This window comes from Anabrus simplex, chromosome 5 (assembly GCF_040414725.1).
Source record: "Anabrus simplex isolate iqAnaSimp1 chromosome 5, ASM4041472v1, whole genome shotgun sequence".
NCBI classification, from domain to species: domain Eukaryota; kingdom Metazoa; phylum Arthropoda; class Insecta; order Orthoptera; family Tettigoniidae; genus Anabrus; species Anabrus simplex.
Window position 1 is genome coordinate 396556659 of NC_090269.1, and position 144179 is coordinate 396700837.

Sequence of the window (144179 nt, forward strand, 5' to 3'; positions counted from 1 at the left end):
ATGCCTAATTTCCCCAAATACATGGACCTATTGGCTAAACATAGTGTGATTACTAGACCAAATTACAATTCATTTGTACTTTCTGTTGCTTAAAAATAAAGCATAATGCACATGAATTTTGGTGGTTAAAGGTATAGGTCCCCCCTTAAATGATTATTTCTGTACATATAAAGTTATCTAAATACATGCACCAAATGTTAAGTGAAATTAATTTGTAATAATATTATTATAATTGAAAGTAGCAAATGTAAACTTCTAAGCTACAGTTGTGTGTTTTACATACTCACTACCAAACAACATGATGAAGGTATAAACAATTAAGATCAGGTTACATATTAGTAATCAGCAATTACAATAATAAGAAGAATAAAAAGAGAAAATATAATAATAATGATGACTGTGTATAATAGGTAAAAGAAAACCCATCCTTTCAACATGCATGCACTGACTCACACACCTCAGTTATATGTGCCCAGGTAAAAGTTTTGGCAGGCAGATTTGAATGTATCAGAGGTAGACAAGTGCTGAATGTCCATTGGGAGTGTATTCCAGAGTCTTGATACAATAACTAGAAAAGGATGATGTAAGAAATTGTTCAATTCAGGGAAATTTCTAGTAGAGAACCAGAACAGGTAGGTACTAATTTTATGAAATGAAAGAAAACGAAAATTAGAAGATGGGTAAGTTGGAATGCTCATCAAAAGTTGTTGGTAAACAAGTGTAATTAGGTGAAAATTCATTCATTCATTTATGCATAGCCATCCTGATGCTTTGAAATATTGTGTATAGCAAGCATCATGTCACAGTTGTATGCAAGACTTTTGTATTTAATGAAGTCGCACAGCTTGCTCGGCATTTAGATTGACTAGTACAGTAGTCTAAAATTAAGAATTAAGGATCTGAGAAAAAGTTAGACTGTTCACATAGGCTAATGTTTTTCATCTTTGTTCTCATGAACTAGGACAAGATATGTGAAGTAACTGAATTTATTAAACTTATAGTAGAACATGTTACACACTAATCTATACTTGAAAAGTACAATGTACTCAATCTCCTTTGCCTTTTCCGTGACATGAAAACTTAGTTCTAAAAACTGAGTTTCCTGATATTTCAGATTCATCACAAAATCAAGCCTTCTCATCCATCTTCTCTCGCAAGGAACCCTTCAGGTTCAATATTTTCTAGGTTCAAAACTTTTGGTAAGGCCTCATATTGGTCACTGTCCACAATCAGTTGTCGAATAAAACCAAAATCTGACTTCTTTGGCTTCAGGAATAAACCTGGATTCCGTGCGACTTCCCTATAAGAGCAAATGAAGATACAATTTAGCACTTACCAGTACTTTGAATGGCAACTAGCATTTACTGTCATTATCTCATTACTTCTGATTGTTGTCAACTCTCAGTCATGTGAATATATATATTTTTTTATAAAGAAAAGAAAGTAAGGCCCTCTATGTTGGCATCTGTTATGTAACCAACTGATAAAAGAAATTCATGGAATTAAAATAACTTTTAATATTCCTTTATCTCAATATTTCTTTATTTCCATACAGGGTGGTCGGAAATAATGTGAACCGAGTATATGACCGTTAAAGCGTTGGTCATACTAGTAAGTAATTTGAAAAAAAAGTTACGTTGAAATCTTGCGCCATTTTCATTTTATCAGCTGCTGAAGTTAGCCAATCAGAACGCTTCACAGGCGAATTCAAATGGGCTATACAAGGCGGTTTGCTATATCCGCATGTGGCTTGGTTGTGCTTGAGAGCCATACTTATTAAAATTATAATTGGTTATTAAGTAGCCACCTATTCAATACAATAAAATCCTTGTGATTAGGATATAAACTTTTTACATTAGTTTTTTTATTGGGACATGTTTTGCTTGTATTACAAGCATCATCAGCCAATTATATCTTCTCTAAATTAGAATCAGGATCCTGATTTTGTTGTTAAGGATATGAGATTATCCCTTAAAAGTTTAAAGATATTTACAAGTTTAAAATTAAACATTAATCACAATTATTCTACTTAAAACAGTTAAGTGTTCGGCTGTGATGTATGGAAAAGAATAGAACACCACATAAAATACATAAAGTATTAGCGATACACACTATGTGAGCAATACATAAATGATTAACGCTACAACAGTCAACAGGACCTTCAACAGGCAATTGGCTATCCCATAGAGTACTTCATGTTATATCCATCGTTTAAGTTGAACGTCCCCCTGTGACTAGCTAATATCGCAAGATCCCAAACACTTCCAAAAACAATGAAGGCATCAACCCCAGCTAATTCTGCAGCTTCATTAACACTATGAAGAAGATTCTCTACATTAGTTTTAGACGAATATTTCATCAACTGTGAAGTCTAAATACATCTTAAAGACAGATCTCAGGTAAATTTTAGACGAATGATTATTAACTGTGGTGTTCATACACATCTCAATAACAGTTCACAAACTTTAATAACTTGTTTTCCAACCAGTGTTCTATAACAGATGCTTTTATGACATTGTGGTTAAAACACTATTTATCCTATTGAGGTTAAGATGAAAAAGATTAGCATAAGAAAAAAAAGCTTAGAAGTATTTTATGTGGTGTTCCAGTCTTTTCCATACATCACAGCCAAACACTTAACTGTTTTAAGTAGAATAATTATTGTGATTAATGTTTACTTTAAACTTGTAAATATCTTTAAACTTTTAAGGGATAATCCCATATGCTTAACAACAAAATCAGGATCTTGATTCTAATTTAGAGAAGATATAACTGGCTGATGATGCTCGTAATACAAGCAAACATATCCCATTAAAAAGCTAATGTAAAAAGTTTATATCTTAATCACAAGGATTTTATTGTATTGAATAGGTGGCTACTTAATAAACAATTTTAATAAGTATATTGAATTTCAATAGACAAAAAAATGATATTAATTACTTGTAACAAGAGAGCCATGCCGAGAAATGAGCATAAACACTAACACACCATGAGTTTCTGGTAATGACACTGTAGAGTGCTTGCAGTGGGACTTGCCTATCCTTGTTCAAGTCCCTCCGCTGGAGAAGTTTATTTCTTCTATTGGCGCTCTCAAGCAGGTCATAAGCCATGTGTAGATTTAGCAACACTGCCTTGGAAAGCCCATCTGAAGTGATTTGATTGGCTAACTTCAGCAGCTGATAAAATGACAACGGCTTGAGATATCAACGTATGTTTTTTTCAAATTACTTATCAGTATGACCAATGTTTCTGGCCAATGCTCTAATACTCATATACCTGGTTCACATTGTTTTCGAATATCCTGTATATATAAATCCTCAGTAGGTTGACAAACTTTTGAATAATATACTGTATACATCCAGGAAACAGATAGGTGTCTCTGAAAATTGTAAATGCAGTTAGTGGGATGTAAAACCAATAGTATTATTTTTGAAAACAGATGCAGAGTAGCAACTTAATGTGTGAGCACACTTAGATAGAGTACATACAAAAAAAAAAAAGACATAGTTCCAAAGCTTTTTGGCTGCAACCTCCATCAATGGAGCATGGACTAAGAAAGGTAGTGGTCATTGCTGACAAGCAGCAGTGGTGTGGGATAAAGCAGGTGAGGAAATAATGTAAATCTTTCCACTCTGGTGGACTGCTATAGCAGTCAACCTACCAGATAGCCAGTGGACTGCTGTAGCAGTCATGCGGGAGCAACGCCAAACAATTGGTGAACTGTTCTAGGAGTCGTGTGTTGTTCAGCTTTTCCAAGCTTCGCTACAGTAGACTGCTGGGAAGTTTGACCGTGAAATCTAGCGTTTTTCTTGTGAATCAGTTGTTACTACTAGAGTCACCAGATGTCAGGGACAATCAGAAGGCAAGGACTCGAGTGACCTTCACGCTCTTCATTTTTCGCGTAATTGCTGTTCTCTGCCAATATATTAGTGCTTCTATAGGCAACTTCAGTGCATTGTGGTAGCAAATTTCTTAATGTATGAGAAACTGTAGACTTATACAGGTAATGAATTTGAAGAAAACAAAGATGGAAAAGATTTAAGTCTGGCAATGCTGTGTCAAAATCCACAGATGTAAAAGAAGGATGGGGAGATTTGCATGAATTAAAATGACTAAAATATACTCATAAGATATTTGACTGAACTATATACTGTATATTTATTTAAAAAGTCGTATCTTAACAACGTGAACAAATGTGACTGAGAAAGCAGAGAGCAGGAAGTATCTTGTACAACGGGCATGACCAGCTACCACAGGCACCAATCCTCAAGGCCTCAGCTCTCACTTCGCCAGAGTGAAAAGGTTAAGGCAGGGTATTTCCCCAGACGTGAACACCAGTTGATGTCCAAGTTTGAAATCTCTAAGTGCAAGACAGTGAGAAAATGGGGGTAAGTGTTTAAGGACTTTAACGTGAAACAGTCATCAGATGTGGTTTGATGGTGCCAGGTATGAATGGGGACAGGAAGGTACTGTGGAGGTCACATTTTCATTTAGCTTAGGTTGTGTGCATAGATTTCTTTTTTATAAATTTATTTATTAAAATTCATTTCTTTTCAGTTTTGTAACAGTTAATTTATATTTGTTTTTTCAGTCTGTCAAAACTAATTTATAAATAAAATTTAGAAAATACATGAAAAAGAAAACATATAATAACAGATTATACCTGAATAAAAAACAACTTAATTAAAATAGAATAATATATACAGTATCAACAAATTATACGTGAAAGAAAAAGTTGTTAACAAGTGAGGTGGGCTGGGGTGCTGCCATTTCAAAGTCTGCCCAAACCTTAAACGCAGCCATGTGAGGAAGAAGGAAACTAATTCAGGAGAGTAAATCAATCATTAGCTGCTTTGTATACTAGCTTTAGGTTGGCTATGTCCTTCCAAGCTGGAAAGAGTTGCAAGATTTAATTTTGTAAGTAGTTGATTTCTGCTCAAGTTGTGAAAGACAGAAGCATTGAAGAAAGATGTACACACTCAAGGCGTCTGAGATGTAAAGAAGAAATGGACCATACTAAAGAGGCTCATATGACAAACTGTAAAATACAGGAAACATAGAACACACTGAGAGCATGTATATCTGCAAAGTCAGAAAATTTGTACTATGTCAGAAAATCTGTACGGTAAACCAAGAAGTGACATAACACTTGAGGCGACACTGTTTATGTTGGGGAAACATTATAACTATGTCCCATGCAATGCAACATTAGTACCACGGATCACCACTTGTATCGCAAACATCTACGTGCGGAATGGCTGCTGTTTGTTTCCTTCGAAGTGATCGGGACAGTGCACAAGGCTGCCATCCTGCCTACTTCAGAACTAAGATAAGCAAAGATAGGTTACAGCCACTAAATTACTTTTATTCTTGTTGTGCAAACAGTATGCACTGCGGCCATAGGAAAACGCCTCTTGAAGGGAGTGTGGCCCCAAAGGGGCACTGTTCTCATGACAGAGATTGGCCTGGATAAGCAAGGCTAGAGGTGAAAAGCTTAATTAATTCACCACTTTCATCTGTGAATAAGAATTCTACATTGTTTTCTTTACACATTTCATTTACTGTACTTGTGCTTTTATTCTGTGGGGGTTGGTAACAGAATTTAATCCTCATCATGCCTAAGGTTTGAATCATTTTTACTTCCTTACAATGTTAAAAAGCTTGCATGGTCTGGCATAAATTTCTACCAGCAAAACAAACAACTTATTAGTAAAATGTACTCCCGAGATGGTTGAAATATTTCTGAAATTTGAGGGATTTACATAATGTAAATGAATCTATTTATCCTGTTCTATTGATTTCACAGCCGAGACCCTTGACATTTTCCAACTCTCTCTAGGCATATCATTCACCATTCTTCTGTAATGCCCTGTCCTTGGAAAAATAATCTGTAAAACTGGTAAACAATAGAACAGGAACTTTTGGCATGAAAGTATAGAGAAAAGTGTAAGCCTGGGAGAGGTGGTGGTGATTATTGTTTAAGAGGAAGTACAACTAGGCAACCATCCCCTATTAACATTAATCAGAAAGAAAAAGATAAAAGCGGTCCAACACTTCGAAATGTGAAGGTATTGGCCAAAGAAAGACAAAGGGACACCATGGGTGTTATTCTACCATCCCTCACCCACAGGGAGATATAAGCCTGAGAGTGAAAAATGACATGCAGCTCCTGCATCACTAACCATTAGTCTACGGGACAATGCGTAGAGAGACGAATGTCCTTTCCCCACCCTTCCAGTAACATTTTTTGCTTTTCCTTCTCATTACCTTTCCCATTATGAGTCCTAACCTGAGAAAGCGTGGAAGTTCTTCTGTGCTTTATTTCATTGTACAGTGTTATGAGGCTGCTACCATCTGAGTAACGAACGGTTAGTAATAACATGACAGTATAGACTGTAGAAGAAACACCCAACACTGCCTTCAATGTATTCTGCCTACACAAGAGACATGTTCCTTGTCAGTGGTTTCATAATATACTGCAACAATATTTTGAGGAAAGGAGGAAAACCAGTCTCATGAATGGCCTATGCAGAGCAGCTGAGTGATTGTCTCATTACACCTCACCTTTGGCACCGTTGAGAACGATCTTAGATGAAATACTCAAAGTAAATGCAGAAGTACGCAAACCTGAACAAGAGCAACCCTACAGTAAGAAAATATGTGCCTTCAAAGTTGGAAAGAATGATGTGCTTCTTTTGCACTGCTTGCAGTCGGGCAGTATGTGGTGATCACCGATCAAATATCTGTGTAGAGTGTTTAAGTCAGGGATGGTGAACCTTTTCCAACTAGTGTGCCATTTTGAGTCTGGTTTATTATTCTCAACTGTTGACTGTGCCACTTCTTATTTTATTTTAAGGAAAATCTACAACCTAAAACACCCCTTCCCCTCCCCTATGTTGTCGTAGTTTGTATGCTCAACAATGTAACTAATTTCTACCTCATCACATTTCCGCCAGGAAACCAGAAAAAAACACCTATCCTTGCCTGTAAGATCACATTCACTTTCATCAAAACATACTGCATACATGTGGGAGTTATCCAAATTAGCTTTCAATTGCTCTGAAACTTCTCCACTCATTTTTATTATTATATCCTTGACAGCAGTTGAGCTGACTGGCGTTCCTTTAATACTGTTAATTATTAGTTGTTAGGGAAGTTTTCAAATAATGTGTCAGACGTCAATAAGAAAGTTTCTTTCAAGAGCTCACCGTTAAAAATCGTTTTCCAACGCATGTTGCACGAGGACGGTTTGAAAAGTTTTTGGAATGACCGCTAGATGTCAGTGCTAGAGCAACGAGGTTCCCGCACAATAATCACACATCCTTTGTGAGTGAACACGTAGCGCGTCAGTGCTCTAGCTGCAGGAGTGTGGTAGTGACGACTCTTTGTTGTTGTTCCCGCGTAGTGATTTCTGACAATGGAAAAAACTGAGATTCGAGCAGTGATTAAATACTTTGTAAAGAAAGGTATGAAAGCAAAGAAAATTCATGCCGACTTTCAGAACACACTGGGGGAACTCTGCTCCTTCATTTTCAACTGTTGCCAAGTGGACCAGCGAGTTTAAATTTGGTCGGGAGAGCTCGGATGATGATCCGCATAGTGGACGCCCAAAAAGTGTTACGACCCCAGAATTTATCGCAAAAGAGCTTAAAATGGTCATGGAGGTTCATCAACTGAAAGTGCGGGAGATTGCTGAAGCTGTAAGGATGTCTTCTGAATGGGTATATTATATTTTAACCGAAGAATTGGGTATGAAAAAATTATCCACAAGATGGGTGTCGCGGCTCTTGACATTGGACAATAAACGCACCAGATTGGAAATGTCCTAACAAAGTCTGGCCGGTTTTCAGTGCAACCAACAAGATTTTTTGTGCCGGTTTGTGACTACAGATGAAACTTGGCTCCACTACTCTACAAAATAGCAGTCAAAGCAGTGGAAACATGCTGATTCACCACCACCAAAGAAAGCAAAGGCAGTGCGTTCGGCCAGAAAGGTCATGGCCTCAGTTTTCTGGGATGCAAAAGACATTCTGCGGATAGATTATCTTCCTACTGGCCAAACAATTACGGGGCAGTACTATGCAAACCTCCTAGACCAACTACAGGAAAAGATACGCGAAACAAGGCCTGGTTTGGCAAGGAAAAAGGTCATCTTTCATCAGGACAATGCTCCGCTGCACACAAGTGTTATTGCCATGGCAAAACTTCATGAACTGGGGTACGAATTGTTGCCACATCCACCTTATTCACCTGATGTGGCACAATCAGACTTTCATCTATTCCCCAAGCTGAAAATTTTCCGCGGTGGACGGAGATTTTCTACAAGGGAAGAACTGACAGCCGAATTGGAAAGGTATTTTACAGGCCTGGAGGAATCTCATTTTCGAGATGGGATCAAGGTATTGGAACATCGCTGGACCAAATGCATTAGTCTACAGGGAAACTATGTTGAAAAATAAAAGCAGTTCCACCGAGGTAAGTTAATTCTAGTACATTCTGAGAACTTTTCAAACCACCTACATACTATGCAGTGAGACAGATGGAAACAGCCTCAGTGATATTATTTCTTGGCCGGAAAGATGCAAAATAGTTTGTTATTTGTAATGTTCGATATTTTGTGAAGCGAGCTCTCTTCTTACTTCATTTGAAATGGAACAAACATTTGAATGATTAGTCTCCAAAATTAGGCTTTACATTAAATGTGGGGGATATATTGTTTTTGAACACAGGCAACACATCTTTCTGTTAGTCCGAATTCCCTTGTCCACAGTTCTTGAAATATACGGTCACCACTTTTGTTAAGTTAATGTTCTTTTCGGCACCGAAAACATGTTTGTGATGTCCGTATACAAAACTACCAGAAAACGACACTATTTTACTTAACTTTCGGACGTATCAGTGTAGCAGTGTTGCCATATTGTACGTCGGAATGGAACTAGTATTTAGATTTTCAATATTTATTTCTTACACTTGAAACACTATAAGATATGTTTTGTCTGTACAACAAGACGTATATAAAAACATTATTATGTTCATATGGCATGCCACTGAAATTTTGTTCATGATCCCATGTTAAATTTCACAATGAAATGTGCTGTGGTCATTAAGTCTGATGCTGATTGATGTTTTTGGAGAAAATGCAGTAGTAGAGAGATGTAACCCAGAACAGAGTGAAAGAAAGAAAATTTGTTTGATTTTCTCCTTTGAACATATTGAACGTGATGTTTTCTTAGTGTAGGGCCTATTGGTTATGATGGAGATGTGCAGCGACCAAGAATCAAACAAGTGCTTTCCATGCAGTAACGACTTTTAAGAGTCACAAAATATAAAAATGTGCTTGTATATGTGCATTTTTAAGTTTTGGTTTACTTTTATTATAGGCATAAATGTAACAATTGCAGATATTCATGGTTCCTTTAGCGTAGTCGTACAGATGAATGGTTAATGGTAATGTTGGTTCTGGGAGAGATTAGTGACCAAAGGGGGCTATACTGATATATATAAAAATAATGTTAATTTTTTAAATGTTGGCTTAACTGTTAATAGTCTTGACAGACACGAAGGCATTGGAAATTTGTCTCATCGGATTTCTGAAACTTGATCAGAGTTGTTGCATTAATCAAACCTACAAGGTCTCAGAATTCAGCAGCTGTCAGTGAAGAGTTGCTAAGATTCATAAGTACAATGAATTCTTTAAAGAATTTGGTAAGATAGTTCAAGGTAATGTGCCCAAGAGTAATGAAGTATACATTATTTATCCAACAACCTGAGGTAGTAAAATAAACTATGACCCTCAAAATTCTCACCTACAATTATTGCTTCTTGAATGAGATGGCAGGGTGTAAACACTGCTTTGGGAGAATTCCTCAACCATTAGAAAAATAACTCCTAAAACTACTATTCCAAGACTAGGGATTTTCATTGTGATCATCGCTATTTGGTAAGTATTTTCATCACACAAAATGAAGAAGACATTAGGTTTCTATAGTAACAATTCCCTCTACTCTTGATAGATAGTAGCATCATTGTCAAGTTAGACGTGACAATGGTTTCTATGAGGTGAGAAGTTTGAGCAAGGGAAACCTAATTTCTACGAAAAAAGGAACAGCATATCTCGCCGCATGCTGGAATGAAGAAAATGGGAAAATAATTGTAGGACTCATACGGAGGAAAATTTATGATCTCCCAACTCCCCAATCCTAATATGACTGAAATTTAAGTCATAAAGCAAAGCTAAAGCAAAGCAAGTACTGTAATAAAGAAGTCACATGAGGAGATTTTAATTTCTTTTTTTTTTATTTATAACTCTTAGATTCTTCAGTCTGCCAAGACTAATTTTGATTAATAAATTTATAAACTATCTGAAGAAAGAAATCATATGGTAACAGTATTATATGTAAAAAAGAAACAACTTAATTAATTTTCAAGTATAATACTGTTACCATATTTCTTTCTTCAGAGAGTTTATAAATTTCTTAATCAAAGTTAGTTTCAGCAGACTTAAAAACATAACAGTTATAAATTAAATGATTTGAAACTGAAACGAGAGGGCTTCAGATGTTACAAAATATGAGATGATGTCAATAGTATAACACATAACACCAAAGCTCTTAACCATGGGTTCTTGAGTGTATTTAATTGGTTAACATTTTAGGTAATTTCTAGTTATAAATTGCTAAATGAATAAATTTTCTGATGACCAACTTTCCCTGTGGATATTTACCTACAAACCAAGACCTTGCACAATGGCAGCGAATGGGGGAGTCCTCCACCACTTTGTGGAGAAAATTAAATTTTAATTCCGTTTTAGCTGCCTTAAACTAGGAATTATTTTAAAAAGCAATTTGTATAAGCCCTGTTGTCTTTTCAGTTAATTCTTTTTTAAAAATTTATTTTATTAACAGAATTCTTTTTGGAAATCACACAAAATATTGTTTGTTACCACTAACTGATTTGTAGGCACCACAGCAAGTAATGGAGACCCACACAGTGGTGTGTAGCATGTGCTGTGTACAGGGATGATTGTTGTTGTTGTTGTTGTTGTTTTTTGAGTCATCAGTCCAAAGACTGGTTTGATGCAGCACTCCATGCTCCTCTATCCTGTGTTAACCATTTCATTTCTATGTAAGTACTACAACCAACATCTACTCTAATCTGCTTGTCATATTCATACCTTGGTCTACTGCTGCCGTTCTTACCGCCTACACTTCCCTAAAAAGCAACCAAACAAGTCCTAGGTGTCTTAACATGTATCCTATCATTCTTATCTCTTCTTCCCGCCCTGAAACAGCATGCCTCCTGAAATAGTGTTTGGTGACAACGGACTTAGCATCGGCTGTCTAGACAAGTACGTAAATTTTTCATTATATTAATACTTGTGAATTTATTTTTTGTCATTACTGGTTCATGTTATCACTAAACTCTCTATCATTGACGAGTTTACGCAACGTAAACAATACTGTACATATATAAGCATGTTTTAAGTGATTTGATAGAATCTGAGGATGTTCTTATAGAACGAAACATGTCATTCTTTGTATGATAGTGTGTATTTTTACAGGTATGTTTATAGTGTTATAATTTATATTGTAATTGCTGTGTGTTTGACAGACTGAAAAGTTTTTGTTACATATAACTAAGTCAACACTGAAAAATATGGCTTCATTCTTAACAAACAAATGAAAAAAAAATTTATTAAAACTTTTACAAACATTTGTCAAACCCATCTAGCAAATGAGGAAGTGCAACGTGCTCCTTTTTCCAAGTAAGTTGCTAGACAACGACCTTGATGACAGCGTGCAGGTTAGCCTTGACTTGTACAAGGAACTAGTAGACGTTTAAATAACATGCTGCTGTTCAAAGTTCATTCCTTCCACGGAAATACGTTGTCTGCATAGAGCCTCGTAAAGAAAAAGCCAGCCAAGACAGCCGGCTAGCTGGACCGCCAGACAAGGTAGCGAGACCAGTAGATCTGATGTAACCAGGTACCAAGTGAGTCAGGAAAAGATCTGACAGGAACCGGAGATACCAGTCCAGTTTAGATTCACATGAGTTGAAGCGAGATGCAAGCCCTTTTTATTTGAGAAAGGCACACCAGAGAACAGCAAAAAAAAAAAAAAAAAAAAAAAAAAAAAAAAAAAAAAAAGGGTAGGGCTGGAAGAAACTAAACTAAAATTACCTAACAGAATTAGAACAAATTAAGTTAAAAAATTCTAATGTAAGCCTTGAAAGAATATCCAAATTATATATTCAATAAATAATAGACAAAAGAACATAATTAACATTAAATAATACAGCCAATCAGAGACAAGGAAAAAGAAAAGTAATTGCGGAAGAATACATTACATTATCCTAACTAATAAGAGAAGTTGCTATTGACGAAGGAGTAAGCAGAGGGGAGACATCCAAATTATATATTCAATAAATAATAGACAAAAGAACATAATTAACATTAAATAATATAGCCAATCAGAGACAAGGAAAAAGAAAAGTAATCCCAGAAGAATACATTACATTATCCTAACTAATAAGAGAAGTTGCTATTGACGAAAGAGTAAGCAGAGGGGAGACATGTTTAGGAAGCAGCCAGCGCTGCAGTAAAATTTAAACCGTGGACAAGCAGTGTCATCAAGGGCAACTCCTAACCGGATGATGAAAGAAAGAGTCCAAATAAGGATCACACAAGTAATAATTTAAGTTTACTTAAGTAGGCGACCTAAAGTAAATCTCAATAAACCAAAGTAAATAGGGCTAACAAGTTAATTCAATTACTGAACTACCAGGATCTTCATGTAAACACGAACAGCGCGCATTCATCAGTCTGGCAGTCTCAATGGTGTATGTTAGTTACAGGTAATGTGTAGTCAACTATATGATTTTTAATTGTTTAATCACGTTGTACTTCTATTTAATTGTAATATATGTGTAATTATTGTTCCTTCTGTGAAAGTTTTATTGTACAGTATTGAATCAAAATCTCAGAAAACTACTATTACCGCACTTAAGTTGGTAGACTGTCAACCTGTACCTCTCTGTCAAAATCTGCTCAGAGAACATCAAGAGATTCACCATTCTGTAGCTAATTTTACACTTTAGATGTATCCCCTGCTACACCCCTCAAACCTGGGTACATTTGGTTGTCTAAACATTTTTGTGCCCCTCCACTTCCAATTCCCAGTCACTGCTACTGACCGTCCATACCTGATATCCTATGAAGTGGTAGAAAAGGCTATGCAAAAATTGAAAACAGTAAAGCTACAGGAAACCAAACCAAACCAAACCAAACCAAACCAAACCAAACCAAACCAAACCAAACCAAACCAAACCAAACCAAACCAAACCAAACCCCATGGTGCAACAGCTTAACATTAGGATCGCTGTAACGTTCTGACTTATGGCAGGTCAAGAAACAACAGTATCATTTAGCACAACAAGGACATTCCATATTGCCTCTATATGTAAAATACGTGTTACAATATACCGTTAAACAGAAAGAAGTAACAAATCTTTCAGTCAACACCACAGTTGTACGAGGCATGTTTTATAAGTAAGTACGGATTTGATATTCCACTGATGCAGGGCTGCGGTCGGCATTCCGTGCATGCGCGCTGTGTACCTGCATCTATTGGCAAGGCTGAGATGCCATTATGGCAATAGTCGCCCTTGTGTACGTTTGTTGGGAAGCATTTGAAATGGCCTCGCTGATCGAGAGTCCCGCCGACTGTGAAGTCCGGTCTGTTATTCGTTTTCTGAGTGCAAACGGTTTGAAAGCTTCTCTCACTGCTCGGTCAACTGCCTGCACCAAATCTTCACTAATGACTGAAGGTCGCCCATTACGTTCTTCATCATGCACATTTTTGCGGCCATCTTTAAATGCTCGAACCAATTTCCTAACCATTCCATCGCTCATAATGTTTGGTCCGTAAACTGCACAGATCTCACGATGAATATCGAGGCCATTTCAAATGCTTGCCAACAAACGTACACAAAGGTGACTATTGCCGTAATGGCGTCTCAGCCTTGCCAATAGATGCAGGTACACAGCGCGCATGCACGGAACGCCGACCACAGCACTGCATAGGCGGAATATCAAAACGGTACTTACTTAAAAAAACATGCCTCGTACATTTGTTAAACCATCATAGCCTGCACACTACCGCACTGTTACGCCACCCTTAACGCTGGTAGTCACTTGCACATTTCCCACTGGACAAGAGAGTGGATCTGCACCTGTGTAACTGCTAGTTCAATTCAATATATTCATGCATAGATGACTTCTGGCAAGTCTACAGGGATGATGCATTGGTGGGATAGGCTGACTTCAGTGAATCTGGTCTCTAGCTGATTCTCTGCACGTAGGCAGTCAGATGAGAGTGGTCACTCCAGGAATCAACCAAGGCAGGAGGACAGGTTTGGCAGCACATCTGATGAAAAAGGATTGCTCTGCTTTTCCCAATCTGAAGAGGGACATAGAAAAGATGTTGCAAACATAGTCTGCCTTATTCCAAATCTGGTGGCAAACGACAGTCATCACAGACTTTCATGCAGATTTTATTAATTTGACCAGTTTTATTGGTCTCTTTTGGTGCATACTAACTTTCGCCTAACAATCTCACTACACTGAAAAACAGGAGATGCTATGAGTCTGCCTTGTCAATACTATACAAAAAATTGTTTAATACATATTATCTATTCATATGTGTTTCGAGAACACAGTACATTCTCTTCATCAGTGAAACTTTTTTTCCAAAAATCTTGAGGACTTGAACAAAATCACATGCTACAACTTAATAAAACACCTTATAAATAAACATTTATTTATTATTATTATTTATTTAGCGTATGGCTAACACATCACATTACATATAAATACAACAGTAATATGAATTTGTAGGTTTAAGACCAAAAGTGTATGCGTTAAAAATGTTTAAAGAAAAATATGACACTTGCAAACCTAAAGGTGTTAGCAGAGCACTAAAAAGATATAAAAATAGAAGAGTAACAAAAGTGTCTCCATGATGATGAAAATGTGAACAAAGTTCAAGTGTGTATAACTTGTATTTCATATTTAATATTTATACTTCATCAGAACTAACTGGCGACTTCATCAAGCAGTAAACAGTTTATTATAGACAACAAGGTATTTTATCTTCCTACAGATAGTACAACTGAACTGTTAGTGTACAGAAGTTTTGTGTTTGATTTCATCATATTTTTTTTAATTTGTAATGATTACCTTCTAACTGTGAACTATGTACACTGATATTTCTTTAATGTTAAAAATGTTAATAGCATGATTATTTTGAAAGATTATCAAATAATTGTACATAACTTTATAATTTTTAATTAGAAGATGTTCTCCCCCTCTTAATAAAACCTTTGATTGCATATTGTACAAAATTTGTTATTGCTAATTTGAGAGTTAGTGATTTATATGATGCAGTTTATCTTGCATTGTAAGAGGATTATAATTATAATTTAGTTTTTAATAAAATTGTGTATTTTCTGTCACAATCTACAGTGAAACCTCATTAACACATTTCCCGCTTAGCATGCCGTAAATCTGAAGTCCCGATTCCCATCTAATTAAATCTATATAAAAATACCTCAATTATCGCGTCATGAATGTTCGCTATTATTGCTTAGTACAATCACATTTTTCAAAACCCTGAAAATGTTGTTTGTCATCCCTTGTGAAAGAAACGTGATTTCCAACTTGGGTCAGAGCTGCCGCCACAGTTGCGTGACTATGGGAAAAGGCCGAATTCCTGCATCTTCACGCAGCAAGCCGTTAGCCTCAGGGATGTTCCGTTTTGCCTGCCCGTTAGCAGCAATATTGGTGAATAACAGCGAGCCTGTTTGTGTATTTCCCATTCCATTCAGAAGTTATATATTTATTTTGTGTTGAGTGGTATCGTGAAGTGTAGAGAATATTTGTTGCATAACTAATAGCCTATATCTGGAATAGGAACATGTTCGTCTGAAGTTGATTAGCATGGTGCATGTTTGTCTTGTGATAGCGTAGCTATGGATACAAAAAAAAAAGTCATGAAATTCCTCACTAATGAAGAAAAAATTAAACTCTATTAGAAAGTGCACTGGTATCCACATCTTTGAGTGCACAGAGGTCGCGAATGTTGAAACTCGCACCTTCAAGTTTCGACTCGATCACTAGAGTTGGTTAAAGTTTTGTCCAATTCAAAATGGCGGCCATAGTCATTCATGGCAGTCGGACATGGTCGAGTGTAACCTCCAATTCACTGTCTAAGAGTGTGACCAGAAAATAATGTTTAATTACCCACTCGTCCGACATAAACGGCTTCTACTCACATTTGTTTTAGAAAGAGTGTGATCTGAAAGAATACTTTGATATTTTTATTGGCCCCCATGCACATTTTTTTATATTTGTTCTTTCGTGTTTTTCACACCTTTTAATATTTTTCTCTCAACTTTAGAAATGTTAGGCCTAGATAATAGTTTTCACTATATCCGCAGACACATGATGTAAAATGCCCTCATGTCGAAAAAAATCATTTCTAGTGTTTCCATATCCCTGCTGGATAGTTTTTATTTGTATATTCAGTAGTACTTTTTTCGCTAAATGCGTACTTTTTTCTTGTCCCCTGCAGAAATGTATTAGCGAGGTTTTACTGAAATCTGTTTAATTCCCATAAAACAATGATTTTATGATGGAAAATATTATAACAAATTTTTTGTATAACTTCTACAAAAATAATAATGTTATTTGCTTTACGTCCCACTAACTACTCTTTTACGGTTTTCGGAGACGCCTTCTACAAAAATGAGATCAATCTTATTTGTATGGGTTTGTCTGCCTCCTCATTTGGAGGAGGAGGAGTGTCCAAGATGCAAACTATATCTACTGTAATTTGTGTAATTTCTGGGGGGTGGGGGTGTAATTGCTTTTATCTAAAACGATTTTATGTTGAATATTTGTCATATTAAATTGAAAAGCTTTTTAAAAATGGTTTTGTTTGTTATTATTTTCTTTGAAATTATAAACCAACAACCTTTTCCCTCAATTTAACCCATTTCCTTAATTTTGAATGAAGTAATCTTATGCATTTTCTCCTCTATTAATCTTCTCTTCTTTGGAGGAGGAAATTGATGCATAAGATAGTTTAGAGGAATATAAGAAACAAAACAAATACTGTATCCTTTTAGATTAAATTTATAAAAAACTTTTTACAGTGGCATGAACATAAGTAACAGTTATGCAAACTGATGCAATGAATGTTAGAAGTGAACTCAAAACAAAATTGAAAATCTTCTTCTGGGTATGATGCTATATGATTCATTTCATCTGCAAAACGGGTAGAGAACGACAATATTAAAATAAGTTACCGGTACTCTTTTTTACTTCTAACAAAATTAGGTACATGATTATTTACAGCTTTTTGGTACCTATTTTGATGAGAAGTGTTACTTGAAATCAGATGAAATATGGTTGTTTCAGATTGTAGAAGTTACAAGAAAAGGCAATATTTACAAAAGAGAAAGTTTTAGACTTTATAACTAAAATAATATGTTTTTAAAAATTCTTATATAACTTACCTTTGCAGTAATGTATTGTACCAGACTGGTACATAAATGCAACTCTAGGGATTTTTTGACTTTCATCTACTGCTATATCCTGCTCTGGATAGTAAACATCTCTGAAATTTTGTTGCAGATGTTTTACAATGGGTGCAATTTTTCTGAGCCTCTTGTTTTCAATGTGGGTGTTGTATACAAGGAACTTGGTATACAGTAACACAACATAAAGTTTATTGCTTCAATAGTTTTATACAGTATTTACATGAAATATAATGAAATTTGTCTTGAAGCTTGATTGATTGCACGCAGTTAATGCTGTTATTAAATGCTAGACTGAAAGTCTGTGGCACAAATATATATTTACAAAGAGAGAGTCCTATGTACACATTCACACCTATCTTGAGGAGATAGTCTATTTCACTGGGAAATGTCCTTGGATAGTTGAAAACTATCTGTTGTGGGATAACAAGTGTAACATGTAGAGAGAGTCGCGTTAGTATAATGCTAGTATTGGACTTAGACTTGCAAGGAACTTGCATCAATATCTTAATTCGCAGAATGCTAAGATAGTCGTCGGAGCACTGGTGAGTACTTGAGAGTGTAGCAGAATGCTTGACTCGGGGCTTGACGTGGCTACGGGAATCAGGGAAGATGAGGCAATGTCCGGAGGTGAGACCTTACAACCAGCAATCTGTCCACTTGTTCAAGACACATTTTTAAGAGAAATGCCTCCGTGTTTGACTTGCGGTGTGGTCTGGTCGTTGGACACTGGGGTAGTCCTCAGTAAAGCGAGGAAGGTCGCTCCTTATATAGCGCTGGCTGACGTCACAGACGAGCACGCCAGGCGCAGTGCAGTCCTCTCGTAGGCTCTGGAAACATCGGTGATACGGCGGATTGTGGAGCTTGTAGGTGTGGAGGACACACACAACAGTGGGTTTCACTGTTTATGAAATGTAGAAATTTAGAAAGGATTAAAAATCTTTTGAGAGGCATTGACTTTGGAGAAAAAGGGAGTGAGTAGAAAATTTTGGATGGACCAATATGACTGTAAGGTGGGTTTTCTTACTTAACCCATAAGAATGCATATAGCAAAATAACCCCTGATTTAATCTGATGATGTGGGAAACCATCAGTTCATACTGGGTGGTGGGATTTTCAGAAAAATGGGTTGTTTCGGTAGCTATTTCATCCCATACAGAATCATGAACCATATGCTGAAAATTGTCTAGAGGGAAGGGGTCCTGTTTACGGTAGGATTTATTCCAGAATTTCCTTTAAAATTGCATTTGGATGTTTTAACACCTGTTTTACTCCAATTCCAGCTGTCTTCATTTGCAGTCTTCGTCTTTTGGGGGGGTGGCTGGGTTTCATCATCACTGTCGCATTCAAACTCGTCCTCACTTTTTCAATCAAACTTTTGTCACGCTGCTATCACTTTCACTGCTGTATCAATTTCTGAAGCTGTATCTCTGCCAGATCCAATCCCACTATCCTGTAATATACACTCGATTTTACTCCTCATAATACAAGGTTTGCTAGCGCTGGCCATTTATGCTGACAACCTACTTTGAAACCGACTGCTTGTGGCGTGATGCATTTTCGATATCCAATCAAACTTCCTTTTTTTCTTTTTTGTTAATGGCTTTACGTCACACCGACACAGAGAGGTCTTATGGTGACGATGCAATAGGAAAGGGCTAGGCGTGGGAAGGAAGCGGCCGTGGCCTTAATTAAGGTACAGCCCCAGCATTTGCCTGGTGTGAAAATGGGAAACCACGGAAAACCATCTTCATGGCTGCTGACAGTGGGATTCGAACCCACTATCTCCCGGATGCAAGCTCACAGCTCCATTCTCTTAACCGCACAGCCAACTCGCCCTCTCCTTAGACCACCTGCCAGGCGTCAGTGTCGCAGGTGGCTAGGTATGCCAATGAGTTAAAGAAATAACCTTCAGTAACTTTCGACTCTTTTGTTAATGTACTATGCTTTTTGACATTTTAATTAGAATAATTCACAAATAACCATGACTAAAAGGTGGGAGTGTGTTGGAAATGGAAAGACATGGGACAATACCTCTCTCTCTCTTTCTCTCTCTACTCTTTGCATTTACTTTGTGTGTTTGTACTTATTCTTTGGAACTATTTTGATGTGCCAGTAGTGCCTTCTTGACTTTTGCTCTCCCATGGCATTTGCTCAATGTTGAAAAATGTGAAAACGTGTGTACAGTACAATAGTACCAGATTAAAATATGTTTTTTGAGAAACTAAAGTTTCATTTCTTATTACAAATTATTTATAGGACCTCAGAATGCCACGTTTTCACAGAGTTGTCAAATTTATAAAAGACTGTCACAGAGTTTGAATATGTGTTGGTAAACCTACTAACATACAAGGCTCCACCCCGGACTCAAATGTAATCAAACCTGCCAACTTGAGCTCTGAAGACCTATGCTCTACCGTCTGACCACTCAGCCTGACTGTTTTGTGCAGAGCCGTGTTTTTCTACACGTAAAAACATAATAACAAGATGAAAAATAAATTAAAAAATAACAATCCAAAGAACATGTATCAGTCTCAGATTGAGTCGCCAACATGCCACCCACCTAATTTGAGGAACAAATTACATAACCAGAATCAATAAAACTTAAAATAAATAACAACGAAGGAACATACAAGAGCAAGAAAGTGGTTTAGGATATTTTGAAAGTTAAAAGAACAAGTTTAAATGTTATTGAGCAAATTATTCTTGAGGAAACACACAAAGTTTTTTAATAGAGCGTTTGTACATGCCCTTTGAAGTGCGGACTGATACAACACGGACTTGCCAATCGGCACCAGGATAAAGCACCTCAATTACCCCAGTCTGCCACACAAGAGGGGGTAAACTGTCCTCCACCACGATTACCAATGTACCAGCTTGTACACCATTTACTGCGTTGCTGAAGTTGTGACAGATAGTTGCTACACCATCTTTTCTGCACCTGCTGTCTGCATCGCTGACCAAGTTGCCATCTTGACAAACGTGACACTGGACCTGGAAGCAAATCTCACTCCGGGATGGAAATAAGAAGTTCACCTCCTAAGAAGTGGCCAGGTGTTAAGAAGGAGAATTCATCAGTGCTGTTAGGTAAAGGAGTGACGGCTCTGGAATTGAAGCAAGCTTCAATCTGTGTGGTGTGTGTGTACATTTCTTCAAATGTCAGAAATGTGTTCCCCACTACCCTCCTTAAACAGTACTTCACTGATTTTTCCCAGCTTCCCACAATCCACCAGTGTGTGGTGCTTGGGGGGCGGGAGTAAAAATGCTATTCAATTCCTTCTTGAGAAGCAAATGCCATGTGACATTGTCAGTGTAAATGTTACTACATCTACCTCTCCGTGCTGAAAATCTTCGTAATGCAGCCATGAACACCTCTGTAGTAAGACTGCTCACCAACTCAAGGTGAATTGTTTTAATAGCCAAGCATACAAATAAGACAATATAACGTTTTATCTTCACCTTGCTGCATACCGTGCCTTGCTTGATGTACTTTTGCCATTTTCTTTTTTGCTAGTTGCTTTACGTCGCACCGACACAGATAGGTCTTATGGCGACGATGGGACAGGGAAGGGCTTGGAGTGGGAAGGAAGCGGCCGTGGCCTTAATTAAGGTACAGCCCCGGCATTTGCCTGGTGTGAAAATGGGAAACCACGGAAAACCATTTTCAGGGCTGCCGACAGTGGGGTTCGAACCTACTATCTCCCGAATACTGGATACTGGCCGCACTTAAGCGACTGCAGCTATCGAGCACGGTGCTTGATGTACAATGGTCCACCATAGTCTATACCACAATTAAAAACTGCCTTACTTGGTTCAACTCTTGCGGGAGGCAACTGACCCATGAATTGCTCTGTTGTAGTAGCCTTCAGTCTGAAACAATGGAGATGTTTATGGATGGTCTTTCGGATGACAGATCACCCGTTGGGTATCCAAAAGCATTGTCTTAAAGACACAAGAAGCAATTGAGAGCAGCTTGTAATAACCTTTGATGTTCGTACAATATCAACAGATTTGTTACATGGTGCTTCGGAGGCATTATCAGTGGTTGTCTTTGATCATAGGGTGCTTATGAGTTCTGTAAACTACCGCCCACCATGAGTACATAATTTGCATCCAGGAAAGGACGCAGAGATTTTAACTTGCTATCAACGGGAACTGACCAACCTTGCTTCAGCGTTTGGATTTCCTTATGATAAGTACTTAGCCCTCTCCTGTGAACCGCGTGACCTTGCCGCAGTGGGGAGACTTGTGCATCCCAATTAAGCAGATAGCCGAGCCGCAGGTGAAACCATATCGGATGGGTATTTGTCAAGAGACCAGACTAACGAATGGTTTTTCGAAAAGGAGCTAGCAGCCTTTCAGAAGTTACAAGGGCAGCAGTCTAGATGATTGACTGATACGGCCTTGTAATAATACTCAACAGGGCTTAGCTGTGTTGATACTGCTGCACGGCTGAATGGAACGGGAAACTACAGCCGTAACTCACCCCTGAGGATATGCAGCTCTTTCTGTATGGATGATGTACTGATGAAGGCTTCCTCCCAGGTAAAATATTCCGGAGGTAAAATAGTCTACCATTCAGATCTCTGGGTGAGGACTACATGAGAGGAGGCGATCATCAGGAAGATGGATATTAACATTTTGCGAGTCGGAGCGTGGAATGTTAGTTTGAATTGTTGTGGTAGGGTAGAGAATCTGAAAAGGGTGATGGATAGACTAAAGTTAGATGTAGCTGGTACAAGTGAAGTACGTTGGCAGGAAGAGCAGAATTTTTGGTCAGGCGACTACAGAATTATCAACACAAAATCAAACAGGGGAAATGCAGGAGTTGGTTTAATAATGAATAAGAAAATAGGGCAGCGGGTAAGCTACTATGACCAGGATAGTGAGAGGATTATTGTTGTCAAGATAGAGACCAAACCAATACCCACTACAATAGTGCAGGTCTATATGCCTACGAGTTCAGCGGAAGATGAAGAAATCGAAAGAATATATGAAGAGATAGAAGATTTAATACAATATGTAAAAGGTGATGAGAATCTAATTGTGATGGGAGACTGGAATGCAGTGGTAGGACAAGAAAGAGAAGGTAATACAGCAGGAGAATTCCGATTGGGATAAATTAACAAAAGAGGAAGTCAGTTGGTTGAATTCTGCACCAATCACAATTAAGTCCTTGCTAATACTTGGTTCAAACACCACAAACGACAACTGCACAGATGGACGAGACCTGAAGACACTGGAAGGTATCAAATAGACTTCATTATGATTAGGCAGAGATTCAGAAACCAGGTGTTGGTGTGCAAAACTTTCCCAGGAGCAGACGTGGACTCTGATCACAACTTGTTGGTCATGAAATGCAGTATGAAGTTGAAGAAATTGAAGAAGGGAAGGAATCCAGTGAGATGGGAGCTAGACAAGTTGAAAGAAAAGAGTGTGAAAGATTGTTTTAAGGAACATGTTGCACAAGGACTGAATGGAAAGGCTGAAAGAAACACAGCAGAAGAAGAATAAGACAGTCATGAAGAATGAGGTCAGTAGGGCTGTTGAAGAGATGTTAGGAAGACCGTAAAGATCAACTAACAATGGATAACTCACAAGATACCAGACCTGATTGATGAACGACAAAAATATAAGAATGCAAAAAATTAAGAGGGCAGAAAAGAATACAGGCGATTAAAGAATGAAGTGGATGGGAAGTGCAGGGCAACTAAGGAAGAATGGCTGAAGGAGAAGTGCAAGGAAGTTGAAAGTAGTATGGTCTTAGGAAAGGTAGATGCTGCATACAGGAAAATCAAGGAAACCTTTGGAGAGAGGAAAACTAGGTGTATGAATATTAAGATGGAAAACCACTTCTAGGGAAAGAAGACAAGGCAGAAAGATGGCAGGAACATATCCAACAGTTGTATCAAGGTAAGGACGTAGATAATATGATTATGGAACAAGAGGAGGCTGTGATGCTGATGAAATGGGTGACCCAATTTTGACGTCAGAATTCAACAGGGCTTTGAGGGACCCAAACAGGAACAAAGCACCTGGAATTGATGACGTTCCTTTTTTTTTTCCTCTGCTATTTGCTTCATGTCGCACCAACACAGATAAGTCTTATGGCGACGATGGGATAGGAAAGGCCTAGGAATGGGAAGGAAGTGGCTGTAGCTTTAATTAAGGTACAGTCCCAGCATTTGCCGGGTGTGAAAATGGAAAAACACGGAAAACCATCTTCAGGGCTGCCGACAGTGAGGTTCGAACCCACTATCTCTCGGATTCAAGCTCACACCCGCGCGCCCCTAACCGCATGGCCAACTCATCCGGTGATGACGTTCCCTCTGAATTACTGACTGGTTTAGGAGAAACCAGCATGGCAAGGTTGTTCCATTTAGTGAAAAAGATATATGAGACAGGAGAAGTGCCATCCGATTTTTGGCAGAAGTTGTTATAGCTATTCCCTAGAAAGCCGGTGCTAACAAGTGGGAAAGCTACTGCACCATTAGTTTAGTATCTAATGCCTGCAAAATTCTAACATGTATTATTTACAGAAGAATGGCAAGATAAGTTGAAAATGAGTTGGGAGAAGATCAGCTTGGCTTCAGAAGAAATGTAGGAACACATGAAGCAAACCTGACTTTACGTCTGATCTTAGAGGATCGAATTAAGAAGGGCAAGCCCACATATATGGCGTTCGTAGATCTCGAAAAGGCATTTGATAATGTTGATTGGACCAAGCTATTTGAGATTCTGAAGGTGATCGGGATCAGGTACTGAGAAGAAAGAATTATCTACAATCTATATAAAAATCAGTCTGCAGTGATAAGAATCGAGGGCTATGAAAAAGAAGCAGCAATCCAGAAAGGGGTGAGGCAAGGCTGCACTTTGTTCCCCCTCCTTTTCAATGTTTAAATAGAAGAGGCAGTAAAGGAAATCAAAGAAGAATTTGCAAAGTGAATCACAATCCAAGAAGAGGAAATCAAAACCCTGAGATTTGCTGATGATACTGTTATTTTATCTCAGACTGGAGAAGATCTGGAGAAGTTGCTGAGTGGTATGGACAGAGTGTTGGGTGAGGAGTACAAGATGAAAATAAAGAAGTCCATGACAAAAGTAATGGAGTGCAGTCGTACGATGTCAGGTGATACATGAAATATTCAATTAGGAAATGAAGTCTTAAAGGAAGTGGATGAATATTGTTATTTCGGTAGTAATGTAACTAACGATGGCACAAGTAAGGAAGACATCAAATGCAGGCTAGCAAAAGCGAGGAAGGCCTTTCTTAAGAAAAGAATTTTGCTCACTTCGAACATTGATATAGGAATTAGAAAAATGTTTTTGAAGACTTTTGTTTGGAGCGTGGCACTGTATGGAAGTGAAACATGGACAATAACTAGCTTAGAAAGAAAGAGAATAGAAGCTTTCAAAATGTGGTGTTACAGAGGAATGCTGAAGATGAGATGGATAGATCGAATCACGAATGAAGGGATACTGAATCGAATTGGTGAGAGGAGATCGTTGTGGTTAAATTTGACAAGAAGAAGGGATAGAATCATAGGACACATCTTAACACATTCACGCCCGTATCTGAGTTATTGCCTATAGCGCGTGACCATGCTGTGGACCGTATCCGGATAAGCGCACCTTGAACTGGAACTGGAGCCATTCCTATGCAGCTGGGATCTATTTTGGTCACAAATATGTGCAAGAGAGATGAAGGTAATACCCTTATGAATGCTTCTACTCACCAGAAACGGCCACGGCAATTTTCCCTCCCAATGCACTTCTTTTATTTTGTTTCTAAAGGTAGCCTTGCGCTGGCCCAACTAGTTGTGTAGTTGGTTTGTGACTGCACAAGCGTGTGTATAATCATGTTCTGAAGTGTAACCATGGCATGTAGGGACAATATAAATGATGCAAGTTGTGCGAATTTACAAAGCACAGTTTTCCAGCTGCTTGAAAATTATCTTGGCCAGGGGTATACAGTCTATATGGACAATTATTACAATAGTGTTGGACGCGCGAAACAATTACGGGAACAGAACACTGCCGTATGTGGAACAATACGGTCAAATAGGGGTGTACTAAAAGATCTAAAGGAACATCAGGGAATTCTCAAATGGAGGGAAAAGTGAACCTGACATACAAGTACAGTCACCTCTCTCCGACATTTCAGCTTCATCTACTTCATCAGCTCCAAGTCAACATCCTGCGATTTTGCCGCCACAAAGGATCACCATTTAGGTTTAATGGGAAGAGAAAAGAAGTTTCCACCATCAAATAAAGTCAAGTTCCCCTCAAGAAGGTGCCAAGTGTGCTTCAAAAATAAAATTTTTAGTGGAACACGCTATTTTTATGGAAAGTGTGGTGTTCCATTCACCCAGAACAGTGTGACATTACCTAACACACCCTACAGAGATACTAGAGGAATTCATTAAGGTAAGTGGAAAAATTTGTTTCCATATCTTGTTTAGTTTATAACTTATTGTGAAAAGAATTCGTTGTTGTTTGCTCTGCCACTAACAGCTGGAATAGCTGGGCCAGCCCTTTAAATAGCCCGCTCAGATGATGGGCGTGAATGTGTTAAGACACCCAGGAGTTATGCAGTTGGTTTTTGAGGAAAGTGTAGGGGGTATGAACGGTAGAGGTGGACCAAGGTATGAATATGACAAGCAGATTAGAGCAGATGTATGATGCAGCAGTTATGTAGAAATGAAAAGGTCAGTACAGCATAGTGCGGCATGAAGGGCTGCATCAAACCAGTCCATGGACTGATGACTGAAACAAAAACAAGCACTTAGCGGAATATTATGGACAATGACATTGATAGATTTATTAAGCTCTGTGGTTGTCAGACTTCCGGTCAGGCATTGTCTCATATCACTACATTTGAGATTGTATGTAAATGTTAGAACATATGCCAAGTTTTGCAATAACCTTGACCATGAGGAGAAATAATTCAGAAATCAGAAAGTGTTCCCATGGCAAATGCACGGAAAGTAGACTGATACCAGCATGTTTTCTTTCTGGTACTTCCTTTGCTTCATTTTCTTGTAATTTTGGCCAAGTGGTTTGAGGTTTCTTAAGCCATGAATGTCCTGCCCACCACAGCTGAGTTAGCTTCAAATTTTGAGGATCAACTCCTCTTTTTTTTTGCTAGGGCCTTTACATCGCACCGACACAGATAGGTCTTATGGCGACGATGGGATAGGAAAAGCCTAGGAGTTGGAAGGAAGCGGCCATGACCTTAATTAAGGTACAGCCCCAGCATTTGTCTGGTGTGAAAATGGTAAACCACGGAAAACTATCTTCAGGGCTGCCGATAGTGGGGTCGAACCTACTATCTCCCGGATGCAAGCTCACAGCCGCGCGCCTCTACACGCATGGCCAAATCGCCTGGTGATCAACTCCTCTTGAAATGATGTCGGCAGATTTATCTTGAGTAGGAACATGTCTCCAATTCTTTGTATCGGGCAGCTCTTGTATTTCAGAAACACGATTTCCCACATGTCTTCCTTTGATAGCAGTCCTCCCTTTCTTCATTAGCCTAGCTAGGAGTACGGCACCACACAGCTCAAGACGTGGCAAGGATATTTTCTCAGTGGTATTACTCGAGATTTTGCAGTTAACAATAAAACAAATACGTTTTCTTTAGTGTGTACACATTGCAAGTAAATGCAAGCACCACAGGCTTGCTCTGAAGCATCTGAATATCCATGAAGCTCTGTACAGGTGCTATTACTACTTCCAAGAATATAACGAGGAATGTATATATCATTAAGACATGAAAATGTGTTGTGTATTTGCTGCCACTGTTCTTGGAGCTCATCACATAATGTTTCACCCCAATTTACTCGTAATTCCCACAAATGTTGAAGAATTATTTTTGCATCTTACTATGACAGGACCTATTAAACCAAGTGGGTCGTGTATTGCGGCTACAATGCCCAGTATTTTTCCGTTTTGTCCAAGTTGTTTCTTTTTGTGTATGCTTAGAAGTGACAAATTGGATTTGATCACTCGATGGGTGCCGTAACAAACCAAGGTTTTTTATGGGTTCATCTTTAATGTCAAGACTCCATGGAAGCCTAGTTTTTTGAAATTCCTTAGGGATGGCTTCAATGACCTTGGGGTGGTTGGCACACCATTTTCTAAGTGTGAAACCCCATACTGTGAAGCAATCTCATCAACCCCTTTTGCAGCTCAACTGCATTTTGAATTGTGTCCGCTCCTGTAAGTAGGTCGTGCACGTAAAAGTCTCTCTCTTCAAGATTTCTGCAGCCCAAGGATATACTTCTTCTTCGTCATGAGCCAGCTGCACAAGACACCTGGTTGCCAGAAAAGGAGCTGCTGCAGTACTGTATGTCACGGTGTTCAATTTATAGATTTTGATAGGTTCTTGATATGAGCTTCTCCAAATTATTCTTTGCAGATCTTGATCTTCTGGATGCTCCTTTATTCCTCTATACATTTTTTTCAATATCTGCAGTGAGAGCATATCTCTGCATTCTAAATCTTAAAATAATGGAAAACAGGTCTTTTTGTACTACTGGGCCCACCATCAGAATGTCATTTAATGACAGGGAATTAGTAGATTTAGCTGACGCATTGAATATCACACGAAGTTTTGTGGTGGTACCATCTTCCTTGATCACAGCGTGATGTACCATGTAGTACGATGATTGACTCGGTCAAATTTCTTCAACGGGTTCCATGTGACCTAATGCAGCATATTCAACCATGAACTCAATATAGGACTTCCTCATGGATGATTGGGGCTTCAGTCTCCTTTCCATATATTTGAAACAAGGATTCTCCAAGTTGCTCTGGCTGGGTTGAAAAGGCAATTTCACCGTATATCTTCCCGTTTTGCCTCAAGTTGTGTGCTTCATAAAATGTTCTTCACAAAGTTTCTCCTCCTGATAGAGCGGAGGACTTTGAAACTCTTCTTGCTGCTAGCAACATTCTACCTTAGTATGAAGCGAGTCACGAGTTCCTACACAACTTATGGCAGCAGACTTTTTCTGGCTTATGTTTGTAGAAGGTATGCAACCTGCCATCACCCAACCAAATACTGTATTCTGGATGTCCATCTTGGGCGAAATGGCCTAGACGCAAAACTTCAAGAAATACACTTGCTCCTAGCAGTAGGTCAATTTCTCCTGGTTCGTTAAAACTTGGATCTACCAAGCTAATGTCAGAGGGTAAATGCCAATCTGTACAGTTGATGTGAGAAGAAGGAGCTGTCCAGTAACTGTAGACAAAACTGAACAAACAATATGGCAGCTGTAATCATGCATCGTAGATGAAATGTGAATTTGGCAAATGTGTGATGACTCTATAGCTCTGGAGTTATTAATTCCTTGAATAGGAACATGGAGTTGACTGAGAGCTAATCCTAAACCATCAGCAAGCTATTTTTGACATGAAGTTCATTTGTGAGGCACTATCCAGAAGAGTGCAACAGTCATGAGTGCGACCTTGGCTGTCAGTAACCCTAAAGATTGCAGTTGATAGCAACACTTCACAGGTGTGGTAATTTCCCTTTAAAGAACAATATGATTGTTGTTGAGGAATGTTACCGGTATCCTTGTGTAGTAATGTATGATGCTTTTTGTTTCACAGTTTGCAGCTTCGAGGGGAAGAGTGGCTGGTTTGATGACCACTCTTCAAGCAATTGTAATAAAGTTTATGACGTTTTACATAATCTAATTCGTCATTAATTCCCATATTTTAAGCACTAAAATAAGAGATGAGGAGCGTCACAGAGGTTATACGTTGGAGATGTGGTCACAAAGGCTTGACCTACACTTTCCTTCTTACTACTGCTGTATCTGATTCCTTGGGGTTGTCTTTCATTCATTAGTTTGTTAGTACTGACTAGCTCTAAAGTTTGACAACTACGTTCAAGGAATGATATTAGTTCTTTCAACCTGGGATACAGTTAGCCTGAGGTTTTGACCTCTCGTTTTCTAAGCACTGATTGTTCTAAAATGTAATGCGACATTATAATTTCATGCAAGGGGGTTTGAATCTTCATTATTTCAATGGCACTTAAATTACTGCATGTTGGGTTTATTAGAGCCCTCAGCTCCTTTGGATGATCACTCTTGGCAGAGGGCAGCGATGACAACTGTCTAACATGCATATCCAGAATAAACCTAGGATTGTTGTATCAGTTACAGAACAATTCCCATGCTAATTTGAAGTTATTCTCTGTAACTGGTAAATTCTCTATCAACTTATATGGCTCATCTGATAAGCATAACAATAAATAGTGGTACCTCTGAATATCTGTCAGGGCACCATTATCAATTACTAAACTTTTAAATGTATCATGAAAATGCATGAACTCTGACAGTGGCCCATTAAATTTAGGAAGAGAAATGGCATGCAATTTCAGATCACTATTATTGTTACGGCTAATGCCACTACTTTCACTAATAGATAACAGCGGTTTAATCTCTAATAATGTTTTGATCTTGGACTGCAACTCAAAATTGAATTCTCCAAATCCCTCCTGATCTAAATCATGAGGTTCATTAGGGTTATTAACTTCTAATTGTGTCCAAATCTCGTTCTATTTCTCTATACTATTCTGCAAGTGTTTCTGTCTTACTTTTATATCATTAAGATGATTCCATAGAGAAGTTATTAACAAACGTAGCTATTCTCAATACGTGGGCCTTGATGACAGCTCATTTTTTGATAAGGGCTCTTTTCTGAGCTTCTTCCATTGTAGGAAAAAAAAAAAATACTGAAAAACAAGGAATAAACCAGATTAACTCACGTAGGTATTTAGTGCTGATACAACAGCTCCAGATGTCCTACACAGCTCTGCGTAGGCTCGTTCAAACGTTTTCTTATATAGTTCTGTAGTACTCTTTGGCTACTGGGTCCAATCCGCACTAGAGTCATTGATTGCATCCAGAGAACTCTATTGATATACTGAGATCAATGATTGTATCACAGGCTGATGTCACATAATGATTCAGTCACTCGAAGATGAATTGCACACACGCATCATGAAAGCTTTAGTGATTTTTCAATAAGCACTCGCAAATCTTGATGCTTACAGTCTAAAGCAAACAACACTATCCACATAACGTAGAAATTGATCTCCAATCTCCAAGTTCTAACCAAATTCCAGAACAATCCAACCCGGAGGACCAAAAAAAATGTTTTGTGCAGAGCCGTGTTTTTTACACATAAAAACATAAGAGTAACAACATGCAAAATAAATAAATAAATAAATAAATAAATAAATAAATAAATAACAATCCAAAGAACATGTATCAGTCTCAGATGGTCTGACTTTATTCGAAACACTTGTGTCCAACAGAAAGAAAAATGTATGTGATAAAGAGGACTGCATTTAATACAAGTAAATCTTAGGCATAAAAGATTTAACATATACAATGGCAGGTGAGTGTGAGAAAATACAATGATAAACTTTTCATCTCTATACACTGCCATTTTAGCATAGATAGGCATTCTCCAACGAGCTAGAAAGAGGACTATAGAGTGGTTATTGCACCTCCATCTTTAAATCCACTTGAACGCCGCGTCTGCCATATTATAAGCGATCATAACAAGTGCATGTGGTGATGAAACAAATATACAGGTTTCAGAAATAAAGACAATAGTTTTCTTAATTAGCAAAGCAAGCAAAAGGTGCATAATTTCCTTTTAAAATGGCATAAAAATACAAGATATTATATTGCATATTGAAGAAATTTCAACACATTTCCCAGTAATTATAAAAGAAGACACAATAAATTGTGATTAAATAGTATAGCCCTACTTACAGAGAATGACAATATAGAACAGAAAACCTTGAACAAAGTAATATAAAAACATGGGAAAATTATTCATATCCCTTGAATAGTAATAATGTTGTGTCGCCTCCAAATAGGTGTGGTGAAGGTCTTTCGTGTTGACGTCGTACAGACAACCTGCGCATCTGTGGAGATCGGGCCCTACCCATGATGAATTCTAATGCTAAAGATGGCACACACACTTAGCCTCCGAGCCAATGGAACTGCAAGCCTTCTTCTGTGTTATGAATCTGAAACTGTGTAGCTGAAGATATTTGGACCTTTAGTCTTTAGATGTCTCTACTGTCAACTTATGTGCCCCCTCTGGCGGGAGGATGGACTATTACTTTTTCAAAGGGAATTTCTATTCTATATGGTTGTAAACCTTACGGGTTTGTAAAATGCTTTTTTATGCGCTGAGGTTGTCAGCACTACTACGGCTTCCTTATGTTATGGACCAATCAGAAATTTTTGTATACATTTTTCTAGCCAATTAAAATTTGGGGTGTGTACAGACATTCTGCCTAGGTCAAGAGAGTTCTGGAACATTCCTCTCTGAGTTACTATAAAAGGTAGGCGCTTTAGGGCCGTATTGTCATCTTCATCGCTCCAGTCTAAGTGTGTGTACGGTGTAAGTGGAGGCAGGGGCAGCCTTGCCCTCATCGGAAGGCCCAACATCTTTTAACAGGTTATAGCTCCGGACAGTTAACTTGAGGGGAAAGTTTCAATTTTCTTTCTTAATGTAATATCACCTTTTAAATGTAAATTTTCAGGCAAGCCTACAGGCGCTAATCAAATCCTTGCTGGGAAATACATAACTTAGGGAATAAAGTGTGTGCACCCTCTATTAATTCCCATTTAAACTGGTATGGGGATGACTGTAATTTTCTATAACTCTAAATTCTTCAAACTATTTTGGAACTTAATATTTCGCATCTAGTCACCCCCCCCACCCCTGTAGTACAGGATTAGCCTCTGTAACTTCGAGCCTTAAGCCCACGTAGGATTTTAACCGTATTTCAAAAAAGGGTGCAAGTGTTTCGCCTCCTAGCATTTTATTCATGGCCGATCTCTTCAACCTTTTGTTTTGTACACTAAGGCCATTTAGAATGGGCACTTACTGCCCCTGTTTAAAGTGTCATTAGTTATTGATGAGTGTGTAATAGACTGTCGAGCTGAAATGACAGTAAACACTGTTTTGAAGTTTATCTAATGTAAAATTTTACAGAAAACTTGTGCCTCTGAGGCGCTGGACTGTAGTAAAATTTTGGAATGTAAGTGAGTGGAGCAACTGTTTTCTTTAAAATAGTGTAACTTCAGAGCCACAAAGCTCATTTCTTGTAAATTGTGTCGACAATTTTCCCTATTGTACCTGATTTTCGGACTTGTAGTCCACTCTTGTTATCCCAGCTGATGAGCTCCGTAACTGTTATTTGTTGATGCTGTTTCATATCATCTATCAAAGTTTAAAGTCAGAAAAAAATGAAAGGAAAGATATAAAATTTCAAAATTTAGTGATTTAATGGACGAAACTGTACAGATGGCGCTTACACTATGGCATCGCTATTTCGCCTTGGCACCACCCAGAGTGCGGTAGCAGTCATGTTAACCACTCTATAGTCTCCTTTCTAGCTCGTTGGCATTCTCTGATCATTAGTTCGAATTGATGAAAACATCCATTTCTTCTCAGCCTCAAAACATTTGTTTCTGCTTTCCAGCATCATCATAAGGGGAATGGTCCGCACTCGCTGAGAATATTTTTCTTGAAACGATCTTCAGTTATAATACAAGAAGAGGAAGAGGAGAAAGCCAGATAAACATTGGAACTCTTCTGGATTGTTTCCAAGGCTGAGATCATTTTTTCACGTGGCAAGAAACTGATAATGATACAGACTATTCCATTACTTACACTAATAAAAAATTTATCAATGTATACCAAATTTGAAAATCAATGACAGGATGTGAAATCTGAGCCTGACAACTTGGATGCAAGACAGACAGGTATCCCTAGAAACTTCCAAGTTCCCAATCAATTTCATTCTATTAATGCTGTAGGATTATTTGTCACTGCCCCTAAGCCTTAACAGCTGCATATTTGATACCAGCTTAACACATTATAACCTGATGTAACACCATCTAGGCTACCTCCACATCACTTTCAATGATCTGTTTCACTCTACCACTGATCCACTAAGGGAGCCATTAATATCATTCCTGATTACAGTTCTCTAAGAATCTCCCATTGTATGAATGCTGCTCAGTTTCAGCCTCATTCTTAAATTACAAGAGGAAAGCTACCCCATGTCTGTCAGAGTTGTGAGTTGATAACATAATATAATTCAAAATAACTGAACAGTACAGAGATCTCAATTTGGTCCTCCTCAAGTCCTAAGATACAAGGTCATAAGAAGAATCTTCTTCTACTTGTCTCCATTTCATGACGTCTACCAGATATGATCCATTCATATTCACCAGTCTTAGAGTCAAAAGTTCCATGCTGAAGGGAGCGAAGTTTCAAAGTAAACCGTGGTCCTAGCTCACGAAGGCCAACCTTAGTACCATTGGCTTTAAATTCATACCTGCAACAAAAAAATATCCTGTATGTATATAAAAAGTTCATGGAAAATGAACTTTCCCTTCATTTGTGATATCAAAATTATATTTACCCATTTAACCCCCATTCCGTGTTAGAACCACACACTGATTTTGGCGGGTAAGATTTTTAAAAATTGCCGTCTCTGTATGACTGTTTATTCTACAAAGTTTCAGCATCAAACAATGAGAGAGTGTCTTACATGTAAAAACATTGGTAATTGACGAGATTTAGCTGAGCGACAAGAGGAGAACTCTGAAGAACTCAAAGATAATTCTACAATGACTCTCAGCTGATAAAAGTAATGTGACGGTGGTAATGGACACTGACGAGTATACAAACAAGATCTTGGCTATGTTGTCAGAGCCTGTTTACAAACTAGCTCATGTCACCCTACCACTCTGTGTCCAACGCCACTGCGAAGCTCTTAAGGCAGTCCTCAATTCCAAAAGAGGATGTTAAACACCTGACTCTGGTGGACGTAGTGCTGCCAAGATTATATGGACAACTCATGAATGAGTACGTTCCCCTCAGACCTATAGTTAGTGTGATGATGATGATTAAATGGGGCTAACATCTAGGTCATCAGCCCCTAATAGTACGAGGTGAAACAAATTAAAATGTATCTACTGACTAGAATTTAAAATAAATTATTATGAATTTAACATAATCAGCAGATCTAATTTGCAAAGCCTTATTTTCTTATAAAATGATATAAAGTAGAATACGCCATTGCCTTGAAATGAAATCGTATATATCATTCAAATTAAAAGTTAGAAATCACATCAAAATATGCAAAAATTAACTAAAATGTAGCCAATAGATGAAAGATAGTTACCAATAAAATAAAATTAAAAGCAGACAGAAAACTCACTTTTATACATGGTAAAAGAGGCCACTACCACTCATTAAACAGATGACGAGGTCTGCTGACTGCTCGTCATCTTGTAGGCTCCAGCAAAAATTCAGGGAATTCTCATGACACTCACCATGAGGGCAAAATGAATTTGCGAGCCATCAAATAATATCAAATGAGACGGTCCTCTTCCTCAACAAATTATGTGACAGTTACACAGATTACAAATACTGGTGCTTAATGATACTACTTACCTTATTTAACAACTGCTGGACAGTAACACCAGACATTTTCAAAAAACTTTTCATAGGATTTAGATGTGCAATATAACAAGATTTAAGAGAAAACTGCACAAGTTAATGACCTGGAAATACCCTAAACTTAAAATGGGTCAGTTTCAGCTAGACCATGTAGCAATGGATAAAAAGTGCCATAAAGAAATCTATAATGTCAAATCCTTCGTGGGGTGGACATCGATTCAGACCACTATATTTCAAAGATAAAAAATCAAGTTACCGTATTTCACGGCATAATCGTCGCACTTTTTATACCAAAATTTTCGAAAAAAATTGTAGGGTGCGACCATTATACGATGAATATTTAATACCAGTATTTGTATTACTCAAAAAATGTATTTATAACTAAATTGTATTTGATACAAATTTAAGATGCACGTAATACTCGCGTTTGTACATCAAAATAATTAAAATAGTCTAAAACAAAATTCATAATTTTTCGCAACAATTCGGCGAACGTTTTTCCAACCTGAAAATAAAAATGAACGTATTAAGTTAATTTGTCATTAATTTGAGTATTAAAGTTAAAATATTACACTTGCAAAAAATTATCGCTTTGTTGTGAAATGCGGACTTACCGGTACGCAATTTATTCCAAATCTTCGGTGTCGCTATCGCAGGTTTCGCTATCTGATGCGCCGTCCTCGCCTCTGTTAATACCAGTATCAGATTCTTCGTCTCCCAGCCACACTGCGTCATCTTCGGAACTGTCTAGTGCATTCGAAATCCCAGTCCTTTTGATGCTCTTGCAGACTAGTTCAGGTGGTATAAGATCCCAACTCTTCTTCACCCACGAGCATAACAAGTCCAAGGGTGGACGCCTGATATTTCTGGCGGGCGTCAATTGCTGATCGCCGCTCATCATCCACTCGTTGTAAAATCGACGTAAGTGGTCTTTAAAGGGTTTATTAACACATACGTCTAGTGGCTGCAAAGCAGATGTTAGGCCACCAGGAATGACTATCTGTCGTGTCTTATTTGTAGTGAGAATTTGCTTCACTTCGTTCACGAGGTGACCTCGGAAACTATCTAAAACAAGCAGAGCTGGTTGTTTTAGTAGTGCACCAGGTCTTCTATTCCACACAGTTTTAACCCAGTCCAGCATGAGTTCTACGTCCATCCAACCCTTTGGTTGCACTCGTACATGAATTCCACGGGGAAACTGTATATTCTTAGGCATCGTTTTCCTCTTGAAAATGATGTAAGGCGGCAACTTTCTCCCGTCAGCTGTAATGGCTAGCATTGCCGTGCATCGCAACTTCTCACTACCGCTGGTTTTCATTAATACACTCCGTGATCCTTTTAGCGCAATAGTGCTGTTGCGAGGCATATCAAAAAAGATTGGAGTCTGATCGGCATTACCGATTTGAGAAAGCAAGTACGAAGTTTCCTTGCGCAAACGTATGACAAATCGGTGAAAATTTACAATCTTGTCCGTGTAATCAGCAGGCAACTTTTGGCTTAGTGTTGTTCTCCTTCGCACTGACAGATTGTGTTGTCGCATGAACCCCTTAATCCACCCACGAGTCGCCTTAAACTGAGTTACCGGTATGTTGTGTTTGCGCGCTACCTCCTGTGCCTTAATTTGTAACATTTCATATGATACACTGCAGCCATTGTTACGTATTTCACTGACGTACCTAAACACTTCTTCGTCAATTATAGGAAACTTCCCTGTTTTAGGACCTCTAAACGCGCGTCTAGAAGGGTTTGTGCTTTTTAGCTTGTTTTTCACTTTCCGCCAGTCACGCACCAACTTTTCACTCACAGAAAATTTTCTTTCTGCAGCTCTGTTCCCGTGCTGTTCAGCGAAGGCAATTACGCTTAGCTTGAAGCCCGCAGAATAGTTTCTATATTTACCCATAATCGCTTATAAATGCTTCACACGTTAATGTTTTGCGATATAAATGACTTTCCGTAATTGTTCACTATTAAAACAAATTATTTCTGCAAACACCCAAAACACAAATTAAAAACTTAAATTCTCACGCACACATGTGTACAGTAATCACGTAAATCTGAAACAAATAAATGCATCTGTGATCTGTCCATTCCAGAGCAGCCAATACTGTTAGGCAGCAAGGAAGCATGCAACAATTTATCAGTTTAGCTCGTTGGTTGCGACACACTACTGCGCTTGCGCAAAGCTCGCAAACCGAAGCTCTAGCTAGCACGGTGTAGATCTACTGTATAGTTGACTGTATTCCGAGACGTCAGTAACAAACATTCATTTTTTAAAATTTCTTTTAAACATACGGTAATTAGGTTAATATTTCTTCCCAGTTATTGATGATTTTACATTACATTACTGACGAGTTTATAAAATAAAACTTTAATAGCATTGGATAATAATTATCTTGACTGCTTGGATAAAAGTTTTCATCCCATGCCCAGACACTTATGACGTAGTAGTAAGATAAGAGTCTAGCGATGACAACTGAGACATCGTAAATAATTCGGCTGAATAATTCCGTGGAAATTTGCGTTATCGTCTTGGATTTCACTTCGTGCGCAATAACACAGGAGTCTGCCCCATGGTGTAGGGGTAGCGTGCTTGCCTCTTACACGGAGGCCTCGGGTTCAATTCACGGCCGGGTCAGGGAATTTTACCTGTATCTGAGGGCTGGTTCGAGGTCCATTCAATCTACCTAGCCGGTATTTCCTGGCGACGTTGCCGATAAGCGATAACTTACAGCCTTACGTATTTCAAATGGGAACTCATAATATGTAGGTGGTGAATAAATAGTACACTGTCTCGCGACCACGTTGTCAAACTGCCGATAGTCTACCGGTAAGCCATGCGTCGTACATATACCGGTATTATTTATTTATACGTTGTGCAACATGTCGCAAACGTGACTGTGTTGCCAAATTGCCCATAAACCATACACGTATTTAAATTGCGCATTCATGTGCAACTTACGTTGCAGTTCCGTTTACCTTTTAACCAGATTAGTGAACAAAATTTGGACGTGCGACGATTATGTAATTAAAGGTTTAAAGTCCGATTTTTGTATTGAAAATAAAGGATGCGACGATTACGCGGTGGCGACGATTATGCCGTGAAATACGGTAACCCCAAGAAAGAAATACAAACCACTGAAATCCACTAGGAGGAGGAAATATGACTCCAGCTACTTAATAAACAATGCATTGTATTCAGAGAGATCCAAAACAAATCTAAGCGACAAACTGGAAATGATTAATGATAAACTGAAAAACATTGCCGAAGAAATTGCTTCTATTAGAAGGAGAAAGAAACATGCCTGGTGGAATGAGGAATGTGATATGGCAATACAGAAAAGGTACAAAGCATGGCTAAATGACCAACAAAAGAAAACTGAAAAATCTTGAGATGAACTAACCACTGCTAGAAGACAAGCAGCCAAAGAAATTAGAAGAATCAAAAGAGACCATCAAAAAGAAAACTTAAACATCATAGATGAGCCATTCAAACAACATAAGACAAGGGACTATTACACGTCATTTAGACAATATCAATCAAAGTATATTCCACCCACACTCATGATGAAAAATAAACAAGGGAAACTAGCACACAGTAATCAAGAGAATGCCAAAATTCTAGCCGATCACTTCAAAGAATTATTAAATGCTGAGGAACCAAAATGATAGTTAGAATTTGAGCCTTATCCAAAAAGTAAAACACGTCTAGAAAAGATTATACCACCAGATTTCAATGAAGTAATCAAAGCAATTGGTTGGATCAAGAACTACAAGGCAGCAGGAGAGAATCAAGTGGTTGCAGAGCTGTGGAAGAACGCAAATAAACAAACACTTCAAAACCTCCACAAACATTTCATAGACATATAGAATTCTGAAAAACTGCCTGAAAAATGGAACACAGCTTAACTCATCCAGTACACAAAAAGGGTGACAGATTGGATCCAAATAATTACCGGGAGATTCCTTTAGCTGATGTCACATATAAGATCCTGTATAGAATTATCCTCACAAGAATTCAGGAACAACTTGACCAAGAAGGAGAATATCAGGGAGGATTTCGACCTGGAAGAAGTTGTCCAGATCAAATCATCAGTCTTAAGTGGATCATGAAACATCAAAGAGTGAAAAACAAAAAGTTAGTCATCACTTTTGTTGACTTCAAGAAAGCGTATGACAGTATACACCATGAGTCATTACATAAAATCCTCACAGAATTTGGATTACACAGAAACTTAGCAACCTTATTGGAATTACCCTTAAGAACACTAAATCATATTTTGCTATTTGCTTTTACGTCGCACCGACACAGATAGGTCTTATGGCGACGATGGGACAGGAAAGGCCTAAGAATTGGAAGGAAGCGGCTGTGGCCTTAATTAAGGTACAGCCCCAGCATTTGCCTGGTGTGAAAATGGGAAACCACAGAAAACCATCTTCAGGGCTGTCGACAGTGGGGTTCAAACCAACTATCTCCCGGATGCGAAACACTAAATCAAATTTTAAATTCAGAGGAGAGTTGTCTATATCATTTGAAATCGAGACTGGGCTTTGACATGGTGACGGTCTCTCACCTTTACTACTTAAATGCACACTGGAGAAAATCATGCGAGAGTGGACTAAGAAATGCCAATCAAACATCAAGATTGGCAAAAATATCAAACTCAATTGCCTGGCATTTGCAGATGACCTTGCGCTGCTCGCAAATAGTATGGAAGAGGCTAAACACCAAATTGAAGAACTCAAAAAAACAGCAGCAAAAGTCGGACTACAAATCTCATTTGAAAAGATGGAAATGATGCCATCCATCAAGGTAGAAACACCAACTATCACAATGAATAATAACAAACAAATTAAGATTGTAAATAAATTCAAGTATCTTGGGGAGATTTTTACTTGGAATTTAAATGAGAAAGTATCGGTAGAAAATAGAACAATTAAATTGAAACAAGCACAACGTATCACTTGGCCAACCTACAAGAAGAAATCTCTCTCGATAAATGCAAAATTCAAACACTAGAACCCCGTTATTAACCCTGAAACAACCTATGCTAGTGAAACACTATTCAATTTGAACACCACATCAACAACAGATAAATTACAGAAGACAGAAAGAAGAAACCTTAGAACAATCATAAACACAAAACACCAAGTAGATGGACAATGGCAATTATTACCTAACAAAATTGTATACCAGGGAACTGAGTCAATAATAGACACAATGCGGAAAAGGAGGGTTGCATTTTTCGGCCACATATCAAGACTACCAGAAACCAGGGTACTGAAACATCTTTTCAACTAATTTTGGAAAAGTAAAACGAAGAATAATTGGTTCAAAAAAGTCCAAGATGATTTAGATGAGTTAGGCTTGACAATGAAGCAAATTGAAGACTGAGAAGAGAAGAGGATCCTGAGAAACAGAGACTTGAGACTTAAACTAAAAACTTTTACACACAAACAGTACACCTTAACTGACAAAGAAAGGGCAGCCAGATCGGAAAGAATCAAGAAATTCTGGGAGCAGAAGAAGAAACTTACCGTAAGCCAAACTTAAATATATATGGATCGATTAAAGTGCTCCAATGTGGATGCAAAATAAAATAAATAAATTTGAATGTACTTGGTGTATTGTTTTTAATATTAAGCCTTGCGTTAAGGAACTGAAGATGTCCCCATGATGGATACATGTATACCTATTATATAATAATGTATACTTGAAAAGTGTAATACAAATTGTGTTAAATTGGGTGGACCTTCTCATTTGGTAATTTAATATCACAGTCAACATGTACAGTAAAAAAAATGAAATTTATCACTTGTAGTCATCAACCGTCCAGGAGGAGGACACATTCAAAGTCATGTTCAAGGATAATGGACATAATGATGTACAAGTTTACAGAGCACTGTATCCCAGAGGGACGAAATAGCAAATCTTACAGAATGAAAATGTGAAGGGAACTGCCTATCTTCCCTACATTGACAACACCACAGACCATATTTACAGGATCCGCTGCAAGCACCAGTATAAAAGCTTTGTTTGATAACATCACCAAAAAATGGTCACAGTTTAGGTAAAGCAAGGACATATTGTCCCCCACTATTACACCCTGGAGTGTACAAAATTCCCCATAATCGCAATAAGGTATATAATGACCAAACATGCCGGTCCGTTAGTACTCAAACCATCTCAACCAGTCAGGCAAGTTAGCAACAGCCGAGCACACCAAACTGTCGGGTCGTGATATTGTGTTCCAAGATGTAGGAGCTCTTACACATACAAAGCAATGTAGGTCTAGGATCATATGGGAAATGGTAGAAATACAAGACATCACCTATCAATTAAAAAATATGTGGTTACCAGCCATTAAAGATTTAGGTATGCAGTTCTTTTCCCTGTTCTTCACTGTTGCTATTTCAATTTCTTCTTTAATTCATATTCTCCTCATTATGAGATGGTTCACTCAATGTGTCTCACCTGCTTCATCTATGCGCACCTGTTACTCAAGTAATTCTTTTTCTTTTTCACTCTTATTTCTTCACTTCTTTGTACTATGTCCTACTTCCCACCCCTCAATGCCCACCCACGTTTTTTACTTTTACTCTCTTTTCCTTTCATTTTCAATTTTCATCTCCCCCCATCATCTTTGATTAGTCTGATGACTTGACTCAATTCCTCTCGTTCCCACAGGAACATAGGACATCCGTGAAACGCTTGATGACGACGCTTGCTTAAAGGGGCCTAACATTTAGGTCATCGGCCCCTCCATGAAACGTCTCCATGTCTGATGACCTTACTGTAATGTCTATTCACAGGAAACATCCTACTTCGAGCAAAGATAGCATAGTCACTCTCACAGTGAGCAATCTGGCAACGACGAGAGTATCACTTACAAGAGATCAACCGGCAAGTATTTTCAAGTTTCAAAAGTTGTTGTTCAAGATGTCTTAGTCGTGGACAAACATATTTCTCTTCTAAAGACACTAAAGAATTTCTTTTTGTTTACTTTAATAGAGCAAAATCCCAAAAGATTACCTTCTATTAACACAGGGCGTGAAAGCACCAATCTGAATACATTGATAGTTGTTCAATATTTATATGATAGTGATTAAATTACATTTTAAAATATGATGAGCGAGTTGGGCATGGGCATGGGTAAACCAAATTGGCCTGTGCATAGGCTGTACATCACTCATTTATCAGAGTCATAAATGTAATCCAGGGTACATGTTATTTTTAAGTGAAATAAATAAACTGCAAGCTAATAGTAGGCCTACACTACATCGCAAATCGAAACATAGCACAAACGCTCATAGACAGCACCATGTTTAACCCATTGGCATATTGATTTTCTAGCCCTTCGCGTGCCCATGATTAGTATTTAATTTACATAAATCACAGTTCGTGAGAACTTTAATTTATTAGTTATTACAGTTTTCTGTAGTATAGTAGAATAGTACTAGCTCCTGAAGCCTGTTGCACTGACAGATGAAATGATACTGGAGAGTGTTGCTAGAATGAAAGAGGACAGGGAAGACCGGAGTACCCGAAGGAAAACCTGTCCCACCTCTGTTTTGTCCAGCACAAATCTCACATGGGGTGACCGGGATTCGACCTACAGTACCCAGCAGTGAGAGGACGGTGTGCTACTACTTGAGCCATGGAGGCAAGCAAACTTCAATTTACGAAATGAAAAAATCATAAATCTTATGTTTGGATATTTTGGCATTTCAGTAGATTTCATTTATCAACTCTTTAGCACTTCTAGCACCCGGCACTTCCACATAAGAGACATCACTATCACCATCAGAATTTTCTGATTCACTGTCACTTTTCTCAGATCCTCCACTGTTACAACTGACACTAAATAATTCCTCAAAATCTGAAATTTCTGACTTGCTTTCATTATCAGTTCTGTTCAGAACATATGATATATCACTGCTAGGTGACAACTGCCTTCTACATGCCATGCTACTCATCTACTCACCTTCGACAGGGACAGACACAATTGGGAGTAACTTTTCAAGATCGATTATAATGCTAACTGTTCAAGATAATCAAACACAACTGCCATTGGGAGAAAGAACGACTCCTCTTTCTGAGAGTATATAACATGTAAATTCCATCTCTTGACGAATGTCTGAAATATGCACTCAAATATACTCCTGCTCGGCTCCACGGATGCGAGCCTTCAAGCTATGTCCTTTCAAGGTTGATTATAATGCAAACTATTTGAGATAATCGAATGCAAATTGCAGGAAAGAGCCAATCTTCCTCTTTCTAACAGTATATAACACGATAGTTCCATCTCTTAATGAACGTCTGAAATACGTGTTCAAAGCTACTCGTACTCGGCTCTATGGCTGCGAGCCATCAAGCTATGTCTTTTCAAGGTTGACTGTAACACAAAATGTTCAAGATAATCAAATGTAATCACTATAGCAAGAAAGTGGAGCTCTTCATCTTTCCGACACTATATAATATGTCAGTGCCATCTCTCGGTGAACATCTGAAACATGTACACAAAGCTACTTGTGCTGCGAGCTATGTTACGTCCCGCGAAAAATCACACAGCTGGGAGCCATCAGTATATGCCAATAAGTTAAAAGGAACAGTTGCATCAGAGTTTCAAGGCTACAAACACAATATCACACATTATGACTGCTGTCATCTATGAACATTTTTCCGATATTTTTGTCAAAGTCATCCCTATCCTTGTACAAGGAGTCTTCCTCCCCATCCGTGCAGTTGGAAATGCCGAGTTTCTTGAAGCTCTTCATCAAAAGCTCAGTTGGAATACAGTCCCAAGCTTTTATTTTATCCGTGTGCAGATAAGTTGATCATCGTTCCAAATGAAGTTCTCTGCTTAGCAGGGAAAATTTCTTTCTAGTCGTTATGTTTTCACTTGCCACATTCAATCCACTATCTGCACCATAATTTTCTCAAAATCCTGCTTTCATGAAGCACTTAGTCACAGTTTCTGCCTCTGTTTGTTTTACCACCAACCCAATCCAGTTCTCTACATTTAGACCCAACAAAGATCTTGACAGTGCGTAAGCACTATCGGCAGTTTCCATACACATGACCAAAGCTTGCATTAAACAGCTTAAATGTTAGGAAAACACCCATATCCATTTGTTATACAACACTTGATGCATTAGGTGGGAACCAGGATAGTTTCACATCTGAGAGTACAAACTTTGGGTGGCAAGTGGCACTGACAAGAAGAGAAATGTCATTCTGCCCCCTTTTTTTTTTTTTTCCTGCGTTGAACTCATTTCATCAATCCTTTAAAACAGCAGTTATTCAAACTTTTTCATTGTTTTGCCACATCACAGGAAGATGATTGATTTTCAGGTTCTTGAAGCATCTCAGTTTCACTGCCTTCCTGATCAGAAGAGACTTCATTTCTCCAACCACATCCTCGCACAATAAAACTGTCTTTCCTTAGACATTCTCCCCCATCCCATAACTCCGATACATTTTCCTACATTAACAGCAAGAGATCTTTAATGTATTGCCCGAAATAAAAACCGACCAGTTTTTTCCACATTGACTTTGTTTTTATATTCCTACAGTTAAATACAAAAGAATAAGAAATGTAGTGAATTACATTCTTATTTAATAATAAGTAGAAGTGGTACCGGTTTCGACCCTAGTCCAGGTCATCATCAGCCGATTAAAACATGAAAAACAATGCATAGGAAAAGGAAATAAAAGATCAAGTACACTCCAGATCAGTAGAAGAGGCGATATAAAAATGAACGGCGGTAGACACTGTAAAATTCAAAAGAAGTAAAATGTAAGTCACAGTACGTAATTTTCTGAGCGGCAGTACGGCACACGCAGTGTTGGACAAAGTCTTATAATGTTTATGAATAGCGGAGAACGGTTAAATGAGCTAGTTTTTAAACACTGTCAGGTACAAAGTCATATCATAATCGAACACATACGAAGATCCATAATCGTGCAGGAGTTGAAGATGAGTAGATCTATTGAAGTGACTTGCCAGCTCCTGGTGATCAACGCGATATATTTAACATCAGGCACTGTGGTTTCAAACGCCAAAGTAAAATGGAGAATAGCTTGATGATCCAGTAATTTTCTTCGGTTGCGGGAAAGTAAGTATATAGATAAATATAATATAATTCAATATAATCGAATAAGTAATTGTGCTCATATAGAATTCTTAGAACAGTTGACGTGAAGGAAAACAATTGTGGGGAGAAAAAAATATAGTAAAAAGCACAATACCGGAAACAAATGAAAACGTATATGCACAGTGCGCAATTTTTTTAAAACGTAAAAAACTCAGGTCATGATTGAAGTAGTCGAAATCGGCGCAAGGCAGGAGTATGAATGAGAAGAACCGAAATGAAGGTGGATTTTTTTAAAGAAAAGATAGAATAAATTAATAGAGGAAGAGGAATAGTGGAATAAGAGAAGAATAAAATAAATTGAAGTTAAATGGTGTTGAAGAAGGATAAGATAGGGTGATGAAGGAGGGGTAGTTTAGGGTGGGTTAGGAGGGTGGATTATTGGAGGTAGAAAATGTGGGTAGGAAATTTGTAAGGCGTGGAAAATAGAATTGGGGTTTTGAAATTTAGAATTTTTGAGAAGAAGAGTTAGGAAGTCGAAAAGGATGTCGAGTTTTTCAGAAATGTCGTTTAAATTGAAATTAGGGTTGAAGTATTGATCAAGGTGAATAAAGCAATTTTCAGTAGTGTTTAAGAGGGGGCCTTTGTTTATGATTTTAAGTATTTTCATGTCTTTTTCAATATTGGTGAAACTATGCTTGGAGTCTTGTATGTGTTGTCCTATGGTGGAGAATCTATTGTATTTAATGGCGTTGATATGTTCGGAGTATCTGATATTGAAGTTGCAGCCAGTTTGTCCGATGTAGGAGGAGTTGCAGTTGTTACATTTGAATCTGTACACTCCAGATTTTACAGTGTCTATCCCCGTTCATTTTTATATCGCCTCTTCCACTGATCCGGAGTGTACTTGATCTTTTATTTCCTTTTCCTATGCATTGTTTTTCATGTTTTAATCGGCTGATGACCTGGACTAGGGTCGAAACTGGTACCACTTCTACTTATTATTAAATAAGAATGTAATTCACTACATTTCTTATTCTTTTGTATTGAATAGGTTGAATCTCTTTATCAATTATTTCAATTTTAACTTAATATTCCTCAATACGGAACAATGAAATTTTTAACTTTATATTCCTAGTCAGAAATCAAATTAAGCAGTTTTTATTTCCACTCATCCTGTAACCTTTCATCCACATTCTTGGATTCCCCACAAACTTCATTCCATACAATGTTGCACCTCTTCTTGACTGTTGAATCATCCTGTAGATGCTTGAATTTATCTTAACCAAGAGATATGGCAACTGCAAGAGCTTCAGTTAGGAGCATCGGACTGCATATAAGCCGTTTTCCTGATCATGCTGTGCAGAACCAGTCTCTCACTACCTCATTACCAGTCAGTTTTATCTTGCTTTTCATGTGACCGTTTTCTTAGAGCAACTCATTTGTGGCTTATGTTCAACTCTTTTGCTGCTGTGATAGCATTAATGCACAGCATGCCAGTTGCCTTCCGCCGCAGTAGTCACATTATTGAGGGTTCATAATTCCACTGACTGTGGGTATCGTATTTCTGCAGTTCGTTGCTTCTAGTAGCCTTCTGATCGCTCTTGATAGTATTTGGAACTATTTGAACTTGTAATTGTGTAAAAGTTGTTGTTTCTACAGAAATTTTTTTCAAAATATTATAGGAATAACATACCATCTGAGACTACAGAATGATTTTCCAGTACAAGGAATGACTTTTGTAAGTTCCAACATATTATGCAATGTAATTTTGTAAAATTATTGCTTCTAAAAATATGGCGAAAAATGAAAGTATCCTCCTAATCAATACATCATATATTCCGTCATTAGACGGAGTAAACAAGATCAGACATGTTTTGGCTCGTTTGAGCCATCTTCAGTGAAAAAAATTAGGGGGTTGGAATAATTTACATAATATGAGTTGAAAAAATGCTAAAAAACATAATGAAAGCGCAAATGAAAAAACAAACAAAAGAGAGCTTATACGGAAACAAAATTAGCACAAATATACAATATTTACATCAATATGCAGAGCAAAAAACAACTTGTGACCAAATTCAGTGAAACAGGTGTTAATTTGAAATAATGATTGATACTAAAAACTGCGTTAACCTAAGAAACAAGGGAATGAGAAAACAAATGATGTAGATGGAAATGAATAATAGTAGCACATGGTGAGGTTGTGGACCTCATAGTTTACAAATTATTGGTTTATAAAAATCACAAAACAGTTTGAAATCGCTGTCAAAATCATCTTAGTGGAAACCCATCACATCAAATTGGTCAGGAGGAGAGCGGGAGCAAACATTTTGAGAGAAACCAAGCCTGAATTAACCTGCAGGCGAAAATCCTGTGATAAGGAGAAAAAAACACCATGAAATTTAAGGCTTTAGAAATAGCAGCATTCTCAATATCTTCTCAATCTAGCGGTTCCTTTCTTCATTATTGTTTCATAATGTTGGCTGGTGTTTTGCCTTATTATAGAGGGGTCGGAAGAGCCGCATATAAAAATATGAGAAGCTGTGTTAGGTAGAAGACAGATGTATAGTAAATTGTATTAATCTAGTGGAAACCGTCAATGAAGTTCTAATCTGTAATGGAAAAAATGAGGTTGTATGAGAAACATGGGTTGATAAGTAAAAAGTGTGGAATGGTTGTGAAGAAAGCTTAAACTTACGGTGTGCAGTAGGTGGTGTCCTCTCTAGTGGCCTGGCTTTCTCAAAGTAACGGTCTCGTTCGCGTGATCGAGTCTATTGTTGGTTCGGCTGTGTTTGCTAGGATGGAAGGAGCGGAGGGGGAAGGGGAGGTGCAGGGCTGGTTTGAGGAAGGGAGGGGTGTTGAGTTGGAGAGATGGAGGTGGGTTTGTTTGGCAAATATAAGGAATGAATGTTTCAAGAGGATGTTAGTTTACTCGCTGACTTCTAAAGCTCGAATGGCGTGGCCTTCTCAAAGTGACGGTCTCGGTCGCGTGATCGAGTCTATTGTTGGTTGGCTGTATTTGCTAGGTTGGAAGGAGCGGAGGGGGAGGGTTGGTGTGAGGAGGGGGGGGGGGGGAGTGGTGGTGAGTCGGGGAGATGGAGGTGGGGTTTGTTTGTGTTATGGAAATTCTGACAAATGTATGGAATGAATGTTTCAAGTAGAATGTTCTTTTTCTCGCTGACTTCATTTAAATTGTGAGTGGGGTTCATAAACTGATCTAAATCGATATGGATGCTCTCGAGAATGTTGAGTAAGGTGCCTTTTTGCTCATAATGCAAGATCTTCAGGTCTTTATCTGTCGAAGTGTATTCGTGGCTGGATGCTTTATGGTGTTCGCTCATAGCTGAAAAACGATTATATTTGAGAGCGTTGCGATGTTCGGCGTATCTTATGACAAAATTGCGGCCTGTTTGACCTATGTAGCTGGAATTACAGGATTGGCACTTTAATTTGTAAACTCCGTAGTTCAAATATTTGTTGTTGATGTTGCTATTGTTATTGTTGACAGTGTGTGGATTGAAAATGAGTTTGGAGTTGGTGTGGGAGGTTCTGTAAGCTATTTTGATGCTGTGTTTCTTGAAAATATTAGAAATTTGGTAAATGCTACTATTATTGAAAGTGAATGTGGAAAATTTTTCTTTTGGAGAGGAATCTTTAACTAGGGTAGTCTTGGGTCTGCTTTTGTATCTATTGATGATTCTGCTGATGAAGGTTCTATTGAAACCATTGTATTCTGCAATGCTGTAGATGGTATTAATTTCTTTTTTGTAATTCTTGCGAGATAAAGGGATAGTTAATGCTCTGAGGACCATGCTATTGTAAGCTGCTTTTTTATGTATGTCTGGGTGCACAGAGGTCTGATGGATGGTATTGATGGTGTGGGTGGGTTTCCTGTATATATTGAAGGATAAAGTGTTGTTGCTGTTGCGCCTAATGGTTAAGTCCAGGTAATTAAGGGCTTTATTGTTTTCTGACTCTGTGGTGAATTTTATATGTGGGTCAATAGAGTTGAGAAATCCAAGTACTGTGTTGCTGTTAGTAATAGTAATATTATGTAAATTATTCCAACCCCCCTAATTTTTTTTCACTGAAGATGGCTCAAACGAGCCGAAACATGTCTGATCTTGTTTACTCCGTCCAATGACGGAATATATGATGTATTGATTAGGAGGATACTTTCATTTTTCGCCATTGTAAAGTGAAAACCGTCAATACTTTTGATTCTAATATCTTGTAATTCTAAAAATATATTATAAAATTTGAAATTTGGGGACTACAGAATAAATTTCTCTCTAACATATTCTTCCTCATCATCATCATCGTTTACCATCTCCAGTTGTTGGGAGTGGTGCAAGAGCCCCATCCATCTTTGTCCATGAACCACTGTTCTCTCGTAATCTTCTCCCAATCTTGTCCTTTCTCCTTGACATCTTTCCTCACCAGATTGGTACATTTTGCTCTGGGTCTGCCCACTGATCTTTTTTATATTACTTCTCTTTCATATTCTCTTCTTGCAGTCGACATTGCACTCATCCTTCTTACATGGCAAAACCTCTTCAGTCTTGCTTTTTGGATCCTCTGTAGTAAGGTGTCTCCTATTCCCACGTCCTCTCAGACATCTTCATTCCCAAACTTGTCCTTCTTAGTATCATGGTGTGTAGGAACTTCATTTCTGCAGCTTGGAGTTTTGAGTTGTCTTGTCTAGTTAACATGATAGTTTCCAAGCTATATATGAGGATGAGTGTATAATATGATTTATATAATATCATATTAGCTTTCAATGGTACTTGTTTATCTCACAGCAGCTGCCTTACTTGGGGTAAAATTGAGTTGCTCTGCTAATTCGACTGTCCACCTAATATTTTGCAAGGTTGTCTTTTGATTCTGTACTAGCCAAGTACTTAAACATTGGAACACTATCCAGTTTGGTGTCATTTATTCTGATTTGTGATTTGTCATCTCCCTTCTCTACCTTCATCACCACCGTCTTGTTGATATTTTAATCATATCTCTTAAACTCTTGACTCTCTAACATATTATGCAATGTAATTTTGTAAAATTGTTACTTAAAAGGAGGGTTTTTTCCAAAATTTCTCAAAATACCACAGAAATATCATACCACCAGGGACTAGAGAATGGTTTTCCAGTGCAAAGAATGACTTATATACGTTCTTTCTCACATATTATGCAATAGGAAAAATTATTGTTTATAAAAAAAGTTTCAAATTTAATTACACAGCCAAGGGATATTGAATGCCAGAGAATTCTGCAGCGAAAGAGTTAAGTGTAACATAAATCTGAATTTTACACCATTTGAACCACAACATAATATCCTGTACTGAGAGCTTGTCTTTTCCCTTAGCTTCAGTAACTTCCACATTCTTATTTAATGACAATGTAATGTAATTTTTAGCAATGTTACATGCTTTTAGGAATAAATCAACTGATTGACTCCAACAAAAGGATCCCTTACCACAATGACTACTGAGTTCCCAATCCTCTTATGCGACTTTCTAAGGAACTTAATAGTGTCCAGGCTAATTTTTCTACAGTATATCTGGAACTAAGTAGCCTATCTGTTCTCTTGGAAAAAGTATAACTGGACCCTACCTCAGACAGATACGCTGCACAGTTCTATGTGGAGCATAAAGTTATATTTGTTTGATCTATAACACACCAAATGGTAAACGACAGGGATGTACAAAAGTAGAACTGTACGTACATCCATTATTTATGTTTTCCGCATCATACATGAAAATTTTGATGAATTAAGATACAAAATAAATAGCACTGCAATGCCTATTCTATCTGTCAGGACCTGAGAATCTGTCCCAAATGTACACATTTCCGTCTTATTGTGCAAGTTTTACTGTACAGTGAAAACTTCCCACACACCTCTTTTACCTGTTGACTAAGAACTACTTCAAAGCCTGATAAGCAGCACACCTATATTTTGTACAACAACAACAACAACAACAAAAAGTTCAGGAAATTGAACTAAGTAATTTCCTCACCTATGGTGTCGGAAAAAAATGTAGTCACGTTGATTATGAAATGTTACTGCTCTGCGTCCTTTGAACTGGGGATCATAGTGAAACAATGCTGCCAACATACTTGCCACAGTGTTACCAAGCCTGGTAGTAAAATTATTAAGGATCACTTCAGGCCTGAAGGTGGATATTTCCTTGTAATCCCTCTGAAATGTAAAAAGTTATTACAATATTGCATTTAAGTCTTCAGTATAAATATTTTGGAAATATTACAATAAAATCTGAAATGCTATTACAAAAGATGAATACAATAGATATACTGAAAATTAAAATGAAAAGCATATAGAAATTTCACCAATTACAAAGGGATGCTATAATGACAATATTTTCTATCTGCCATTAATATGAAGTTTAGTTTGGTGAGAAATATGATTTATTACAACCATCAACTTCCTGTACGTACAGGCTGCCAATAACGGAAAGGACAAAGTGTACAGTAGGCCAATAAAAAAATTGAAGTTATAAATCTGCGAACTAGCATAAATTAACAGTAGGCTCTTTGAAGGCAAGCTAAAAAACAAAAATGTGGATTATAAATGACATTTACAGGTTGTAGATGTGAGATTGCACTATTCCCATTGATCCACATATTGCAGTTAACATTAATTAGCAGAATTTATATGCAACAATTTACAATGTTCTATGTCCAACTCTTGTGCCGTTTTCCTACAGGGTCGGGTATGAGGTGAGATGAATCTGTCGTGGCACGTTTTTATGACCAGATGCCCTTCCTGACGTCAACCTCATCAGAGGAGTTAATGAGATGAAATGAATGACGTGATATAAAATAGTAGTGAGAGGGTGAAACCCAGTGTTGGCACATAGCCTACTCCTGTCGAATAGCACCAAGGGGTCTGCTCAAGGCTTAACGTCTCCATCCGCCAGACGAATCACCATCAACAGCATCATATGCCCTCACTCCATAAGAGCACTGCGGAGAGGTTTGGAATTTAATCCAGGCTTCTGGCATGCAATCTAGTGATTAGAAATTGTATACCACCACCTCCCCTACCCTGCCGGCCAACATTCTGATGGCAAAATTTTTTTTGACCAATGGGACTCGAACCGGCTAATCCCGGTGTCGGACTGTTTTAGACTTCAGCGCCTTAACGATCATGGCCACCAGGCGGGCATATGCAACAATTTACAATATTGTATATAATGGTATTGATAGCAATTTTCATTTAGCATGAGTGTGTTGAAAGATGAGGGAAGCAAATTTTACACAAGGGGTTGTTCCTTGCCATCTTTAGCATGCTACTGGAAAGGATTTCCTAGAACTGTTGGGAGCTTGGCTTGTCTTAAGTTTTCTGGAATTGCATTGGAGCAGTATAGCCTGTCTCCGGGTAGGACCAGAGATAAGGAAACAACCCACTACATTCAGTCTCTTATAGCAGCTGTTTATTTTGCAGAAAACAGAATTAAGTGCACGGGAAGAGTGTTACGTGTAGAACCAAAATTAATGGCACTGACAGGCTTGGAGAGAAGAATTGATTATTATGATGTTTGTTGTTTGAAGGGGGGCTAACAGCTGAGTCATCAGCCCCAAAAGAAGAATTGAAGAAAGCTAAACCCACATATCTATTGTTTCATGGCCCACAGTGGAGAAAATTTCTATGTTGAGAAAACAGAACTACGTATTAAAAGGCAGAAATGACAGCACTGCTGTATCATATGAAATGATGCAGATGAAAGCAAAGGACATAGTGAAAAAAACGTGGCATTACAAGTGCACAATTTAAGGCAAAAATGAGATGGGTTGTCTTTTTATGCGGAGACATGGACTAGTCTGCGAAGATGAACCATGCTGGCTCAGCATCTATCACGTGATTACATGGACAAAGTAACTGAATTTCATTTGTCATCAAACGTAGACGAGGAAATATTCTTCTTCTATCTCAAATTGGAAACAGGGACCAAACACCTTCGTATTTTGATACGTCACAAAGTACGATGGTGCATATGAAGGGTGTGCCCAGACGCAGAAAAATTATGGTGTACCATCATGTTGGCAGTTACGGCAGACTGTGGAAAGCCACCGTTTGCCACTTCCACAAGGAAAACTCTGCTGAACTGTAATCTTCCAGCTGGCATTGTTTCTCAAGTGCAGGAACAAGGATGGATATTAGCAGATGTATAGGAAGACTGGCTGAAAGTTATGTGAGATCAATGCCCTGGAGCTTAACCTCATAAAAAATCCATGCCCGTTCTGAAAAGTTCTTGTGGCAATTTAGAAGAGTCCATTAATAATGAGATATCCCATCTCAACACTGTTCCATCATAATACCAGGCGGCCTAACATCAATTTTACAGCCGCAAGGTATCTCGATGAATAAACCAATCAAAGATCATCTCTGCCAGTTGTATGGGGAATGGATGGCATATGGTTCCTTCGAACTGAAAAAAAAAGGGGCAGCATTAAGATACCTGGGCTCAAACAAATGTGCGCTTGGATTCTTTGAGCTTGGAATCTGATCACAGAAGACATCGTCATGAAGAGCTTCAAGAGGACCAGGATATTGTAACGTGATGGATGGCTTGAAGAATGATGCAATGTGGGACAATGCAAAGGATACGAACAACTCCGCTGACGAAGATTATCTGTCTATGGGTACATCTTCCGAAGAAAGGCCGTGGAGTGTATAGGACAGGTAAGTTGATTTTATTTACGCACTTAATAAGGTAACTTTGCATTACCACACTTTCTATGCTGATGTTTATTATGCAATATCATTGTGTTGCTAGGATTGACTCCAAGATCCAGTTCACCTGTTCTGCTGCTTTTGAACTTGAACACAGCATGGTTCTTGGAAAAGTGACAGATCCATTCAAATTTTGTGTTATTTTAGTTATTTGCTTTTAATTATTAATATGATAAATAAACAAAGATTTTATATTTCAATTCTATGCCAGATTATTTTGTAGTCATTGCATAATATCCATGTATTTCGCCCCCAATGAATTCTGACCTCTAAATTTTAAGGGAAAAAAGGGGGAAATTACATGAGTAAATGCGGTTTTGTTTCCAAGAAATATCAGCATAAAAGTGTTAAGACTTAATACATCGAAAAATGGGAAGTAAACTGCTTAGGGTCTCTCTTACCTTTAATTCTGGAGTAATTTTCACATTACTTAGTCTGAAGTTAGCAGTAGGACCATCTGGAAGATGAATAACTAGCAGTCCATCTTTCTCAAGTTAAGGTCAGAAGGTTATTTGCATGGTATACACAGGATGGATCAGTAGATACATGTGTCCGTATGATTTAACTAACTAGGCTAGAAATATCTTATATGATTATAAAAATTATTACAAATTACAACTTCTGAAAGAAGATGGAATATACAAGAGCATATTCCACACGTCTAAGAAACTGTATTGCGAGTTCTAACACAAAAGATAAATTATACTAGAGCTTGGGAGGAAAATTCACCTTGTAAATTAGTAATGCATGAGAAATATGAATTAATGAACACTGCTTCTGGTACTGTAAAGCTTTTAATATTTCCTGACCGGGCTCGATAGCTGCAGTCGCTTAAGTGCGGCCAGTATCCAGTAATCGGGACATAGTGGGTTTGAACCCCCACTGTCGACAGCCCTGAAGATGGTTTTCTGTGGTTTCTCATTTTCACACCAGACAAATGCTGGGGCTGTACCTTAATAAAGGCCACGGCCGCTTCCTTCCCATTCCTAGGCCTTTCGTACCCCATCATCACCACAATACCTATCTGTGTCGGTAAGACGTAAAGCAAATAGCAAAAATATATATATATATATTCTGACAATCCAAGATCATGGTGAGTAATAATTGCTATGGAATCTGACACCTGGGCGATGATCCTAAATGCTAACCAGTGGTAAATGGTAAAATAATATTTAAAAAGTATTGATGATGAAGAGGTAGACTCATACGAATTAGTTATAATATGCATTCTCTGAAGGAAAAGGGTTATTGTTCACGTGGCTTTTTTTTTTTTTTAAACAAAACCTTACCTAACACATTCTTTGTTATTCTCAAGAATCCTGAGAAAATGCTTCATCAGCATGTTAGGGATGATGTTATGGCCAACAGACCTGGATCAATGAATAGCTAAAAGAAAATCCCCCACTACGCCTCTCTATTCACACTTAGTGGAATAAATGAAACAATCGGATTCCTAAAATCAGGAAAAGCAGCTGACCTGAATGGCATGTTCCCAGAATTCATAATTAACCCACGAAAATTGGTAGGAAATGGCACAGAGAAATTTTCATAGATACCCTGCTCAAAGGCCAGACACTAGCAGAATCCCAAATTGTAAAAATGCAATGCAAGCTGTACATACATCTGGGAAACCACCAGATGATACTGTGAGCTACCATCTACTATCACTTCTCAGTGTGTGTACTACAAAATCTGGGAATGGTTACTATAGAGGAGGATATAACACACTCCAGATAACAGAATACCATCAGAACAAGCAAGTTTCAGGGAAAATGCAGCTGCTGTGAACAAGTTTTAGCACAGACATCTTTTACAGAATCAGGCTTCTGGCCAATATGCCTCCTCCATAGCTTAGAAGACAGCAAGCAACAGCATGTGAATGGAAGAAGTACAATTCCATCAGCTTCGAGCACTGCCAATTTATTCAATACTGTGTAACCAACTCCACTCGTGTCTGAAATCCAGGAAACTGTTTTGGGCTGATGACAATTATTAAACAATTGGAGCCATTCCAGAAGAAAATGTGAAGAGATGAGGAAAGCCGCCGCATGGCCCTCTTCTTCAGAGGACCATCTAACGGCTCTGTTCAGTTGTCTTTTGGGCACGGTAGAATACGGGATTGGCTTTACCACTTCCCTAGCATACCTTACCTCTCAGTTTGAGTACCTGTCTATTTTACAAGTCCATAAATGAGATCCCTATCTGGCTTGTGCTAAGTATATGCATTCACCGATCAGCTAGCTATAGCTATAGCTATAGTAAGTCCTTCACTGTCTCTGAAAGCACACCTACAATTCCCTACCTGCTGAAATTAGGGACATGTCAAAAGTATTGAACTTTATTAAACAATTCAGGAAATGGATGTACAAAAGTATAAAGTACACTGGAGTAGATATATTATGTAATAATTAAGCAGTAAATTAGTACAAAATAGTTTTTTAAACCTACCTCATATACTAAGTTAAAATGTTAAAATAAGTTAGAAGATCACTGTAGTTATAGAACCTAGATTTTTTTACAATTTGTTTTATATCACACCAACACAGATAGATTTTATGACGACGATGCTATAAGAAAAGGCTAGGGGTGGGAAGGAAATGGCCATGGCCTTAATTAAGACATAGTCCCAGCATTTAGTTGATATGAAAATACGAAACAGAAAACCATCTTCAGGGCAGCCAACAGTAGAGTTCAAACCCACCATCTCCCAAATACAAGCTCACAGCTGCGCGCCCCTAACGGCACAGCCAACATGCTCTGTAAAACCTAGTTGTAAGTTTAACTGTAAAATAACTTAAGTTGTCATATTTCAAATGCATGCACTAACCATGCATCTTGGTGGGTGTGCTATTTACCAACTGACGAGCCCAACTTTAGCACATTGGGACAAAACGCTGGCAATCAGGAATGAATTAGCTGGAAAATTTATAATGTCCAATAATGGACCATTTATATTGGTATTATTAGTGAATGTATGGTCGGACAGAACAGCAGGCTTTATAGCCTGAGTCTTGGCAAGTCAATTAAAGCACTTAATTAATAAATAATGTAAAATACTATAAAATGTTATAAGCTAACATTAATATACTAGAAACTGCTAAAATTAATGTTTAAAATGCTCAAATCTACCATCTCTAATCATACTGTATATGAAGATTTAGACATCTGGTTTCTGTGTGGCAGAAAAGATGACAGTGAAATATTACAGATCAGAACCGTTTCATTGCCATAAGAAGTCATGGTTAGAAAAAGGATACTTGGCATCTTCATGTTTTCATTTACTACTACTATGTCAGTGAACTCTTCTCTTTTACAACTCTCTATAACTTTTTTAATAGGTATGTGCTTCCTTAATTTCCCAAAAGCGTTAGGAATTATGCGACACAGCTCTCTTCCAAATGACCATGTTTTCTGAAAAAAGAAATCATACTCAGAAAACAAGAAGACTTAAAATGATAAGAAAGGAAGAAATTGATTCAACTAAACAATGATTCAATGATTTTATACAGGGTGTATCCGTGATGATATCACAAACCTTCAGGGATGATGGAGGACAGCAAATGGATCAATCTATATATATAAAGTAAGAGTTTTGCCTGTACATTGCTCAGAATTTGAAAAGAATGGTATTTCTGTATCGGTCATGTTCACAGTAACACGAAAATGCATTTTTTACTTTTCCATAATTTCTGTCTGTCTGTATGTATGTACATGCATCACGAGGAAACGGCTGAAGGGAATGTAATGAAAATCGTAATGTAAAGTCGGGTGATGAACTGCTACAATCTAGGCTATAAATTATTTTAATCACGCTGAGTGAAATGGTAGTTTAGGGGAAGGCCTGAAATTTAATTCTCAAATATTTATGTTATTAGTGGTCGGGTATTAATGAAAATCACTAGACAAAGATGGCAAATGATTCGCTACAATATAGCTATACATGCTGAGAAAAATGGTAGTTTAGGGGAAGGCCTAAAATTTAATTGTCAAATATTTATTTTATTAGTGGTCGTATCTTCACGAAAATTGGTATGCAAAGTCAGGGACTAGGTCGCTATAATCTAGGCTATCAATAATGTTATTACACTGAGTGAAATGGTAGTTCAGGGGAAGGACTGAAATGTAATCTACATATAAAATAAGTGTTTTGCCTGTGCATTGCTGAGAATTTGAAATGAATGATATTTCTGTATCTGTCATGTCCACAGTAACAAGGATATGCATTTTTTACTTTTCCGTAATTTCTGTCTGTCTGTGTGTACGTATGTACACGCATCAATAGAAAACAGCTGAAGAGAATTTAATGAAAATCGTTATGTAATGTCGGGTGATGAACCACTGCAATCTAAGCTACAAATTATTTTATGCACGTTAAGTCAAATGGTAGTTTAGGGGAAGGCCTGAAATGTAATTCTCAAATAAGTTATTTATGTTATTAGTGGTCGTATCGATAAATACTATGTAACTAACATAACTTTAGTTATGTCGTAAGTTAGTAGTAGTTATGCAAGAAGTTATTAAATTTACGATCACTTATGTCTTATACATTGTTACTGTACCGCATATAATCAGAGATATTCATTAATTTGGATTTTTGTTACTAAGTCCATATCAGCGCCGAGTCACGAGAAAATGGGTAAACAGAATTCAGTGAAAATCGGTATGTACATTCTGAGAATAAGGAACTACAGTCTACGATATAAATAATTTTGTAAGACCCTAATATCACAGAGTCGAAAGAAAACTAATGTGAAGGCCTGCAATATAGAAAGCACATAAACTTTATCAACAATAGCATTACATTGACCATTGTTTGTTGTGATGTGCTTTTTGTCTTCTGTTTCCTCTCATCCCTGATAGATAGGATTACTGCAGCGTACCGAGGATTTTTTAATTTGCTTGACGTCGCACCGACACAGGTAGGTCTTATGGCGACGATGGGATAGGAAATGAATAGTGGTGTGAAGGAAGCGGCCTTGGCTTTACGGTGCAGCCTGGTGTGACTGGTGTGAAAATGGGAAATCAGGGAATACCATCTTCAGGTTTGCCGGCAGTGGTTTCGAATCCACTATCTCCCGAATGCAAGCTCACAGTTGCGTGCCCCTAACACAGGCAACTCGCCTGGTCGTACCGACTGCAACAGCCTGCCTGTATATTGGCGGGAAGTAGCTGGGGAGTAAGATAACTTTCTTCTTTAGCATGCCATTCCTCTGGTTCATACATTTTATGATATATCTGGTACGTAACACCTGGTTCATCATAGTATTCGAGCTATTCAATCCCTACTCTGAGGCACTGATTGGAATGAGTAGTGTGCATATTTAACAGAATAATGACAGAGGAATGTTCACGGCAGTCTGCGACCTGGTTATTCCAGCTCTGGAACTTAGGACTCTTAGATCGGCACCGTAGTACTGTTCGTTAAAAGTGAGAAAGTGTGCGGTTTTTCATTTGATCGAGTATTTTATATGATAACATTGCTTTCAATCGCTATATTCCTACTTACGTTTCTGTAATGACCTATGTTGAATTCAGTTAGGAAAACCACCAAGTCAGTCTTTCTGAGAATCCCGTAGCGAAGCACGGGTACATCAGCTAGTTTGAGATATTCCATATTCAATAAACCACATTCCAGAAACGATCAAGTCAAAAGTTAAGCAAAATTCTACACATTTAAGTCCATTTACACGCACAAGTTTCACAATAATAATGGCATTTGCTTTACGCCCCACTAACTACTTTTATGGTTTTCGGAAACGCTAAGGTGCCGGAATTTAGTCCCACAGGAGTTCTTTTACGTGCCAGAAAATCTACCGACACAAGGCTGTTGTACTTGAGCACCTTCAAATATCACCGGACTGAGCCAGGATCGAACCTGGCAAGTTGGGGTCAGAAGGCCAGCGTCTCAACCGTCTGCCGGCCACAAGTTTCACAAGCTGCTCCATTTACAACAAATTTTTGAATTGGCATCCCTCTGTGTCAATGTAGGCATGGCATTGTCACACAAAGTTCTGTTGTACTTGTTCAAGTTTCTCCGGTGTCATTTGAACAGTTTAGAACGGACAGATGTTACACAACTTGGATCATTAATAACTTTTTGTCTCAAACGTTTCCATATTACGGTTCCTTATCTCAAATTAATCCATTTACTGTCCTCATTCATCCTGGAAAGTTTGTAACATCATCACAGATACACCCTGTATACTAGCATAGTCCCGAACTGCAAGTGTCAACTAACAAGTGCTTGAGCATGCCAAAACACTCACTGAATCCTGGAACATGTCATCTATATACATAAAATAAGAGTTTTGTCTGTACATTGCTCAGAATTTCAAAAGAATGGTATTTCTGTATTGGTAGTGTCCATAGTAACAAGGAAATGCACTTTTTAATTTTCCGTAATTTCTGTCTGTCTGTATGTATGTATGTACACACATCACGAGGAAATGGTTGAAGAGAATTTAATGAAAATTGGTATTTGAAGTCCCGGTAATAAGTCGCTACAATCTAGGCCATAAATAATCTTATTCACGCAGAGAGAAATGGTAGTTTAGGGGAAGGCCTAAAATTTAACTCTCAAATATCTACGTTATTCAGGGTCCTGTCTTAATGAAAATTGGTATGCAATGTCGGAGAATAAGTCACTATAATTTAGGCTATAAATAATTTTATTCTCGCTGAGAGAAATGGTAATTTTGGGGAAGGTCTAAAATTTTATTCTCAAATATTTATTAGTGGTCCTATCTTAATGAAAATCGGTATGCGAAGTTGGAGAGTAAGTTGCCATAATCTAGGCTATAAATAATTTTATTCACGCTGAGTGAAATGGTAGTTTAGGGGAGGGCCTAAAATTTAATTCTCAAATATTTGGTATTAGTGCTCCTATCGACAAATAACTACATAGACTACATAACTAAAGCTACAGAGTATTAAATTTTCGATAATTTATGTCTTATACATTTTTACCTACTGGCTATGATAACAGAGATATTCATGAATTCGGATTTTTGTTCCTAAGTCCATATCAGTGCTGAGTCACGAGAAAATGGGTAAACATAATTTAATGAAAATTGTTATGTAAAGTCGGGGAATAAGGAACTACAGTCTACGCTATAAATAATTTTGTAAGACGACCTAATATCACAGAGTCGAAAGAAAACTACATGTGAAGGCCTACAATACAGAAAGTTCTTAACATTGATCAACAATAACATTACACTGGCCATTGTTTGTTGTGATGTGCTTTGTGTCTTTTGTTGCCACTCATCTCTGACAGATGGAATTACTGATGTATACAGAGTAATTTTTTTTTTTTTTAATGCTCTACTTCGCACCGACACAGATAGGTCTTACGGCGACGACGGGATAGGAAAGGGCTAGGAGCGGGAAGGAATCGGCACTGGCCTTAATTACGGTACAGCCTCAGCATTTGCCTGGTGTGAAAATTGGAGAACACAGAAAACTATCTTCAGGGCTGTTGACAGTGGGGTTCGAACCCACTACCTCCCAGATGCAAGGTCACAGCTGCGCACTTCCAACTGCACGGTCAACTCGCCCGGTCATACCAAGTATAACAGCCTGCCTGAATATCGGCAGGAAGTAGCTGGGGAGTTAGATAACTTTCCTTTTAAGCATGCCAATCCTCTGGTACATAAATTTTCTGTTACTACTGGTACGTAACAAACTGGTTCATCATAGCATTCAAGGCACTGATTGGAATGAGCAGTGTGCATATTTAACGAAATAATGGCAGAGGAGTGTTCTCAGCTGTCTGTGGCCTGGTCAATCCAGCACTGGAACTTTGGTCTGTTAGATCAGCACCGTAGTAATGTTCGTTAAAAGTGAGAATATGTGCAGATTTTTATTTGATCGAGTATATTATATGATAACGGTGGTTTTACTTGCTACATTTCTAATGATGTTTTTGTAATGGCCTAAGCTGACTTCAGTTAGGAAAACCAGAAAAACAGTCTTTCTGAGAATCCCATAGCGAAGCATGGGTACATCAGATAGTCTATTGTAATTAAGTTGTTTCTTTTCAAGTATAATACCGTTACTGTATATTATCCTTTTCTCGGGTAGTTAATAAACATATTATTCAAAATAAGTTTCAGCAGACTGAAGAATCTAACAGTTATAAATCAACTGAGTCACAACTAAAAAGAGATGGTATCAGATTTTACACACAAAAAAAAAAGTAGTGTATTCCCCAAGGTATGCAACTAGACTAATGATAAGAAATTAGTTCTGCCTATAAAATAATGTACAATTATTACCAAGAATTCAAATGAAGTCACATTTCAGTAAATGGTTCGTATCTGAGAGAATCTTCCATTATTATATATAGAACCTCTAACGTGATATAAAATTCTTTTGTCAATAGTATATTTTACATAGTTTGGCTTGAAAATGAGACATCAGAAATTTACCAGGTTTCAATGAGTGTTTTCGCTTACAAGGAGGTTTGTACATTCCTTGGTTTGTGTTTTCTACAGATTCAGTATTTGTACAGAAAGAGAATTCTAAAAATCTAGTCATAATGACTAATAATATATGAGAAATTACAGTACATGAGGTAGACTATTTCAATTAATAGGCGCAGCCACAATAAGGTAGACACTCTTGCTCATGTCCTCAGTTACTGCTTGCATGGAGAAGCTCTACGAAATACTAGGCACCATAAAATATGATCTGCCAATGCTTAAGCGTTAAGGGACTCAGGCTTTACGGTCTTCGAGGAGGTTCATGGTCTCTCTATTACAGGCAGCACCCGTCAAATTGACATGATAGCCTTCAAAGACAACCGAAAGGGCGTTATAACAGATCCAACGATAAGATTCGAGACATCTGAAACACAACACAATGAGGTACATGACGAAAAGAAAACAACATATGAACCACCATCCCATTCTATCGAGAAGAATACTGGCTGGATGGTATTGAAGTCATAGGATTAATGGTTGGTGCTAGAGGAACCATACCTCTCTTCTTCGTCCAGTTCTGCAAATCATTTAATTTCAATCAGAAAATGATATAAGAAGAACATTAATAAAACGTTTTCTAGCTCTTAAGCAGATTTTCATAAAACTTCTTTCTCCTGGCTTATGTGCGTGGATAGCATAGCATCATGTGGAACGGAAATGAAACTGGTTTGTTGCTGATATGCATGTCAACGGCCGTATAATGGAAGAAACTAATTTCTTTGGCTATAATACAGGAAGGATATCCCGCTGTTATTAAAGCAAGTTGTATCCAATCATAAGGGCATTCGAAGATTTTACGCCATCCCTTATTCGACACAAGTGCAGTTCGTAAATTATGATCTTCATTTCTGTGTTGACGTTTAACCAATAATGTAGAGTTTGAGGGATGTTGCAATGTGTTGAATGGTGGAACATCCCTCAAACTCTACATTACAAGTACAGTTATTGGTATATTTGATATTTTGATGTTAGCCATGTTTTACTACAAATTGCAATTTTGTGACACTGGCAGCACTACAGACGTCTCTGTTGTACTCGCGAGTCTGAGTATCGTATTATATAGATTTAGATACCTAATTACTGCACGACATATGATGTACACTGACTGACAGAGCAAATGCAACACCAAGAAGGAGTGGTCAGAACTTTATGCCAATTGCAGGGTAGACTGACGTCACTGAGGTATGCTCATGATGTGAAATGCGCCGCTGTGCTGCGCACGTAGCGAACGATAAATGGGACATGGCGTTGGCGAACGGCCCACTTCGTACCGTGATTTCTCAGCCGACAGTCATTGTAGAACGTGTTGTCGTGTGCCACAGGACACGTGTATAGCTAAGAATGCCAGGCCGCCGTCAACGGAGGCATTTCCAGCAGACAGACGACTTTACGAGGGGTATGGTGATCGGGCTGAGAAGGGCAGGTTGGTCGCTTCGTCAAATCGCAGCCGATACCCATAGGGATGTGTCCACGGTGCAGCGCCTGTGGCGAAGATGGTTGGCGCAGGGACATGTGGCACGTGCGAGGGGTCCAGGCGCAGCCCGAGTGACGTCAGCACGTGAGGATCGGCGCATCCGCCGCCAAGCGGTGGCAGCCCCGCACGCCACGTCAACCGCCATTCTTCAGCATGTGCAAGACACCCTGGCTGTTCCAATATCGACCAGAACAATTTCCCGTCGATTGGTTGAAGGAGGCCTGCACTCCCGGCGTCCGCTCAGAAGACTACCATTGACTCCACAGCATAGACGTGCACGCCTGGCATGGTGCCGGGCTAGAGCAACTTGGATGAGGGAATGGCGGAACGTCGTGTTATCCGATGAGTCACGCTTCTGTTCTGCCAGTGATAGTCACCGCAGACGAGTGTGGCGTCGGCGTGGAGAAAGGTCAAATCCGGCAGTAACTGTGGAACGCCCTACCGCTAGACAACGCGGCATCATGGTTTGGGGCGCTACTGCGTATGATTCCACGTCACCTCTAGGGCGTATTCAAGGCACGTTAAATGCCCACCGCTACGTGCAGCATGTGCTGCGGCCGGTGGCACTCCCGTACCTTCAGGGGCTGCCCAATGCTCTGTTTCAGCAGGATAATGCCCGCCCACACACTGCTCGCATCTCCCAACAGGCTCTACAAGGTGTACAGATGCTTCCGTGGCCAGCGTACTCTCCGGATCTCTCACCAATCGAACACGTGTGGGATCTCATTGGACACCGTTTGCAAACTCTGCCCCAGCCTCGTATGGACGACCAACTGTGGCAAATGGTTGACAGAGAATGGAGAACCGTCCCTCAGGACACCATCCGCACTCTTATTGACTCTGTACCTCGACATGTTTCTGCGTGCATCGCCGCTCGCGGTGGTCCTACATCCTACTGAGTCGATGCCGTGCGCATTGTGTAACCTGCATATCGGTTTGAAATAAATATCAATTATTCGTCCGTGCCGTCTCTGTTTTTTCCCCAACTTTCATCCCTTTCGAACCACTCCTTCTTGGTGTTGCATTTGCTCTGTCAGTCAGTGTATTATCTTAAAGTACTAACATCTGGCGACCGTAACAGGACAATTCTGACAGTGTAATAATCCTATGAAGGTAAAATAACACAAAGCTTGCTTACGGTACACTTTTCGATTTTGACCGACGCAAAGTCATGGCTGCTGTAAATGTATTATTGAAAGAAAGAACACAGTAATGTCATTTATTTACAAGAGCGTTCAACATATTCCAGAACAAGATTGCTGAGGAAAATGTGACGCAGGAAGATGTTTTCACCAGTTTTAATGTACTCGAAGATAAGGCCGATCGACTGTTTACAATTGACAAGAGAATCCATGAAGCTTGGTGGATCAATAAAGGCACCGACGAAGATGAAGTTACGGAGTATGAAGAAGTCGAATAATATCGAGATAAGTGGACAACAGAGAAATGTAAGTACGAGAAGTTCAATGAATGTTAAATACCGTGTGATGTCTCTTCCACAATATCGGGTGTTTCTCAGACTAGTATATTGGTTAGGGAGGTGTCAAGCAGTGGCTATCATTTTGGGTGCAGTTCAAACGAATACACGAAAGTAGTGAGCTGGATGATGCAGAAAAGATTCTCTATCTAAGAGAATCTATGATTCCTGGGATAAAGGCTTATGAACTTGTGAATGGTTTTCCGCCTATTGCTGAAAATTATACTAAAGCTGTCCAGTTGTTAAAAACACGTCATGGTCAAAAGGATTAAATCTACATTATAAATCTAATGACTGAAAAACCCTCCAAGTAAGGAATGTTATGATCAAATTTTAATGTTAAGTCACTAGAATCGATGGGTCTAACTACTGACAACTATGCCGCATTATTATTTTCTTTAGTAGAGTCTTGTTTGACTGATGAATTAATCCGTGTGTGGCAGAGAAGATGAGATAATATGCAAGAAACTGGGTCGCAAGAAGAGCTCAAAAGACCATTAGACTTTTTGAAATCTGAAGTAGAAAATTAAGAATACTTATAGCTAACTAGGAAGATGTGAAGCAATTATCAATTATCATCCCTTAACTTCATACTGAAAATCCTGATGACTTGAGACAAAAATACACCAGCGAGGTTCCTTCGAGAGGCCTATGAGATAGGTCTACCAGATCTAGATGCGATGAGTGGACCTCAACTGAGGAAGAGAGCAACCTATCGACTACAACTGAGAAATGCACTTTATCAGAGATTTCATACAGAGTACCTTGGCCAACTTCAGCTGAAGTAGAATCAGCATGACAAATTTAGCTGATGATGATGCTTTTTGTTTAAAGGGGCGTAACATCTAAGGTCATTGGCCCCGACAAATTTAGCAAAGGAGATGATGTGCTCACTGAGATGGACAATTTTAATAAACTGGAGTGGCCGCTGGGCAGTACTGAAGATCTGTTAACTGGGAAAGACGGTCATGTATGAATTGTGAAGTTTCATACAAAGAGGGGAATGGTCATGCATCCTGTTCAATGTCTGATTCCATTAGAATGTTCCCTGTCATCAGTTGAAGAGGCCGAAGAGAAGAATGATGCCTCAAAAAGAGACACAGGCCTGGAGATAGACCGTACTATATATGGAAGAGTGGTGAAGCGACCTATACGGTTTCTATGATGAATGAGTGACTATTGCAATTTTGTTGAAGGACTGAAAATTGAGTCACAGGTTTGGAGACAGACCATACTAGATGTGAAAGAGTAGTGAAGCGACCTGTACGGTTTCTATGATGAATGAGTGACTATTGCAATTTTGTTGAAAGACTGCAAATTGCAAGGCAGGAGAATGTTGGGATGTTTGAGGTTTTGGTGTTTGCATGTTTTACTATGAACTGTAATTTTGTGACATTGGCAGCGCTACAGACATTGTAAAAAATGAATAAACTCAGAGAGTCCTTGTTGTATTCACGAGTCTGAGTATCATATTATATAGATAACTAATTATTGCACAACATTATATGATATGTTAAAGTACTAACAGCAGTTTAGAATGCTGCTACATCAAAATCATATTCATGTTTCATTAATCTTGTGGTCTACTAGATTTTATTCTGGAATCCCAAATCCACTTGACCATTATCAAGTGTCTAATGTTTCAACTCTTAAATGTGTACATTAGTGTATTTTCTGTGTTTGTATTTTTGTAGTTTTAGGAGGATTTTAATCCCTTTCGTTTATGACACTATTTCCTTCTAATTCCAATTTTCATGATGAATAGTTGAGGATGGCCGCTATGCACGGTTTAAATCAGTACTATTTGAAAGTAATGTATTAATTATTACAAGATGTTAGAATCATTTGGTACTGACGGTTTTCACTTTACAAAGCAAAAACTTAAACGTATCCTAATAATTCAATTCAAAACATAATTCCATCATTTATTTACCTTTAACAATACACATTTATACTCCTTAATGGGGGAGACCTAGCTCAACACGGGGAAAATAGGCCAATATTCATTCGATTGCTATATATGCTACAAACGTTGTTGACAAATGCTGCACATACCCCAGGATTGGCATGCTTAAGAGCAATCAGAAGCAACTTCAATAATGTCAAAATTCTAATTATAACACTTTAAAATAAAATGTTCAAAATTTCCCGCCTTTTTAACAATATTTAATGGTTTCCTTCATAACTCTCTTACTGATTCACGGATAATTATGAACCTCGATTATACAAAATTTAGTGTTTTAATATTATCGTATATGATTATGTTATCGAGACCAGAACAGATGTTCCACCTTACATACATAAAGACATAGGAGGTTTGGAATTGCCTATTACTGTTGCCATTGATGCTTTCACGGCCCGTACTTATAGACGTGATGCTGTATAGGCTTTTGGGCTTATGCCGTGTCAAGAAAATAAGGTGAAATTCTTTACGTTTTGCAGGGAACTGTGCCCTGCATCCTCAGAAGAAAATCTTGACTGTCCACGAGAAAGGCCAAAAGCCAATACAGCATCGTGCCTATTACTGTTTTGGTCCTAATGTAAGACTGGGAATTTTACGTTTTTGTGTTAAGCCTGGAATGGTATGCAGAGGTGCCAACCTTTGAAGTGGATTATCAGTAATCGCCCTCCGCCCGTAAGAAAAATTTCGAGTCAAGTCCAAAGCATGAACTTCCCTTCTCAATAATGACACCCCTTTTATCCTTCCCCCCAGCAATCTATTCGAAAGTATATAATATTACACAATACCATTTGCACACAACCTGTTAGTTCTGTGATAAAACATTCCTTGTAGCTTGTTTCTCACACAGCAGCTGCTTTTCAGTGTAGCTTTTCTTGAAGCATCCTTCCCACTGTGATGACATTTTCGTCTTCTGAACCACAAGCGATTCCAGTGCAAAAGTGCTTAATGTAGGCCTCACTTCTTTCTCAATTTGTCAACTGTCAGGTACACTTAAGACAGAAAATACAAAATTACTGAAGGATTTACAGTGGAGAAGAACAGTGCCTGAGCTCCTTCATTCACAATGAATTTTACAACGCTTATGGGTAGCAGAAGGAAGTCACGATCGAATAAGTAGGTATCGTTGCCAACTCACAAGCATTGAAACGAGAACGATTTAGGAGAAATGTTCAATCCTTTCGAGCCTTTTTCCTTTTCTTGTTTCCGGAGAAAATTATTTTCTCCTGATAATGTCAGCTTTTCCGTAATAATTTCCCCTTTGACCGTAATTCCTTAATCGTGAGGTGAAATCCGTAATAATTACAGATAATTCGTAATAGTTGACACCTCTATGGTATGATGTCGTGATTTTTACGAAACGTAACACAAATTTGATTGTATAGATCAGGTTTCTGTGCTGACTTTACCGGCTCTCCCAATGTCTTCCCCCAGTCAACTGTCCCTACAGGAATTGAAATTTTCAGTTGACTTGCTACCCTACATGGAATTCAACCAACATATACAGAGATGCCAAAGTTCAAGAAAAAGGCAATTCGTAATGCAGCCGTTAGGGCACCGGGAGGGGGGGGGGGGGGGGGGAAGGGGTGGCGGCAGTGAATGCCGTAGAATATTTTTTTCTGATGAGATCTTACTAACATATAATTGAAAAATCAATGAACAACATACGATTCAACCGGATGTAACATATTCAAAGACTGGCATATGAAGAGTGTATGATTCTTATCTGCTAAAGTTTTTTTTGCTATTGGCTTTACGTCGCATCGACACAGGAAAGGCCTAGGAATTGGAAGGAAGCAGCCGTGGCCTTAATTAAGGTACAGCCCCGGCATTTGCCTGGTGCGAAAATGGGAAACCATGGAAAACCATCTTCAGGGCTGTCGACAGTGGGGTTCGAACCCACTATCTCCCGATTACTGGATACTGGCCACACTTAAGCGAACCTGCTAAAGTAGCAGGTGATCTGCAGTACATATCTGAGTGGAGGTTGAAGGATCAATTTTGTTGTTGACTACTGTAGTTGCACCCTTAGCAGCTTGTAGTTCTTGTTTGGTAAACATACACTGGTGACATGCTTTTTTTTTTTTTAAATATATATACCATCTGCATTCTCTGTACTAACAGAGCACTTAACAGTACGGAGTTCATATTAGCACGGAATTCAGTCTTGCTCTTCCTCAATATGCGCATCTGAAAAATCGCGGCTACACGCACTACAAAACACGTGTGAATGAAATTTTAAGGAACGTAGTAAACAGGGCCATCCTTTCGAGTATTCCTCCCTAAATTTTTGAATTATTTTTGGTTTATTACTAGCGTCACTAGTCACGGAAACGTCATCACACATATTTTTCCTCCACAAGAAATCACTTCATTATTTCAAACCTTTCGCATTTTGTAACACACAATTAGCATATATCCTAGAAGAGCAATATACCGGTATGTAAATTTGGCAACCAAAATCACAATAAATACTTCTTCAACGGTCATGCACACAGTATTTACAATGAAACAGAGCAAACAGAGTTTGCCACCATTTTGCCACCAAAACAAAGACAAAAGAGCTCGCATACTTGCATGGTAGTCTGATCATGTGACGAACAAAGACTACAACTCTGCAAGATATACCCGTTCACAGGTGCCTATTTTTCTGGTACTGGAAGCACACACTGGGTTAGGTGCGTGAAAACTCGAAATATTCTTAAATGAGGGATGGGAAAAGAGTAGAAATGATTACTGTGAATTCCGAAAATAATATTCTGAGAATTCAAGCTGTAATGGCATTCCTTGTGTATCTTTTTGAACACTTCATACACTTAGATTTTAAAATCAACAAAAAATCGTAATTTGTGGTTTGTGATTCGTAAAGGCGTAATTATGATGGGTAATTCGTAATTATTATGACTGAATCGTAATAGTTGGCATCTCTGCATATAGTCCAGTTTTACTTTAAGTACATCTTTTTACTAGTTTTTGTCAAGTTTGACGCTGTTTTTGCTAGATTACTAGTCTTTTTTATAAAATGGCTTTGTCACCATCAGAGATTAATGAACTTTTAAATGATGATAGTTTTGATACCGATGAAGATGAAGGAGATAGCAGAAGTGAGTCAGAAAATAACATCTTAGCATACTCTGGGAGTGATGACTATACCTTCATCATCAGATGATGAATTTCATGAACAATTGAAGAGAAAACGTCATTGTCATTCAACAAATGAAAAAGATTCAATGTACACATCAGGAGTGGTTGGCCCACACAGCACTATTACACAAGTTCTTCACACCCCTGGTCCCTCTGGTAGTTGTGGGACAAAATCTGTTATAACTCTATCTGCTGAATCAAGACCTGGGCCCTGTTTCATAAAACTAACTAATAATATTAGAAATCATAAAAATAATTACTAGTTCACCAAATTCTGTTTCATAAAGATTTACACATGACTAATAAAATATCTCCACTAATAATATTAGTTCGTTAGTCAGCTGATACAAATGGAGGTTAGAATCGGTCTGTTGCATATGTTCTTGGTTTGAGTTTGTTCCTAGCAGTAGGCTAATGCTTGACTACAACCGACTATAAATCCACATGTTCAAAAGGCTCACTTGATTTATTTTCATTGTTGTGACTTTGATACTTATGAAAATGGATAAAAAAAGTGAAAATAATGTGAAAGAATTTCTTTACGGAAAGTGATTGAGTTTAAGCGTCAACTATTCGCAGCCTTTTGCACATATAACTCTCCTTGTTCCTTTTACTTTTTTATTTCATGTGCTCTTAAAAATCTCCGTTGAGATGGACTAGAAAAATATTTGTTTACTACCCCCTGTTGGTGGGGGCGGTAGAATAACAGCTACGGTATCCCCTGCCTGTCATAAGAGGCGACTAAAAGGGCTCTCAACTTGGGAGCGTGTGTTGGCGAACATGGGGCATTGAGATGACTCCTGTCATTGCTTCAACTTACTTGTGCCAGGCTCATTTTCATCTACCCTTCCGACCTCCCTTATTCAACTCTTGTTCTTTTCCGACGCTGACAGTATTAGGTTGCGAGGCCGAGGGAGTCTTTCATTTACACACCCTTCGTGGCCCTTCTCTTTCTTTGGCCAATACCTTCATTTTTCAAAATGTCGGATCCTTTCCATTTTTCTATCTGATTAGTGTTATTATAGATGATGGTTGCCTAGTTGTAGCCTACTTGCTCTTAAAACAATAATCAACACCAGCATCATCTTGATTTACTGGTGATACAAGCCAAGATTTTAAAAGATACTTGGAGTGTCCGAGCAGAACTGCACTAGAGAAACACCATTATACTGTGCATCACTACCAACTGGTGGAGTGCAATGCGAAGCTGCTATTTTAAGGTTATGCTTCATTCCCTGCAGCGAAACGTTCTATTACCTACCAATCCTATCAAGCAAATACTCAAAAGTTATGTAATTTAACCTAAATCTCCCATTATACCAGTATTCATATGTTTGTTACATATCAGTACAGGATGTTTTTGACATAACATTTATTGTACAGTGAATACCTACACTCGTTCCTTATCACTATTTTAATCAGAGTCGACCATTTCAGTGATCTTTATGATTTTATGCCAAAATATTAAAATACCGCTCACTTTGGTTTCATCTATAATATGAATTATGAGTCAAAATACACTCATGGAAATAATCCTAATAATATGAGTAACTTTTATTAGTCATGCTGTCTATGAAACAATTTACTAATATTAATAGGAACATCTACTAACAATTTTGACTCATAAACTAATAACTAATATTATTAGCTAATAACTTTATGAAACATAATACTAATATTATTAGTTAATATTATTGGTTTCTTACTAATAATATTAGTGAAGGATGTTTTATGAAACAGGGCCCTGATAGTAGTAATATTACTACTAATACTGGTTCTTCAGGATCTGCAAGCTTGACTCCACAATGAACTACAAATATAAACAAAGGAGAAAATGGTTATTCCTGGACTGAAAATCCTCCAACCATAAATACAAGAAACACCCCTAGAAATATTGTGAATATCCAACAATGGCCATAGGAGGTTTGGAATTGCCTATTACTGTTTTGATCCTAATGTAAGACGGGGAATTTTATGTTGTTTTGTTAACGTAACACGTACAGGTAAAGATGTTCTAACCCCTTTAGATGCATTTCGGTTGTTCTTTACTGACACTATGGTAAACTCAATCATCACTCATACAAATGCAGAAATAGTGAGAAAACAAGCCAACTACAAAACAATTCAGTTTTCAAACAGTCACACCTCTCCCACCCACATAAAGGCACTCTTGGGCATTCTTATATTCTCTGCTCTCCACAAGGATAACAGCCTAAATACAGCGATAATGTTTGATCCTTCTGAAAGTGGTAATGTTAACAGAGTTTGCTTTAGTGAAAAGCAATTCCAGTTTCTATTAGATTGTCTCAGATTTGATGACAAAACTACCCGAGCTGAGAGAGTAGCGACAAAAATCTTTGCATGTATAAGGGACCTTTGGGAAGCTTTCATGAAATCATGCACAGACAACAACAAGGCTGGCCCATATCTCACCACTGATGATCATCTGCTTGCATTTAGAAGCAATGTCCATTTAAAATATATATGCTTAAAAAGCCAGGTAAATATGGGTTAAAAATTGTTATGGTTTGTGATTTTGGTTCTAAGTACACGTTAGTTGTTGAGTCATACTTAGGGAAACAAAACACAACTGCCAAAGGCCCTCTTTCCCACTACTATGTGAAAAAGTTAACGGCTCGATTTCATGGATCGAACTGCAACATAACAATGGATGATTGGTTCACAACTGTTCCAATGGCTGATGAATTACTCAAGGCTCCTTATAAGCGAACACTTTTAGGAAATATTATCTGCCTAAACAAACCAGAGATACCTTTGAGTGTGAGATCAACAAAGAACAGGGATATTGGTGATTCAAAATACCTTTTCAGCAAAATGACAACATTTCTAATGCACAAGGCTAAGAAGAACAAGGTAGTTTGCCTTATTTCTACAATGCACCAAGAGAAGGGAGTGAATCAAGATGGCAAAGCAGTTATGATTGACCAGACTAAACGAGGAGTAGGCCTACTCTTGACCAAATGGTTTCAGTCAGATCTAGCGCAAGGAAAACAAAAAAATGGCCACTCTGCATTTTTTATGACTTAATCGACATCGGAGGAGTTAACTCACTTACTATTTTCAATAGGGTCTTGAATTATAGAAAAGAACAAACCATGATAATATCATCTTATTTGAATCAGTTGGTTTTTCCACGGCTAGAACAGCGCTTGACTATCAGAAATCTTCCAAGGGAGCTAAGAAGTATGGTCCTCAGTGTTCTTGGCCGAAAAGATGCAGCAGATCCAGTTCTTCCAAGGATATGCCCAGCTGAAGAGCAAGGAATGACAGCCAACTATTGCAGCAAGTGCAACACTGCATTGTGTGTGGAACACCGCAGGGATGTCTGCAAAAACTGCAGCGCCTGAATCAACTGCAGTATCATCAAGACATCATATTATTGCAAGTAAGATTTTTTTGAGCTAATACCAAAACTTGATCATTGAGCCCTCTGTTTTAACATACAATTTGTTTTTAAAAAACTAAATATAGTAATTTCCAACTTTTTTAATTTTTCAGATTGACCTGACTACTAGGTGACGTCGATGAACAATGTTTGACATTGTTCCCCAATAAACTTTTCTTGTATATTAAATGTATTTTCAGCTTTTAACAGTATGTAACATTAAAATATGCTCTATAAGTTTTGATTTTTTATTTCCATCTTACAAAAAAATTCAAGAGCGTAAAAAATATGACATCACACCAATTATGTAAGTTTTAAGTATCACAACATTCCGGGATTAAAATTTTATAAAAAACGCAGTTGTTTTATTTGCGTATGTTACATTTAAAAAGTTTGTATCATTTCCTACTTGTAGAGACTTGTACACCGAGCACGCTTTCCAGCTGAGCTCAAGGTTACAAATAGCTGTACTTTCTGAACGTTTGATAATATTTTTTCTCTTTACAATTTGATTGTGATTATTATAGTGACGGACAGAATTGAATATAATGCATTCAAAAACTTTTGAGAATCGATACTTACATTCCAAACCATAATCTCGAGTTCAACATAAAAGTCGATGTAGGGCCATAGGCCTAATTTACGCGTATCAAGATTTCCAGAAACCGACTACAAACAGTATACTGGTGAACAAATTACAATGTAAGATTTTAAAAAAAGATTTTGCAATCATGTTGGGCACTTTTGTATATAATGTGCTTTATTTTATTAGATCAGAGAATTAAAAACGAACTACTTGTGGTCAATTATTGTTTGGCTTGGCATTACCGGTATTAGATTTTTCGAAGAAGAGTTTGGCTGATCAAAGTTGCTGAACTGAAAGAAGTTTTCACGGGAAACTAACAAAGTTTCCCCGATAAAACTGAATGTAAATTTTTGATATTTTTAACTCGCATACCGGTAATTATGTTCAAAGCCGGCCCCGCAGTGTAACTTGCCTGCCTCTCATGCAGAGGGCCTGGGTTCGTTTTCCGGCCAGGTCAGGCAGTTTTACCTGGATATGAGTCCGGCTCCATGGCTAAATGGTTAGCATGCTGGCCTTTGGTCACAGGGGTTCCAGGTTCGATTCCTGGCAGGGTCAGAAATTTTAACCACCATTGGTTAATTCCACTGGCACAGGGGCTGTGTGTTGTCTTCATCATTTCATCCTCATCATGACGTGCAGGTCACCTACGGAAGTCAAACCAAGAGACCTGCACCAGGCAAGTCGAACATGTCCTCGGACACTTCCGGCTCTAAAAGCCATACGCCATTACCTGGATATGAGGGCTGGTTCCAGGTCCATTCAGCCTACGGTTACATTTAATTGAGGAGCTATCTAATGGTTAGTCCACACGAAAGTTAATCCTCTACATTCCGACGGTCCACATATGTGGACCTCAGTTGTGAGCTGATTTCTCGTGGGTTTTAATGCGGAATTTGTTGCTCAGCGACCGCAATCCTCGTCTGTGGACTTCTTAGTTCACCTTGTTGCGACAGGAACATTGTAGTACTCATAACTGTCGTGTTAGGTTTAAATGTAAAGAGCGGTGCGCGAGAAGATGGCTTCCTCCCATTATGCTGAAAGTAAGTATATATTTCCCAGCAAATAACTCAGAATCTTGCTAAGCTGATTTTTTTCAGTGTTTTGTAGTATTTGTAAAATCTGTGAATTAATTCAGTTTATCAATATAATTAAGTGTTACTGATATTTATCACATAATGTGATGGTCCTCATACGTGGACCACAGTTGAGTGGTATATAATTTTTTTTCTATAGGTTTTGGTATGGGAGTGATAAGTAATAGCAACACAATTACCGAATGACATTACAGGAAATACATTGTTTTATAGCAAAATAACTTACTTTATGTTGATTCCTTCTTTACAGAAGGAAGATTTCTTGATGAAAGAGATATATGGGCTTTTCTGGATGAAAGTGATGCGGGTCTGTCTGAGGGCGAGCTTGATGAATTCTCAGTTACTGATGTTACTAACTTTGACTCAGCTTCTGTGTACGATAATGATGGTGATGTAAATGAAGGTGAAGGTCTTGGAAATGAATGTGTCATAAATAGAGAAAAATGATGTGCTTGGCAACAATGAAGACGAAGGAAACAGATCTACTGAATTGGTGGTATTTCAGACGTTGACACCTCCAACTCTTAAGACCCGCGATATGAAATGGAGAAAGAAATCTATGAATTTACAGGACCCCTGCAATGATGAAGTATTTTTAACAGACTACGATAATGAAAAGAATTTTAGATTCATTCTTAGAATGCCTACCTCTTAGTTTCTGAGAACAACACGTGGAACAAATTAACCTCTATTCAGTTCAAAGGTGTGACTTGAAATCCGTAAATACTACTAAGGAAGAAATGATTCATTTGGCTGGTGTGGATGTGATGATGGGTGTGCTGAGTTATCCACAAGCCAAAATGTACTGGCAACATGATACTGAGGTGCCGATAATTTCTAAGTGTATGTCCAGGGATCGTTTTCTCGAACTGAGGAATTTTATGCATTTTGTTGACAATCAAGGGGAACATGAGGGAGCACTCTGGAAGATGAAACCATTTCTTGACTGCGTGAATCAAAAATGCATATCTCTCCCACAGTCAAAGCATGTATCACTTGATGAACAGCTAGTGCCTCTCTCAGGGAAGTGTGGCTTTAGGCAGTTTGTCCCTTCAAAACCAAACCCATTAGGATTGAAGAATTTCATTTTGGCAGCACCAAATGGATTAGTTTTAGATTTTATGTTTTACACAGGGGCAGGTACAGTATCAAGTGAGGACCAAAAAGAATATGGTCTTGGTGGTGCTATTGTCAAGGTTTTGACAGAAAGTATTAAACAAGATAAAACTCACTGTGTTAACACTGATAGGTTTTTCACCAGTGTAAAATCAGTAGACATGCTACTGCAGAGAAATATATACAAGACAGGGGCTGTCATGAAAAACAGGGTGGGATCAGTGTCACAAAAACTGATAAGGAACTGAAAAGGAGAGAATGGGAGGAGTGGGTAAGGGAAGATGAAAAAATGAGCACTGTAAAGTGGAAGGACAACAGAAGTCTTCTTCTGTCTTCATGTGTTGGCAGTGAGCCACCTACAACATGCAAAAGATGGTCAAAGGAGGAAAAGAAAAAGGTTGTTATTCCTCAGCCATTGAAAAAAAATGGGTGGAGTAAACCTTTGTGATACATTCATGTCTTACTATAGGTGTTACATTCATACCAACAAATGGCCAGTGCGTATGTTCAACCACATTGTTGATCTGATAATTGTTAATTGTTGGATAATGTATATTTTTTTTGCTAGTTGCTTTACTATTACAAGTTGTCCATTTCATGACCGTATCGATGTTTAATCAAGAGTAAGTATTAATAACCACCTAATTGATACTTTATTAATGCCTCAGGCAAAATTGAATGAAATTAAAACTTACAGGACATGTTTCGACCACTTAGTGGTCCTCTTCAGCTGTATAAATAAAGAACTGAAAAGAAAAAACATTATGACAATAAGCACACATAAAAGTTCTTTGGAGACTCCTTTGATAAAAATGGAGGTCATCAGAATAGGTCATCTTGCCTCTCGTTCTTGTTAGGAAAAGATGTTTATTCTGCGCTGTCTAGAGGGTCTGTTTTTGAGCGTGACCTGGTGAAGTAACGATGTGATACAGTTTGACAGTTCATGGAAAGCTCTGGAGAGAAGGGAAGTAGAGTTTTATCGTCATCTAAAATAACATGTGAGGGAGGAGGGAGATTGGGCTATGCTTCTGCGATGTCGTGTTTGATTATATCTCTTGTTCGTCTAGTCTGTTTCATGTCTACCCATTCTAAGGAATCGGGTATTTATAAGCTGACTTGTGCTCAATGTAATAAAACTTACGTGGGACAATCTGGAAGGAACTTCTCAATTAGATATCAAGAACACGTCAATGCTGAAAGATACAAAAGATTATCTGCCATGGGATCCCATATGAAAGAGTCCAACCACAAATTCACCAATATAAAACAGGACCTTCAAATTATCTGTATGATTAATAAAGGTAATCTTATGAACAACCTGGAAAACATCCACATCGTTCTTGATAAATTGGAAAACGGTGAAGAGAATCTCAACGAAAACAACAAGCATAAAAACATCTTATATGAGAATATTAGCAAATACTTAGAATGGGTAGACATGAAACAGACTAGACGAACAAGAGATATAATCAAACACGACATCGCAGAAGCACAGCCCAATCTCCCTCCTCCCTCACATGTTATTTTAGATGACGATAAAACTCTACTTCCCTTCTCTCCAGAGCTTTCCATGAACTGTCAAACTGTATCACATCGTTACTTCACCAGGTCACGCTCAAAAACAGACCCTCTAGACAGCGCAGAATAAACATCTTTTCCAAACAAGAACGAGAGGCAAGATGACCTATTCTGATGACCTCCATTTTTATCAAAGGAGTCTCCAAAGAACTTTTATTTGTGCTTATTGTCATAATGTTTTTTCTTTTCAGTTCTTTATTTATACAGCTGAAGAGGACCACTAAGTGGTCGAAACATGTCCTGTAAGTTTTAATTTTATTCAATTTTGCCTGAGGCATTAATAAAGTATCGATTAGGTGGTTATTAATACTTACTTCTTAGTTGCTTTACGTCGCACCAACACAGATCGGTCTTATGGCGGGACAGGAAAGGGCTAGGAGTGGGAAGGAAGCGTCCGTGGCCTTAATTAAGTTACAGCCCCAGCATTTGCCTGGTGTGAAAATGGGAAACCACGGAAAACCATCTTCAGGGCTGCCGACAGTGGGGTTCGAACCTACTATCTCCCGAATACTGGATACTGGCCGCACTTAAGCGACTGCAGCTATCAAGCTCGGTGATAATGTATCATAGATGGTGTGCAGGTAGTGGTATTATTACACAAAAAAAACTCTCATTAATGGATTACAAAATGCACCTAGGAAAAGCATCGATAAATTTTAAGGACATTGGTTATATAAACATTAGGAAATGAGGACAGCTCCCTCAGCACCCACCAACCCTGTTGATGACGATGATGACTCTGAGGATGACATGGACAAACAAGGTACGGTGCAAGTACGAAGAGTTCAGAGCCAACCCATTCCAGAGGTTCGTGTTGACAATATAGGCCACTTACCAAAATTTGTTGATGCAAAGAATGCCTCGAAATGCAGAAGGCTTGGATGTCGTTCTAAAACGAGGGTAGTCTGTACAAAATGTGGTATGTACCTTTGTGCTCTAAAAAACAACTGCTTCTGGCATTATCGCACCAAGTAATGAGTAGAATGACTTGTGTAGTGAGAAATTGTTCAATTATGTATATATTTATTTTCTATGTATGCACAGTTTCTATGTTATGATGGTAGTGTTCTAAAATAGGTGTTGGTTATTTTAAGTTAGTAATACACAACCTCCATGTTACAAGAGTGTTTTAAAATAGGTTTTGATTTTTTTTTTTCAAGTAATTAAAGTACATAATTGGAATGAAAACTCATATTGTTTCCAAAAAACCCATCTGCTAAATCAAGAGAAGTGTAATCCATAATGTGTTAACAAAGACCCAAGGTCCACACAGGAGGACCCCACATGACTTTCAGTTCTTGTTGACAGTAATTGGGCCTGAAATTGCAAGAAATGATACAAATTATCAGAATGCCATTTCCATTAATGATAGGCTAGGTATAACTTTAAGATTTATAGCAACTGGTGACTCCTACACTTCAGTAATGTATTTGTCGAGAGTATCAAAACAAGTAATTTCAGTTATTGTGCCTGAGGTGTGTGAAGGTTTATACAACAATCTCAAGGAATTGGTAAGGTAAGAAACAAAGATAATATTTAAGTAATCTATTTAGGCTAGTATTATTCTGATGATATACAAGTGGTTATGGAAGGTTAGGTTATTCAGTGAGGAGTGAAGCTGGAAATTACTTAATTATTTTTACCACAATACACATAAAAAATAAAAGTTTCATTCACCAAATATAAAAAATACCTTAGAACATTCCTAAAAGAATTACAATACAGAAATAAAACTACCTTACAACATAGCTAAAAGAATACAAAATTAAGAATACATTAAAACTTACATTACATCTGTACATACACTTCCAAACTCGTGCTCTCAATCCCACACTCGTCCCCACCCACTCACTCACTCACCCACACTCGCAATCCCACTCAACCCCACTCTATACTATACCAAGACGTGTAACATTTCAGACTGATGAAACACAAGTGGACTTCGACCCTGATACCTCACAACAAATTCAACCCAAAGGAAAAAAGGAAAAGGATTGGTAAAAGCACTGCCAGAGGCATACGTTGCATCCCAGCAAGTGGCACAAGTGCCAGTGACACCAGAGGATGATTTTGATGTGTTACAACATATATATGTTACAACATGTGTGTTTGATGTGAAATGTTACACATTACGGTAAAGGATTACAATACAAAATTTTAAAAAGAAAACATTAGAACATAACAATAATAGAAATACATTAAAACATAGCAGAATAATTACAATAAAAGCTACATTAGAATATAGCAAAAAAAATTACTTCACATTTGTATATATTTTCATGCACATTATGAAGTTTATTCACTGGGAATTTGGAACACTATACAGTAGCTGCACCACCTTCACTAGAAAATTGTTCCATTGCAGCTTTAAATATGATATTATTTATTTTGAACTTCACTGTTGCCAGAAGATGAGGATTGTTTTTTAACTGGTGCAGTTCATTGCCAAGGAAATGCCCATACACATCAAAATCATCCTCTTGTGTCACTGGTGCTTGTGCCACTTGCTGGAATGCACTGTATACCTCTGATATTATGTCATCAGTGCTTTTACCAGTCCTTTTCCTCTTGGGTTGAATTTGTTGTGAGGAGGTACTGCTTCTCTGAGTACTCCCATCCATTTCCATCACTGGAGGAAACCGACTTTCAGTGCTCACACTGCATATATTGTCAGGGTCGAAGTCCACTTGTGTATCATCAATCTGAAACGTTAGAAGTTTTGGTATAATAAATGTTGAAACATAATTGGTTTTTGACATTTTCATAGGCGTACTATTTTCTTTGGTCTTAAATTAAATTATTATTAGGGCACTGAACCATAATTTTTGAGTGTAAGTTAAGGTACTATGAAACCTTTTACTTGTTTGCTTATTTCACATTCCACAAGTTAACACAGACTGGTTAAGAATCGAGAAAGGATTTTCTAGAGTAGGGATTTTCAGTCATTGTATTGGGGCAATACAAGGTAACATGTGGTACTACAATCCCCTCCAAATAGTGGTAGCCTGTTATGTGAACGAACTGGATCCACAAAATGTCACTGTAATATATGTCCCAAATGAAAGATAATAATTGCTTTTACTCACATAAAGCCAGGCTGAGTGGCTCAAACAGTTGAGGCGCTGGCCTTCTGACCCCAACTTGACAGGTTTGATCCTGGCTCAGTCCGGTGGTATTTGAAGGTGCTCAAATACGTCAGCCTCATGTCAATGGATTTACTGGCACGTAAAAGAACTCCTGTGAGACTAAATTCCGGCACCTCTGCATCTCCGAAAACCGTAAAAGTAGTTAGTGGGACGTAAAGCAAATAACATTATTATTACTCAAATAAAGTGTAAAATATGCAGTAAGCTCAGAAATAGTATGAAATATTTTACTTGCAGAGAATAATATGGATATACAGTATACTTTACTACCTTACAACTATTTTTTCTGCTACATCACAGCACTTTCGTATGTGTTTTGTTCGATCAAAATTAGATGTATGGTTTTTCAGGCATTTGCTCTATTAACTAGCATTTTGTCTTAGGTCTGACACTAGACTCTTCAGAGTGGGATGTGTCAGACCCTACCCACTGATGCTGGGGTGTATGCAGGTGAACTTATCAGAAGCCTTTTATTAGGCACAGTCTGATAACTGCATACGGGAGATAAGACTCCACAATGGAATTAATGCCCGCCTAGCAATTCCAAATGGAAATTCTAAGTTCCCATGGACGGAATTAGATATTTTTCCACCAATAGAGCATATCAAATTCAGATCAAAATTAGATGTATGGCTTTTCAGTGGTTTGCTCTATTTACCAGCATTTCGTCTTAGGTCTGACACTAGACTCTTCAGAGTGGGATGTGGGACTAAATTCCGGCACTTCTGCATCTCCGAAAACCGTAATAGAGCAAACGCCTGAAAAGCCATACATCTAATTTTGATATGCTCTATTGGTGGAAAAATATCTAATTCCCTCCATGGGAACTTAGAATTTCCATTTGGAATTGCTAGGCGGGCATTAATTCCATTGTGGAGTCTTATCTCCCGTATGCAGTTATCAGACTGTGCCTAATAAAAGGCTTCTGATAAGTTCACCTGCATACACCCCAGCATCAGTGGGTAGGGTCTGACTAGGGATGGCAATTTTTAAAAAAATACTGATATATTGATATTGCGATATATTGAAAGCTTATTTTCGATAATCAATATTTATTGCACATAATATATCGATATATTCAAACGGTATCGATATATCGTGAATGATAACCCAAGAGTCCAAGACCAACTACAATATCATCAGACCTTAATGCATAAATATCAATATTGGTATTCTGCCTGTGCACGCGACTGGTTGGTTGAGTGTTTATCTTGCTACTGAAATTCGCGGTTTAATTATCCATGGAATATATCCACCAACGGCTGCTAATTTCAGATGAGCACCAGCCTGCACGGTTGCTAGGGTTATAATTCCGAAACAGAAATTTTCACTGACCCTCAGCCACAAGATATATTTATGTCAATAGGCGCCAGCGGTCGAAGCATAGATCCTGAATAATTCGTTTTTTGAAATAGCTAAGTACACCTGTGAAAGAGAGTGAAAAAATAGTGTCAGTAATGCTTGATGAAGTTCATATAAACCTCGTAAATTAGTAAGAATGGCCGAAAATAGTTGAGAATATGATACAGAATCTACCGTGCAAGTATTTATGGCTTTATCATTGCACTCTGGGAATAAAGATGTCATTGGTCTTTTTTTCTGGTGAATAACATAAATTCAGACACTTAAGGTGTTAGAATTCATGGTTGAATTAGGTGTTGATGTTTTGTACTTTACTGCTGATACCATTTTACACAAAATATTTAGGTCATTATAGTTGATTCTCTTAATTTTCTTGTTTTTCTTGGAACTGTCGTGGTCCCCGTTTTATAGAACTTCAATATAATTTCAAATCCTTGTATTTTGAAAAAAAAATTATGATGTCGAGATATATCGATATTTTGTTTTGATAGTAGGATAATATTGGCATGTCTATGTCGAAGGAAATATCTATATTTTAGTACGGTATATCGGAACGTCCCTAGTGTTATCGTTGCCTACGAGATAAGTAAAGGCCTCTGCATGCACGGTCTCTTCAAGTACTAAATCGACAGAGTAGCAGCAGTTCAAATAGCGCCACTGGATGTCAGGTTTTCTCTCCATTCCTCAGCACGATTCCAATTGGCATTACGAGAATAACTTGCACATAAAAGCACATTACAAATATAAAAAATTGCGTTTTCAGTAGGAAAGTGATATTTCTATGATGTTTAATGAAGAAAAATAAATGTATCACTCAGTAATTCAAGATGAGCTTGTACGAATCAGGTAGTATCATTGCAACCGGAAAGTTCACATCCTAATAAAAATGAAAATACTCCATAGTATATTATGGTATTCATATAACCTACGTCGATGAATGCAGAGTGGATCCCGGTCCACAAGTGGCCACGGCTGGTCCGTGGTCCCACAGCTTTGCACTCCGACCGGCCAACTGAACAGAGGAGGGCTGGCCATGGCTCTACCGTGGCTCTTCACCTCTGTATTCGGAACACGGGACAAGGCTGGACCTCACGGCTGGTCCCCACTGTCGACTGTCCTGAGAATGGATTTCCGTGGTTTTCCATTCTCCTGCACTAAGGTGAATGCCGGGACAACTTCTGGTATAGACCACAGCTACCAACCCCCTCACCTTCTCCGAGCATCTTCAACGTGACAAATCTCCCGGCCTGAGAGACGGCGTCACCGCCTAAGAGGCTCGCCTCCTCCTTCAGGGGAGGAATGAGAACATTTTAGTAGTAGTACATAGCCTAGTCTTGCCATGCAAATATGATGGATACACTGAAAAAAGTGTTGGCATTGATTGCGGTTAGTTTTAGTAGAAATGCTAAAGCATGTGCTTTCAAAATATTCACTACATACTACAGACTTCGAGGAAGGTTGCCACGTGCTATTCTTCTCGTCACCCCGACATGATATAATTTTGACCCATTTTTCTCGTAGTTCTACATTTGCTTGTGGAAAGAAATGCCACTACCTTTCTGAAGTTTACTTTGGCAGAATGGTACACAGCAATAAACCATTGTTTATCACGCGCAATAACCATCCTGTGAATATAATGTTTAAAATAAACTCTCTCTCGGCTTTGTATATTTATCAATGTGCACAAAACATTTTCTTAATGCAAATCCTTAGCTTGTTTAGTCATTTGACCGGGTCAGGCATGGAACGAACAAAGCCCCATCTAGCGGCGAGGATGGGAACTGTGCCGGCTGCCGAAGCCTGTCGCACTTCTCTGGGGCAATGATTAATGACTGACAGATGAAATGAAATGATAGTGGAGAGAAAAACATGGCGTATGGCTTTTAGTGCCGGGAGTGTCCGAGGGCAAGTTCAGCTCGTCAGGTGCAGGTCTTTTTGATTTGACAGCCATAGGCGACCTGCGCGTAGTGATGACGATGATATGATGATAAAGACGACACACACACTCAGCCCCTGTGCCAGCGAAATTAACCAAATATGGTTAAAATTCCCGACCCTGCCGGGAATCGAACCCGGGACCCCTGTCACCAAAGGCCAGCATGCTAACTATTTAGCCATGGAGCTGGACGATAGTGGAGAGTGTTGCTGGAATGGAAGAAGACAGGGAAAACCGGAGTACCCAGAGAAAAACCTGTCCTCCCTCCGCTTTTTCCAGCACAAATCTCACATGGAGTGACCGGGATTTGAACCACGAAACCCAGCGGTGAGAGGCTGGCGCACTGCCACCTGAGTCACAGAGGCCTCTATTTTCTTAATCTTACGTTTAAATATAAACCATATACTCACTCCAAGCTGAATACACAAATCAACACCTCTTATAATTAATTTTAAGGCTTATCTCACCTAAAAACTCACTAACTTACCTTTTTACTCCACAGTTTCCTTATACGTCTATGTTGTTAAACAATGGAGGGCTAACATGAAGTCTAGCGGCGACTCTGGAACTAGAACGTATTTCACGCTGTGTAAACTGCCATGCAGAGGCCTTATTACTAATCACATAATGTAGACAACGGTCTTACATATTCCACCGTTTGTATTCGAATTATAGTCAAGCCTATCAGAGGCTCAGAGCAAGGTATTGATTAGATTGGATATTTCCAGGTTGCAATTCCACCTTCACTAGCACCAGATCTTGAAGAATTATCGGCGTTCTCTAGTGCGGATGTATTTATGAAAATAATAATTCAAAGAAAAACGATACATTTATGGAAATACCGATATATTGTGCAATAAACTGAATCAAAATTTCGGTATCGATATACCGATAAATCGAAAGGAAAATATTGGTATTTTGTAAAAACCAATATATCGTTGCCATCCCTAGGTCTGACACATCGCACTCTGAAGAGTCTAGTGTCAGACCCAAGACGAAATGCTGGTTAATAGAGCAAACGCCTGAAAAGCCATACATCTAATTTTGATCTGATTTTGATATGCTCTATTGGTGGAAAAATATCTAATTCCCTCCATGGGAACTCAGAATTTCCATGTGTTTTGTTTGTCTAACACTTTTGTGTGTGATGTCTTTGCTCACTTAAGTTGTTTGAATTAATTAGGTGTCGTTTTCTGCATGTTGCTCATTCATTTTGTGCCCTAACTCATTCAATACGTGATATATTTATTGGTCCAGGGATCATGCTATTTTCCTTTCAACAAAAAAAGTAATACATTTATTGGTCCAGGGATAATGCTATTTTGCTGTTTGAACTGCCTGTGCTAGTCATATGGACAAAGATAATGAGAATTTACAGATATAACACTCCCACTCATTGGTGCTAGCCCTGTACCTCAAGAAAGAAACAAAAGACGGCACGAGCAGCTGAATATAACATAAGGGAGTCCTGTCTACTGCCCGTAAGTATGTATACATATTTCTCTAGTAAGAATGGTATTTCTTAATTTACTGCACATTTTACACTTTATTTGAGTAAAAGCAATTATTATTTTCCATTTGGGACAAATATTACAGTGACATTTCGTGGATCTGATTAGTTCACGTAACCGTGGTAGCCACTATTACAACTACAAAGGCACCCACAGCATCGTCCTTTTGGCTGCAATAGATGTAAATTACATGTTTACTTATTTTCATGTGGAATCTAATGGGAGACTATCAGATGGTGGAGTGTATGTCAATTCTAGTCTATGTCCAGCAATTACGAATCACCTATTATATATTCCGAAACCAGCCCACTTCCTGGGAGAGATTGATACTCCGTATGTATTTGTAGCCGATGAAGCATTTCCGGTGTACACAAATATCATGAAACCATTGCATGGTAGTTTTGAAAGGGGGATCACCTGAAAGGATCTACAACTATAGGCTTAGGCAGGGCGGGTAGTTGAAAATGTGTTTGGAATAATGACAGCAAAATTCAGAGTTTTCAGAAAACCAATAATGCTTGTTCCAGCTCCAGCCAGAATTATTGTAACTGTATGTATTGTACTTCACAACAACCCCATTGCAATCTTGTAACCAAAACAGATTTCTGCACATTTATCTTGCCATGGCACACTTCCTTCCTCACTCGAAAAATAATTTGTAAATTCAAGACGCTGCAAGAAATACATACCCTCCTCCAGGTTCATTAGATATTGAAGATATTGATAATGGAACAGTCACTCCAGGATTATGGAGACTGGATGAATTTGAACTGCGACCTACACAGGAAGGACATGGTAGGCTAGCACAAGATGCTATGAATGTGCGCCTTGAATTTACAAATTATTTTTTGAATGAGGAAGGAAGTGTGCCATGGCAAGATAAATGTGCATAAATCTGTTTTGGTTATAAGATTACAATGGGATTGTTATTCTTCTAGCTCATTAGTATAATAATGTAATCACAATACTGTTCTTATGATACATCAATTTTGATTTGACTCTTACATGCTAACAGAAACATGTTGTTAACTCTTTTCAAACAAAGTGGTCACCTACATATTGAGACCCTGACAGTCTTCTTCTTCTTTCATGGCCGTATATGTACCCATAGAACGGGCACTTCTGAGCTCACTCAGGGTCGGCTCATCTGACTCGGAGAGAGTATGTCCCGACGTTCTTGTACCAGGTCTAATGGCACTTCACTTTTACTCAAAGCAGCCTCAGCAGTTGGTTTCCATGCTGCCTTTGGATGCCCTCTTCCTCTCTTCGATGGCAAGAGCTTTCCGTAATAAACGGTGTTCATTTCTTTTTCTAACATGACCATACCAGCGGAGCTGTTTCTCCTCCATCTTGTCGCTGATGGGCACAACTTTAAAGGATCCTCGCACGTGTCCATTACGCACTTTGTCACGCAGAGTGACTCCTGCCGACCATCGCAACATCCGCATCTCTGTGACATGCATTCGCTGGTCATACTTTATCTGCCTTGCCCAACATTCGGAGCCGTGCATGAGGGCAGGCCGGACAGTGTTTTTTTTACACTTTGCCCTTTAATTTGACTGGCATCCGCTTATCATACAGAACACCAGTAAGACACCATTTCATCCAACCAACACTGATTCAGTGCTTGCCATCTGCATCGATATTACTATTAGTTGTGATGACTGATCCAAGATATTTGAACTTGTCGATCATCATCAGTGGTTCCCCAGAAAGGAAGGCAGTGTTCTGTAGGCCCACTTGCCCTGGCTGCGCAAAGTTGAAGAATATGTACTCTGCCTTTGCGATTTATTCTTAATCCATTTGCCTCTAGTATTACCCACCATCATTCCAAGACTGCCTCAACCTCCTGACATGACTCAACAACCAAAACAATAGTCTACATAAAGCATGGTCCACGGCACGTCTGTCATCAGCTGCTCCGTCAGGTAGCTGATGACAATGTTGAACAGTACCGGGCCCAGTGCCAACCCCTGATGTACACCAACATCAGCACAGAAACTGTCCGACTCGTTGGCTGAATGGTCAGCGTACTGGCCTTCGGTTCAGAGGGTCCCGGGTTCGATTCCCGACTGGGTCGTGGATTTTAACCTTAATTGGTTAATTCCAATGGCCCGGGGGCTGGGTGTTTGTGCTGTCCTCAACATCCCTGCAACTCACACACCACACATAACACTATCCTCCACCACAATAACACGCAGTTACCTACAAATGGCAGATGCCGCACACCCTCATCAGAGGGTCTGCCTTACAAGGGCTGCACTCGGCTAGAAATAGCCACACGAAATTAAATTAACACAGAAACTACCTGAAACACCTGCAGTGGTTTTCACCCTAGTAGACAGACATAGGTACACATCTTGGATCATCTTCACATATACCTCAGGAACTTTTTTGATGTTATAGTGCAGCCCAGACAATATCTCCAGGAACGCGATCGAAGGCTTTCTCTAGATCAATGAATACCATATGGAGGTCTTTACATAGCTCACAGTGTTTCACAATCAAGATCCACAGAGTCTGAATTGCGTCACTTGTTGATATACCTGATGTGTCCCCTGACAGTAATGTACATATATTTATGTATGGATAATCTCAAATGTTAAGAATTATATGTGTGTAAAATAATAAATAGCCTACATGTTTACTTACTTCCATGTGTAAATTGCTTACTGTGGTCTCTCTATCTTCTTCCCTTACCATAAATGCTAGTATGCTCATATAAGCAAACCATTTTGGTGTGTAAGTACAATCAGGACTGTTTCCACATTTATTGCTTTTCCTCCCTTTCAAAAATTATCTGTGGGACTCACCTCTGAGTTTGCTAATTTTATGCTCAATACCATGTTGAGTGCAATTAAACTCAGAGGCCAGTTCCGAGTAACTATCCTTTCGAGCATTCCTGTCCTTGTGGTTTGGATCCCAACTGTCTCACAAATCGGGATAATTCTGGTAGTATTCAATTAGTACCAAGACCTTTTCAATCAATCAATCACCACTAATCTGCATTTAGGGCAGTCGCCCAGGTGGCAGATTCCCTATCTATTGTTTTCCTAGCCTTTTCTTAAATGATTGCAAAGAAATTGGAAATTTACTGAACATCTCCCTTGGTAAGTTTTTACAATCCCCTTCATCTGACCACTCCATTTCAGCAAAGTAATATTGTCATATGCTTCCTGGTATTCCGTAATTCCCCGCAGTATACGAGTTGCTTGCGATTCGACAGTTCGATTTCGAGAAATAAAAAAGCAACGTATTCCGTGCTATGAATTTGCATGCTCTAATTGCGTCTTTGTGCATGGACCAAAATTTACCGAAGACACGAAAAGTTAATGAAGAGTTTCATTCACAGAAGTTAAAGATATTTTGTTTATCAACACACTCGAAAAGTTAATGAACATACAAAAATGTTCATGAACACTGTTTATTAACAGGGTTTATTAACAAAGTTAACGAAAACATCTTGGTGAGGACGCACCTTAACGGTGAGAGAGCCAGGAATTACAGCCGAGAGTATTTGTCACACTGACCATGCGTCACCTTGTAATCTGGAGGCCTTCGGGCTGAGCAGCAGTCGCTGGTAGGTGAAGGCCCATTGGGGCTGTAGTTTGGTTTGGAGCAGGAGTGTTTGTAAGATTATAATTATACATATTTCATTTTTGTGATGTTTAGCCAAATTGTTAATAGTTCATCCGTTCCTGAATTTTCCGTTTTCCTGTGTTGTATGTTTTTCCCATGTTGTACGTTTCATCCCCTGGTCCCTCCAAAGATGGTGAATCGAGGTACCACTGTAATTTCATTTCCATGTTGATGATTTACAACGACAAAGAAGAATTGGAGAGATTGTTCCTCCTGATTAACACAACTCTGTTTACATGAATGAATTTTATTCAGTACAAGTTTGGCCCTTTTTCAGCTTAATAGATAAACATAAATAAAAACTTAAAACACATTCAAACTTACGCCAAAAGTTGATAGCCTACCTCGTGGTCATGTGTTTCTAACATTATAAGTAGAAATTAATGAAATCTTACCTGGAATGAGTGTCAGAGGAGAGAAACCGTAACCAACCACGGCAGAATAAAAGCACAAGTAAATGAAATAGCCCACATGGAATGCTCTGCTATCCCCCTAGGCCAAAGACAATGCTCTGTTATTGCCCTAACCAGCCCAGACCAATGGCATTTCCAAAGGAAACTAGAGGTCTAAGGCCGCTTCATGAATTCAACACCCCCACACCCCCTTTGCTTTTCCCATATCATGGTCTTGTCCACCCTTACCCAACTTATCCACACCAATCATCTTGTTCAGGCCCTACTCTAACAAGTCAAGACTAATGATCTTGTCCAGCCCTACCCTAACCAGTCCAGACCATTGGTCTTTCCCAGGCCCTACCCTAACCACTCAAGATCAATGATCTTGTCCAGGCCCTACCCTAACCAGACCAGACAAATGGTTTGGCCCAGGTCCTACCCTAACCAGTCGAGACCAATGATCTTGTCCAGGCCCTACCCTAACCAGACCAGACCAATGGTGTTTCCACAGGAAACTCGAGACCTAAGACTGCTTTGTGACTCTAACCTGAGTGCTTATATCCCCACATCCCCCTTGCTTGTCCCTATATCACTGGTCTTGTCCACCGCTACCCTAACTTATCCAGACCAATCGTCTTGTCCAGGCCCTATCCTAACCAGTCCAGACCAATGGTGTTTCCACAGGAAGCTATAGCTCTAAAGCCACTTCGTGGCTCTAACCTGGGGGCTTACATACCCACATTCCCTTTGCTTGTCCCCATATTACTGGTCTTGTCCATCCCTACCCTAACTTATCCAGGCACTTCGTCTTGTCCAGGCCCTACCCTAACCAGTCCAGACCAATGGTGTTTCCACAAGAAGCTAGAGGCCTAAGGCCGCTTCGTGGCTCTAACCTGAGACTTATATCCCCACATCCCCTTTGCTTGTTCCCATATCACTAATCTTGTCCAAGCCCTACCTTAACCTACCCAGACCAATGGTCTTGTCCAGCCCCTACCCTAACCAGACCAGATCAATGGTCTTATCCAAGCTTCGCGTCTCTACCTTGGGTGCTTAGTTCCTAAGTAAACAGGATGGCAGCCTTGTGCACTGCCCAACTACATCCTCCGCGAGAAGTAAACAAAGGAAAGTTACTCCGCGCACGTGTTTGTGGTGAAAGTTTAGTAGAGAGGAAGCAACTATCGATAAACTTATTGGAACAAACATATAGTAAAACGGTGATGGGGGAGTTAACATGATATCCTTTTAAAATATTGCTTACGTTATTATACAAGGCTGGGAAATGAACAATGAGAAGTGGGGTCACCGAATTTAGTTTTCAGTTCTTCTACTAGGATTGCCTTTCTAAGACACAAGTTTTGAATGTCTTCTTATGTTCAACATGGATCTTGTGAAAATGTGCAAATGTATAGCTAATTATGATACTTATGAAGAAACCACGTGTTCTGAATAGAATAGGAATACAATAGATGAAATAGAAGGAATGACATTCAGAAGTAGGATTTTTAGTGTTGTAGGCATTTTAAGGACTCTGATTATAGTACATGTACAATAGGTTGCCACAGAGATCCCAGTCTACTTTCTTGATGAGAAATTGCCAAACACCATTTAATTTTTAAGTTCCTTGTCTTTTGGAAATCTGTCAAATGAAATAACACATTCTTTTGACATCTTTGATTTACATATTAAATATGGTCATTAATTTTAGTCACTAAATTATAATCACCCGCACTACCACAAGAAAGTTCATACAGTACAAAAATATGTCTTGTCTCAAGCTAGTGAATGTTTGAATGAGTACTTTGCCCACATAACTTTATGACTAAGTAGCTCGCACATAGAGCCAAAACCATGCATTATACGAGCCTTAGCAGGACATGAACGTCAACGAACAAATTTAAATATTTAGGAGTCATCTTGCAAATAACTGGGATGTGTTCCACCCAAACTATCACAGACAGAACTCTTTCAGCAACCAAGGTCACAGTGAGATAACGGATCTGTGCAAGATGTCAGTTGATGCAGCCGAGCATCTCTTAGACATCAAGATCCTGCATAAAATTACCTAGGGTCTCAAGATAATATGGGAAAATCTAGACATAAACAGCCTGCTAAGTCTACCAAAGTAAACAAGATCCCATCTAGTGTATGAGATGACAAGGGAGACCTTTCTTACTAAGGATCTTCGATGCTGCATGGTGCTACCATCTATTCCAGACTATAACCAACTACTCATGGAACTACAACAAAAGAGAGCAGATGTTTGGAAGGAATTCCACACCACAGAGGCTATGACTTCTTGTAGATCAGTGGGAGCGAAATATGAACTGCGATACCTGGTGACCGAATAACAGTGCATTCTTTCCACCGCCAGTTATGCAGAATAAAATCTATCATGTATCTGATAAAGAATGTGTATGTGACCGTTGCAACAAACATTGTGGGAGATATTATCATGTTCTACAGTGCTCCAGAAGAGGGACCTCCGTCACGAAATTCTGCTCGGAGGAGTAATTCTAGTCTAGCATAGATTCTACACCCCAGCAAAATCCCTTACGGATTATTCTACAATTAAAATTATGTTAATTATGTACTAATAACTTACAATAGTTTAATGTTGTATATGGCCATATGGCTGCATTAAAGTTATTATTTTCCATTCATACCTGGTGAAGTCACTGCCATTGGCTGAAAATCATTAAATATTACATCACTCCCAGAATTCTACACAGACTTCATAACCAACTACCAAACCGTCAAAACTCCTCTACTGCAGGCCAAGGGTCTGACACGAAACAGTGTCCGCAAGGACACATTCCCTGAGAGAGGCTCTATTGCTATGCACCACCAATGGGTTTTGTCACCATCTAGGGTGAGCACGGACCGATTAATATAACCTTCACACCTTAAGAATGTTTAGTCAACAGTTGATGAACATGTGAGAAAGTAAGGTAGGTTACTAAGAAGAGAATACCATTGTGCTTAACACATTCTACTGATCTTCGCTGAGGGGAACTCTATAACTTTTTGAGAATGAGGCAGCCGTATAGAAGCTGTACCACACATTGAACACAGTACTCACAACAAACAGTGTAGTATACACTTTAACACATATTTCCTCAGCATAAGCTACAGGCCTGCAAGTAGAAAGGAAAAGGAAGAGAAATGTACTATCCTTAGCTGAGGAGAAAGAAAAAAGAAAAGCCCTGAGAAAACAGGACAGAATATTCCAAACAAACACTCCGCAGTATTTCTAATTTAAATCACATTACATACAGGATGTATGCATACCTACTCAATCAGGATATAAGATTGACTTACCTTGGATGGATTATTGGAATATGTAATAAGAACTTTGGGCTCGTACGACTTCGCAAAATAACTGCCAAATTCACTATTAGTAACATCAATTTGTAATTCTTCCTTATCTTCTTCACACTTAATCACTGTCTGATCAGGCTCACGCAGAGTCTCCAAAGTTTTAGGAACACCTTTGGGGATTCCTTGTTGTCTCCTCTTCTTCCTTTCCTCTTTCTTTATCTGAAATATAGGGTAATATTCGCTATGTACCTAACCTCAAGAGTAATCTTTTTGCATGGTATATAGTTTGTTACAATGAAACTCATACATCACCACAATATTTCTCTGAGCATTTACCAACAAATGTATATTTTTTTATTTCAAGCTGGTTTTAACTCTGTTGTAACCAATACAATTTTTTTTTTTTCTTGCTAGTTGCTTTACGTCGCACCGACACAGATATGTCTTATGGCGACGATGGGACAGGAAAGGGCTAGGAGTGGGAAGGAAGCAGCCGTGGCCTTAATTAAGGCACAGCCCCAGTATTTGCCTGGTGTAAAAATGGGAAACCACGGAAAACCATTTTCAGGGCTGCCGACAGTGGGATTCGAACCTACTATCTCCTGAATACTGATACTGGCCGCACTTAAGCGACTGCAGCTATTGAGCTCGGTACATAATTTTCTACGACAGTATTTAAAAATTTTTAAAGATAAAAATTTCATAATGTTCCGTATTGAAATGTATCACAATCAAATTGAAATAATAAATAAGGTAGTTCAACCTATTCAATACAAACAAATACAAAATGTAGTGTTACATCCCTATTTAATTATAAGTGGAAGCGGTACCGGTTTCGACTCCAATCCGGGTCATCATCAGCTGAATAAAACGCAATAAACAATGCATAGGTAAGAAAGAAATTAAAGATCAAGTCCCCATGTGCTACGCTGCTGTTCAGAAGATTGCACCTTGCTTCTTTTAAGTGACTTACCTTCTACTTCTTCTGAATTTTACAGTGCCTATCCCCGTTGTTTTACATTGCCTCTTCAACTGTTTTGCTGGGGACTTGATCTTTAATTTCTTTCTTACCTATGCATTGTTTTTTGTGTTTTATTCGGCTGATGATGACCCGGATTGGGGTCGAAACCGGTACCGCTTCCACTTATAATTAAATAGGAATGTAACACTACATTTCGTATTTCTTTGTATTGAATAGGTTGAACTACCTTATTTATTATTTCAATTTAATTGTAGTATTTAAAATTAACAAAAATATTTCATCTACAAAAGAAATTAAAAAACAGTTTCTCAAACATACACAAAAGGAGATCACAGTGAAACTCGTACACCTTGTGGTAGGCCCAGGCACAATCATCTACAAAATCAGTATTTTGATGGATATCCCTTGGCTCATCTAACATCTCTCAAATGGGCAGGAATGGCTCGTTCCAATTTTTTATAGTATGATGGACTTATTTTCTCCCACTCCTCGCATAAAGCAGCTTTCAGGTCATCTTTATGGGAAAAATTATGTTTCCTTGATGCCACAAATTCTCTGTAACATTTAAATCTGGTGGAGGAGGAGATCTTTCCAGCAGCTTTGGACAGTTATACAGAATCCACATTCACACTAGGTGAGCTTTGTGCTTGAGGTTGTTATTCTGATAATACTTGTATTCCAAGTTTTTGAGCACTCAGGCAAATTGTTTTTCAGTATGTTCAAATACACATTTTTAACCATTATCCTGTCAATGAAAGTCAACTTCCCTACCCCACAAGCTGCCATACAGCCCCAGAATTTAACACCTCCTCCACCGTATTTAATACTTGGACGCATATTTGTAGGTATTAGCTCTTCATTCTGATCCATAGAGGTTAAAATTGTTTTCATCTGCAAATATTACCGTTATCATTATCATGAACCAGGTTTGAACTGTGTATGTTCAAGATGTGGTGCATACTGTACTAGGTACCATGTTTCAAGTTATATACAGCGATCGGAATAACTGGTGAAATTTAACGAAGATTAATGTAGCCTATATTAATTCTTTGCACATTGTGCGCATTAAATAACTTAAATGATTAAATATTACCATTTTCCAGAAGTCAGAATCTTTTCCTATGTGCACTCGAACAAACTGTAACCTCTTCTTCCTGTTCAGTTCGTTGACCAATGGTATGTTCATACTTACTCTTCCATGCCTATTACTTTTCCTGACAATGCACCTAATTGTTTCTCTATGGGCTTTCTTCGCTGTGTGCTCCTCAACCATCACAGCAAGTTTTGAACCACTAATCATTGGATTATTCTTAACCTCTCATAGTATCCAACGTTTGCCTGTAGAATTAAAAATTCTTTCCTGACTTACTTTGTCCTTATTTTCCGGTTGGTACTTTTACACCTATCTATAACACAGTGCGCAGTTGAATGACTTCTGTTCACAATTTTGGTAATTTCTCTAAAGTTTTTTGTGTTTTATAATAAAAAATCTTCAACTCTCTCTCTCCTTTCGACGACTGGCCACTCTGAAGGCTGGTTTACATGGGTAGAGTAGCGAGGCGAGTAGAGTAGATAGTAGCGCTACTAGCATCATGTAAACGACTGGGATAGTAGCAAGTAGAGTAGCTAGTAGGCAGAAGAGTAGAGTGGGTTTCCGCTGTGGTAAATTAACTCTACCACTATCCTTCCCCCTCCACCGGAACCGAGCTCCGAGAGCTGGCGGAGAAGGCCGAGGACACTCGATTTTACAGTTGGCACACCATTCGACTATTTCCATGTATGTATGGACGGTATTCCGTTCAGTAAACTGAGCACCTGTGCGTTTATTTGACAGCAAAATGAAGTGGACGGAAGGAGAAACATGCAAATTTGTAGAACTTTACCGTGAAAAAGAATGTTTATGGAACATAAACAGCATTATTTACAGAAACAAGAATATGAGACGGGCGGCGGAAGGGGACTTGATTACGAAAGTGGGTAAAGAGGGTTTTGGTTTAATGGAACTTAAAGAGAAAATTTTAAAAAGTTACGATTTATCTACAACCAAGAACTGATGAAAATTTGTAAATCCAAGAAGTCTGGAGGTGGTGCTGCAGACATCTACACGTTATAGCTGAGTGATATTAAGGGGAGGTACACCATTGAAGGGCAAACAAATGCAGGTGTATTGTCCTATAATGGAGAACATACTTCCCTCTTTTCGATGGAAGGAGGATTTTACAAATACCTATAGGCCCTACCTATAATAGTTTCGAAGATGCAACATAAAATATAAACAAGTGTCAGCTGGATTGTCCCTTTAAATGAAGATTTATCAAGTTTCATTGTTACACTGCATGTTCATCATGTGTCTTGATGTGTTTAAGTTAGGCAAGACAATAGTACAGGACTGTGTACTTTAATCATATTAATAACATACATAGGGATCTTCTACACATCACTTGCCATTGCCATTAATTTTGAGCAATAACAGTAATTTCCCCAACAAATTGAATAATTTCCATTTTGTTTGGAATATCCAAAATAATTATTATTTACAGTATAATGTCAGATCTTGAAGCTTACGCTCTACACCTGGGCTGTACAAGCAACAAAAAACAACAACAAAAAAAGATCAATAATTGGGGTATTTATGGCAAAGAAGCTACTACAAATTAGGCCTACACCAGCATGATTTACAGTGTACTGATGACTATTACCAGTGGCCAAGAATTTCAGAGGAACCTCAAGCTTAATTCTTGGTGTTATTGCATCTCTCATTACTGTGCCGTGTCTTTGAATTTGCGGTGTTATAGCATCTAACAATGTCTGAAAGTTATCAGGCGTCAACCTCATACACTTTCTGTATTCTTCTTTATACTCTGTTGCAAGTTCTCTCAGAATTAATGTTGATGCCCCGAGTGTATCTCTCCTATTAAACTAGCCTCTTACCCATTCCCTTCCTTCCTCATTTGCTTCTTCTAACGCTTCACTAACCTCTTGCATTAATATGTTTGCAAATGTTTTGAAACACTTCCTTACGATGTGCTTACGTCTTTACATAGTGCTACTACTCTACTCTACTGTATGACTCTACTCCCGTATGAACGATACGAATGTCAACTCTACCAGACAGTGATAGAGTAAACTTAGCAACTCTACTCGCCTCGCTACCCTACTCGTGTAAACGAGTCTTGATGGCTCATTATTACACTATAGCTTATCATTACTTCACAACGCTTGATGATAAACTGAACTTGTCTCCTGCGCTTCGTATGCCACTTGACAGTGAAACATACGGTGTCTATACCTGTGACATCGAGCAGCAGCATAATACCCAAGAATCAGAGATAGGCCTACTTGTGTTAATTTATGAACAACATAACTAACAAGTAGTGACATAATAATACAACATATACACGTTAAATTGCACATAAAAAAATATGACAAACATAATCACCCAACGTTTTGTTCATAACGAAACAAATACAGTAAATTACGATCTTGTATGAATTTCATTGTGACTCATTGTATTAAGTATAACAATTGTAAAAAGCACACACAAACAGTATGGAACAATGGTGAAATTAAATCATTAATTTACAAACGTTTTAAGTGAATAAACAAAGAACACAACAAGATCGCTAACCACGTGCAGTTACAGATTAAACATACACTAACCTTCTTCTTTAGTTTCAACTGCTTCTTAAATTCAATCATACGGAGATGCTTGTTTCTTATCTTCCGTACATGCTGAATCTTTTCCGAAATATCGGGTTTGTCTTCATTTTCATTCGATGAACCCATGGTTCAAATTTGACACTAAAAAACCATAAATTAAGCATACACATACAAATCACCATCCACCATATTTAAAAAAAAACATGAACGTATAGAGTGCATCACTGCTGCCAATGGCAAAATGACAAAATTTCTTGAACTAGTGAGGAAGATTTATTCAGATTTCTTTGATTTTTTAAACAAAATCCGTACATTTCCTGGACAGGTGTTTAATAGTAGTAGTAATAATTATTATAATTATAAAATTATAATAACAAGTTTGAGATTCAGAAACGACGCTGGGCCGATGACCTTAGATGCTAGGCCCCTTTAAACAACAAGCATCATCATCAAGCAGAAATGAACGGAGTAAAATCGGACTGAACGATCGTTAGGACGAGTTCGACAGCCGTAGTGGAAGGACGTGTTCCTCCCGCTCGCTCTCTCTCTCCTTGCCAGGCGCTCTGTACTTTCCCAGTACCAGTCAGGCAGCTGTACTTGTTAGTACATTTCGAAGGAGCTTTGTCTAAGCTGAGCACTTCTCAGTGCTCGCTTCTCTCTTTCAGGATTTTATTTCAGGATGGCCACGACGAACTTCAGGGACGGTCCCAATGGCATGGCGTTGGCGAAAGGAGTTATCTACAGGGGAGGCCGCTTCTACCCAACGCGCCAATGGATGGAGGACCACCCCGAACCGAAGACACCGCCCTCACCGAAGGAGCAGGACGCGTCGCAGACCGAGGTGGAGACGGAGCCGCACAGGGACGGGTGCGACCCCCCTGAAGGCTTTTTCTTCTCTGAGGGCTACACCGATCCGGAGCACGAGGCGCTGCTCGTCTACTACAGGCCAGGTCGCCCTGTTCATTCCGAACGGGCCCTAGTACTGGACAGAGTGCGGCGCCCCCTCCAGGGAGGCAGGAGGCTACCGACGACCATGTCCGTGGAGAGCTTTCTACCGGGAGGCCTCATCATAAGGCATCACGACCAGGAGCGGATGCACGACGTGGAGATGGAGCTCTCTACTCTGTTTCAGGTCGTCCGTCTACCTGGGAGGGACGGCGTGCCAGGGACGAACGTCGGCGCCCTCAGGAGGAGTGCTGAGCCGGAGACCAAGGAGGCCATCACCCAGACGCCGAGGAGGTTAAGGCATAGGGCGGTTAACACCGACCTAGTCCAAGCCACCCAGCCGGAGACCACCGACGCCACTACGGAGGTGGAGCATGCCGCCCCCTGGCGCCGCGACTGTGCGACCCAGGCTGAGCGACTCGGAACTGCGAAGTGGACGCAGACCGCTCCTCCAAGGGCCACCTCCACGAAGTGGTCACAGACCCGGGCCTACCAGGAAGGACCTGTCACCCGGGCGCAATCTAGGAAGGCGCCCCTGATGGCGGATGGCAGCACAGCAGTGGAAAAGGACGCCCCATGGCGTTCGGAGACTGCTACCCAGGCCCAGCCTGCCATCGTGTCTGTCGAGCTGCAGACCTCGATGTGCGCCCTCCAGGACCGGGAACGCAGTCGAGTGGTAGCACCGACCGACGCCGCCGCCGCCAGCCAGGAGAAGGAAGAAGACGGCGACGCAGCGGAGCCACCAGCCACCCCGGGGTCACCAGGCCGGGAGGAGGGCCACCAGGACGAGGCCTCTTCCCCCGCCGAGAAGAAACCCCAGGGAAGAGGAAGAAGAAGACGTCGACGCCGGACCAGGAAGCAGAAGGCGATGCCGGCCCACCACGAGAGGACTGCCCAGCTGCAACGCAGGACTGCTCCCAGGACAGCAGTCAGCCGAGGGGCCAATCAGGAGAGGACCTCAGCAGGTAGCGGCAGTCAGGTGAGAACAGAACGTCCCCCTCAACAGCTCTTGCAGTGTTTCCGCTGTTTGAGGTGGGGCCACCGACAGGTCAGCTGTGGGCTCCAAGTAAGGTGCAACCGTTGTGGTGGTGATCACCATTACACGGCCTGCGCTACACTTAGGGAGGCGCCGGTGTGCGCCAACTGCGCGGGGGGCCACCCGGCCTCCCATCGCAGTTGCCCTGTATACCGGGCCATGGCGCGGGCAGAGAGGAAGGAGGCCCGGCGCCATGTCCCACAACCATCCAGCAGGTCCCCGCCTCGGCGGGCTTGGCCTCATTCTCCGGGATTGGAGACTGGGTACGAGGGACCTCAAGGGGGTCGGGCGGTGCGGCAGGCACTAGTGGCTATTGCCGCATGGTTCGGCAACCGGCACGGCCCGCGCTAGTCACAGCAGTGCCCAGAAGGACTGATCCCCTGAATAACTGGAACGGCGAGGAATAGGCTTATGACGGTGCATGATACCTATTCCCAACTAACACAATTACCTGGACCTCTCCAGAACCACATCCTTGCATGTGCTATCTACAAAATGTCAGGTTTTACATGTAGGCACCTTTCTATTTCCGCCTATGTGGTTTTGTCCTGACCCTTACTACCTGATTACACCACTATTTATACCCACCACCACATCTGGCCTGGTAGCATGCTGAGCATGGGGACAGGCAGATACTCCTGTAGTATCACACTTCCACTCCTCCCTGCTATCTTTTTCTTCTTAGAACTAATAGCATGTCGGAGGCCATGTAGATTGAGTCGATGGTCACGCGGGGGGAGCGGGCTTCGGGGGCCCCCCCGAAAAAAAAAAAATAACAAAACGGACTGAACGATCTACGTCACTTTTAATACGGCTAGGGAATACTCCAGCTTTAAAGCCCCATTCACAATGCAAACGTAACGTAACGTAAACTTAAAATTAACGTTAACTTAGAAGTTAGCGGCCATATTATCTAATGGATCCATTCACAATGCGCCGACGTAAACTTAACTGCGAGTCCGTAAAATTAAGGGATTGCAAACTCCAAACTCTTGCGGTTAATTTTATGTTAACTTTAAGAACCAGCCAATCAGAGCAGAGGTAAACATTGTGTGTTGTGCACGATATAATGGCTTCTATCGACGAAACACCTGTAATTCTCTTTCAAAATAATATTTGTGTATAGTCTATGTATGATAGAAGGAAAAAGTATTACAAATACGTTGTAGCGAAAAATAATAGGTGGAAATTAATATCCTGTAGTAATGAAATCTGACAATAAATGGCGGGAGACAAACTCGCAGCGCTGGCAAACGGACGAGACACAATCCCTGTCATAAATAAAACAGTGTCCCTGTATATTTCTTAACATTATGACGGACTACTAGTTTACGAAATCGATATCATCCAAACATCTCATCGGGGTGTGATAGATAGGGGCATAGATGTCGGTAAAGGAGACCTTACATTTCTTTTTATTACAAAAGGGGAAGCAAATCGTAAGAAAGGCAAACAGTTCAGGTTTCATCCGCATGTCCAAAACGAACTGATGAGGGTCATTTCTTACAGTAGATTACCGAAATCGCCCTGAGATAACCTTCTTTGATTCAAGGGATGAACCCATTTTCTGCACCGTTGTTTAGATCGCCTTTTCAGGTACCGTAGGCCTACACAGCTCCCAGGAGCAAAGCAATAGATGTTTGAAGTAATATGGATTCCGCTACCACGTTGTTTGATTTCATCGAGGTATTGAAATATAAAACTGAGTGATAGCCCAAAACCTGACTTCCGTACTAAATAACATGGCAGTGTTTTGATTGGTTGCTGTGTACTCTTTACCTTAATGTTACGTTCCTCCATTGTGAATACCACAGATTTTACGTTAATTTTACGGTTACGTTACGTCGTTAATTTTACGGTTACGTTTGCATTGTGAATGGGGCCTAACTCAGTGCCCTAGCCGCGACAACAAAGCAAAACTGGGCCTGACACCAAACAGGAAGTCGGCCTCCCTCACAATGCCCAACATAATCCTCAATGACGTAGATCCCACAGCCACAGGCGAGATAATCCTTCGTCTGCTCCGCAGACACGGAATAGCAGCCACCAACGCCACCAGACTATTGGAGAACGTCCTACCAACGTATAAATTCCTAATTGAACTAGCCACGCCACAAGAAGTCCACCAGGCACTGATCAATGGAATTTACATCTCCGGAAAATATTTCACCACAGATCCATGCCCAGCTCATCTGGAAAAAGAGTTCGAACGAGAACGAAAACCGGGAACCCAGCCACCTCGCCAGCCACCACCAATAAGAACACCGCAGTACATCCCACCTCCCCAACCTTCAACCCATCCGCTTACCACCTCAGTCACTACCATTACCACCACAATGGCTACCACTCCCGCCCGCAGCTCTCCCTATACCCCTATAACCATCACCACCATGGCCCACTCCACTCCCATCATGATGTCCCCCACCACTCTCCCCAGCCCTACCCGGCCAACGACAAATGAAGAAACTCACAACAAGACCATGGAAACAAGCAGACCAAATACACCAGCTCCCGAGTCCGAGACCAACGAAGCACCGCCACCAGCACCAGACCCCAGCACCAACAACAACAACCCCAGCTGCGTCATCAGAGGCGTGAACCCAGCCATCCCAACAGAACTGGTAATCCAAGAACTACGGCGAACGGGCCTTCAGCTGAACAAAGCCACCAGGATCCACAGCACAGGCGTAACCTTCTAGGTGGCCCGCCCCTTCCCTTCGGGAAGGGGAATGAAAACTTTCCCCTTGGTTCTTGGTCGGACTGAACAACCACCATTGTAAAAACCAAAAGTAAAAATCAAATGTAAATATTCCAAATTGTAAAATATTGTAAAATACTGTATATACTGAAAGATCAATAAACACTTAGCCGAGAGGTCGAGACCCCCTCCCAACTCCTCCACCAAATACAAAGCTCCGTCCCTCTTTTCCAACTCCAGCAATCCCCCAAACCCGCCGAATCTCCTGGCCAGAGAGAAGGCGTTACCTTCTAGGTGGCCCGCCCCTTCCCTTCGGGAAGGGGAATGAAAACTTCCCCCTTGGTCCTTGGTCGGACTGAACCATCGCTCTTCCAAACTCGGAATACGATCTATGCCACTTTTTACTACGGCTAGGGAACACTCCAGTCTCCAATTCGTACCCTAGCCGTGACAACAAAGCATAATCAGGCCAAGACACCAAACTGGAAGTCGGCCTCCCTCCAACATGCCCAACTGTATAATTCCAGGCGTAGATCGCTCCTTCACCGACGCTACCTTATTCGGATACCTCAAAAACAAAGGCGTACCAGTATTAAACCTAAGTAGAATAGTGGTGGATTTTGCACCCACCGACCGAGTCCTGATCCAACTTGCCACAGAAGAAGCCGTCCAAAATGCCATAAGATGGGGCATCTACATACACTACGCAGAACCATGCCCAGCCTACATGGAAAATGACATCGCACCGAACCCGGGAGCCCAGCCACCCCAAGAAATCCAACCTCCATCACCACGGCCACCACCTCCATACACCCCTCCACGTCATCCGTTGACCTATCCACACACCACTACAACTACCACCATCACCACCACCACTGCTACTTCTCCCCTCCACCCCACCATTCCTATAACTTCCACAGTAATGACACACTCCACACCCATAATGATGTCCCCTAAACCCACCAAGCAGCCTAGTCCAGTAAACCTACAGACCGAAGAAGAAGACGCCACCAGCATCACTATGGAAATAAGAAGAGAAACACCACCACCAGCTCCCGAGTCCATCGAAGCAACCCCGCCGACACCACCACCACCACCACCGCCTCAGTCCAACGCCAGTTGCGTTATCAGAGGAGTCAACCCGGCCATTCCCTCGGAAATCATCAAACAGGAAATACGGCGATCAGGACTCAACCTAAAGAAAGCAGCCAGGATCCACAACACAGCCGGGCCCACCTATATGGTGCGGCTCCTTCTCCAACAACCCGAAGATGCACAAAGGCTAATACAGCAAGGGATCCAGCTCTTCGGGAAACAACACCGGGTGGAACCCTCTCGCTCCAATCCTCAACCACCCACCCGCCCTAACCCTAACCCACCACGGAACCATCCCCGCCTACCCCACCAACTTAGCCCACCTAATAACTCTAACCTTCTCCTCTTACTACTCACTTCCCTCGTCAATATCACCTCCTTCTATCAACAAACCATTCACCTTCTCCTATCCAACAACCCTACTTTTAATTAAAACCTGTGTAACTTGTATGTAATTTCAAATCTGTACTGTAATCACCCAAAATATGTAAACCATTGTAACTAATGTAACAAAAATCAATAAAAAGCACGAGAACACATGCTACACCCTTAGCCAAGAGGCCAATCCCCCACATCACTAAATTAAAAGCACCCCCCCCCCCCTCTTACATCTAACCTATCCAATCCCCAAACCCCGCCGAATCTCCTGGCCAGAGAGAAGGCGTTACCTTCTAGGTGGCCCGCCCCTTCCCCTCGGGAAGGAGAATGAAAACATGCTCCTTGGTCGGACTGAACTATAAGAACGAGCTGACAGTCGTAGTAAAAGGACGTACGTGCCTCTCGCTGCGCTATCTCTCTCCTTGCCAGGCGCTCAGTACTTCTCAAGTGCTAACCAGGCAGCTGTACTTATTAGTATGACTTTGGAAGAGCATTTGTCTGAGCTGTAGCACTTCTTATTGCTCGCTCTTTCTTTTCTTCTATTTCAGTTTTTCTTTAAGGAGGACCAGGATTGACAACCAGGCGGATTCGATGACGACCCAAGAACGGGCGGTGGCGATCGGGCTCCTGCTCCGAGATCTCTTCACCGGCAAGACACCGACACCGGAGAGCAACACGGAGCCGCAGACGCTGGAACCTGAGCCGAAGACCCCGGCACCCGAGCCGGAGCGGCAGCAGGAGGAGCCGGAGATCGAGGTGGAGACGGAGCCGTACAGGGACGGGTGTGACCCCCCTAACGGCTTCTTCTTCTCCGAAGGCTACACCGACCCGGCGTACGAAGCGCTGCTCGTGTACTACAGGGCTGGGCGCCCTGTAACTTCTGAACGGGGCCTCGTCCTGGACAGAATGCGGCGCCCTCGCCGAGGAGGCAGGATCATCTCGACAACCATGGCCGTCGAGAGCTTCCTACCAGAAGGCCTCATCATCCGGCATCACGACCAGGAGCGGATGCGCGACGCAGAGAAGGAGCTTTCTTCTCTGTTCCAGGTCATCCGTCTACCAGGGAGGGACGGAGTGCCAGGGATGAACACCGGCGCAGTCAGGGCCGTGACGGAGACCAGGGAGACGCCGAGGAGGCTAAGGAATAGGGCGGTTAACACCGACCTAGTTCTGGCCACCCAGCCGGCGTCCAGCGACGCCACCACGGAGGTGGGGCATGACGCCCTCTGGCGCCGCGACTGTGCGACTTCAGTGGAGGAGGACGCCCCCTGGCGAACTGAGGCTGCTGTCCAGGCCCAGCCTGCCAGCACGTCCATCGAGCTGCAGACCTCGATGTGCGCCCCACAGGACAGGGAACGCAGTCAAGTGTTAGCACCGACCGACGCCGCCGCCACCGCCAGCCAGGAGAAGGAAGAAGACGGCGACGCAGCGGAGCCACCAGCTACCCCGGTGTCACCAGTCCAGGAGGAGGGTCGCCAGGACGAGGCCTCTTTCCCTGCCGAGAAGACACGCTCGGGAAGAAGAAGAAGAAGAAGTCGACGCCGGACCACGAAGCAGAAGGTGATGCAGGCCCACCAGGAGAGGGCCGCCCAGCCGCAACCCAAGACTGCTCCCAGGACAGCAGTCAACCGAGGAGCCAATCAGAAGAGGACCTCAGCGGGTAGCGGCAGTCAGGTGAGAGTAAAACGTCCCCCTCAGCAGCTCTTGCAGTGTTTCCGCTGTCTGAGGTGGGGCCACCGTCAGGTCAGCTGTGGGCTCGAGGTGAGGTGCAACCGCTATGGTGGTGATCACCACTACACGGCCTGAGCAACACTTAGGGAGGCGCCGGTGTGCGCCAACTGCTCGGGGGGCCACCCGGCCTCCCATCGCAGTTGTCCTATCTACCGGGCCATGGCGCGGGCAGAGAGGAAGGAGACTCGGCGCCATGACCCACCCCCTTCCAGGAGGCCCCAGCCTCGGCGGGCTTGGCCTCATTCTCCGGGATCGGAGACTGGGTACGAGGTACCCCAAGGAGGTGGAGCCGTGCGACAGGCCCTAGTGGTACTCGACGCATGGCTCCGCAGCCGGCAAGAACCGTGCTAGTCACAGCAGTGCCCAGACGGACTGATCCCCAGACGATGGAATGGCGAGGAATGGTTTTATACACTGACTGACAGTGACAATGCAACACCAAGGAGGAGTGGTTCGAAAGGGGATTGGCCTCTTGGCTAAGGGTGTAGCATGTGTTCTCGTGCTTTTTATTGATTTATGTTACATTAGTTACAATGGTTTACATATTTTGGGTGATTACAGTACAGATTTGAAATTACATACAAGTTACACAGGTTTTAATTAAAAGTGGGGTTGTTGGATAGGAGAAGGTGAATGGTTTGTTGATAGAAGGAGGTGATATTGACGAGGGAAGTGAGTAGTAAGAGGAGAAGGTTAGAGTTATTAGGTGGGCTAAGATGGTGGGGTAGGCGGGGATGGTTCCGTGGTGGGTTAGGGTTAGGGCGGGTGGGTGGTTGAGGATTGGAGCGAGAGGGTTCCACCCGGTGTTGAGGAAGCGACCAACCTGCCCTTCTCAGCCCGATCACCATACCCCTCGTATAGTCGTCTGTCTGCTGGAAATGCCTCCGTTGACGGCGGCCTGGCATTCTTAGCTATACACGTGTCCTGTGGCACACGACAACACGTTCTACAATGACTGTCGGCGTGGAGAAAGGTCAAATCCGGCAGTAACTGTGGAGCGCCCTACCGCTAGACAACGCGGCATCATGGTTTGGGGCGCTATTGCGTATGATTCCACGTCACCTCTAGTGCGTATTCAAGGCACGTTAAATGCCCACCGCTACGTGCAGCATGTGCTGCGGCCGGTGGCACTCCCGTACCTTCAGGGGCTGCCCAATGCTCTGTTTCAGCAGGATAATGCCCGCCCACACACTGCTCGCATCTCCCAACAGGCTCTACGAAGTGTACAGATGCTTCCGTGGCCAGCGTACTCTCCGGATCTCTCACCAATCGAACACGTGTGGGATCTCATTGGACGCCGTTTGCAAACTCTGCCCCAGCCTCGTACGGACGACCAACTGTGGCAAATGGTTGACAGAGAATGGAGAACCATCCCTCAGGACACCATCCGCACTCTTACTGACTCTGTACCTCGACGTGTTTCTGCGTGCATCGCCGCTCGCGGTGGTCCTACATCCTACTGAGTCGATGCCGTGCGCATTGTGTAACCTGCATATCGGTTTGAAATAAACATCAATTATTCGTCCGTGCCGTCTCTGTTCTTTCCCCAACTTTCATCCCTTTCGAACCACTCCTTCTTGGTGTTGCATTTGCTCTGTCAGTCAGTGTATTTACAAAACTCGAACGCAATGAGATAAAACGTCGCTCGTATATTCTGAGTGCAAGGCATCGGAGAAAGATATTGCATCCCAGGCAAGCACTGCGACCCACTCCCCTCGCTTCACTTCGCACGGCTAGCCGCTGAACGCCCGATAGGAGCGGGGACCGGAGAAATAGCTGTGTTAGGCTTCGGTCCGTCAGATAGCTACTGCTAACGAAGGAGAGATAGCTCAAAGTTTCCGAAATGACACATGCGTTCCTCATCGTATGTAGTTCCTCAACTCATACTTCTGACTTAATTATACAGATAACAGATTGGTGATATTTCACTCCTTTTTGCTTCTACATCCTTGTAGAAAGGCACTGCAGAGCTACTGTTATACGAGTAGTTTTCTTTTTAAGTATATCTGCTAAAATTAAATGCAATCTTTCAGGTTTAGTGTTCTCTTTGATTCGTTGGAATCGAAGCTTTATTCATGGGTCGGACACAACCACTTATCTCCCGAAGAAGCTTATAAACCATAGAATGGTGTGTAAGACTGCTGGTAATGCTGTAAAATTCAAAATTGTAGTTTAATAATAATGATAATAGTGCATGGCATCTGTATAGACTTGATGATGACCTAATGAGAATGAAATGAATGGCAAAACGTGATAAACACCCAGTCCCTAAGCCAGGGGAATTAGGAGTTCGAGGGGTTGATTATGAGAATCGAACCGGGCCCTTCGGACTAAAGGCAGGCATTCTATCCATTTCGCCGCAAAGCCGGATTTAAACTTGCTAAACCAGTCTACCATGTCCACTGATCAGGTGTTGATTATTGACAGTATCAGAGGCCAAGGCAGTAGCTTGTGAAACAGCACTGACAACACAGCAGGCTACTCCGTTGGCTATTGACTGCAGCTCAAAACACTTAGGGCTTGGCATTCATTAAACCAACTATCGATAAGGGGTAACCTAAGTCTAATGGACACTGGTAGCCCACGTCTTGATCCCAGCATACGCCACTGGTAGTACTTCCAAATTTGTTATTACTCTTAATAAAATGGAAATTGCAACACCATGAAGGCATTGGTCGTTTGTGTTGATTTTCAAGATATGGAACGATGCCATGTAGGTATGTAAACGATCGAAGTCTCAGACCAATTGGATTGTTGCTACAGGTCTCCCCACACGATTGGTCGCGGAGGAATCAACTCCAGTATACGGACTCTGGTATAGCGTAGTTGACTTGCAGTCAGTGCAGTGAAGTGTTCCTCGTCAAACATGCCTCGACGACAGAGAAGAACACGCTATCAACAACTGTCGCCGTTTGAGAGGGCTCGGATAATTGGGCTGTGTGAGGCTGGATTATCGCTAAGGACTGTCGCTGCACGTGTTGGCCGACAGCATATACGGTACAACGTGTATGGCAGCAGTGGTCAAATGAAGGTGCCCACACTCGTACACCTGCCACAGGCCCAGCGCGACAGACAACTGTGAGAGAGGATCGCCGCATCATTCGGATGGCCCGGACGGAACCCCATGCAACAGCAGCGCAAATTCGAGCAGCTGTGGCACCCCAAGTTACACAACAAACACTTGGTAATCGTCTGCGTGCAGCTGGCTTACGAGCCCGTGTCCCTGCAGAAAGTGTTCCATTGACCCCACAACAGCGGCGTGTAAGGCTGGCCTGGTGTCGAGAAAGATCGACGTGGGTCGACGAATGGTATAGGGTCGTCTTTAATGATGAATCGCGCTTCTGTCTTGCCCGCAGTGATCACCGGAATCGTGTGCGCCGACGTACCGTGGAGATGGGCTGCCCAGATCTTATTGTCGAGAGGCACTCAGGGCCAACACCAAGCATTATGGTCTGGGGAGCTATTGGTTTTAATGTGAAATCACAATTAGTGCTTGTTGAGGGCACTATGACTGCTCGACAGTACGTTGATAGCGTACTCAATCCAGTGATTGTCCCTATGATGGCGAACATTGCTAATGGGATGTTTCAGCAGGACAATGCCCGGGTTCACTCTGCACGCATCTCCAGAGAAGCTCTCCACGACATCACAACCTTAGAATGGCCCGCCAGATACCCGGACGTCAGTCCTATTGAGCATGTGTGGGACATGATGGGTCGACAACTGGCCAACCGTCCTCAGCCACCCACAACTTTGGAACAACTGACCCGTGCAGTGCAACAAGCATGGGCCACAATTCCTCAGGAAGCGAACCAGGGCCTTATTGACTCCATGCCTCGACGAATTCATTAATGTATTGCAGCTCGTGGTGGACACATCCTGTATTGATTGTCATCCAAACTTGCGGTCAGAGGGATCTGAAAATGTAATCATCGAATCACAACCGAACACTCGTCCTGGATGTTCAATTGCAGCTATGAAGCACCACTCCTTCTGGGTGTTGCAATTTCCATTTTCTTCAGTGTATTACAGATTTAGTGGAGTGTTTCCCACAATTCACAAGCTTTATTTTCGACTGATGTTTGATCTTCAGTGAACTAAGTATCTCTAGGCCTACGATATTGAAAGTAAAGTCTGTTTGCAGAGAGATCAAGGTGGAAAATATTTTCAATTGGGAAATTAAACAAAAATACCTGGACATTAGAGAAAAGTTCCAAATAACAGGAAGTAATCAGATTCGGTATAAACAAAGTGAGTGTATTGTAAGGGGGATGTTGTGATCTTGGGAATGCCTCGGAACACCCCGACATGGCAGGAAAGCCGGAACTCTGTTGGGCGACATAATGTCTAGTTATTAATTAATCTTGTTGCATTAACACCGCATGAGTCACCAGAGACCTTCTACATGCCGATATTGTAGGACTTGGAATGCTAAGTTATGATAATTACTTTTGGCACCAGAATCTTATAATGAAACTAATTCCAGTCTAAACTATTTTACTTCTCTTGGGGATGTCCTGCATGGAAGTTTGCAGAAATGAAACTCGTGTTTTCTTGTGTTTTTGCACACTCTCCTATCGTGTTTTTGCCCCTTTATCTGAAGGTCATTGTGCGATACTCACTCACGACTCAAAGTGGCCATTCAGAACAGATAGCCGCTAATTATTTTGTTTGGTAAGTGGTTTTCTCACTTTTCCTCCAGTGTATCATAATGACAGATTCTGCGAGTTATCGAAGTTATAACTGTTCGTAATAATTACTGATAAGTATCGCGAAACTTCACTTAAGGTCTTGACATTAAACATCCTCACTTCAAATGCTATTGGTTTTACGTCCCTGTAACTACTTTTACGGTTTCCGAAGACGCCGAGCTGCCGGATTTCTTGTATTTTCTTTACAACTTGCTTTAAGTCGCACGAACACAGAAAGGTCTTATGGTGGCGATGGGATAGGTAAGGGCTAGGAATGAGAAGAAATAGGCCTGACATTAATTAAAGTACAGCCCCAGCTTTTGCCCGGTGTGAAAATGGGAAACCACAGGAAAGCATCTTCAGGGCTGCCGTCAGAGGGATTCGAACTCTCTATCTCCCGGGTGCAAACTCACAGCTGGGCACCCCTAACCACATGGCCAACGCACTGGTGTCGGAATTTAGTCCCGCAGGAGTTCTTTTACATGTCTGTAAATCTAAAGACACGAGGCTGACGTATTTGAGCACCTTCAAATACCACCGCACTGAGCTAACCATCCAAGTTGCGGTCAGAAAGCCAGCGCCTCAACCGTCTAAGCCAGGGCCTCTCAAACGCCCAAAATCTCACAAGTGCAGATAGAGGCGCAAGGGCTCCGTGCACTGTGCATCGCTGCCGCTCGGCATGGCTCGGATCAACGCTTCGTCTCTGGGCTACTCGGCTAAGCTCGGCTCAACTCGCCTATGCTCGGCTCGAGTCAGCTTGGATTTGGAGCGCTACGGCGCAAGTGGGGCAGAGGGAGACAGGCGGAGCGAGCGAGACAGGCGTGAGGAAAGAGAGAGTAAGCGCTATTGCTCCAAATCGAGGAGTGGGGGGTCTGCACTCTGGTCAACCAAGCCAAGTCGTCTCTTGCACCGTGCACAGTGCATGCACCACGCGCATGCACCCTGAGAGGCCCTAGTCTAAGCCACTCAGTTTTTTCAATTAATTTCGTTCGACACTGACCTGCATTTAGGGCAGTCGCCCAGATGGCAGATTTCCTATATGTTGTTCTATCTGTTGTTTTCCTAGCCTTTTCTTAAATGACTGCAAAGAATATGGAAATTTATTGAACATCTCCCTTGGTAAATTATTCCAATCACTAACTCTCCTACCTATAAACGAATATTTGCCCCGATTTTGTTCTCTTGAATTCCAGTTTTATGTTCATATTGCGTTCTTTCCTACTGTTTATTCCCGACTGGTTGGATGAACGGTCCGTGCACTGGCCTTCGGTTCAGAGGGTCCCAGGTTCGATTCCCGGCCGGATGGGGGATTTTAATCGTTTTGGTTTAATTCTTCTGGCTCAGGGACTGGGTGTGTGTGTCCGTCCCAACACTCTCCTCATCATATTCAGACAACATACCACACTACCAACCAACACAGAAACACACAATAGTGATTATATCCCTCCATAAAGGGTTGGCATCAAGAAGGACACCCGGAAGTTAAACAGGGCCAAATCCACATGTGCGATGCAGTGCGCACCCGTGACTCCACAGGTGAGGGAAAAAGCGGTAGCAAAAGAAGAAGAAACAAGAAGAAGTTGATTGTGTTCTTTCCTACTTTTAAAGACACCACTCAAACGTATTCGTCTAATAATGTCAATCTACGCCATCCTTCCACTGACAGCTCGAAACATACCACATAGTCAGGCTTCTCGTCTCCTTACTCCAAGTCTTCCCAGCCCTAACTTTGCAACATTTCCATAAAATTACTCCTTTATTGGTTATCACCCGGAACAAATCGTGCTACTTTCCTTCAAGTAGTCCTGGTGAGGGTCCCATACACTGGAACCACACTCTAGTTGGGGTATTACTAGAGAATTATACGCCCTCTCCTGTACATCCTTACTACAACCCCTAAATACCGCCCTAATCATGTGCAGAAATCTGCACCCTATATTATTACAATCTCATTTATGTGATTACCCCAATTAAAATATTTCCTTATGTTAACACCTAGGTACTTACAGTGATCCCCAAAAGAAACATTTACCTCATCAACGCAGTAATTAGAACTGGAGGTCTTTTCTTATTAGTGAAACACAAACCTGACCTTTAACCCCGTTTATCATCATACCATTACCTGCTGTCCTTCTCACAACTTTGTCGAGGTCTTTCTGCAGTTGCTCACAATCTTGTGACTTATTTATTACTCTATACAGAATGATATCCTCTGAAAAAAAGCCTAATATCTGTTTTCAGTTCTTTACTCATAGTATTTATATATTAATTTACTAGCAATTTCGTAATTTGATCAAAGTAATCGTTCCTCGGCATTGTACTAAGACATTATCTGAACATTCCTAAATTATAGAAACTCACCCCTACCGGGCGAGTTGGCCGTGCGCGTAGAGGCGCGCGGCTGTGAGCTTGCATCCGGGAGATAGTAGGTTCGAATCCCACTATCGGCAGCCCTGAAGATGGTTTTCCGTGGTTTCCCATTTTCACACCAGGCAAATGCTGGGGCTGTACCTTAATTAAGGCCACGGCCGCTTCCTTCCAACTCCTAGGCCTTTCCTATCCCATCGTCGCCATAAGACCTATCTGTGTCGGTGCGACGAAAAGCCCCTAGCAAAAAAAAAAAAAAAAAAAAAAAACTCACCCAAAAATTGAGTTTCATTTACCCAAGAAATTATTTGTTACTATGTTTGGGGTATTACCGTTTGGGGCTAAGTTGACCATGAGACATAGAACTGTACATGAGAGAAACAGACTTCCCTCAAGTCATCATCATCATCATCATCATCATCTGTTTACCCTCCAGGTTCGGTTTTTCCCTCGGACTTAGCGAGGGATCCCACCTCTACCGCCTCAAGGGCAGTGTCCTGGAGCTTCAGACTCTTGGTCGGGGGATACAACTGGGGAGTATGACCAGTACCTCGCCCAGGCGGCCTCACCTGCTATGCTGAACAGGGGCCTTGTGGAGGGATGGGAAGATTGGAAGGGATAGGCAAGGAAGAGGGAAGGAACCGGCCGTGGCCTTAAGTTAGGTACCATCCCGGCATTCGCCTGGAGGAGAAGTGGGAAACCACGGAAAACCACTTCCAGGATGGCTGAGGTCGGAATCGAACCCACCTCTACTCAGTTGACCTCCCGAGGCTGAGTGGACCCCGTTCCAGCCCTCGTACCACTTTTCAAATTTCGTGGCAGAGCCGGGAATCGAACCCGGGCCTCCGGGGGTGACAGCTAATCACGCTAACCACTACACCACAGAGGCGGACTTCCCTCAAGTCGAAGAAATAAATCCATGATTATTTACTTTTAAAGGAGATACCAAATACCTTTTCCCACATCTGTAACACCTTCAGTTCTTGAGATATACATAAGTATCCCCATAAAAATAATTCAACCCTTTGATCAGTCCTTCCCTCACACTCACCCCCATCTAAGTGAATTTTCCGAAAACAAAAATACATGTTTATTTATTTTTATAGGAGATTCCAAGTACCAATTTTCACGTCTGTAACATCTTCAGTTTCTAAGAAATGAATATCCTCATAAAAAATAATTCAACTACTTTTCACCCCCTGTTAAGTGCCTTCTCCGAAAACAAAAAGGTACAGGTTTCTGTATTTTTAAAGGACTTTCCAAATACCAAGTTTCTTTTCTCTAACATGTTAAGTTTTTGACATATAATGTAGCTATACCGGTACTCATTTTAAAAATTCACCCGCTTTTCCAATTTTTTCAGCCCCTTAACTGGAATGTCCTAAAACAAAAAATACGTGTTTCATTATTTTAAAGGAGATTCCAAACTCCAGTTTTCATGCCTGTACGTCTGCAACACCTTCAGTATTTTAGATAAATGTATACTCGTAAGAATAATTCAACTTCATCTTCTTTTCTTTCCACCCCTCACTCTCCTTAAGTGGACTTTACGAAAACAAAAAATACGCGTTTCTTTATTTTGAAAGGAAATTCAAAATACCAACTTTCACGTGTGTAACAGCTTCAGTTTTTAAGATAAAGTATCCTCATAAAAATATTTCAACTCCTTATTTACTTATTTTCAACCCCACACCCCTTGCGTCGATTTTCCCAACAGAAACATATGCGCGTTTTATCATTTTTAAAGAAGAATCCAAATACTAATTTTCACGTCTGTAACATCTTCATTTCTTGAGATATGAGAATACTCATGAAAGAAATTCAACTCCTTTTTCACCCCCCTTCCTACCCGTTATGTTGATTCCCCCCCCCAAAAAAAGTGTGTGTTTCTTTATTTCTAAAGGAGATTCCAAACACCAATTTTCACGTCTTTAACATCTTTAGTTTTTGAGATATAACTATCCTCATACAAAGAATTCAACTAATTTTTCAATTCACTCACCCCTTAAGTGGATTTTCCGAAGACAAAAGAACACGTGTTTCTTTACTTTCAAAGAAGATTCCAGATACAAATGTTCATGCCTCTAACATCTTTTTGTGAGATATGAGTATCCTCATAAAAAAATTCAACTCCTTTTTCACCCCGGTCCGTTAAGTTGCGCTCTTACTCAAAAAGACATATGTTCATACCATCTTTGGCTTGAACTGCGCTCTGTCAGTTAACTAAGGAACTCTCTTGTCCATGTTACAGGTGTCGACATTGAAAACATGCGCTCTTAATCCAAAAACGTATGTTTATACCTCCATCTTTGGCTTTACCTGCCCTCTATCAGCTAACTAGGGATTATCTTGTCCATGTGACAGGTGACAAGAGTCAACACATGCACATTTCCTAAAAAACATATGTTCATACCACCTTATTTACCTTGAACTGTGCTCTATCAGCTAACTAAGAAACTCTTTTGTTCATGTGACAGTTGTCAACATTGAAAACATGCGCTCTTACCCCCAAAACATCTTCATACCTCCATCTTTGGCCTGAATTACTCTCTATCAGCTAACGATGGAACTCTCTTGCCCACGTGACTGGTGTCAACATTAAAAACACGCGCTCTTATTCCCACACCTATGTTCATACCACAATCCTTAGCTTAAACTGCGCTCTATCAGCTAACTATGGAACTGTCTGTCCAAGCGTGGGCCGCCCTCATATGAGGACCGTCACAGCTGTGGGGAATCACGTATATGGACAAGTCACAACCTGACATACGCACTCTCTAGCACGTGTTCAAGTGTTTATCTGTGAAATTAAAAAATGCGCGCTCTGTCACTTCAAAACATATTACTATCTTAGATACGATATGCGAACTCCCTTGTACGTAGTTTTGATAACCGCCAATATTTAAAATACGCGCTCCGTATTCCAAACTATACCACCATCTTGGGACATGAACTACGCTCTATCAGCTAACTAACGAACTTTCTCAGCTGTCAACATTTAAAACACCCTCTCTTACTCGAAACCATTTATTGATACCGCCATCTTTGTCTTGAAATCCGCTCTGAAAGCTAACTAAAGAAATTTCTCAACTGTCACAATTCAAAATATTTATGCTCCCTTTCGAAAACATACCGTCGTCGTAAGATCTATAACTGTTGATCGATAGTGACGCTCTCTATTTCCCCCTCTACCTTTCTATTTTCCCCCATTCTCTACTTCGTACTGCCCCACAAAAGAGCGAGAGCTCCGTGACATTTTTTCAGGAGGCGCTAACTGTGATAGCGGACGTACCTACGTGCCTCTGCTTAATGCCTCTCCTCGCCAGGGGTTATCAGTACTTACCAGTGCAACCAGAGCACTTGTACTTCTACGTATAAATAAGTTCACATATTGAAGTCCTGTAGGGCTCCGTAGTGACAGCTCTTCATCTCCGTATGTGGTTTTGAATTTTGAATTTATTGATCATGCCACTGAGGCTGAAAATCTCCTTTATGTAGCGTCGTCATAAAATACTATACAGATTTATGAACAAATCACTAATTTTGCAAGAGAGCTCTGTAAGAGAGTTAGCACTAATAAGTGCTGTTCAGTCAATGATCTTTAAGAAGATAGCCTTCAAGACCAACTACGTGGATCAGGCCTTTCCGAACATGTTGGTTCTTCCCGAAGAGTGACGCAGATTGCAGTAAGAAGTAGTACGATATAATTAAGTGCCTGGACGACCGGTGGGATCTGGACTGCGACTATCCGTTAAGAATCATCGAAACTGTCTTATCCATGGCGATCATCATTCGCCCTCAAAAGCTTAGGACATTCAAGAAGCACTTTTCTGGCATTTTTCATGTCATACAGTTACTCGGCAAGGGAGCCACGAGAGAGAACAACGCCAGACAGAAAGCAGCTACCCAAAACTGCCACCGGGCAGGAACACAAGCAGGTGAACACGGATTCGTGCCATTTGGAAGTCGTGGAGGCCAGTGATGCAAGGACAGGACAGTAACGCTCACAAACGTCGCGACGGCTTGACACAGGCTGTCCTGCCCTGCTTTCTGAATTGGATGTAGATCCCTAAGGCCACAAACCACAAAGGTGACCCATCCGCCCGGTCCAGAAATCACCTGGGCGCAAACCAGGGCGGTGGCACGGAAGTGGGAACGGACGCCCCCTGGCGTTCCGAGGCTGCTGCTCAGGCCTCCGGACCTGAGAACACCTGCTCACAATGCAGACAGGTATGTGCGCCATACAGGACAGGAGCAAGACTAAGTGCCGTCAACTGCCGACGCCCCCGCCAGCCAGAAAGAAGCCGGCACTGCAAAGAGGCTGCCCGTACCCTTATGGTCTCCAAGTCGGGAGGAGGGGTGTTACCAGGACGGGGCTTCCTCCCCTGCCGAGAAGAGACCACTGCCAAGAGGAAGAAGACGGCACTCCGCACCAGGAATTAGAAGACTCCTGCCCCACCAGGAGAGGGCCGCTCAGCCACTTTCTACGACTACACCCAGGAAGACAGTCAACCCACGGAATAATCAGGAGAGGAAACCAGCTGATAGCAGAAATCAGGTGAGATGTGAACGTCCTCCCAGCAGCTCTTGCAATGTTTGCGCTATGTGAGACGGTGCTGCAGGCAGGTTAGCTGTGGGCTCCAAATTCGCTGTAATCGCTGTTCTGGTGACCACCGCCACTCAGCTTGCTCCATGGCTTGGGAGGTGCCGGTGTGCGCCAACTACACGAGGTGGTGGAGCACCTGACCTGCCATCGCAGTTGCCCGTTTTTGCAGGGCCACACCTCGGTGGCGAGGAAGTAGGCCTGTCCGTCACCATGTGCCGGCACCATCCTATAGGTCTTCACCTAGGCGGACGTAGCAACGTTCATCCGGGATCGGAAACTAGATACCAGGGATCCCAATGGAGCAAGCTGTGAGGCAGGTCCTAGGATTTTTAGCGGCATGGCTTGGTGACCGGCACGGCCGCACTAGTCACAGCAATGCCCAGAAGGACAGTTCTTCTAAATAAAAGGAGTGGCTTGGCATAGGTTACTGACTTACGCTTGATTCCTATTCCTAACTAACAATATTACCTGGACTTTCCCAGCTCACATCCTTGCATGTGCTATCTACAAATTTTTCAGGTTTTACATGTAGGTAACTTTCTATTTCTGCCTATGTGATTTTGTCCTGTCCCTTACTACCCGATTAAACCACTATAATACACCTCATTTGACCTGGTAGCTTGCAGAGCATGGGATCAAGCATATTTTTTCTATAGTACCACTAATTGCCTATCTTCCCTGTTGTATGTTCTCAGAAGTAACAGAATGTCTGAGGCGATGTACGTTGAGATGATCGCCACGCAGGGAGTGCGCTCTTCGGGAGCGTGCGCGAAAAAGAAATATTCGCATTCCCTCCTCGGACAGACTGCCGACTGCTGTTCTCTCAAGAAACTTAATTTCAGTCGTCTGATGACGAAATTATGACGATGTTAATTAATGAAATAAATGCGTTGATGTTAATTATTTCATTCACAATCTGTATAAATCTATGAATATCCCCACAAATTTCTGAACATTAACCGTAGTATAACCCTGATCGGTTTGTAAAAAATCTTTCGGGCATGAAGCCTGAGGGGAACTGGGGACTGCTGCGTAGCAACCATTCATTAATCACTGGACCAGTGGTTGGAAATTTTATGATGTACCACTGGTCCAGGGGAGGAAATTTAGCCCCTTCTGTCCCCAAAAATCGGCCGCTAATCTATCCGATGAGCTCCTCCGTAGAGCCTGTAAAGTTAGGTTGGGAATGTTAGGTTAGGGTAGAATAACTTATGGCGTCATAGTAACGTCATCATTAGGATAGGGTAGTTAAGTTATAACGTCAAAAGTCGTTGACCCTGACGACGTCACAAAAATGCTGACTTAGCAAACGAGCAGTGGTGAACGTGAAATTCAGCCGCGAGGCTACTAATATTCGTCAGGAAATTGATGGGATTCCTCAACGTGAAATACCGTTAGTTATGAATAATTTCCCAATGAGGTGTCAAAAATGTGTGGAGAATGAAGGTGGGCAATTTGAACATTTTCTTTCATATGCTGGTGAGTAATTAACTTCGTAAAATTGTTTGTGTTACCGTTCTTTGGTTTACCTTCCCGCTGCTGACGAATGTGTGGTTGTCCTTGGTAAAAATACCGTGCGCCGGAGTAAAGTATATCTGATCACCCTGTACTTTCATACTCAGTAAATATCGCAAAACTTGTAATTCTTATTACTCAGCAATAGAGGCCGGATTTTATGTGGTAGTAGGTTACAATGTAAACTTACTGGAGCGAATAACAAGACGTGTGCCCTAATTTGCACAACGGTTATGTTATGAGGCTTGCATAAACATTAGGGGATCGGCCCATCAGAATCCCTGGGAATTGTGTTACCATGACGAATATAAGAACCAAGCGCGATGACTCAACTGTTATAGCGTGGTAGTTTGTGGACCCGCCACTGGGAACACTGCAAACGTCGGTGTCCAACACGTGCTTCAATAGACCGGCAAACCATGTGTTGGAAAGGGTGGGAGATGTTATTGTGCGAGATATTTCAAGTCAACAAGTTGAATTTCCTTTGCTTTCAGTTCCTAAACTCAGTTCATTGTGTGTTGAGCACTTAAAGCACGTGTGTTATGTGGCCTGATTAAATTAATAGTTCAACATCCCGTACTGTTTTGTGCCTGGCTGTAAGTCAGGCTATGGTAGAGTAGTTAGTGGTATAAAATTATTTTCACCACCGAAGGATAGAAATAAATTTGAAAAATGGGCCAGAGCTATTCCACGCAAGGAATAGTAGAATTTGTCAAGTTCATTTCTCTGATGATTTGATAGTAAAATCAGATAACTTTATAGTGAATGGTGAAAAAGTGGTTATGCCTCGTGAGAGATGGAAATTACGTCCAGGAGCAGTGCCTCACTTTTTCCAGAATTTTCCGAAATACCTCTCAAGTGAGATTAAGTCCCGTGAAACTACCAATAGGAAAAAAGGATCTAGACACCACTAGGAGAAGAAGAAAAAGATTGAAGACGGGAGTGTAGCAGCAAGTGGAGAATTAAAAGGTCAGTCTAATGTTGATCAAAATTTGGTTTATTCTAGTGTGCTTTCTGATGCCGGAAAGACAATATTATCGCTCAAAAGGCGCCTAAAAATGCTAATCGAGCTAGATCCAGTCTAAACTCAGCAAAATCGAGAATTAATTTATTGGAGAAGCAGGTTAGAAACACACAGTTCGAAACTCTTCGATTGAGTAGTGTTTAGTGAACCATTTGGCTGGGTACGTTGTTAAGCACTCTTCTAAATTTATTAAGTGTTCGCCCTGTGCCCATTCTCTACGTGAAAATAGTCATAGTAGATTTTCAGTTCTCTCCGAAATAAAAGACTACAGTTCAAGCAATAATGAAATGTTTTTAACACGCCTTTCGAAAAGTATATGTGACATTCTTTTCCAGGCCGAGAAAGTATTTAGTGAAAAACTGATCTCAAAATCGATGTGGAGCGAAATATTTTCTGATTGTATCGATTCTACAGACAAAATTTCAGTTGATCCTTCAGGTGCTGGCTGTTGTCTTCAATATGTTATGGATATAATTCCCAGCCTTGTTTATCATTATCTGAAGTGCCGATTTTTCTTCAGAGTGAAAGAAATCCGGCGAGATTTACAATCTCGAACATCCGCCAAATCTTCACGCAAGCTTTCGAAAGTCCAGAAACAGACAAACTGAGATGGTAAGTAGAGTATTACCTTTAAATAGTTCATGGGTGTTTTTTTAATATGCTGGGAGTTGTGTTATTTATGTATATATACACTCGAGTAACTTGTGCTTTTCGCAACATGTGATGAAAGTCGTAGCTCTTATTTCCGTGTATGATATTTTTCCATTGTTCTCTGGCGTGGTATTTTAATTGTAATCTCTCATTTTTTAATAAAAGACGGTGTATATACTTATCAGTTGATCAAAATTTGGGTTATTATAGTGTGCTTTCTGATCAAAATTTGGGTTATTCTAGTGTTTCCTGTGTCACCATTCCTAGGACCAGCTGATAGGTATTGTGGAGCTACCAAACTCTAGCGCTGCCTGGCGGGGCGCGCCTGAACTCGATGAGTCATCACACTTGGTTCTTATATTCATCATGGTGTTACTCTCGCTACATTACGGAAGAGTGGCCTAGACCAGGAGTATTCAAATTGTGGTACGCGTACCACTAGGGGCACGCGGGGTAGTCTCAAGGGGTACGCAACGTTATCGTAGCTTCTAACAGTTTTCGGCGAGCAGATCAGAAAAGAATTGAGCTAGCTCATTTCAATAAAATCTTGTTTTGAATTAGTGCTTATTTATTAACTTAGTTTAGAGGCACTGAATTTATATTAAATTACAGTAGAATGGAGAATGGGAGGAATATAAAAGATTTCGGTATTTTAAACTGAACAGTTAAATTTTTGGATTCAGACCAGTGTCTTTGAAAAACTTGGTAATTTGCTTGCACAATGAAGGTGATGTGAGGACCTCCTTAATCTTCTTATGTATACCGTGATACTGGCGCCATTGGTTGTGCAGTGAACAGTCTGTAATGATATGCTTCACAATCAATACTCTACTGCATTTTGCACAAATGGGAGACTGTTTCTTTTCAAGGATGTAGGTGTGACTTACCTTGGAGTGGGCGATCCTTATTCTGGATGTTAGGACTTGATTTTTCCTGTGAAGGTTGTGAAGATAGTGTTGTACTGTATATTCCGTTGTTATTACATGGAGTTTACAGTCTGAAGATTGAAGCCATTTTATCTTCCATTGTTGGCATCATTCCGTTTTATCATAGGTAATATTGTCAGTGTGAGGGGTATTTATTGTTAAATCGCCTAACCGGAGGTATGTAGCGTCTTTCACCTTTCAGTAGCAGTGTTTATAGTAGAATCGATATGCTTGGTTGCTAGGCAATGAAAACCTCGTAATACCACTCACGAGAAAACCACATTTCTTCGTATGTCTTGTGAAGGCTTACCGCGTTGTCTGAGAAGGGAATAGGAGACTATAATGGTCGAATAATTAGGCTATCGTAAAGGACCAGGAACAGTTATCCGGCCAGTGCTCACCGCCCTGTTTTGCGCCTCTTCTGTAGACTTAACTCCGAAGGAGTTACGAAGTTTCTTTTCCCCAGCGACGATATACACTGACTTAGTAAAAATCATGGGATAGTCACCTAATAGTGTGTGGGGCCTCAAATGTCCTTGCGAACCGCAGTGAGACGCCGTGGAAGTGAGTCGACAAGTCCCTGGTAATCCTCTGGACGCAGCTGAAACCAAATCGTTTGCATAGTGGCCGCTAATGCTAGTCTGTTCGTGGGTGCAGGATCCATGGCACGGAGCCTGTGTAGCAGGACACCCCAGATATGGACATGGCAGTCGTTGGACCTCCACTGCATGTTCCTGGAACCATTCCCGGGCGACGTGGGAGCGATGTGGTGGCACGTTATCATCTTGAAACACCGCAGAACCATCTGGGCGCTGAAAGGCCAAAAATGGGTGGAGATGGTCTCCGAGAAGCTCAACGTACCGCGTACCATTCAAAGTCTCCTCCAGAACAACTAGGGGGCTCATTCCATACGAGGAAAATGCACCTCATACCATAACAGACACACTAGCGCCCTGGACCACCCCTTCGAGGCAGGCGGGATCCATCGCTTCATGTGGTCTGCGCCATACACGGTGCCTCCCATCGGCAGGCATGGTGCAGTTGAAATCGTGATTCGTCCGGCCATATCACGTTACGCCATTGTTCCAGTGTCCATCCCTAGTGACTGGCGACAAATGCGCGCCGTTATGCCCGATGACGTTGCGTTAAGTGTGGCACCCGTGTGTGGCGCCGGCTTCCATACCTCATAGAACCCATGTTCCTACGGATTGTCCACTGGGAAACGTGTCTAGCACGGCCTGTGTTGAATTGAGCAGTAGTATAGTACTGCCGATTATGCCCCAAATTCCAGAACCCTATGTTTTTATATGGAAAAACACTATAGCCATAGATTAATGTATTTTATTTTTTCTAAATTTTTCCCTCAGGGAGACGGAATGCACACGACTTATAATTATTTTCTCAGTGCGATCTCTTTTTATACGGAAAATCAGTATACTTACAGAATAATAATAATAATAATAATAATAATAATAATAATAATAATAATGATAATAATAATAATAATAATAATAATAATAATAATAATAATAATACTAATAATAATAATAATAATAATAATAATAATAGTATTTTATTTGCTTCAATATTTTACTCCTTCTGCCCCAGATCTAAGCGGGAAAATTTTTTTGAAGGGAAATGGAGAGCGCGATTTTCGGTGGTTCTTTTTTAAGAAAAACGGTAATTTTTACACTAATTATATTTCAACCCTGGGAAAAACAGTGGTTTTTACCTCAAATAGTTTGCAAAACTGGGGAAAGTCCCTAAACTGTATAAATTATTTTCCTAGTAGAGGAAGAAAAAATAGTTGAAAAATTTAATAAATGGCAAGTTTGCACTGGTTGAAAACGAGCAATATAAATACAATTGAAGAGGTGTTTGAGATCTTTAATAACTAGCTCGTAATCGCTGTCATATTGCACTTGCTTTATTTCTGACATCTGAACTCTGCAGTAAATGAATGACGGCTGACCTAGAAACGTTATCTTGCAGTGTGCCGGAGTTGGCCTTACGCGCCCCATATGTTGTATTTCAAACATAATTAGTCTTATCATCTGGCAAGACTGCTCTCTTGAAACTTAGCTGCAATGTGTGGGCGAGCAAACCGGAAACGCTTTGATGTATAAAATGCAGAAATCCGTACGACCGTACCAGCCAACCATCCTGTCCTAGCGTTCCGTGCTAGTGTTCCGTTTCGAGATTGGTACTGCCTCTATCTCTTGGCTACTGAAAGAACTACATCCGCTGGACTTGTAGCATAGATGTATTATTATCGCTCGGCGCTGACCCTGAGGTTATTCAGTGCCACGAGCAAGTAATTAGTATGTGAGAGACAGTGATGGAGAAAAGACATATCGTTTATCGCACCGCGCTACAGCCATGAACTTATTATTAATAACATTATTAATTATTAATTATTAATTATTAATTATTAATTCTACTCCTTGCTAAGTGTGGGATCGTGTCTCGTAGAAGGCAAATACAAAATTGCTTATATCTCAGCCAAATATGAACCGATTTAAAAAAATCCCAATTATTTGAACTTCACTTATCAGCCGCTAATATACAAACTCTATGACATGAGAAAACTGATCCCCTGATTGTCTTTTCCCGCTGTAGATAATATTCAAACTAGTAAGGCAGTGCAGTTTATTTTCAGTTTCAAGAAATAGCTTCGAATACCGATCGGGGAGAATAACTTCGTGTTTATTGTCTAAAGTCACTACTAGTTTGGATCCGTGTTTATTGTCTAAAGTCACTACTAGTTTGGATCCGTAGACTGTTTCGAGAATTTCTGCAGAGAAATGCTGTAAGATTTGTTCTTCTTCAAATCAACTAATTTTGTGAACGTTGTAGAATTATTACACTAATTCAAACCATTTAACTCGTCTTTAAGTTGTTCAATGAGTTCGACTTGCTTTTCCATTTATTCAGACAAAAATTGTATATTCAATTCAAACTATAGTGACCCGACGGAAGCGTATCTATTTAATATTCTAGAATTTTCCTCTTGTTGCCATGCGGGCTTAATGATATTTTATATACCTCAACACTGAAAATGTCATGTTTCTCGGTTCTAAATAAATTCATTGTTCGATATTCTTCTACGTTATTGAATAAACAATTTTTGTAATCTTCTAATGTAATCCTCTTCTGAACTACGCATTTCCTTATTCCCTTACATTTTTATTTCCTTTCCCATAGACTTTGAAGGCATACATCTTTGATCTCAAACCAACAAATTCCTCAATGATTTTTCCACTATATTCATCCTTCATTTTTAAAACTTTTTTATTTACGCGAGGGAATCGATAAATGTTATTTTCGGGATAGTCGCTTGTGTCAAAATGATCAATCATAGTTTTCGTATCTTCGTACTGTACCGGGAAATGATCATGGGGCCAGAGCATGGGAAAGATCTCAGGTTGTGTGCGGTTAATATTGGAGCAGGTACAGAGAAGGATAAATTCGGAGGGCGAATAATAGATGGTAGCTAAAATTTTTGGCAATATTTATTGATATTCTCAAGTTAATCACCCTGCTGTTGATTTATCAAAATTAAATTTTCAATCTATCTTTTCAGAATAAAAAAAATAAATATATGCGCTGTTATATTCTGAGGCATCCACTTGATGTTAATAATGTCCAAAATTAATACCAATTTTCTGAGATCTCAAACACCCTACAGTTCATCTAGGATGTCTTATATAGAGTCAAATTCAAAATGACACTTGTACATAGAATTTTATTTAACCAAATTTCTAGATTGCATAGAAATTAAGTCCATCACTTGTGATGCATACCTAAAGTTTTCCTAAGATTATTAAACATAACATTAACTCACACTTCCTTTAACAATCTGATAGTTCAAATAAATATTTTCAGTCACTTGCTGAAAACTCCTGCAGTTCATCTAATCCAATTATATAAGACGGTAAAATAGTGCACTTGTTTGATGACGAGCCCTGTAGTTCATCTAAGTGAAATGACTTCAATTTACACAAACTTTAAAGAGAAACCTACAGTTCAAAATAAGTCCTGAGGTCTTCTTGAATAACCTCCTACAATTATTATAAACAATAGGTTTAGAATCCACACGAAGCACTTTTCCTTTGACAAACGTGGCACTGTGAATGATTGAGTGCTTTATTAAAAAGTCAGTTAGTGTCTAAGTGTAATTACTCCCTCAAAATATATGAAATACACTTATATCACCTGTAATCTGCTCATAAAGATTGATGAAGTACTGTCCTGCGTCTTGGTGACTGGAACTTTCTGCAGCGTGCAGCTCGAACTCGAAATCGGCACCGGCAGCTTAACACGTTCCGTCCCATGAAGACACCACGTTATCATCCCTCGTAGAAACCACGATCGATCCATCGCTGGATACAACGAATTTTCCACGAATAAACCACTATTAATCCCACGCTGGTGATGACGTTCTACGCAGTGTAATATCACGACTCTTCGCCAAGATTTCCGATATTCTTTTAAAGAGAAATATTGAAACACGGAAAGTTCAATTGGCACAATACAACGAGCTGTCGAGCTGTACGACCGTTAATTATCATTAATGAGTTGTATTTTACACTGACATAAGTCTTAATTCACAGTTTGTACTCGTACTTTTGTTCTACGGTAATAAATACGTGACTAAGAATATCATAGTCTATGCTACACTTTGAACTACAAGTCAAGTTAATGCAGTAATGACCTGAGGTCGTTTTAAAAACGGAAAGCAGTCTTTCACTCACAGTTTATAAAACATGAATTGAACACTATCACAGTTCATAATAATCACTGATTATGTCTTAGATTCAATCGTAGAAGAACTATCATGGTTCGTGAAACACTCGAGAAAATGCAATTAATATCACTCTTATAACAGTCTCTTGAATACTAACGTTCACAGCTTAAGAGGCTTCTATGAATGTGTTTGCATGACACGAGTTCGTATGACCTAATATTGCCATAAAATATCCTTAACATTCAGTTAGTTTCTTATGGTATTAATCGAAATTTCGAGAAAATACGTGTAAAATAGTCACATTTAGTCCTACTAATTATTGAATATTTGAGTGGTATGGTATTTCAAACAATTCACAATCGTAATGGTATACGAGAAATGCGTCTCAAAATTAATGAAGTTGTCATACTGTAAATTGAAAGTTCAGTTTATCACGCACAATTTCCTAGTATGCTGTCACTGTCAATGATCACGACAGAGTTCAAAAATATGAGATTAACGAAGTCCACAATACCGCCGAATGGTAAATTAAACACTGGTATTTTCAGTTATACTTCAATGCACAGTCTCTATCATAAAATCACTTAGTTAAGACACTCTTAAATCTTATACAGCAAAAACTCAGTTTGCGAAAAGTTTACAGTATCTCACACGTCACGACGTGGTTGAAACTTCACTTACTACGACTTCGCACAAATTCAAAGTTCTAGAGTATAACTTTCATATCTCTCGCGAAGCGCGACGGAGCATAATGGCGTCTAGTCATGATCGAGACGTAGAGTTTAAGACACACTGACTATACCCTCGGGTCGTCGACCTATTTATATCCGGCTGGAAGCCAGCTCTCTGAGTCAGGCCACAGAGGGGTGGCTATGCATTCCAAACTTCAATTCATCATATCTTTTAAACCACTAGGCAGATTAATCTCAAATTTGCAACATCGTACATTTAAAATGTGAGCTATAAGTTGGTGTTAGTCTCATTATCCGCCAAGTCTTTGAGAAGTATAAAAATAATTTCGAGACATTTCTACGGGGAGGTGAGATGCATGTGGTGCCTTGCCCCCTCTCATGCTGTCTTTCTCACACAGGGCAGTACAGACGAGAACGTTCTCACGTACAGCTGTTCGGACAGCGTAACTTAGCCTTTCTTTCATGAATAAAGATTTTATAACACATATGTGCCAGGGCCTATGCCTTCCTGGTACAGTACACATTTTCAGTTCTTATGTTGTAAAACAGAGAATCTGTATCTCCGTAACATACTTCAATATTGTCGCCGTATTTGGGCTTCATCACCTTGCAATGGAAATCGTACATGCGTGTTTTTGATATATCTAAGATACTCATTCCTACGTAAATCGGCTTATTGAAATAAATTTGACCTTTGTTCACAGGAATGGCTACTAGGTTGTTCTTGAATATTGTTCTCTTTTTGAAATTTTGTTTTGCTACCAATTTTTCAATTTTTTCTCCATCAGTAACCAGTTTTATGTCAACTCGGTTCCGAATATTTTCCACCGTTTTCCCAAAAACACTGTTGTTCATGAGCTTGTAGAAATCCTTTTCAAAATAGTTCGTTGCCTTTATTCTCATTTCTGTATTTAAATCGATACATTTTTAGCCAGTCCGACTGTTCAAATTTTACAGCACGGTGAATCTTTTTCAGTTTCATACCAAGAGCGAGATACTGTTTCAGATGTCTGTAATGGAGTACATATTTTTCCTTGTTATGCAATGTTGCTAGTAATTTTGACTCTTTAGTACCTGGTACGAATTTATTTTCTGAAGCTAGTGGGAAATCTTTGTGCACGACGGATATTCTAAGTCCGCTTCAAGGAAAAGTCTGAATTTAGAATCGTCGGTTAAACTGGTTATGTATTTTTCATCAATGTTTTTTATATTTTCCCACTCAAATTTTCCAGTAGATAACAACTGGGACATGGCCCATCCGTAGAGATTATTAACATCCAAATAGGTCAAATAATTTGATTCTTTATTGGGATTGTAGTCTTTTAAATATTTATTGTTTGTTTTAACATATATTTTACAACACTGAGATATTCCACCTCGAATTCCCTTTTCAATCATCAGAATCATGTTGTAGTCATGCAGCAGGTCTAATTTTATTTTAGTCATCTTTAACATAGCCTCCCATGCCAACCCAAGCGCAGTGAAATACCATGCAGGATCTAATTCATACGCTTTCATACAGGATTCTCTAAAATTCTCAAATGCAACAGCTAAGAGCAAAACATCAGTTTTAAGATACAAGTCATGATATTCGCCCAGGTTTTGGATACCAAATTTTTCCCAAACTCGTTTTTCATGCTCATAATGTTCATCACTAATGTTTTCTTCAAATAATCGACTGAAAAATTCCTTTTTGGGTGGTAGCTGAGTTTCTTCAAATTTACTCCAATTATCCATGTAATCGTAGGGATAAATCCCCTTCCGAGCTAACAAATCTACTTGGTCTACGGGAAAGAACTTTTTAATGTTGACCATTTGATCTTTCGATAAATTTGATGCTAATTTATCCAAGCTAGATGCCATAAATTGGAATGTGTCAATAAATCTCATTTTTAAGTTTTTTGTTTGTTTTCCAAAGTTGATGTATTTTTCTTCGTTGTTCGCAATGAGATCAATTTTCTTGTCATCGTAACCGAGTTTTTTGACTTGAGCATCGTATCCAGCTAGATTATTGAAGTAAATGGGTAGGAATGTAGGTGTACGAAGCAGTTTGTTGCAGTTATTGCACAAAGGAGCTATAAATTGACCGGTAAATTTATCGTGGTGACGAACTTTTTTCTTTTTGTCTGTGTACAGTGATTCATATAAGGTGCACTTTTTAGATTTCGCATACAAGGATTGTTCTTGCGGCGTAAAAGGCTTCATTGGCTCTATTTGCGTATACAGAAAATCAATTTCTTCAACTTCTTTTTTAATTAATTCTACAAACTTTTGATGGAGAATTATACCTCTGTAAATAACGGAGGCTTTGTAATCACCATAGCTAGACTTGATATAGTAACGAAAGCCGGATGCGTCATGTTTTTGGTACTTCATGATGTACGACGTGCTCTTTAATTTTAGTTCAACGTTGTTGAGTTGTTCATTTGTTAGCTGGTATATTTCTCGAAGTATTTCTTTGTGCAAACCTGAATCTATGTCTTGGTCCGTTAGTACGCCGTATTTTTTCATCAATTCATATTTGTTTATAAAATTTGTGTCTGGTCTACAGCCTAGTATTTTCTTCAACAAGGTTTCAAAATCTGAATAGATGGCAAATGGAACTTTCATGGTGCACTGATAATTTTCAAATCGTATTCGTTCACCTTTCTTTGGAATTTCAACTCTAACTGGCTCATTGGTTGAGCAGTCATTTTCATGAGCGCTCAGTTTTTCTTGTGAATTGCAATGCTGCAAGCACAACTCACATGTACATATTTTGTGTTGATGATTATTTTTCTGTGCGGAAACTAATCGAGATCAATTCTTAATCCAACAGTAGTGCGAGTTGACTTCATTTTTCACGTAGAGCAGATTAATGTGAGTCTTTAATGTTTTCTTTGTAATTTTTAAGGGATATATTTTACACTCCTTATTGTCATTATTATAAGCGTAAAAGTTAATGGATACTTCAAGTGCTCGTTCAATTTTGGGAATGTTGTCAATTGTAATTGGATAGTCGATTCCAAGTTTTTGAATTTTTACATCAATTTCTTCCATTTTAACTCTATAGTAGCTTGGTCTGTTTGGATTTTTGCATATGTTACGATCGACGGGCTGTAGTGCTGATGCCAAAGACCATGGCGAAACATTTCTGATCTTCATTGACAACATTAATTAAAGCTTTCTTATTTTTAATCACATCTGGCAACTCTATGTAGCAAACTCCGCGAAGAGGATTGACTCGATCTAGAACCCAGTCAGAGCCATCGCGAGGATGAGCTGCAAAATTTTCCATTTGTCCGGTTATTTGCTTTTTTCCAACTGGATAGAATTTTCCAAGATCTACATTATTGGTGATGGTATAGTTGTAGGACTGGAACTGAAATTCTCGACGCTGTTCGGTAGATTGTCTTTAATACTCTCAGAATAGCAACATGTTTACTCGTACACCACGATGCATTCGAAGACTGTCTTTTACTGTTTGAACTACAGAAGGCTTTACTGATCTCATAAAGTGATTAGGATCTAGAATATTTCAATCATTTTCAAAGTTGAATGTCTGTAATCTACTTTAAAACGCTCATTCATCTTAATAATGTCTGTGCGTTCTTCTCTGCCTTTGTTTTCCATATACTTCAGTAGAATAAGGAAATACATATTTCGAAGGCGTTGGTTCTGGAGTATATAAAATTTCACTAGTGTCTACATCATGAAACGGCAACTCTTCAATTGCTTCTTCCTTTAAAGCCATTTCATTTTCATAATATCTACGAGTTCTTCTCAGCCTTTGTTTTCCAAATACTCCAGTAGAATAAGGAAATACATTTTTCAGAGGCGTTGGTTCTGGAGTATATAACATTTCACTAGTGTCTATATCATGAAACGGCAACTCTTCAATTGTTTTCTTACTTTGCCTGTAAATATTTTCTACACGCTCAATAAGATCTGCTTTTTAAGTTTTGAATAACCTTTGATTACCCTAGACTTGCGATTTGCTTGAAGTTCTTTTACGGTAGGCGTTCTAGTAACTGGTTCGGTATTGTTGTTGCTATTGATTAAGTTAATCAGTTGGGATTAATTAAGCCTGGAGTAGCCTCGAAGCCTCAAATTTTTAGCTTGAACTTTTAGCTGGGCAACTTTGAGAATCTCCATTTATTAGAAATAAAATTTAGAAGAATATTTTTGAGTAAACTAATTATGTAAAATTTATACAGCGATTTTTTTCATGATAAGGTAGTTTCAGATGACTTTTCAAACTACATCTGGAAAGAACCTTGCCGCAGACGCATTCAACTTTCTCAGTTAATTTTGCTTTATAGCTTTGGTGGTAGGCTTTTGAATACTCTTTGCAAATGTATGGGTAATTGCTGGTGCAATTCAAACACTGTTTTTCTCTTGGAGGCCGATAACCGCATTTGTGAATATATCTGTTGCTATTTCTTAAATTTTCACACTGTGTGCAAGTAAATGTTTTTTTCTTCCAGTCATGTTCGAGTTTTTTTATGTGTTCTGAATGATGTTCCTATATCCCTTCTGCGTTGTTTTTATACACTGAAAACTCCCACTCTTTGAAGGTAAATTCTGCTTAATTACTTTGATTTTGTTTTGAATTTCTTTTCTTGGTTGCATAAGGGGCAGATAACCATTGAAGGTTTTTCCATTTTGAGGGGAAAAAATGATAGCCGCTGTTCACATCTGAAGACCGGCTTTCTACTATGGAGTTGCAGCCGGTATGAGTATACCGCCTGGAAAAATGAATATCAAATCTCGTGTTAGATGGCCATCCACCACGAAATACGTATATATTTCAGGGGGGATAAGCATCTTGCCTAGAATCCCGATAAAGGCTTTTTTACTATATAAATAAAGTCACTTCTAAAATAGTTTCCAAATAAATGGAGCAAATGATGGATATTAAAAATAATAAGTTTGTGTACAATGGCAAACAGGTGTATGTGGTTATGGATGGAAAAAATAAACCTTGGTTTTACGCTAATCAATTAGCTGATATTTTAGGATATGAACGCCCTTGAAAATCAATTCAAGATCATGTAGATAAAGAAGATAGGATAGTTTACAAAGAGCTGTCAAAACAAACAATCAACTTCACAAAACCCTCAAATAGGCAAACAAATACCGGTACCATATTTATTAATAAGAAGGGAATAACATCTCTAGTACAAAAATCTGGATTACCTACGACCAAAGCTTTAGTACAGAAACTTACTGATGATTTTGACTTGAAATTAAACCTGATTACAAGAACAAAATAGCATACAACGGCATAATTGACTGTTTCAAGCACCTACATTACAAAACGCAATATAAAATCAATGATTATAGAATAGACTTGTACTTTGTTGAATATAAGACAGCAGTTGAGTGTGATGAATTTAATCATCGAGATAGGGATATCGGACGTGAAATCGAGAGGCAAAAATATATTGAAAATCAACCGAGTTGTAGATTTATTAGATTTAATCCAGATGCTGAAAAGTTTAATATATATGATGTTGTTAATGACATTGTTATGCTGCTAATGAAATAACAGTCACTGATTTTCAGACCCGGCAATTTGCCAGGTCTAACTTACGACGAAAAGAGAACTATATTTATTATTGAACCTGGATTATTTTTCACTTATTAATTTTTTCCTATATAAATAGAAACAATTATGGATATGGAAAATAACAAGCCTGTCTACAATGGCAAAGAAGTGTTTATGGTTATGGATGAAGAAATGAATCCATGGTTTAAAATATTTGTAATATTTTAGAATATAAAGATACAGATCAGGCTATAAGGAAAAATATTAATGATGATAAGGAATTTCATGAAAATTTGGGACCCGTCTCTCAGACATATAATGAGAAAAGAACTATTTTTATCACAGAATATGGTCTTTATGATTTAGTTATAGGTTAAAAATTACCAGCAGCAAGACAGTTTAAGAGATGGGTAACTCATGAATTTTTACCAAATATGGTGAATATAAACTACAAAATAAAACCAATTATTTAGAAAATAAAGTATGAAAAATAGTAAATCAATATAATTTAAAGAAAGAAAGAAAGATCACCAATACTTTCTCAAGGAAATCATTTTGAAAGAAGTTTAAATAATTATATTCTTATCAGAGAAATAATGAATATTAAAATAAATAACAATAATTAGACCCGGCATTTTACCGGGTCTTACCTATAATGAAAGAAAATCTATTTTTATTAATGAACCTGGATTATTTTTCACTTAATATTTCTTTCCTATATAAATGGAGCCTATTCCAAGCTCACTAGATTTTGAAGTCGCTCGCAGCTCTGAAGTTGCACCAACACAGTTAATGAATATATTTGAGTTCATCAAACAAAATAATTTTCAGCTTAATTTAGGTATTTGGTTTAGAGATATTCGGTTCCCCTTGTTTGAGCAAAAGCATGTGCTGATTACAAATGACATACTGTGTTTTATTCACTATGGTATTGTAGCCGATGGCACGCCATCGGCAGAAAATTATTCAAATATTAAAAGAAATTTAGTACAATCATTAAACAATTACAACCTGAAATACAGTGAGAATAAATATAATGATCCTCTAGCTCTAGAATATGAATATATACAAAATGAAGCCAAGGAAATAACAACAAATAATTTAAATAAAATACATGGATTTGATAACAGTCAGAAATTTTAAATCCTTAATTATGAGACAAAAAGCAAAAGTCGCTGATGAAATTAGAGAATATTACACGACCTTAGAAGACATATTTTACGACTATTCTAATTATGTAAAAATCGCACTATAAATTTAGAAAAGATGAAAACTATCCAAGCAATACAAGAAAAAGAACAACTCGCTGTAGAGTACGGAGAAAAATTAAAAGAAGTAGAAGACAAAATAATAAAGCTAAGAAAAGTTGTAAAAATATCGAAAGTTGAACTACAGGATGTTATCTACATCGTGACTACAGACGTACTTCAAAAAGACCATTTCTTCAAAGTTGGAGGTTCAAGGAGAACATTAATTAAGCAAAGATTAGCGACGTACAATACTGGCGAACACCCAGATATATAATTTAAATATGTCTATATTCGAGAGTGCTTTAGTTATCCAGCTATTGAAGGCCTTTTTAAATCTAGTTTCAAATCACATAGAGTAGAAGACGATAAAGTATTGTACAGCATGACTTTTGAAGACATCAAATATTATTTGGATTACTTTGCTGACTTGTCATCCAATTCGATTTTTAACGAACTACAGTTAAATAGTGATGAAGTAGTAGAAAAGCTATTTGATCTTTTATCTCCATCACCGAAAATTAAGTACCTGGAAATTTCTCAAGAACTCATTACTAAAATTAACAATAAAGTTGTAGAAAAATTATCTTAAATGATCTAAACACAGAAGAAATTATTGAAATTATTCAAAACTGTTTTGAAACTTATCCACATAAACAGGAAATTATTAAAAAAGATTTTGAACAACACCTTTTCAATTGTGGATACAACATAAGCAAGAAAAAACAATGTTTAATTTGGCAAAACAAGCTCTAGGTTGTAGAATAAAATACAAATTTAAAATAAAACAGCTCAATGATTGTGTATTGATGTTCAGTAGCGAAATATATTTTAACCACGCACTGACCGTTTCTACTGGCACTTGCCCACCCATTATAACCTCTGTATTCAGCAATAGCCTCTTTGAACATGAAAAATCACCATCAGTATAGTTATTGATGCGTAAAGTGTATACTTGTTTTACTTTCGGAAGTTCATCTAATTCGTAGTTGATGTTGAAATTTTGTAATTCATCCAAAACGTTAAACAATGCCATTTATATACATAACATAGGCTAAGCTTCAAAAAATTCAAATTTAATATATTCGTGTTCAGTATTGAAATAACTTATAAATCAATAATGTGCTCGCTTATGCCGGTGGTAGTGTGATAGTACATACAGTATATCATACCCTCGCACTGTATGTAGAAGTTAGAGATATTATTGTCAGTATTCGATTTGTTATTATTATTGTTATTATTATTATCAGTATTTCATTTGTATATTTTGTCATTAATCTTTGTAAGCTGGAAGGTATCCGTGTATGTAGTATGAGTAATTTGTTTTGCAGGAGTGGGAAAATATTGCTATATTGGACTCTCGTAATTAAGATGACTCATGCGGACATCCCAGTCTGATGAGTTGAGCTTGTTGTTGTACCAGGAAAATTCTATGACTCATGTGGAACACCCGAGAGTTTGTTTATAACTTGGGACCAAGGAGAAGTTCAGGGCATGGTCTTGACAAGAGGATCTACCATGATTGGCTGGCGAGGATCTATCTCGGCGTATCATCTGAGAGGAAGGGGGAAGCGGATGTTTATATAAACTTGGACATCACAGCGGAAAGGAACTACAACAGACACTCGGTACGGACAAGAAGGAGTGCTGACGCTGTACGAGAAGGAAGTAGTGCGACAGACTGTACGGGAAGGAAGTAGTGCTGATACACGGTACTGGAGTGACACGGCTACAATGAACTGGACTTCAAACGTTCGTGGAACGTAGTCTTGTTATGTTCGTGGAAAGTGGATGATTGACAAATAAAATGTTGTAGCACTTGTGGCGGCCTAGCAGTATATGTTGGTGAAAGCTATCTCAGACTTTCCATAATTTATGTTCAGGATCGACAAGAGTGTGTTGCTCAAATGTGTATATCTTTACAACAAGTGTTAAAGTCTGTGAACACAGTATTACGAGGTACAGTATCTGCGTGATGTTATAAATGTCGATTATGAGAATTGGCAAGTCGTATTGATATAGAGACAGTGAAGGGTTCTTATATACATATATGTACATTGTTCAACGAACTAACTACAAATGGTGGCTTAGTTCTCGCTTTTGTTTTTCCACTGTTTTCACTGTTGTTGTTGTTGTTGTTGTAAATAGAGATTCTTCCAGCAATCTTTTTTTTTTGTTTATTATAAGTTTATTTTGGTGTGTTGATGAGGTGCTCATGCACGGATTTTATTAAGAATATAGTTAGATATTTTAGAATCAGTGGAGTTATTGATGAACCTAGGTGCAGTTCCTACCTATTTAGTCGTTTTCAGGAGGTTAGGTAGGCCTGAAGCAGATGTACCAGTACGCAGCATTATGTACACGCCATGGGATAAAAAGTTTATCATGCTCTACCTAAATTCGAGGGATCCATTCTGGTGAACTCTGGCGCCCATACTACGGACATTTCGATTAATTATTTTTATTAATTTAATTTATTTCAAGTATTTTATGAAGTTTTTGAGTAATGTCATTTATTTACATATTTTTATTTATATATTATTCACGATTTTATTTATCAGTATTCATCAAATTGTTGCAGTAGTTTACCAACCATCATAATCCTCATGTTGAGTTACTGTGTCTACAAATTTTGAAAATTTAATTCTGTCTAAGTTTTCGATATGAATGGTGTACGCCATAAACACAGTATCATTACTGAAGAACACTTTTGCTTGTTTACTAAAATGATAGTCTATATTGAAATTTTTTAGTTCTCTCAAGATAGTTTACAACACAATTTATATATCTAAAAATTAGGCGACACTGTTTTCTAACTGAGCTACAACATTTCTCAAATTATTTAAAATTTCTATAAAAGAAGAAGACTGTTTCGGACGATATATACCAAACAAAGCGAGATCAAATTTTCCTGCTATCACTAACGAACTTGTAAACTCGTTGTACTCATACACGGTCTTGTCTTTAAAGAAATACAGCATGCCAATGACGTACTGAAACGCAGAATCCATATCCGGAGGTAAACCGGGAAAATTTCTTGAAATTATTCCGTGACGTTTAGGCCTAAAATTACAATCATCAATTTCTGTAAAAAATGCGTCATTGTAGAAGATAAACGTATGACCCGAATACGTATTCAGAGCTGTGTGGATGTTTGTAACTGACCGAATATTCCACATAGACATAGATTTTAGATAGCCACTTGTCAACATTAAACTCGCATAGTCCATCATGTAAATGTGGTTGTTGATGATCATAACAATCTCACTGGATGGTTTTTGATAAACAGCCATAACGTTTTCGAAATCTTGAGGCAAGAATGTCAACCAATCTGTAATGAGTTGAGGACGCGTATTTTTTATCGTTGTCGAATTATCGAGGTCAAAAATCCAGAACCAATTTTCATGAAATAGGTACATCAGTTGGTTGACGATTAAAATGTGTTTACATTCAAATCGCACAGTTTAGGCTCAGTCTTTGGTGACTCGGGCGACGGTGTATTGTTTTCTGTTTCATTACGGTCGGTAGCTTTTCCATACAGACATTGAATAGCGAGAATATCATCTTGGTGTAGTTCTATTTGATTTTTATTGTACGCGTACATGATGGCTTCTGGATTCTTTGAATGCGCTATTCCTAGAGCATGTCCAATTTCGTGTAGCAAAACAGCGTAAAGATTTGTTTGAGCTTGTGGTGTATTGGGGTCCATGTTCAAGTACCAAATTTCGGCTTGATCGATGTGAATTTCAATCGGTGAATTAACGCTACTTGGGTAATTTGCGCGAGCCAGTATTCCTCCATTACAATCAAATCTACCAGAATATTGGCCGCCCATTTTAGGATTCCGATCTGGATTTCCTCGCTTGTTAGAAATAACAATATCTGGATTCCGTATATCATTTTCAAATTGTAGAACAGCATGTTGTTGCCACGCTTCGAAAGCAGCTTCGGCTATTCCTAGTATTTGTTGATTGGTTAAAGTATAATGCCATGTTATATTTTTAATGTTCCACTTGTACTTTCTTGTAATGAAATATATTTCATCGTCCGGAACACCACATCTCGGACTGCTGATTAATTCTAATGTTACTTGGTCTAATGTTCCAGTAACTTCGAGACTGTAGTACTGTTGGGATAATTACATTTACTTCTGAAATTTGTTTTTCATCTACAGCTGATAGATAACCGAATTCATGTAAATAATTTATGGTAGTTAGAGTTTGATTTTGATTGGTTAGTGTAGGATAGCCATCCAGCACTGAGTTCATGGCTGAAACAAGGATTAGTCTGGTCATTTATATGAGCGAAAATTGTAAATATCCCTTTACAATACCACACTGTCTTTTGCTACCAAACTGTTGTGCGAGCTATTGAACCCAAGCCTTTCTTTCGTAGCACTTTTGCAATCAAGTAGTCTTTAGGATGTTTTGTTTCTGTAGTTCTCGTTCGTAGAATGTACCTTTAATTTCTTCGCCTGTAGATTCTTTAAGAAAGTAGTAGGGTGGATTCGTTGCAAAATATTTGTAAATTGTAAATATTTCTGTCGACCAGTTACCTGTTTTGCTTACGCGTACGTAGTCACCGACCTTAAATTTTGGTTTTGTGTGTACAGTAGTGTCAGAATACAAATGATCATATACAACTTCTTGGTTCTTTAGACGTACATCGACTGGTTTCATTTTGATCGTGCGATGTACAGTGTGATTGTACTCTTGTACAAATTTTGGAAGCATATCGACCCACTTATAATTTCCTTGCAGGGAAAACTGCTTCCACATTTTTTCCTTCAGTGTTCTATTAAATCGCTCTACAACAGCCGCTTTGATGGTTGATACGTAGAGTAGTGATTAATGTATAATTTCTTCATGAGATTTTGTACGTCCTTGTTGTAAAATTCCTTACCCTTGTCCGTCTGGATATTTGACGGTGATCTATTCGCGGTTTTAAATATGTGATCTAGTGGGTCTCTAACACATTTAGCTGATTTATCTTTAAGTAGAATAGCCCATGCAAACTTGGAAAACACATAGATGATCGTCAATAAATATTTGTAGTCTTTGTTGATTTTTGAAATTCCTTTCAAGTTACCAGAGTCTATTTCTACAAGATCAGCTTGCCATAGATCATCGATACTGCACACGATTATTTTCTAGTAGGATCTTTCTTCTAGCTGGTCTATGTACTTCATCGATGATATCTTCTCGAACACCCTCACTAATCAATCTTTTCTTTATTGACTTTTCTTTTTGCAAATTGTACACTTTCCAGAAATTCTCTGTCGTCCATTTGTTGTTGTCACGCGGTGAGCATCAGCTGTGTCCGTTGCTCTTTTGCACTTCAAGCACCAGATATGATTCATTTATAGTGAGGAAAAATGCCAACAGCAAATTCAGTGGTGGTTCATAAAACCCCACTAGATTGTTAAGATAAATGGGGGTATGGGCGATACCACCCTTTGAATATGCAAACTATTGCATTTCCAAGATTGTAGTCGTCGTAGCGCCATTAAAGTCGATCAATTTATCTTCTTCATCTGTGATTTCAAGACGTATATTTTGAATTTTGTCAGGGAGAGCTACAAACAGTGGGCATTGCAGTTCGTATATGATGAGACCACCGAATTGAGCATCTAGCATAAAAGAAGCAATGACGTTTGTTTCCCGGTGGTAGTGTTGCCCATCTTTTTAAAACATGCCATCGCCTAAATTAAAGTGAACTTTGATCATCTCGAAGGGAATGATTTTTGGAATGTCACGTGCAAGAGTATTTTTACGGCTCTACAATTTGATTATTAAACCCCAATACTGACCAGATACTCTCTTCTTTATCAAAGTACAATTTAAAGTCGCTTTTGATTTCAACTCTGTTTAGCTGTTTATTTGCTTCAATATTTATGTTTGTAGCGTTGAAAGGGGCTTCACTCTGAATCACTTTTTCTAAATAATCTACTGTATATTGACCTAGAGGAATAGTTATTGTTTGTATTGGTTCTTTATCTTTTTCAACGTGGAGTTTATTGTTCTTTGAAGTAATATTTGGCGTTAAAAGTCGAGAATAAAATCCCGCAAGTCTAACTTGAGTAAATGTGTTGCTGACAGGCACGGTTAGTCTTTTTTCTAGGATAGATGTATTTCAACTCAACTTAAATAATCTACTCATTTATAAACAAATAAATGAAGCCAGACTGGGAACCAAAAATAAGACTTCCTGAAAAGAAAGTCAAACATAGCCATGGAGAACTTTTGCCGAATTTTATTCGTTGTGCCATCATTGGGCCAAGTGGATGTGGGAAAACGACGCTGATGATAGATGACTACCTCCTAGCTCCAGGATGGCTCAATTGGAAAGAAATCTAACACTTGTACGTTTATTCAAAAAGCTTAGACCAACCAAAGTATCAGGATCTCATCAGCAGTTGCAAGAAAATTGAAGATAAAAGCGGTCAATCGATAGCTACGTTTATCGACAATAATGAAGATGCTGTACCTTTAGATGAGTGCGAAGATTGTTCTGTAGTTTTATTTGACGATTTTATTCTAGAAAATCAAGACATCGTTAGGGAATATTTTACTAGGGGAAGACACAAGGGTATTGACTGCTTTTATTTTGCTCAAATTTACTCTAGAATTCCAAAACAGTTGGTGAGAGATAACTTGAACTTTTTAAATGTATTCCGACTAGATGACATCAACCTAAATCACGTTTACCATGAAAAAGTCGGTGGAGACATGAAACTCGACAGATTTAAAGGAATGTGCAGTAACGGTTGGAATCAGGATGACTTTGGATTTGTAACGATAGACTTGAATCGTAAGGCACACGATGGCAGATACAGAAATAAAACTGCAAAATTTTTGAACATATAGACACACACGCACACACGCATACAACAGCCTGTTTTTCTGACAAATAAATGCTAGCCCATTATGAGTCTGTGGCTGATAAACAGCCGAAGAAAAAGAAGAAGAAGCAAATCAAACAAGCAACAGGAGATTCTGAAACCGCAGTTAAGCAAGCAAATAAAAATCTCTGAAAACTTCAAGAACTAAAAGAAGGTTTCAAAGCCTGGAATTTAAAGCCGATAACAGAATACGAAAAATACAAAAAGGAAGATCAGCCCGTGAAATGAAATGTCGTATGGCTTTTAGTGCCGGAATATCCCAGGACGGGTTCGGCTCGTCAGGTGCAGGTCTTTCTATTTGACTCCCGCAGGCGACCTGGGCGTCGTGATGAGGATGAAATGATGATGAAGACAACACATACACCCAGCCCCCGTGCCATTGGAATTAACCAATTAAGGTTAAAATCCCCGACCTGGCCGGGAATCGAACCCGGGACCCTCTGAACCGAAGGCCAGGACGCTGACCGTTCAGCCAACGAGTCGGATAGATGGTATCGATAAACTTCAAAATAAATTGGAGGGAATCGAAGAGAGTGTCGTTAAAGCTATAGAAGAAAGCAGAGGTTGAAAAAAAATTGTACCTTACAGACACGGCTTTAATCATTTATTCCCGATACCTCCAACACCAGACGAAACGTCGTTAGAGAAAAGTTTATTTGCAAGTGATGATGAATCAATCCCTTCTCCAGTGAAAAGAAGTTTAGAACTTTTGGAACAAGTTGAAAAGCAAGAAAGAAATAGAATGTTCAAAAAAGGTATATTGAAGGATAACCCAAATCTCATCAACGTAGGACCTGAGTTACTAGAAGCCCTCAACAATGCCAACAATTTTATATTTGGATTTAAGCCAGTAGGAAAAGAGAGGTTTATAGGAGATTTGAGAGTCATTTTCGATCACGATGATTTTGTTGTTGAGAAAACCGGCAAAAAGTATATAGGAACCAAAGGCCTCTTTTAACACTGTTAACGAGAAAAGATATAACAAAGAGTACACAGCGGAAGATTTAGATCACTACAAAGAAATTGCAATAGACACAAATTTAGTTTATAAAAACTACGACCCGTCTACAAAAAATAAGGTCACCTACTGGAGACAAATGGATGCTTATTCTAAGTGGTCGGTGGAAACAAATAAAGGAAGAAAAAGGTATAGGAAAAAATCGAGATCCAAGTCTGTAAGCACCCCACCAAAAACTGGTACAGGATTTGTAAAGCAATACACAGAAAAGCCAGTAGAATATGTGTGGATGAATGATGTTAGAGATTTGATCGATAGACTTGTAGTCATTCACGGAGAAGAAAATGCTGGCAACAATAATTTTTACAACGAGAAAGTTGGAATCGCACAAATGCTAACGAGTAAGTTTAGTGACTTCACACAAATGCTGACGAATAAGTTTAGTGACTTTATTGTCAATCATCCTAAAGGCATCCCTTATCTCATCTGGTTCTTGAGTAATCTTCCTCATACGTTTTGGAAGTCGGAGAAGCACGGTAAAGGAATAGTAAACTGGGCATTGAACAATTTACCTCTTCCAGAAATGCACATTCCAGGATATAATTACTGCGGTCAACTGGACCGCTGTTATGCTTGAAAAGAGCATAGCAAACACGCACCGTGATGCGGGAACGCCCTTAGAGCTTAATCTACCACCTCTATTTGGAAACTTATACAGGGAACCCGGGTAATTACCGGCTCCAATGGTAAAAACGATTAAGATTGTGTAATCCGCAGGCGAGCTCCTAAGTTAGCAAAATGCATTTAAAAAACAACATGAAAAACAAAAGCTTAGGCAAAGAATGAGAATGAGACAAGTACGTAGTAAAGAAAAGCTCTTCAAAGAAACTTTTAAAGAATTGCGCCAAATAAAAATTTAAGATTGATCAGTCTAATAAGGAGCCGTTTCAGAGACTGAACGGGTGTGGTAGTGAGGGGACTGATCAGCCCCAATGATCCATTAAGATACAGCCCAGCCTTCAGGGAAACTTGGAGGGGTAACCGCCGTATACCAAGTTAGAAAAAAGATTAGCGCGTGGAGAAAAAGGGAGAGATCGTCTTGATTTAGAAGGCTGTAAACCTCATGATGTTGCTAATAGAGATTACAAAGACTTAGAACATAGATATGAAGCCGATAAAACATTACAAGATTTCGCTATAGAGAGATTGCTAAGTAAAGATGCAGACTTGAAGGAAAGAGCAGCTTCAGCAGCAGTTGCCGCAGCTATGTATGTAAAAGGAAAATTAGGTATGGGTATCGAAATCGATCAAAATGGGTTGGGACTGTAAACATTTGTATTGTCTGTAAATGAGTTATTGTAGTATCAAGTTTGCGCGTTGTCCGAGTGGCAAATTTAAACCCAAGTCTGTTTCTATACAATTTTCTAAAGATCAGCTGAAGAAATTTGATGTCCTCGATCGTTACCTAACGGATGCACAGAAGAAGAAGAAAAAGAATCAGATAAAAAAGGTGGAAGTTTACTTCTAACATTTGCTATACCTATATTTAAAAAATATACGAGCATTTGCTAAAAAAGAAAGAGGGTTCGGGTCTGACAAAACATGAAGGAGGATCTCTAGGAGTTGCAGCACCAATTAAAGCTGTTCTTAGTTCAATAATTGGAAATATTAAGGTAGCAGTATACGCAGAAACGAATCCATTTAGTATCAATTTGCGCCATGTCCAAGTGGTAAACCTAAACCCAAGTCTATTTCTGTAAAATTTTCAAATGAGCAGCTAAAAAATGTCGGTGTCCTCGATGATTGCTTAACTGAGACACAGAAGAAAATGAAACAAACTCAGATTAAGAAGGGCCGAAGTTTACTTTTAACTTTTCTTATATCTGTATCTTAAAAATATACGAACATTTACAAAAAAAGAAAGAGGGTTCGGGTTTGACTAAACATGATGGAGGATTTTTAGGAATAGCTGTAGCAGTAGCAGGTGCTCTTGGTACAATAATTGGAGGTATTGCGACAGCAGGACAAGCAGCAAACAATAAAGAAAAGGAATGATGCAGAACTAAAAGAGCAAAAGGGACATAATTTAGAAATGGAGAAGAAAGGATCCGGTTTGACAACAATTATTAGATCACTTTTAGTCAAGTATGGTTTAGAAAAAATTATTGAAGCGCTAAAAAGAAAACCGGTCAAGGGATTTTTTTAGAGAAATAGATGC

General features: G+C 39.6%; 1 protein-coding gene and 1 pseudogene across 2 annotated transcripts; one reads left to right on the forward strand and one right to left on the reverse strand.

Moving 5' to 3' along the window:
* The first annotated feature begins 24639 nt into the window (after positions 1-24639).
* LOC137501015 (uncharacterized) lies at positions 24640-29242 on the forward strand (annotated as a pseudogene).
* A 1634-nt stretch (positions 29243-30876) lies between these two features.
* LOC136874171 (probable ribosome production factor 1) lies at positions 30877-98520 on the reverse strand. 2 transcript variants are annotated; one of them, XR_011018288.1, is made up of 7 exons: positions 98224-98520; positions 93582-93800; positions 57211-57364; positions 54355-54437; positions 51216-51397; positions 33375-33979; positions 30877-33248 (listed from the first exon to the last, which is right to left on the reverse strand). XR_011018288.1 is itself a non-coding variant. In XM_067147754.2 (6 exons), exons 1-6 carry the CDS (start codon positions 98347-98349, stop codon positions 33802-33804), a joined length of 942 nt encoding a protein of 313 aa, XP_067003855.2. In that variant the 5' UTR covers positions 98350-98520; the 3' UTR covers positions 30877-33801. The 2 variants fall into 2 exon arrangements, 1 of the variants encoding a protein (XP_067003855.2); XM_067147754.2 differs by having other exon boundaries at positions 30877-33979.
* Positions 98521-144179: the final 45659 nt, after the last annotated feature.

Bases quoted from the DNA above. Each gene is read 5' to 3' on its own strand.
- LOC136874171 (XM_067147754.2), bottom strand. From the start codon at position 98,349: ATGGGTTCATCGAATGAAAATGAAGACAAACCCGATATTTCGGAAAAG. The intron at 93,801-98,223 runs GTTAGTGTATGT...CCTATATTTCAG, and splicing joins AGTTGAAACTAAAGAAGAAG to ATAAAGAAAGAGGAAAGGAA. The intron at 51,398-54,354 runs GTAAGAGAGACC...TTTACATTTCAG, and splicing joins AAATTACTCCAGAATTAAAG to AGGGATTACAAGGAAATATC.